Source organism: Sus scrofa, chromosome 3 (assembly GCF_054392235.1).
Source record: "Sus scrofa isolate SSC_HxYL_T2T_F1_AM1 chromosome 3, Sscrofa_HxYL_maternal_Yorkshire_Landrace_v2.0, whole genome shotgun sequence".
Taxonomy (NCBI): domain Eukaryota; kingdom Metazoa; phylum Chordata; class Mammalia; order Artiodactyla; family Suidae; genus Sus; species Sus scrofa.
In genome coordinates this window covers 61,670,544-61,812,538 of record NC_139385.1, presented here as the reverse complement: position 1 = coordinate 61,812,538, position 141,995 = coordinate 61,670,544, and the positions used below count along the sequence as shown (strand labels likewise).

The 141,995-nt window shown below is 48.1% G+C and overlaps 4 protein-coding genes and 2 long non-coding RNA genes across 55 annotated transcripts; 3 read left to right on the top strand and 3 right to left on the bottom strand.

Annotated features, from left to right (window-relative positions):
- Positions 1-34,689: 34,689 nt before the first annotated feature.
- On the bottom strand, positions 34,690-91,491 carry LOC146404665 (uncharacterized). Of its 50 annotated transcripts, none has more exons than XR_014841330.1 (11): positions 91,349-91,491; positions 62,494-62,604; positions 61,110-61,286; positions 60,779-60,936; positions 58,359-58,492; positions 57,826-58,047; positions 52,920-52,988; positions 47,781-47,850; positions 43,937-44,303; positions 42,450-42,655; positions 34,690-38,297 (listed from the first exon to the last, which is right to left on the bottom strand). XR_014841330.1 is itself a non-coding variant. In XM_085018520.1 (11 exons), exons 8-11 carry the CDS (start codon positions 47,786-47,788, stop codon positions 38,208-38,210), a joined length of 423 nt encoding a protein of 140 aa, XP_084874646.1. In that variant the 5' UTR covers positions 47,789-47,850; positions 57,826-58,047; positions 58,359-58,492; positions 60,779-60,936; positions 61,110-61,286; positions 65,067-65,227; positions 65,315-65,601; positions 91,349-91,491; the 3' UTR covers positions 35,626-38,207. The 50 variants fall into 50 exon arrangements, 8 of the variants coding, with proteins under 8 accessions (XP_084874642.1, XP_084874646.1, XP_084874640.1 ...); XM_085018520.1 differs by lacking the exons at positions 43,937-44,303; positions 52,920-52,988; positions 62,494-62,604 and adding exons at positions 41,563-41,681; positions 65,067-65,227; positions 65,315-65,601 and having other exon boundaries at positions 35,626-38,297; XM_085018514.1 differs by lacking the exon at positions 62,494-62,604 and adding an exon at positions 41,563-41,681 and having other exon boundaries at positions 35,626-38,297.
- On the top strand, positions 50,889-53,516 carry LOC146404667 (uncharacterized). Its single transcript, XR_014841357.1, has 2 exons — positions 50,889-50,964; positions 52,760-53,516. It is a non-coding gene; the product is annotated as an uncharacterized LOC146404667 (long non-coding RNA).
- Positions 82,721-89,887, top strand: LOC146404666 (uncharacterized). The gene is made up of 3 exons (XM_085020115.1): positions 82,721-82,810; positions 82,905-87,706; positions 89,146-89,887. Exons 1-2 carry the CDS (start codon positions 82,721-82,723, stop codon positions 84,054-84,056), a joined length of 1,242 nt encoding a protein of 413 aa, XP_084876241.1. The 3' UTR covers positions 84,057-87,706; positions 89,146-89,887.
- Positions 91,492-95,271: 3,780 nt separating the features above from the next.
- Positions 95,272-97,367, top strand: POU3F3 (POU class 3 homeobox 3). Its single transcript, XM_005662353.4, has one exon. It carries the CDS (start codon positions 95,363-95,365, stop codon positions 96,866-96,868), a length of 1,506 nt encoding a protein of 501 aa, XP_005662410.2. The 5' UTR covers positions 95,272-95,362; the 3' UTR covers positions 96,869-97,367.
- Positions 97,368-105,162: 7,795 nt separating this feature from the next.
- On the bottom strand, positions 105,163-112,079 carry LOC146404663 (uncharacterized). The gene is made up of 3 exons (XR_014841332.1): positions 111,992-112,079; positions 106,341-106,408; positions 105,163-105,322 (listed from the first exon to the last, which is right to left on the bottom strand). It is a non-coding gene; the product is annotated as an uncharacterized LOC146404663 (long non-coding RNA).
- Positions 106,816-111,948, bottom strand: LOC146404664 (uncharacterized). The gene is made up of 4 exons (XM_085016187.1): positions 111,826-111,948; positions 111,672-111,765; positions 109,870-109,940; positions 106,816-107,422 (listed from the first exon to the last, which is right to left on the bottom strand). The coding sequence occupies exons 1-4, from the start codon at positions 111,946-111,948 to the stop codon at positions 106,922-106,924; spliced, it is 789 nt and encodes a 262-aa protein (XP_084872313.1). The 3' UTR covers positions 106,816-106,921.
- Positions 112,080-141,995: the final 29,916 nt, after the last annotated feature.

The window sequence follows — 141,995 nt, the reverse complement described above, 5'->3', positions numbered from 1 at the left end:
CTCTGAGTGAGCTTTTGACTGTTGCAGTGAAGACCTGTAGAGGCATTGGGTTGTTGGCGGGAGGGGTGGGGGGATATGTGTGTTTTCATCTCTGAAAGAACTGAGGATTTCCACACACAATATTGCAACTGGCTGGTCCTCACCACCTTCTAGCAGGGAGCGAGAAGCTGGTGGCTTAAAGTTGAGTGAGAAGGATTTGAGTTCCACGGGAAGTAAAACAGCCCTGACCGTGACAATGATGATGGTTTGGAGACTGGTGGAGTTTCCAAAGAGGGCAAGAGTGTCCTTCCCAGGAGAGTGTCAGCAGTCCTGCAGATTCTCACCAATCTGGGCTGATGCTGGCCCTCCTCTCAAAGGAGGTGTCATAAGAGGAAGCAATGAGCCCATTCTTCCAGGACCCCACATCTTTCAAGGATGACCCCCACCCCCTCCACTTCCTCATGGGCCGGGGAGTGGAGGGATTGCCCCCTGTCTTAATTTTCCAGCCTCAGAATAAACATAGTAATAGTCATACATCTGTCCTTGCGCAGAGGGGGAGAGCAGGTGTAACTGCCTGTACGTGTTGGTCCCTATCTGATGCTATGTGAAACACCCAGATGGGAGGTAAAATACCTGCCCCCCAGGGGTTGAAAACCTGCAGAGGTGCTAATAATAACATTTCCAGGTCTTAGGATCTAAATGGCAGTTTTTTTCCCACATAAGGAAATGCATTAACTGGTACAAATGTGCAATGCAAAGTTCAAAGCGGCACACAGCCCACCTTGAATGACTCTAAGAAAGGTCACAGCTTCCTTGGGCAGGGACCCCAGGTGGCCATTGACTCAGGGTCTGCCCTATGGAAGGCCAAGACCCCAGCACATACTTGACTCTAACCACAACCGTGAGTCCCACCCATGCCCAGGTCAAGTCCTTCAGGGGAAGCCTGGCAGAGCTGTCATGGTCTTCGAGCATGATGAGGATGGGCAGCTCTCAAACCAGAGCCCACAGACCTCACCACCAATTTCCCTTCAAACACTTTCTGCATTTCTTCTCAATAGCCCCTTAGTGAATTGACTGGAAACCGTACAGGTGATAAGAAAAATTTCTGGGTGTCTCTCATTGTCTTTGACTTTCCTTTGAATTTGATATAACATCAGTCTGGGCTAATTCACCTGCAGTTGTCAGAAATGTGAGATGGTGCCTATTTCCAGGGAGTTCCCGCTGTGATGCAGTGTGTTAAGGACCTGGTGTTAGGTCTGCAGCTGTTGCGCTGAAGGTCAAAACTTCGGTTTGCATCCAATCCCTGGCCCAGGAACTTCCATATGCCACAGGTGCGGTCAAAAATTTTTTAAATGAATATTTTCCAGGATATGATCTCAGAGCTAAGATTGCATCTGGAAGAGAACTCATGGAATGCAGACTGGAGGGGGAAGAACCGGCCGCTGCCCTCTGGAGGATGGACACAAGGAGGAAATCGATGCAGGTCACATTTTTTTTAGGGCTGCACCTGCGGCATATGGAGGTTCCCAGGCTAGGAGTCCAATTGGAGCTGCAGCTGCTGGCCTACACCACAGCCACAGCAACTCGGGATCCGAGCCGCACCTGAGACCTACACCACAGCTCACAGCAATGCCGGCTCTTTAACCCACTGAGCGAGGCCAAGGATGGAACCCATGTCCTCATGGATACTAGTCAGATTTGTTTCTGCTGCACCAGTGGGAACTCCCCCCCAAAATCCCATGTTTTGAACACACTTTTGTGCACTGGAACTAGTGAAGAGAGCTGAGAGACAGAGGATTTTAGAGACGAATGGCCTCTCATTCCAGTTAGAGATAAAGAAGCACCAGAGCGGGGACCCAGAAAATAGATCCGTGGTTGGTTTCTGTTGTAGGGAAAGTGGAGGAGATGAAAGCGAGGGTGTATGGAGGGGTGGGATCACCCCCAGGAGTGACACAGCCCAGGGAAAGAAGTGCTGCCTAATGCTTTATACATGGGGTCTCCTCCTTCACCACCTGCTTGTCAAATAGTGAAAACGGAACATATTGCTAGACCCTTCCTCAAGGAAGCACGTGACAAGATCTGTGTCTCTTTGACTCTTTACCCCCAAGGGGGGCACATGCTGTATGCATGTGGCCTTGGTGCCGCAGCTCTGAATGAGCCCCTGTCAAGAGCTCCTCTAGGCTGGGGGTGGCTCCCCGGGCCCCAGGCTGCCCAGGGTCAGCATGGCTGGAGGGCCAGCCACTGCCCCAGCTCAAATGCAAGTGCTTTCACAGGGTTCAACCACCTGAGCCAAGATGTTCTCAAAATCATCAGATCAAGGGTGTCTTGCTACGGCTTGGGGACCGCGCGTGTTGCTCATGACTGCTCAGAGGAAATCGGCCCAAGTGCATGGACGATGCCCCTTGACCGTAAGACGTGGGCTCATTCGATTTACAAATAGCCCATGAATTCGGCACTAGCCACCCTCCACCCACAACCTCTTCCCTGAGCTTCCCCCAAACTCCTATTCCTTTCCTGAAATGCCCGACAAGAGTGGAAAAAGAAATTGCAAGTCCCTGAGAAATCAGGAAGGGGCAACGGGCTATAACATAATGAGTTCCGTTCTCGGAATCCAAAGTTCAAAATCCATCTTCTGTAGAGCACAGGGAAATGCACTCAATATCTTTTATTACCTATAATGGAAAAGAATCTAAAAAAGAATACACACACATATTATATATATAACTGAATCACTTGGCTGTTCCCCTGAAACTAATGCAACATTGTAAATCAACTATATGTCAATAATTTTTTTTTTTTTTGGTCTTTTGTCTTTTTAGGGCTGCACCCGCAGCATATGGAGATTCCCAGGCTAGGGGTCAAATCGGAATTGTTGCTGCCGGCCTATGCCAGAGCCACAGCAACACCAGATCCGAGCCACATCTGCGACCTACACCACAGCTCACGGCAACACCGGATCCTTAACCCATGGTGAGCAAGGCCAGGAATCGAACCCGCAACCTCATGGTTCCTAGTCAGATTCGGTTCCACTGCGCCACAACGGGAACTCCAATAATTTTTTTGTATATACCAGCTGTGTGACCAGGAGCCCTCTGTTTCCCTCTCTGAGCTCCAGTCTTTCCTGTGTAGAGCCCAGAGGTTCCCAAATACTTTCTCCCTCATGGGCTTTCTCATGGGACTGCGTTCCACCCCCCCACCCCCTGCAAGGTGCCCAGGGAGTGCGGATGCAAAGGCCCAAAGTCTCCAAAAATCCCTGGTTTCCACTCTTGAAGGGTCTGCTGCAGCCTGTAATGGACGTGGCCACCGCCTCGTCTCTTCCTTGAGGCCACGCTCTTTGCATTGCCCGGGGACCAGGCATTTGTGGCCGAACCTGAAAGCCAAGGCCGAGAGGAGCACTGCCAAGAGGCAGAGTGGCTATGACTTTGACGTGGAGGAGGAGCTCTGTCTTCACATCAGAGCCTGCACCTGCCTGGACCACCTGCCGCAGGGGTCAGCCCCGGGCCGCAGTTGGGGAAGGACTGGACCGCCAGAGCCCCCACTGACCCCAAGCACCCTGAGGACAGGTACCCACCCGGAGTCTGGTGATGTCACCGTCCCAGAGGAGATGGGCTGTCTCTGCCACCCACGCACCCCTTCACCCAGCATTGCTGCTCCTCTGCTGCGGGATGGGATTAACAGCCTGCTACACACTCCAGAGGTCTGGGGGTATCACTCAGGGATGTGTGGGGGCCTAGAGGGGGCGGGATTAGGGGTGCAAACGGGAGCCGTCTGGGCGCTTCCTGAAGGGAGGCAGATCTTGTCGCCCTTAAACCCTGTCCCACTCTTCCTCATCTCAGTCACTCCCTGCCTTCGACCTCACCATCCAAACCCCCCTCCTCTGTCTCTCTGTGTCTCTGTCTCTCTCTGTGCCTCCGTCTCTCTGTGTCTATCTCTGGGTCTCTGTATCTCCATCTCTCTGTCTCTGTCTCCCTGTCTCCATGTCTCTGTGTCTCCATGTCTCTGTGTCTCTGTCTCTGTCTTTGTCTCTCTGTGTCTCGGTCTCCCTCCCTCTTTGTGTGTGTCTGTCTGTCTGTCTGTCTGTCTGTCTATCTGTCTGTCTCTCTCTCTCTCTCTCCCTCATCTCTGCCCATTTTATTTCCCCGCCGTGTCTCCGGTCTGATTCTCCCCTCCCTCTCCAGGGGGCACACTGGCTTCCTCAGCACATGTCCATTGGCCTCAGCACCCCTGTTTCTGCTGTTGCAGCCACAGCCCACAGCCTCCACACTTCCCTCTCCTGACTCGGGTCCCTAAATGCCTCCCAAGTGTCCTGTAGGTGTCTTCCTGAGCCTGAAGACCACCAGGGCTGCCCACAGCCCCCAGGGGTGCCCCTGCCCCCAGGGACACCAAACTGCCACCCATCTGCACTCACTGCCATCAGGGCCCTGATAAGCTCTTTCCACAAAACTCCCCTTTGAAGCCTCGCATCGCCGGGGGAAGGCTCTGCCATCTTTGACGAGTGAGGAAGCCGGGACTTGAAGGAGCCCCTCACTTGCAAGCAGCAGCCCAGCGGGGAGGCCAGGCCAGAGGGGCCCAGTCCCAAAGGCACTGCCCTGTCCACCTGCACTTGGGGCCCAGGGCCACTTCAGAGGCTCAGTCCTCTCCACCATCCAAGTTCACGAGGATTCTCATGCCCTCTGGGGTGTCCCCATAACCAGTGCCTGTGTTTCCCCTAGTGGCTTAGTCATAAGTGTCTCTCCCTTCCCACAAGACTGCTTCCTTAAAGACAAAGGTCATTTGGTGTCACCAAAGCTGAGCACAGAGCTGCCCGCAGGAAGGTCTCAAAGAACCAAGCGATGGTGGGACAAGCATGTGAGCAGGTGGATAACTGAACCCAGGTGGCTCACACCGCAGGCTTCCCCGTCATGAAACTCAGAGTATTCACTTTGCCCTGTTAGACATTTTAGAAGGGAGTTTACTGGTTTTGGAATCAGAACAAGACTCTGTTCCCAGCCTTTTAAGGACGGAAGCCCCCTGGCAGTAAAAGCGCTTTTGTGCTCTTGCATTGTGGTTCCCGCTCTTGTTTACTACAGCCCCTGCTTGCATGTTAAGCAAGCTGGGTTTGGGCTCCATTCATAATTTCTCTGCATTAGGAAAGATTATCCCAGACGGGGACAGTAGCACCTGCCAACGGCCGGTATACGACAGCAGCTTGGACTTGGCCCACGTGGATGCGACTTGACTTCGAGGGTGATGTCTCTGCACATTGCATGTGCTGCAGGTCCCAGTGACAACGGGGCTAAGGAGGAAGACTGGGCTCACCCTTCTGGGGGGGGACATTGAGATTCCTGGGCATGGGACCAACTCAGCCATATGTCACCGCAGAAAGTAACTGCTTTTTCCATATATGCTCAGAACTAATGTTGCAAAGCCTGTTTTGCCTGGATCTTTTTACAGGACCTGTGCAAAATATGCTGTGAGCTTTCACTCCAGATTTCTTTCTTAGGATGAATGGCTCTGCACACACGGGAACAGGCTCTTACTCTGTTCATCGGGGGTGATAATTATTCCACAGGCTAATTCCCTGAGCGTTAGTTATATAGGGTGACGGGCTGGCTCGTACACAAGAACTGATGGAAACAGGGATCCTAATGGCCAAATTCATCCTAATGTTCTCCTTACCATTCTTTCATTTTTTTCTGTCTTTACCTTTTAGAAAATGTTAATGTATTCCTGATGAATTCAGCGTGAAAAAAAAATATGTTTATCAGCTTGGGTTTAAAATTTTTATTCATAATAAGAATATAGCAGCACTGCCAACACTTTCCCACGTCAGTCCTGGAAGCTCAGCCAGCTCTTCCGGGCATCAGACCACACAGGAGGGTTGCAGGTGGGGAGTTCAGATGCCCGCGTGATGGGCAATCGTCTGTGAATCGGGTCCTGGTGCTTTTCATTCTTGCCAGGCGTGGGGTTCAGGAAAAGCGTGCTCTGGTAGCATACAACTCTGCAAGTTGTCATTTGGGAACTCCATAAGTTGTGCCTTTCGCCAGGGCCAAATGGATGATAAGCTTGTCACCGTTAACAGGTGCTCGTTCTTTGAAGCAAAGCTTCTCTCTCACAAAATCAAGCTACTGCATTTCTTCCCTGCATTTATCCATCCATGAAATGGGAGCGAGGAAGGTGGGTGCTGTGGGCCTGCCCCTGGCAGCCTCCCATCCTGAGGCCTGGGATTTCCACCAAGCCCCCGCTTGTTGCCCAGAGGCCCAGCCCCACCCACCCGTGTGCAGCATCCTCGCCACCCGGCCAGCTGGCACTGCAGTGGACACAGAGAACCTACCTGGGCAGTTGAGCTGCCCCCAGAAACCACGGTGCAGAAAAAGCCTGAAGCTCCTTGGGCCACGTCAACGCCACAGCTGGGTTCTTGAGTTTATGTGAAAAGAATTCCAGCGTGACACAGCTCCACTCAGCACAAAGCAGTGCTGAAGCGCTGGGGGGAAGGGAAGAATGCCTCTGCAAGCAAGGCAGAGGAGAGGGAGGCACGGCTGGACCAGCCTGTCTCCCCAGGGCCAAACCCGCTCCTCTCTGCCACAAGCAGAGCGGGGGCACCAGGCCCCAGAGTGCGGGTCCTGGCCGCCAGGCGCCTGCATCGCTCCCCGCCCGGGTGTCTGGAGCAAACAGTGCCGCCCGCTCTGTGGTCAGATTGGGGACAGCCAGGCCTCCCGTTGTTTGATTTCTCAACTTGCCTGCACCTCCTCAAGGCCTCTGAGCGCCCAGGGCTTGCAAATCAGCACAACATTTAATTAACTGCACATTAAACTTTCCATCTTTCCAAGAAGGGAATTGGGGACAGTGCACTTTCTGCAGCATTCATTAATGAAAGAATAAACTCGAAAGCTTTCCATGTCCATCCAGGGCGGCCCTCCCCAGCCTAGGCGGTTGCTGGCTCTAATTCTCAGGGTCTGGCCTGGTTCTTCCACAGGAGCAGCAGAGCGTGGGGTGAAAGACTTGGTTTCATGGCACCCCAGAATCAGACCCTCTGAAGCATCCTCGAGAGTTTTCAGAAATACTCAAAAATGTTTCCAATTGCACTGAATCGTGAATGCTTTCTTATTAAAATTAAAGGTATATGCACAGCACTGTTAAGAGAGGAAGGAATAGAAGTTCCTGTTGTGGTGCAGTGGAAACAAATCTGACTATCAGCCATGAGGATGCAGGTTCGATACCTGGCCTCGCTCAGTGGGTTAAGGATTCAGCATTGCCGTGAGTTGTGGTGTAGGTCGCAGACATGGCTCAGATCCCGCGTTGCTGTGGCTGTGGTGTAGGCTGGCAGCTGCAGGTCTGATTGGACCCCTAGCCTGGGAATCTCCATATGCCCCAGTTGCGGCCCTAAAAAGCGAAAAAAAAAAGAGAGAGAGAGAGAGAGAGAGAGGCAGGAATAGCCTAATTAAATACTGTGTATGCCACCTCTGGAGAGGGTATAAGCTACTGTCAACCCTGGAGATGACAGACACATGAGCCACCATGAAGGAGCACATGGCACAGTCAGCTGGACTTCAGGGGGCAACAGACGGGCTGGAAACAAGAGGAGACAGACCAGGAGCTCCTCGGGGCAGCTCCTCTCAAACAGGCTGACACCTGCCTGTGACACCAAAGTCACCTGCTGCTTCCGGCTAAGGACACACACACCCACACACCCCGACTAGAGGTCAGAGCACAGTGAGGGATAACAGCATCTTTCTGGCATTGATGGACTAGTCCTGTTTCTCCCACAAACCCCCTCTGCTGCACTGCTTGCCCTTCTCATCCAGGGGGCATCGGCCCGTCCCACACACCTGCAGGGCCGCTGCAGCCCTACCTGCTAGAGTCCCTGCGGCGTCCCTTGGCATAGGAGTTATCCTGCTGTATCCTGATCCTTTTCTGTGTATATGGGTCCTCCCACTATTATGAAGTCTTGGAGAAAAGGGGTGGACCTTTTTCAGGGTCATACCACGCGTGATGCATATTTGTCTAGTGGAGCTCGTGTGTCGTTTCTATTGTGGGCCAGGCCCTGTGTTACCTTCAGAATATCACTGCTGTCCTCCTGGAGGGGCAAACAAATCATTAAACAGGTAGGCAAACGAATTACAAACTATAATTAGTGTTAGCGGGGAACTTAACAAGAGCCCAGGATAGGAAATGAGGGAGGGGGAGAGGCCAGCTTCAAACCCTATCTCCAAAGACAGCTTCTGAGGAGGGGGTGTCTGGTAGGGGCGGGGAGCAGAAGGAAGCCAGGCGGGGGGGGGGGGGGGCAGCTAGCAGGCAGCAGCAGATCCCGGTGGGGGTCACCTGCCCTAGGCAGGTACAACCATGCCTCTCGAAGAGCTAATAAAGCAGATCTAATCAATTCCATTTAGTAAGAAAGTCTAGTCCAAATATGCCTCGTGTATCAACAAAGCAGTCAGGAAGTGGATTCTTCACTGTCTGGGAGAACAGAGAGCCTGGGGTCTCTCCTGGGCTCCCCTGAGACAGGAGACTGCACCCCAGGCTTGGCGCTCCCCTGCCCTCAGCCCCTCCTTCATGTCTCCTTTCTGGTCTCTGCTCAATGCCCAGCACAGCAACCAAAACACTAGAGCATTTTACGTTTGCATCCACAGTGCCTTTCCGTCCGTCCTTGCCCCCTGGGCTTTGGGTTTTCTCGCCAGCGTGGCAACCTGGTGGAGACAGTATCTCAGTTCCTTAGGTTTTCTTCCTGGGAGTTCACCCGTGGGATCATCCTGTATCTCGAGAATGCAGAGCGAGATGGAGGTAATCAGCCCCCAACGCTTGTGTGGCTGCCTCAACGCTGAATCCATCTTGTGTCCACCTGGTTGTCACGGGGCTGTCACCAAGCCAGTGTCCCTGCCCTCCTCTCTCGGCTCCAGGACCGTAGAGCTGGGACTCAGCCAGCCACACCCTCCCCTTCCTTGACGATCAGTCTAGAGGGAATTTTAGGCGGAGCTTGAGAAGTAGGAAGTGTCTAGAAAGGTGGATTTTCCTGGCTGGACCCTCACTAGGCCCCTAGGCCCCAGGAGACAAGGGTTCCTCTTGTGACTTGACAATTCCTGCCCTTGTGCCCAGGAGCCTGTGATCTGTACCTTGAGGGGAAGGAGGGGAGGCAGGGGAGGGGCAGAGGGGCTAAACATGTGTATCTGTGTCACCTTATGTAGACGTGTGCTCACCCCTAGAAGTCCCCTTCTTCCCTTCCTCCCCTCTGTCCTTTACCATTTGGGGACCAGCCCTGAGAGGTACCATGAGGGCTATACGCATGATAAACTCAGTCCTGAGTCTCAAAATCCCAGTCTAGTGGGGACGCGTGGGCAGAATGATGGAGCCTGAGATGAGAATTGGGGTGGACAGTGGCTATGGAGGGAGCATCACCAGTAGCCCCATTACCCAGCCCAGGGTGCTGATGGAAGGCTTCTTGAAGGAGCAAAAGCCAGGGCAACTTCTGAGCTGCTCAAGAAGTAAGATTGACACGAAGCAAACGACAGGAAATGCAAGAGGTCCTACATCAGAAAGCAAAGGATTGATCATATGGTCCTTTATGCTGGTTCCCATGCAGGTCCACAGCTTGGAGAAATGGGTTCTGATGACCCCACCAAATCATAGAAGGCCTTCACCTCCAGCCACAAAATCCAGCCCAGCTGGTGTGTGCAATGCGCCCAGAATCCATTCATTTGTTTGACTTCTCTAATGGGGTATGCCATAGGTGGCCGATGATTTCATTCTCGGAACACTTCTTCAGGGGACAAGAAACTACTCTGCCCCCATTGAAACCATTACCAGGGATCAGCCAGTCCAGTGAGGAGGGGGCCTCTAGGTCCTTCAGGCCCAGGAAAGCACAACTGAACCCCAACCGGCAGGCCCAATGTTTTCTGCTGCAAAATTTTGATGAATGATGCTTCCTTAGCCTGGGCCACGATTTAATTTGTGTTGCAATGGAACGCTTTCAATTGTCAACAACAAAAGGCGATATTTCCAATATTCCTTGAGCATAGGCTTCAAAGGTTTCAGCTTCTTTTTAAAAAGCTTTTCAGCTTTATTTTGACGTGGCAGAAAAGTTTTGCATGCATCCTCGCATCCCGTGTTGTGACAGCTGCATTTAATGAGTGCAAAATGATCAGAAAAACATCCTTTGCTGTGGGTTGCCAGTTGGTGACAGAGGAGAGGGGGTGCTGTAATCAGAGCAGGAAAGTCACGCAGACATCTGCTGAGGTGGAATTCCTGCCCATCCGGTCTACACCCAGCAGCTCCGTGCATGGCCTGGAAGCAAAGTCAGATCTGCAGACACACCTTCCACGGCCCCTCCTTCCAACAGTAGAGGGAAGACTCCTCTTGCCTTCCCCCCCCCCGCCCCCGCCATGACCACCCTTGTTTGCTGGAGGTTAACACATTTCTTTCTAAAGGTTCTGTCTTCCTGAAAAAAGGTCTTTCTGGGTAATCTAACTCACGTATAATTAACCAGCTCCTGAGAGAAGCAAAAGGCAAACTTTTAAAACTTCATATGTCCCAGTGGGAATGAACCCAACTAGCTTCCATGAGGACGCAGGTTTGATCCCTGGCCTTGCTCGGTGGGTTAAGGATCCAGCATTGCCATGAGCTGTGGTGTAGGTCGCAGACATGGCTCGGATCTGGTGTTGCTGTGGCTGTGGTGTAGCCCGGCAGCTGCAGCTTCGATTCAACCTAGGAATTTCCATATGCTGTGGGTGCAGCCCTAAAAGACAAAAAAATAAAAATAAAAAACACACAAAAAAAGATTTCATGTATGAAGGCCCAAATCAGAAAATGAAGGTCATTTTTTGGATACAGGTAGTCAAGGTACACATGGGTGTTTAGAGGTTGTTTCTGGAATTCTGTCAATAGCTTATTTCTTGGCCTGTGTGTGGTTACTACTTAAGTATTTGCTCATAATAACTTGTAACACTATTGTTTATGTTTTGATCATTTTAGGGGGAGGCGTGTACTATAGTTTCCAAAAAGACTTTACAGTCTTTTTAGCAGGGGGATCGCACCTGTGGCACATGGAGGTTCTCAGGGCTACGACTGGAATCAGCTGCAGCTGCCGGCCTACACTACAGCCACAGCAACTCGGGATCCGAGTCTCATCTGCCACCTACACCACAGCTCACGGCAACGCCAGATCCTTAACCCACTGAGCGAGGCTGGGCATGGAACCCGAATCCTCATGGATCCTAGGTGAGTTCGTTAACCACTGTGCCCCAACGGGAACTCCCTGGAATTTTTTAATAAAAGGAAATAAAAATGTTATGAAGGAAGACATCAGAAACTTAAACTAAATAAATAAAGATAGTCACAGTAGATTAAATTATTGTTTAGTGAACTTTCACTCCACCTCACCCCCAAATCCATACTGCACTATTTCCATGGGAAGAATTTACTTTCTTATCCCACGGATGTTGAGCTTAACCATGGAACTTCCTTTAGCCAATAAAATGTGGGCAGACACACCACATGTCACTTTGGGGTCTAGACCTCGAGGCAGGCATGTGTCCCTTCAATCTCCTGAGTGCTGACCACCTTGGAAAGACCGAGAACCTCAGCTGGTCCTCACAGAATGTGAGGCAGGGGATGCAGACAGCTCAACCTGCAGCCATAGGCAGAGCTGTCCCAGCCGCCGGAACACCCATGGATGTCCCTGGCAGAGAGCTGCGCAGCCCAACCCAGCCCGGATCAGCCCAGCCACAGCTGACCTGCAGCCCCGGAGGACAAGCGAAACTGAAGGTCAATGTGAGTGGTTGAGACATGATGCTATTTATTCTTTAGCATCCCATGTGGTGTCATAAGCTTTTGAGAGAGGCCACCAACAATGGGCGTAATTACAGGCCAGAAAGCAACATTCCAGCCTGGAGTTCCGGGCCTGGGGTACACGGGGATGGCAAACAGAACAGGTGCTCCAGCCATTCAGTCCCCTTAGTGTCAGCAAGATGAACAGCAGCTCTGCACTAACTGCATTTTCCACCTCTTGGTTCCAAGCAGGGGTCGTGGAGTTGGGCTTAATAATGATATTTCCAAAGCAGCTCCTGGACCCAGCACACTCCCTTGGAAACCCCCAGAACCCACCTGTGTCCATCTCTTCCTCCAGAGTCTGGTTCACTTCCACGGGCTCCTTCTCATCCATCTTCTGTCTTTCCTCCATCCCGGAGAGGCAGCAAAAGGAAACCATCACGCCAAACCTTTCTGACAATTTACTCTTGAGAGGAACATCCTGTGGGTGTCCAAAAGCTTACTCTAAGTTATATTTGCTTAATTTATGCTTCTACAAATGAATAATTAGAGCAGAAATTAATTTCAAAATGCAAATGTGCAATGGGTCGTACTTGTTTTGTTTTCAACATCCTTTGTCCCCAGTTCTACTTGTGTTCCAGTCTTAATGGATTTAGTTGAGCAAAGGAGAGAAATTATTTTTTCTAATGCTTTATTTACTTGATTGAATCTGGCTTTTTATCAAATATTGACGACAAATGTTTGTTCAAGATCGCATGCTGTAGAATTTAATAGGAATGACAACCTGTAGTCAAGAACGTCATTTTTTTTATGTGTCTGGTGGATAATCCATGTGAACAGAGAGTCAGCGTCAGGCAGAAGATGTTTATAAGGATGTGCCCGTCTATATGAACCAGTGGCAATTTTCTAGTTGGAAGAAAATTTCCTTTTCGTCTCTGAAAGTGCCACTGAGGTGTTCTCCAAAAAGAGAAAACTTTCCAATTGTAGAGACAAATGAAATTAGCTTTTTTTTTTTTCCTACATCCTCCAGAACTGGGAAGATTGAGAAAATGGTTAGAAGTCCACCAAATACTCCTTTCTTTTTTTTATTCTTCTTTATCTTTTTAAGGCCACACCTGTGGCATGTGGAAGTTCCCAGGGTAGGGGTCGAATTGGAGCTTCAGCTGCTGGCCTACACCACAGCCACAGGTGTGGGATCTGAGTAAGGCCAGGGATCAAACGCACAATCCTCATGGACACTGGTCAGGTTCTTAACCCGCTGAGCCATATTGGGAACTCCCAAAATGCTCCTTCCAAAGGCTCATTCATTCATTCACCGAATACGTATACCTATTCCCTGCAAACGTCCGGCTCTGTGCTGGGTGCCAGGACATGTGCTCGGGGTTCACAGTGCACTGGGAAAGTTAGAAAGAAAAACCTCTGCGTGTTTTTGTCATCACACTACCTGGCATCATTTCGTATGTGTGTTTACTCTCTTTCTCCTCTGTTAGAATGGAGCTCCCCAGGACAGGAACTGCATCTGTGTTCTCACCACCCAGGCAGGGCCAAGCTCAGGAGAGGACCTCAGTGACCATGGGTGGCCAGGGAAATCAGAGATGTGTTGTGTTAGAGATGTGGAGAGGAGGACATGTGAGTCCAGAAGGAGATGCCCCATCAGCACAGGACAGGGTGCAACGTGGTACCAAGGAGGCAGCAAGCGCAGAGAAGTGCGGGGATTGGGGTGGGGGGGGATTCGGGTGCCGTGCAGAGCAGAGTCGGGAGCACAAAGCAGAAGTAAAGTGAGCTGGATGGGTTTTCAGACCCGGAGGCTGTTTCAGGGGAGCATGAGATCCCCTGGGGAATGGCAGGTGCTGGGACTAGACAGGTCGACAGGTAGGGAGGCCCAAAGCAGGAGTCATCTTATACCTGGATGGGCAAATTTCATTTTTCTCTCTAATCAGTGTTTTTTTGTTTGTTTGCATTAAAGGCCACACCCATAGCATATGAAAGTTCCTGGGCCAGGAGATGGAATCTGAGCTGTAGCTGTAACCTGCACAGCGGCTGTAGCAACATCAGATCTTTTTTTTTTTTCAATGGTGGTGCTTTTCTTTATTATTATTACTTTTTTTTTTTTTTTTTTTTTTGTCTTTTTACTGCCATTCCTGTGGCATAGGGAGGTTCCCGGGCTAGGGGTCAAATTGCAGCCTCAGCAATGCAGAATCCAAGCTTTTTCTGTGACCTACACCACAGATCATGGCAACACCGGATCCTTAACCCACTGAGAAAGACGGATCAAACCTGCCTCCTCATGGATTCTAGTCAGATTCATTTCCGCTGAGCCACGACGGGAACTCCCTGCAACATCGGATCTTTTAACCCTCAGCTTTGGGCCGGGGATCAAATCCACACCTGCACAGTGACCTGAGCTGCTGCCATCAGATTCTTAACCTACTGTGCCACAGTAGGAACTCCTGTAATCAGTGCTGATTACCGATTGGTTGAAATATGTAAATACCAAATTACTTTTAGTGTGAACATTAAAGAAAAACAGTTGTTCCCATTTGGGCAGTTGTTATAAACGCTCTCCTCTATTAACAAACATGTAATGTTTTTCCACTGATTGGTGACTTGGCTTGAGGGTAAGACCAAAGCTTTATCAGCTAACTCAAAAGAGCATTCAAACCACTCAGGTCAGACGTGGCTAGATTTTTCTTCCCTTGTCTAAATATTTTGAAGGAAAATCAGTATTTTGGTCTGAATTATTTGAATAAACTCAGAACTCTTTGTTGGCTTTTAGTAGACTCTCAAGAAAAATAAAAAGTAAGTAGCTTTAAGACTAAACATTATTCATATAAAAAGTCTACTTTAAAACAGCAAAGTTGGGAGTTCCCGTCGTCACGCAGTAGTAAATGAATCCGACTAGAAACCATGAGGTTGCGGGTTCGATCCCTGGCCTTGCTCAGTGGGTTGGGGATCTGGCATTGCTGTGAGCTGTGGTGTGGGTCGAAGATGCGGCTTGGATCCTGCGTTGCTGTGGCTGTGGCCTAGGCCGGTGGCTACAGCTCCGATTGGACCCCTAGCCTGAGAACCTCCATATGCCGTGGGGGTGGCCCTAGAAAAGGCAAAAAGACAAAAAAAATAAAATAAAATAGCAAAGTTGGAGTTCCCCGTTGGCCTAGTGGTTAAGGATATGGCCTTGTCACTGCTGTGGCTCAGGCCACTGTTATAGCATGGGTTTGATCCCTGACCTGAGGAACTTCCATGCACTGCAAGTGTGGCCAAAATAATAAGATAAAAAGAAATAAGGAGTTCCTGTTGTGGCTAAGTGGAAACGAATCTGACTAGTATCCATGAGGACACAGGTTCAATCCCTAGTCTTGCTCAGTAGGTTAAGGATCTGGCATTGCCCTGAGTTGTGGTGTAGGTTGCAGGTGCAGCTAGGATCCCACATTGCTGTGGCTGTGGTGTATGCTGGCAGCTGCAGCTCCGATTTGACCCCTAGCCTGGGAACCTCCATATGCCACAGGTGCAGGCTACAAAGCAAATAAATACATAAATAAATACACAAGGAAATAAAAAATAAAATAGCAAAGTTATTTGCCTCTGTTTTCACCCATGTGAGAAAATATTTCATGCCCCAAGAGCTAAGGAGAGAGCCTCGAACAGGCTAGTTTTTCTATTGCTTTCTTTTGTCTCATGGACTTTTCTATTTTATTAGGGAAAAACCCCTCCGTGGAGCAGGCAGGCAGAGACCATCATTTGCCTTCTGCCTGCTGCAGGTTGAGGTCAGCAGTAAGTGGGAGCAGGCCACCTCTGATCTAATTATGAATTCCTCTCATGCACGCAGAGTTCAGCCCAGGGATGACAGGATTTTTGAACTTAAAAAAAAAAAAAAAAAAAAAAAAAAAGAGGAGACATCACAATAAATATTTCATCGTCTCGTCAGCCCAATTTGCTAAGCTTGATTATCTGGTCCAGCCTCCAGAGATCACTATAGGAAACCTCCCCCAGATGTTCCCCTTCCAGCCAAACCGCACGTCAGGGAGGTGGCCCAGCCTCCATATTCTGGCAGCCCCGCTGGCAGAGAAGAGAGGAGGCAAAGCTCCTTCACAGCCACAGAGGGAGAGGCCTGGATGCCCTCACCAGCTCCACCAGGACCCTTAACCAGTTCTGGAACTGGGTTAGTTGGCTGAAGATCCACCAAGTCTTGGTCTGCTCAGGTTTATATTCTGTTCTAGACAGTGATGGTCAGGGAGCATGTGAATGGAGAGTTCCAGAAGCAGCACCGCCCTCCAAGGATAGTGCTGATTGAACAGATATGGAGCAAGAATGTGCTTCAGGGGTCTCCCTGGGGGCCCAGATACTCCCCTTCCTCCTGAGCAACCTGACCCCACGCTTGTTGGTAACAACGAGTCTCCATGGACAAGCCGCCCGTGTACTTTTTGAGCTCATACGATGCTCACAATTCTTCAGACCCTGGCATGTGTTCCTCCCCTTCTGGACCACATCTATACAGTTTAGTTTGTCCTCCCCCCCCCCAAACCCTATCTATCCATTTAATGTGATCACAGGGGCCATCATTACATCATAAAGAAAAGAGCTTGGACCTAAAGTGAGATAATACAGAAACCACCACCCTTATGAAGCAAGATCCTGCCACATAGCAGCCTTGAGAGTTAGACCAGCCAAGCTGAGGCTCTTTTTTTTTTTTTTTTTTTTTTTTTTTGTCTTTTTTTGTCTTTTTGCCTTTTCTAGGGCCGCTCCCAGGCTAGGCATCTAATTGGAGCTGTAGCTGCCAGCCTACGCCAGAGCCACAGCAACATGGGATCCGAGCCGCATCTGCAACCTACACCACAGCTCACAGCAACGCTGGATCATTAACCCACTGAGCAAGGCCAGGGATCGAACCCGCAGCCTCATGGTTCCTAGTCAGATTCGTTAACCACTGCGCCGTGACGAGAACTCCAAGCTGAGGCTCTTGAAAGAGCTATTCCAGAAGAATTCTTGTTGGGGGTTTTAAAACCACAAAGCCAAGACTTTAAGAGGTAAACTGGATACTCCTTTGGCTTGGCTGCATAAAATAAGGCATACAGTAAGCCTGTGACAAAGAACATCAGGCTCACAGCTCCTCGGAGCTCTCAGAAGGCTATGACCAGGGACCAGGATCCCAGGGCAGAAGACCTGAGCTCACACAGGAGGTGAGAGTGGGCTCCAGGTAACACCGAAGGGGACTCAGGCAGTTCCTATTTGCTTGGCTGTTTCAGAAGAGACAAAAATTGGGGGCTGCCCCGATTCTTTTATTTTTCTAGCCTGGTTTTTGAGGAGTTTCTAATGCTATAGGTAATGATAAATCATTTAATACTGCTGACCATTTCTTCATGGTACCATTTGTATCTACTATCAAGCTTGTCTAAGAATAGAATTAAAACATGAATGAAATACAAATCATCTGTAGGATCCTGGATTTCTTTTTTTTTTTTTTTTTGTCTTTTTGTTGTTGTTGTTGTTGTTGTTGTTGTTGTTGTTGTTGCTATTTCTTGGGCCGCCCCCGCGGCATATGGAGGTTCCCAGGCTAGGGGTTGAATCGGAGCTGTAGCCACCGGCCTACGCCAGAGCCACAGCAACGCTGGATCCGAACCGCATCTTCAACCTACACCACAGCTCACGGCAATGCCGGATCCTTAACCCACTGAGCAAGGGCAGGGATCAAACCCGCAACCTCATGGTTCCTAGTCGGATTCGTTAACCACTGCGCCACGACGGGAACTCCAGGATCCTGGATTTCTATGTGTGTTTCTCAAAAGAAATTCTATGTAGACCCCATTGCTTTGAATTATTAAAACAAGAATTTTATAATACTGGTACAGAGACTGAACTCTTTTACCCGTAAAATAAGTGTTAGGCAAACACTTGTTTGTTACTTTAATATTAACAAGGGAAAAAGATTTTGATCCAGGAGAAAAAAAAAAAAACCCTCTCCAAATAAAAAAAGAAATAAGATTCCACTGCCAACTACCTAATTAGAAAATGCCCAAACTGATGTTTTGACTTTTTTTCATCAAGCTCTCAGTGCTCTCCAGTAGAAAGCTGCATCTAAATTTTCCCTTTTCAGCATGTCTTTTTTTTTTTTTTTTTTTTGTCTTTTTGCCTTTTCTAGGGCCACTCCTACAACATATGAAGATTCCCAGGCTAGGGGTCTAATCGGAGCTGTAGCCACCGGCCTACGCCAGAGCCACAACAACGCAGGATCCGAGCCGCGTCTGCAACCTACACCACAGCTCATGGCAACGCCGGATCCTTAACCCACTGAGCAAGGCCAGGGATCAAACCCGAAACCTCATGGTTCCTAGTTGGATTCATTAACCACTGCAGCACGACGGGAACTCCAGCATTGTCATTTTCATTACTGTCACTGTGACATAGTATAACTAACAGTTCCATATAATTATGGTAGTAGTTTGAGGGGTCATGCCCTCAGCACGCAGAAGTTCCTGGGCCAGAGAGCAAACCAGAGCCACAGCAGTGACAATGCCAGATTCTTAACCACTAGGCCACCAGGGACCTCCTATGGTGGTACTTAAAAAAATAATTGTAATAAGACAGCTTTTCGTGTTCAGTCTTGGGGTGCTCCCTTTGTGTTTCAGCCTCAAAGCTGCCAACTTGTAGCTTCTCCAAAAAAACAGAGCTTGGGGATTGAAAATATCAGAAAGGACCAGACATTTCTCATGCCATGTCCTTACAATAGTGTTCCATGTTGTTCTTCCATCATTTATGATCTAATTCTTTGGTATCTAACTCTGAATGGAATTGATTGTGTCTGTAATAAATCATCGACAAAATGGCCTTCGGTTTTAAAGTATGGTTGACTTTAAAAGCAAAACTCCTTGGAGTTCCTGCTGTGGTGCAACAGCTTAGGGATCCAAGGTTGTCTCTGTGGTGGCGTGGGTTTGATCCCCAGCCCCACAGAGTGGGTTAAGAATCTAGCATTGCCACAGGTGTGATGTAGGTCACAGCTGCAGCTGGGATTCCGTCCCCGGCCCAGGAGCTTCCCTAAGTCTTGGGTGGGCCAGTAAATAAATAAATAAATAAATACTTCTCTCCTACCCACTCTCTGCCAGGTATAGTTACCTTTCTGTTTTATTTTATTGGTTTTGGGTGTTTTTGCACCACGAACCAGGAATATGCTTAAGACCTATTCTAAGTTGCGTTCTCTAAGACACAGAAGATACCCAAGAAGAAGATATGGGGTTGACATTAAAGGGAATGTCAAGCTCCAGTTACTATTATTTTAATATTGTCTCACTGGTGAGTCACCAGACAGAGCAGTTTCACAGAAAAGAATAATATTTCACAGGATGAAGGGAGGGAAGAGGGACACAGGAAGTTACTTAGGGATTTGAGAAGAGATTTTGTTTTATTTTCCTTCTTTTTAGGACCACACCCACGGCATATGGAAGTTCCCAAGCTAGGGGTCTCATTGCAGCTATAGATGCCAGCCTGCACCACAGCAATAGCAACGTGGGATCTGAGCCGCATCTGCGACCTACACCACAGCTCACAGCAACGCCAGATCCCCAACCCACTGAGTGAGGCCAGGGATCGAACCGCATCCTCATGGATACTAGTCGGGTTCATTACCACAGAGCCACAAGGGGAACTCCCAAAAAGAGATTTTAAGAGGTAAGAGTCTGAAGAAAACTTAGAGAAGTTTTGGGAATAGAGCTCTGAGTGATCTTAACAGAGCCACGTTCTCACAAACAAAGCTCAGAATGACGAGTGTCAGAAGAATCCATAAAGAACTCCTACAACAAAAAACAGGCCTGTAGGACAACAACTATCCAAAAAAAAACCATATAGCAAGCATTGGTGAGTATGTGGACAAATTAGAACACTATTGGTGAGATTATAAAATAGTGCAACTCTTATGGAAAACAGTACGGAAGTTCCTCCAAAAATTAAAAATAGAACTACCACATGATCCAACAAACTCATTTTCAGGTATATTTTTAAAAGAATCCCAGAGTTCCCATCGTGGCTCAGTGGTTAACGAATCTGACTGGGAACCATGAGGTTGTGGGTTCAGTCCCTGTCCTTGCTCAGTGGGTTAAAGATCCGGCGTTGCCGTGAGCTGTGGTGTAGGTTGAAGATGTGGTTCGGATCCCGCGTTGCTGTGGCTCTGGCATAGGCTGGCAGCTACAACTCCGATTAGACCCCTAGCCTGGGAGACTCCATATGCCACAGGTGCGGCCCTAAAAAGACAAAAAAAAAAGAGGGGGGAAGTAAATCCTGGAACATATTATACAACATAGATGGACCTTGAAGACTTGACTCTAAGGAAAGACAAGTGTGGCGTGATCCCATTCATATGAAATATCTGGAAACTCACAGAAATAGAAATTACAATGATTAGCAAGCACTTGGGGAGGAGGAAAAATTGGAGCTGTCATTTGATGGGTATAGAGTTTCAGGTTTGCAAGTTCTGAAGATCTTTTTTCACAAGAGTGCAAACATACTTGATGCCACTGAACTGTGCTATTAAAAATGGTTTAGGTGGTAAATTATATGTTATAGTTTTTACTGCAATAAAAAAATATTTGTGGAGTTCCCGTTGTGTCTCAGCAGGTGAAGGACCTGAAATAGTGTCCATGAGAATGCGGGTTCGATCTCTGGCCTCACTCAGTGGGTTAAGGATCTGGCATTGCTACAAGCTGCAGTGTCAATGGCAGATGCAGCCCAGATCCAGTGTGGCTATGGCTGTGGCGTAGGCCTCAGCTGCAGCTCTGATTCAATCCCTAGCCCCAGAACTTCCATATGCCGCAGGAGCAGACTTAAAAAGAAAAAAAGGAGAAGAATTGTTCAATTTGTCATTTCTTTTATAAGCAGAGAAGGTTGTGCTGGAAAGAAAGTCCAGAGCAAGTGAAAGTTCATTTGTGGGGTGAGCTGTGGGCCAGGGTTTGAGCAATAAGAGATTTGGAGGCAGGGGGCTTTAAAAATCCAGCAAGGAAAAAAATGTGTCCTGAGATAGAAGGAAGAAAGCATAACAGCGAAATCAAGTCCCAGGAGCAGGCAAAGCCTCCCATTGGGGACCACAAGGCTCCAAGGACACTGGGTGGAGGAAATGATAGAAATGATAGAAACTGACCGGGGCGGGGGTTAGGGGGGGTTCTTGCCCAACAGCCTCAGTCTCCCGTTTGACTTCATCAGTCAGATTATACTCAGAAGTTGACCTTTGTCTTCCCAGTTGGAAGGAAGACAGCCTGAGCATGGATACCCATGTCTTTTCAGACCCCATACCAAAGCAAGCAGTGGGAGAGGTCTCCCAGAGGGCACCCAGCCAAGGTCAAATGCACTTCACCCATCCATTCAGCAAGCCTCTCCTCTGCATGGGCTCCAGGTGCTGCAGGCAGAGGGGGTCAGGACCGCGCTGCATCCCTGGAACCTGCATCCGGGAGTCGCCCATCAGCCATGTTCCATTCTATCTCCCAGACACAGTCAGGCTGTGTGTCTCGAACCCTGGCTCTTCTGGACCTTTTGGGAGTTAGTCAAGTCCATGGGACCTTGGACTGATCCTGGAAGGCCATGTACCCACGGCAATAGCAAGCTTCATACAAAGCAAGTTGGCACAGTTGTGGCCCAGGGTCCATGTCCAGGGTGACTGAGGAAGAAGAGTGTGTCCTATCAGGGCCCTGGGGCAGAGGAGAGGTGCCAGAACTGCCCGTGTGGGGCAGGGCTTGGCTGGCCCAGGAGGAGACCTCACCGAGAAACAGCACAGGACAGAGAACACAGGTGCGGCTCCAAGAGCAGGGGTGAGGGCTCCAAAAGCCAAGGAATGGTGGGTGGGGAGGAAACCGCGAGTGGAAAAACCACGCAGGTCACTGGCAGTGGCAACTCCACCCTGTGCCCCCAGGCCCAGCAGGCAGCTGTGGAAGGAAGGCCTGCCTTGAGGAGGGGTGGACCGGTGGGGCTGGAGGTCCCTAAAGTTAGACTTGAGGGGAGTTCCTGTCATGGCTCAGCGGAAATTAATGCCACTAGGAACCATGAGGTTGCGGGTTCGATGCCTGGCCTTGCTCAGTGGGTTAAGGATCCAGCGTTGCCATGAGCTGTGGTGTAGGTCGCAGATGCAGCTCAGATCTGGTGTGGCTATGGCTGTGGTGTAGGCCAGTGGCTTCAGCTCTGATTAGACTCCTGGCCTGGGAACCTCCATATGCTGTGGGTTCGGCCCTAAAAAGACAAAAAAATAAAAATAAAGTTAGACTTGAAAATCCTTTTCCATCTCTGGGCCAGTTTCGCCAAAGGATCCCCTCAGGACATGGGGAGAAAATATGAGAACTTCTACCTCTCTCAAAAACTCTCATTATTTTATTAGTACAGTAGCAATGGTGCACAATAAATGATAAATAAGCAAGCATATACTGGGAGTTTATGCTCGAATAGTTCAGTATGAGGATGAGCGGTCTGAAACAGCTTGGCCATATCCTTTTACAAGCTCCGTATTTGTAAGTGGGGCCTGTTGGACCAAACCCATGCATCACGCATTTGGGACCTGGTGGACCAAACCCACAGGATGGAAGGAGGGGAGAAATTAAATGGACAGTGAGCTGTGCCAGCAGGGCCAGAGTCACCAGGTGGAACTAACCACAAAGGAGCAGGAGAGCCAGACAGACCCAGAAGGACAGGAAAGGGAAGGCAAGAACTTCCAAAGGGTGGTGAGATGACTGTGGGATTTTCTGCCAAATGGCAACTTTGACCAGAAGGACCTGTGTTCCCCTCGGCCTCCACTGCCATGCTGCTCCCCTCAGAAGGCCAAGCAGCCCCACGGACAGAAAGGTCTGTCCTCCGGGACAGAGTTTATGTCCTTACTTGGCTTATTCATTCCCTGAATCATCTTAAAGGGGACCTGGGGTGTGGTAGCACCTTCGGCTGGATGTTAGGCTCTCTGAGGACCTCACACTCACAGGCAACACACATGCTCACACACATACATGCACACATACACACATGCACACACACATATGCAATACATACTCACATGCATGCACACATACGCACATATATGTGACCACACACATACACACACGCACACACAGACTGAAGTCCATAGTTCTAAAAATGTGGATCTATACGTTTCAATCTTGCTATAACGTTAAATGTAACATCTACAGCTAGTAAAAATGCGGGGGAAAAAACATTTAAAGGTCTGTCACAGCCATCATTTTTACAACTTTGGCAATTTGGTGCATTATTTTGCACCTGAATGGATCCAGGAAAATTGTTTCTTTCTCTTTTTTGTCTTTTTAGGGCCGCACCCACAGCATATGGAGGTTCCCAGGCTAGGGGGCCAATCAGAGCTGTTGCTGCCGGCCTACACCACAGCCATAGCAATACGGGATCCAAGCCGAGTCAGTGACCTACACCACAGCTCACAGCAACACTGGATCCTTAACCCACTGAGTGAGGCCAGGGATTGAACCTGCAACCTCATGGTTCCTAGTTGGATTCGTTTCCGCTGAGCCAGGATGGGAACTCCAGAAAATTTTTTCTTAATGAAACAGGAAGGCTCACATGACTGTGCGTTTGATGAAGAACAAGGAGAGGACTTAAAATCTATGTCAATGCTGGAAATTCTTCCTCACTTGCAACGGCTTCTTTGAAATACATCAGGAGTTCCCGTCGTGGCGCAGTGGTTAACGAATCCGACTAGGAACCATGAGGTTGAGGGTTTGATCCCTGCCCTTGCTCAGTGGGTTAAGGATCCGGCATTGCCGTGAGCTGTGGTGTAGATTGAAGATGCGGTTCGGATCCAGCATTGCTGTGGCTCTGGCGTAGGCCAGTGGCTGCAGCTCCGGTTCAATCCCTAGCCTGGGAATCTCCATAGGCCGTGGGAGCGGCCCAAGAAATAGCAAAAAAAAAAAAAAAAAAAAAGAAATGCATCATAATGGATTTATCAGAACTTATTTTATCAACACCTGCTGGGAGGGGTGACGGTCAAAGTGTTCAAAGCTTCAGTTAAGTAAGATCAATACCTTCTGGAGATCTTCTATCCAGCATAATGCTTATAGCTAAAAGTTCTGTATTGCAACTCAAAATTTTCTAGGAGGGTAGATCTTTTTTTTTTTTTTTTTGGTCTTTTTGCCTTTTCTAGGACCGCTCCCACGGCATATGGAGGTTCCCAGGCTAGGGGTCTAATCGGAGCTGTAGCCACCAGCCTATGCCACAGCCACAGCAACACAGGATCCAAGCTGTGTCTGTGACCCACACCACAGCTCACGGCAATGCCGGATCCTTAACCCACTGAGCAAGGCCAGGGATCAAACCTGCAACCTCATGGTTCCTAGTTGGATTTATTAACCACTGAGCCACAATGGGAACTCCAAGATGGTAGATCTTATGTTAAGTGTTATTTCCAGAAAAAAGAAAAGAAAAGAAAGAACAATAATAACAGAGGAGGTGGGAGGAAGCTTCAGGAGGTGATGGATATGTTTGTGGCCTTGATGTGGGGGATGGTTTCCTGGGTACATATTTATCTTCAAATTCGTCAAGTTGTATACATTAAATAGGTTCAAATTTACGAGTCAATCGTGTCTCAATAAAGTGGTTTTAAAAAAAAAAAACTACTGATGAGAAGTGAGATATCTTCCAGCTTTTCAGGGAAGAAAGGAACAGGTCACAGCTATGACTCAGCTTCGATCCCTGGCCCAGGAACTTCCACATGCCACACGTGCAACCATTAAAAAAAAAAAAAAAAAAAACTTTACCAGGTTAATTTTGTCCTGTCTCTCTTTTTTTTTTTTTTTTTTTTTTTTGTCTTTTTAGGGCCGCATCTGTAGCATATGGAGGTTCCCAGGCTAGGGGGCCAGTTGGAGCTGTTGCTGCCAGCCTACACCACAGCCACAGCAACGCCAGATCTGAACCATATCTGCGATCTACACCACAGCTCACGGCAACATCAGATCCTTAACTCACTGAGCAAGGCCAGGGATCAAACCCACAAGGATGGAAACTCCAATTTTATTCTATCTTTTAAGCTTTACTTACAGCACTTTTGCTGCACAAAAGTTTTACATGTTAACCAGCTTTATTAATCCATTTTTGCCTTATCTTACCTTTTGTGACAAGCTTAAAAGAATCTACTATACAATTATTAAGATAGCCATCAAATTTATTTTTCACATCTTTAAATATCTGTTCCTCTGAAACTTGCATGGATGACATAGCGGGACCAGCCTCAAGATTTCTGCCTAGCGGAGTAACCCAACACCTCCCCACTGGCCTGAAAAGCCATCTCCTTTCCGTGTTGTCCTTTCTTCGGCTTTCCAGTCTTTTCCACCGCCTCCCCCTCTCTGTACTTTAGCCACAAGAGCTGGGACATTTTGTATTGTCCTACAGAGCATCTCTCTGACTCCTCTTCTCTTTCAAAATTTTCATGGACTTTCTAGCATATTTGTTCATCCAACCAAACTTTTACATTCAATCATGATAAAAAGTAAACAATGTTGAAACTTTAGAATTTGCATACACAGTATTATAATAAAGTTTCCCCAAAACAGTGTGTAGAACAGAAATCAGCATTTTCTTTCTGTAAAGAGTCAAATAGTGAATATTTTAGTCTTTGCAGGCTGTATGTTCCGGTCACAGCTCAACTCTGGCATTGAAGTTCAAAAGCACTGTAGACGGTAAATAAATGGGTGTAGACTTTTTGATGATGGCCATTCTGACGGGTGTGAGGTGGTACTTCACAGTAGTTTTAATTTGCATTTCTCTAATAATGAGCGATGTTGAGCCTCTTTTCATGTGCTTTTTTGGCCATCTGTCTTCTTTGGAGAAATGTCTATTTAGATCTATTGACCATTTTTGATTGGGTGGTTTGGTGTAATAAATTAAGCTGCATGAGACATTTGTGCATTTTAGAGATTAGTCCCTTGTCAGTTGTTGCATTTGCAAAGATTTTTTTCCCATCCTTTGGGTTGTCTTCTTTTTTTATGGTTTCCTTTGCTGTGCAAAAGCTTTTGATTAATTAGGTCCCAAATGTTTATTTTTGTTTTTATTTTCATTCACTCTAGGAGGTGAATCCAAAAAGAGAATGCTGTGATTTATGTCGAAGAGTGTTCTGCCTATGTTTTCTTCTAAGAGTTTTATAGTGTCTCGTCTTATATTTCGGAATTTAACACGTTTTTAGTTTATTTTTGTGCATGGTGTTAGAGAGCAGTGTAACTTCATTCTTTTACATGTAGCTCTCCAGTTTTCCCAGCACCACTTATTGAAGACACTGTCTTTTCTCCACTGTATGTTCTTGCTTCCTTTGTTATAGATTAATTGACCATAGGTGTGTGGATTTATTTCTGGACTTTCTATCCTATTCCACTGATAGTATACTTCTGTTTTTGTGCCAGAACCATACTTTTTTGATGACTGCAGCTTTGCAATCTGAAGTTAAAGAGCCCGATTCCTCCAGTTCCATTTTTTTAGGATTGCTTTGGCTATTTAGGGTCTTTTGTGTTTCCATACAGATTTTAAAAGTTTATAAACAATAACTTTTGGAGAGGGTGTGGAGAACAGGGAGCCCTCCTATACTGTTGGTGGGAATGTAAATTGATGCAGCCACTATGGAGGACAGTATGGAGTTTCTTTAACAAACTTAATATAGAACCCCCATATTATCTATATATTTATTTAGAGAAAACCATAATTCAAAAAGATATGTGCACCCTAACTTTCATTACTGCACTATTTACAATAGCCAAGACATGGAAGCCACCTAAATATGGATATATAGGAATGGATAACAAAGATGTGGTACATATATACACTGGAATATTACTCAGCCATAAAAAAAGAACAAAATAATGCCATCTGCAGCAACATAGATGGACCTAGAAATTATAATAGTAAGTGAAGTAAGTCAGACAAAGAAAAATATCATATGATATCACTAATATGTGGAATCTAATTTAAAATGATACAACAGAACACATTTACAAAAGAGCAAGAGGCTCTAAGATTTCAAAACTAAACTTATGATTACCAAAGGGGAAACACTGGGGAAAGGGATAAACTGGGAATTGAGGATTGAAATACACACATTACCGTATATATAATTGGTAAGTAATATGAACCTACTGTAGAGCACAGGAAAATCTACTCAATACTCTGTAATAACCTATATGGGAAAAGAATCTGAAAAAAATGTATATGTATATATATATCTGATTCATTTTACTGTACATCTGAAACTAACACATTGTAAATAACTATATCCCAATAAAATTCAATTAAAAAATAAAATAAAAACACTGTGCACTAAGAAAACCCATCCATGGGTGTGGATGGGAGGGAAGAGAGCTAGCATCTCGAACATTTGACTGCCATTCCCTGTCCTAATTCATGGTCCAGACAGACTAACACCAAGGTATTTGCATCTGAGACCAATACCCTTTGCATAAAAGTCATATTTAGAGCCACAGTGACTCTGTGGGAACCCTCCTCTCCCTCTAAATAATTCGCAGTTGCTTGAAACGTACATCTAAGAAGAAAGATACATCAACCAAAGGGGAAAGGAAAGCCTGTAAGAGAATATGCTTGAGAGCTATGGCCTGGGTGATGATGGGTCAGCAGCCAGGACATAGGGCACAGAGGCATCTGCTTCTACCCACCAGCACCTCCCCCAGGCCCTGACTTCCTCCTGCTCCCACGTTGGCACAGGGTCTTGGGAGGCCAGGGGCCAGGTCTGCAGCTGGAGCCTTCCAGGCCCACTGGAATAAGATGGGAGCTGGTGAGGGTGAGACCTGGCCAAGCAACCACAAGTCCAGGGCTCCATCTTCTCTCTGAACCACCAGCCCCCTCCAGCACACCCCCCTGCCCCCCCACCGCCACCCTGTGTTCACTCATTCAAACCTAGCGTAGTTGTGCTCTCTGAGCCAGGCCGTGCTGGGGCCTGGTGCTGAGCAGAACAGGCCAGCCCCTGGGCCTCATCCAGCTTCTTGCCTGTACTTGCAGGTACTCAGTCTGGGTCCACCACTTGAGAGCTGTCAGAAAAGCAGAACCCCAGCCCCCGCCCCACGACCACTGAGCCAGAATCTTCGCTTTACACCATCCCAGGCAATTTGAATGCATATTCAAGTTTGGGATACACTGGTTTAGACACTCATTTCCATCATTGAGGATCAGACTGGGGTCTCCAAAGACATGTAAGGTGGGCTCCCTGCCCTTGACTTTCATGAGAGCTGGTGTTGGAGAAAATAACTCTTCAGCTGCTAGATCTCAAAGGATTTCAAAGGTCGTGTAATTCAAGGCCCTCATTTTGCAGATGAAGAAATCAACACCCAAAGAAGCAGGGAGATTGTTCAGGGAAGAAGCTAGAAGTGGAACTAAGGATCTCACTCTCCAGTTCAGTGTGCCCATTGCAAGGCTGAAGAAAGCTGGGTAAACGCATCTGTAAGAGGAAGGGTGACAAAATGAGGCAGGTAGGACAGGGAGCCACAGTAGACTCTAGGGTCCCTCAGAAATACTGCAGGCAGATCATTTCTGCAGCCCCTTCCAAGTCCGCTCTTTCACACCCTGAAAGCTGATCCAGATAAAGAAATCCTGACCCTCTTTGGCTTCCCATAAGACCTACCTGCACAGAAGATGGCTATCCAGTGTTGCTCTGTCTCGTTCCTCCAGCCGGCCTCCATCAGTGAGCCCTGGAGTCCAAGACACCCCCTTCAGGGTCACCCCAAGGCCCTCAACACCTCTGGCAAGAGCATTGTAGACAAAGGAATATACACTCTTTGAGGTTGGGTGTGGATCCAGCACACGGTGCACAGACGGGCTGCCCAGACTCTCTTACCCACCCAGTGTTCCTCGTTAAATCCAAGCTCCTGAGCCAAGACTGTGGAGGAAACTGACAGCCCTCTTACTCCTCCTCTTCACCCACTTTTTTTTCTTTTTTTCAGCCGCACCTGCAGCACATGGAAGTTCCCAGCTAGGGGTCAAATCAGAGCTACAGCTGCGGGCCTACATCACAGCCACAGCAACAATGGACCCAAACTGCTTATACAACCTACGCTGCACCTCCCACGAACACCGGATCCTTAACCTACTGAGTGAGGCCAGGGATCGAACCCGCATCATCACAGAGATGATGCCAGGTCCTTAATCCACTGAGCCACAGTAAGAACTCGCTCTCCACCCATTTTAAGCATTCCACAGTTGCATCTACTGACCCCAAGAAATACTCTAGTTCTAGTTGAATTTTCATAAAAGGCTCCAGAGTGCAGTTTCTGACATTGGAACAGAGAGTGTTTTTAGGATGGATTTTTTTTTAACTCTTTTCCCACAAGATGAGATACGGGGATCACAACTCAATCTCTGTGCCCTACCCCGCCCCCGCCCAATCATGAAGACAAGTAGAAAGAGCGTTTGTGGGCTCCTAAAGCTAGTGCTCCCTTGGAGGTTAGCAGAGTTGAGGATTTGTTACTTGATCTAACAGCAATGGCTTTCCAATAGCCAGACACACTCGGCAGCATTGATCAGGGGGCCCACTCCTTGTTTGCCTTGGAACACTGCTCAATTTACACCAATTAAAGAATGCTTGGTTTGGGTATTGAAGAGTCATTAAGGGATGCAAATCCCCAAGGGCTTCTAAAAATGACATCTGACGAGAACGGTGATTAAAGCATGAAGGCGGCATTAGTATTTGAACAGTTTGACTGATATACAAAATCATTACAACGTCTCTCCAGGAAGAGTGACATTAGGTCAATGTATGTACTTGCCTGGTCACCCTAAACAAATCTGACAAGTCTAATTTTAAGTAATTGCTCAGAGTTTAGTGGCCGCCTCTGTCCCCACAAGGGCAGCTGTCTGGACCACATCTTGTAATTGAGATGTGTCTTTAAACTCTATGTGTCAACCCAACATGCAAATGAGCTCTCAGCAAAGGTTAAGGGTTACTGATGTTCCAGCGAATCATTTTCCAGTCAAATTTCCATAGGAAAACGTGACGGTAGCCAGGAGTTAGCTCATCAGCCATTCAACCTCATTCCGGGTGGGAAATGTTGGATTTTTCTAGCAGCATCAGACTCTCTGGTTCATCTAGAAACCATCTTGAAGTGTGTTCTCTGGGCCAGCAGCATTAGCAACATCTGGAAACTTGTTAGAAATGCAGAGTCCTGGGAGTTCTCTTGCTGTAGCGCAGCCGGTTAAGAATCCAGCATTGTCACTGCAATGGCTGGGGTCCCTGCTGTGGTGCAGGTGTGATCCCAGGCCTAGGAACTTCCACATGCTGCAGGCTTAGCAGAAAGAAAGAAGGAGGGAGGGAGAGCGCTCAAAAGAGAGGAAGGAAGGAAGGAAAGAGAGCCCTGTCCCACCTCCCCCAGGCTGCTGAATCAGACTTCAGGGCTGAGGTCCTGCAATTAATGCTTTAATAAGCCCTCCCCTGATCTAAAGCCCACTCAGGGAGTTCCCATTCGGGCTCAACAGGACCTGACACCATGCCTGTGAGGATGCGGCTTCAATCCCTGGGCTCGCTCTGTATGTTAACAATCTGGCTTTGCCGCAAGCTGCATTTTAGGCCGCAGACGTGGCTCTGATCTGTGGCATAAGCCAGTAGCTGCAGTTCCAATTCAACCCCTGGCCGGGGAACTTTCATATGCCACAGGTGAGGCCCTAAAAAGAAAAAAAAAAAAATCCCACTCAGGTTTGAGAACCTCTGATCTAGACCCACTGAGCACTGTATCCGGGATAAACTGGAGCCCCAGTGGATCAGGTGATCTGCCTAAGACCACACAGCCCAAAGGTCTAGGGAGGCTGGGATCAATCATGTTATAGTCAAAACATTTCATCCTTGACTTTCATTCTTCAGTGAACATACTTTGCTGCCCTGTTTTTTGTTTGCTGTGCAGCCCTCTGCTGATCCCCAAGAGCGCGTGCAGGATGCATGCTGGCGGATGGCTGGCTTGCCTCTTCCTCCTGGAGCCTGGAGGCAGAGCCTCCCAGCCCAGATGTCAGGTGCAGGCTCTGGACTAGCCATTAGGGAAGCATCGCCCCAACCAGTGTGATTTAATTGCCAGGGTGAGAGCCTTGAGAGGTCCCCTTTGTGTCCGTGGGGATCCTGGAGAATGACCCTCCATGGCCAGGGGTCCTGAACAGCCGTGAGGAGCAGAGCGCCTACAGTCCCCCACTGGCTGTATAGTGACAACAGCAGATTATGTGAAGCCACTGGCACTTGAGAAACTTTTGTTACTACTTTACAACCCAGCATCCCACAGGACCCTTTGGGACTTCTGGATGGCCCCGGTGCACTTATAAAACTGAGTGATGCATAGGAGGTAAAAAGTAAGCATCTCCTCTATTTAGAATATAATTGAATCTAATAGGATCTTCAAGAGGGTGTCCGGACAGGAACCAAATTTGAGTTACTAACCAAACAAATTTTTTTTTTTTTAACGAATCACTGTATCTTTTGCCATTTTATCCCAGTCTCACAACCCTGGAGCTCCAGGAGTCTATTTACCTGACTACAAGCCAGGAAACCAAATCAAGACGGCAAAATAAGGGCCGTCTCAGGCGCAGGATCCAGGAGCTTGAGTTTCCAGTGCCCGAGCAAGCGGCCCGGCCAGACAGCTCCAGTGTGTGTGTGTGGGGGGGTGTTTCCCAACTTGCCAGGCTCCCAGCAGACCCACAGAACCGGCTCACACCGCTTGCTCCCCAGATCTTTTCTTCCTCAACACCCCGCGCCGCCCAGGTGAGCAGGTGCACCCAGGGCCCCGCCCCGCCCGCCCCCTCCCTCACCCCTCGCTCCCCCTCCCTGCCCCTCCCTCTCCCCACCGCCAGGCTCAGCCTTTCATCCAGGCGCCCTGTGCGGGGCAGGGTTAAAATGTGCCTCTGAATGGGCAGGAGTAGACAGCGTGGATTAATGGCAGCGGCAGCGGAGTGATACAGCTCGAGGAGAACAAAACGAGGGCGACCCGGAGGAAACAAAGCACCACAATAGATCATTTCTGAGAAGTCATCGGGCAGCTTTGAAACCCAGGCCGCTGCGGGCCCTAGCAGTTTCGCAGCCACCGGCTTTCATGGCACATGAATGGAAACGGAACAGTAACTCTTTCTCCCGCCTCTTTTCAGGGGTCTTGTTGGCAGAGAAGGATTTACCACTCAGTTCCCATACTTTTATGTGGGAAATTCGGAATCCGCTCCTTAAAAAGAAATTGCCTTTTTAAACTCTCATAAATTGCGGCGATTTCACAGATATACCAAAAGTTCTTCTTTCTTCTCTTCCTTCCACTTTTTAAATACTCATAAAGCCACACATACCCATGCACATTTCCATCTTCCCTCCCTTTTCTTGGGAAGGTTTTCTTCAGAAAATCCACAACCGAAGAGGTCTCTTGTCTTTCCCATCCAAGTACTCTTTGTTTTTCATCCTTAACAATTTCTTCATTTGATCCCACTTGATCGCAGACCCAATGTCTTTTTCTTAATAGAAAGGCCTATCTTAGAAAATTTTAATCGCTGTATATTTGGAAAGCGGCGAGCTCTGGGTGAAGCTGATGCAAAAGTCAGACGCAACAAAGCGGAATATTTTATTGCTTCCCTGATGCATAGGACAGGTACTGAAGAGCCGCTGGTGTGACCAGCCCTGAATACACGCTACTTTTGAATTGTCTGATACAGACGGACACCTTCTTCTGGAGGAGAGCTCAGTCAAATGGCCCCATCGGGGAGCCCTGGCTGTGTTCACAGGGGACCTTCTCAGAAGCCGGCAGGGTTTGGCCATGTTCATCTCACGAACCTCCCTGTCTGTTGCCACAGGACAGGAAGGAGGACTTGGGAACTCAGAATTCCCAGCCCAAGGCTTCACTCTGGAGAAGCCCAGGGTGGGCTCTGACCAAAGCCTCTGCTGGGACTCCAGGGCCCCCTCTAGAACCCACCGGGAGAAGTGTGGCCCCAGGAAATCCTCCCTCCTCCCTTCCCCCCTGCCCTCCCCCAGGAGAGCCCAGCTCCAAGGCTGAAGCCCAGGAGCAGCTGTGCTGACCTCAGGCCGTTCTCCAGGACAGCCAGCCGTACCCTTGGAGATGCCCTTGGGGGTGAGAGATGGAAAGGAGCAGGCTGGGGAGAAAGGCAGGTTTTCCTGCTCAACAGCAGGTCTGCGGGGCCAGGCTGGGGCACGTAACCATTTCCTGATGTGCAGAAGCTGAAGCCTGGACTTCCTTTCTCCTTAGATTTTTTTCAGATACGCAAAGCACCAGCCCAGCCAAAGGAGGCTCACAATATATGTAACTTGGACTATTTCCCACCCTGATATCTCTCCTCTTAAAAAAAAAAAAAAGAGAGAGAGAGAGAGAAATCAAGCAATTTCCTATTTTTGAGGACAGTGTTAAAACCCTTAGGCATGTGCGATGTATAAGCATATGAAAGTCACACGCTGTAAACCTAAACTTACACGATATGATGTCCATTCACCTCGATCAAGTGAAGAAAAAGAAAACCTTCAAAAGAAAACCCCAGTAATCACTGTATCCACATCAGCAAGCCTGGGAACTCTATTGTTTCCTCCCTGAAATAACTTGCAAAGGTATTTCAAAAGGAGTCAGGATATTGCTCTTTAAGAGGGAAACTCTCACTAAGAAAAATTAATATTGAAGGAAATGGTGATCCTTAAACACGGACTTCATTTGCTTGAGAGAAATCAGTAGGTAGCTTTCATGATCAGAGAAGGTTTTATAAATTAGCCTTGCCACTTCTTCCTTGGCTGTCTCTAAACCAGAAGCAGAAACCAGGCCCCTTAGAAACTCTCTAAAGCCCATCACAACTCCTCCGACCGCTTAAAACTGCCTCACCCACAACCTTAAATTAGAAATATTGACCAGAGGAGAGCATGGCCAGACTCTAACCCAGCCATTCTCAGCTCACTTACAATTAGACAGCATATTGGCTAAGAAACCTGCTTGCTTGTGATGGAATATGATGGAGGATAATGTAAGAAAAAGAATACATGTATGTGAGTGTGTGTGTATACATATATTATATCTATGTGTATATATATATATATATGACACTTTGCTGTACAGCAGAAATTGACAGAACATTGTAAACAGCTATAATAAAAAATAAAATTAAAAAAAACGGCTTGCAACTTAATTCTTCAAACTATTGGCTCATACTTATTTTTGTCATGAATTCCAATATTATGTGGTGAGAGAAATTCTTCAGTGATTTTCTTTTTTTTTTTTTTTTTTTTTTGGCTGTGCCCATGGTATGCAGAAATTCCAGGGCCAGGGACCAAACCCCTAGTGGCGACCTGAGCTGCTGCAATGACAAGGCCAGGTCCTTAACCCACTGCACCACCAGGGAACTCCTTCAACGATTTTTTTGTTCAAAGAATTTTTCACAACTGCTTCTGCCAGGACCACCATATCCTGCAGCAACTGTGGGAATTCTTACCCTTTCCCACCTTTCTCCATAAAGCAGGGAATGGCATGTGCTCTCAGACCCTCCTGGTTAACTCTGCCACAACTCCTAAGGCACAGAGAAGGAAACCAAGACCCAGCACCACTGGCACCGCCTACATCCTGGTACATGCTCTCCTCCTCCACGCCTGTCTTCAGTGTCTCCAGCTTGAGTTCTTCGTCATCCCAGGGCCTTTGCACATACTCCCTTCTGCCTGAATGCCTGCCTCTCGTCTCCCATAGGGCTCAGCTGGAACAGCACCTCCAGCTTCCTGAGCAAACTAGCTAAAGGAGCTTTCCCTGGCCCTTTTATCTCTAATCCAGCCCCAAGCCTACAGCCTTCACCACACACAGTCCGGTCTGTAAGTGTTTTACTTTGACATCGGTCTGCTTGTTTTTGTCTTCCTCCCTTACAGGAAAGGCGATCCCAGCAGGACTGGGACACAGCTCTGTCACCAGTGACTTGCATGTGGCTGGTACACAACTGCTGCTCATTAAAGATTTGTGGAAGGAAGGAAAGAAGGACAAAAGGCAGACAAGATATGCACTTGAAATCAGCACTCTACATCCCAAACCAAAAATGCTTTGTATTATTCGGCGTAAAAACCTCAGCTCTTAGATTCAACAGACCCCCAAATACCGGGGCTCGCAAGGTGCCGTCTCTTCCATGTAACTCTCTGGAGTTGACGGTCCAGCCTGGAAGGATAAAGTGATCCAGGTCCTCTCCCTCTTGTCAGCCCTCCATCCTGCAGGGTCAGTGCTCAGTTTAATGCAGTTGCCAGCACATCTGGGTTCCAACCCGTGGGGAGAAAGGGAGGGTAGGAAGAGCCGTGTCCGGTGTACACAGGAAGCAGAAATTGCACGCATCACTTCTGCTCACATTTTATGGGCAAAAACATAGCCTTATGCCCAGAGAGGGAGGTTGGGAAGCGAAGTCTCTAGCTGAGTGGCTTCACGTCGAGGGAGAAGGGAAGACAGATTTGGAGAAAAGTGGCCATCTGCTGCGTATTCCTAGACTCCGCTCTGAGCAGCAGCCATCCTGGGACCTGTCCGGGGGGAGCAGAGCCTGTGTGCAGATGGTCTTTGATGGGAAGAAGAGCCCTCCCACCCAGGATCCCCGGCTGAGGCAGAGCTCTGGGGAGCTGGGGGGCAGCACGACCTATGGGGGGGGGAGGTATTGCAGCAGACCCCAACTCTCCTCAGCCTCTTTGGCTCTGAAGCTCAGAAAACGTGCCACTGCATTTTTGTTTTCACACCTAGATTTTCCCATTCAGCTCCTCACTCACCAGGCGAGAATCTGCAAACAGCAGCTGACCAGAGCACCACTGTGCTAATTTGAAGGGAGGGAAAGAGACAGGCGGACCTCTTCTGTGTCCCCAAGCTTCTTGAACAAATTCCCTCCTATCCTTAAGACTCGTTTTGCTCACCTTTAAAATGGGAGCTAAGATGGCTTGTCACATGGTTATGATTGAATTAAACGAGCTCATGCATGTAAAGACCATTTTTCTTTGTTGGTTTTTATTTTGTAGCTGCACCCATGGTCAATGGAAGTTCCCAGGCCATGGATTGAGTCTGCAACACCGGATCCTTAACCCACTACTCTGGGCCAGAGATTGAACCCACGCCTCTGCAGCGACCTGAGCCCCTGCAGTCGGAACCTTAACCCCTTGCGCCACAGTGGGAACTCCAAGATCTTAGTTTTCTGAGAAACATCTGGCATATCAATATTCACTTTATTTTCTTTTAGTTGGCCACCTTTCTCTTGCTAAACCATCACTCTTACTCAACCTACTCAAATTCCCCCAGTTGCATGCTGTTGCCTAAAATCTCCTCTGAAAGAGTCCAGTGGCCTTGTCTTTCTGTCCCCTCTCCAGCCCTGTCCCACCCTTACTTATATCATGCCTTGCGCTGGCCATCAGCTATCCCCTAAGTGTGTGTCCAATCTCATTGGCTGGATTGCAGGCTCCCTGAAAGCAGCAGGTACCATGTTGATTGCGGGAGCTCGTAATATCCGACACAACAGGATTTCATAACATTCATTCAACAAACATACCACTGAGTGACGGCAAGGGAGCTATAAACAGATTTCAGCGAGGTCTGCGTGACCCTAGAAAAAGAAATCAATTCAGCAGCTGAATCCCAAACGTCAGTTGATTTAGGATTTCTTTTTTAAGTCGTAAACTCTTCAGCTTATGTGGACTGAATGACTGCTTTACTCGCCCTGTGTAGACACTGAATGTGTTGCCTAAAATTACACGGCAGCCTGGAACTTCTGGTAACTCAGGAGACTGCCTTCTGGGTGGTGTTTATTCTATGCCACAAACACCTGAATGACTGAAATTGAAATCAATCCAGATTCTGTGTAGGGTTTCAGCCCTCTGTGGACTGGCACACGTGCCTGAGAAAAATCTGGGGAATGCTTTTAGCCTTTCATTCCTTGGAGAATGATGCCATTTTCCAAGAAAAACGAAATTGTTCATTCCTGTTTCACCCTCTCTTCTTGCAGCCTGGTTTCCTGAGGATATTTTTTAGCCAGACTGGTGTGTGCTTTTTAATAAGCTGCTGGAAAGGAAGGGTTTTCAACTGAAACTCACACTAAGTGAGTCTTGCGTGCACCCCCTCCCCCGACAGAAAAGTATCCTGACTTCATCTATTACAGACAAAAACCACCAACACAGGAAGGGTGGCCCATCAGTGGCTTTGGTGGACAAATTCCCAGAGGATAACTCAAATCCACATGAAATCTCTCGGCACCCTTTCTCAGGGATGCTAATTAATAAGTGCCATCAGGCAACGACTCTGTTGGGGGTTTTTCTCCTTCTGAGTCCCTTTTATCATCCGGAGAAATGGGGAGCGTCCTAGTTCAAGGGCTTTTTGCATAGCAAATCCTAGAGTCCACATAGCTTTACCATGGACCGAGGCCTCTAGGGGGCAGTTCTGGAGTAACTCAGGAAAACTTGGGCAGAGCAGCAAAGCTTGCCCGGACAGCATCCATCAGGGCTTCCAGAAGGAGAGTGGTAAATAGAAAAACCACCCATCATCGTGGGCGAGCTCCAGCCCACCTGAATCCTTGGACCTCGTTTCCAAGAAGAGGTGACACCGTAGACGGCAGAGCCCAGAGTCGCCTCCTAAGACCAAGCAAATGCAGACAAGGAAAATACTTGGTTTGGCAGGAGTGGGCAGTTGAGGCCAGTGTGCACTGGGCAGGCCAAAGAGCCCGGGAATCTATAAAAAGTTCTTTAGAAAAGACAGGCACTGGTCAGCAGAGGTGGGCTGGTGATGAATACATACAAGCACTTCTGCCAAGTGAGGACAAGCCCCAAAGACATCCTGAATGTTCTCAGTGCCTGTAGATGACAGTGAGACAAATTTTTTCGCTTCTGTGTTTTATGTTCTCACAGGCATTTTTTCTTCATAATTGGGACAATCAAAAATTAAAATTACAGAGTTCCTGTCATGGCTCAGCAGAAACCAATCTGACTAATATCCATGAGGATGCAGGTTCGATCCCTGGCCTTGCTCAGTGGGATAAGGATCTGGTGTTGCCGTGAGCTATAGTGTGGGTCACAGATGAGGCTCAGATCTAGTGTGGCTGTGGCTGTGGTGCAGACCAGCAGCTGTAGTTCTGATTTAACCCCTAGCCTGGGAACCTCCATATGCCTCTGGTGCAGTCCTAAGAAGACAAAAAAAAAAAAAAAAAATCAAAATTACAACCTTAAAAAAAAAAAAAAAAGATAAAACATCCTCCCTCCACAAAATGATGAAACCAGAGAAGGCTCTCTAGAGAACTTGGCCTTCATCACAGGGACCAGTGGCCCCTGAGCACAGAGCACGGAAGGGCAGGCTGGAGACTACACTTGATTTATAAATGGATTGATCACGTGCCTTATCAATGAGTAATGAGTAATTGAGTCACAGGGAAACAATGCAGCCTGAAATATGAGGACGTTTAGTCCAACAGCCTGCAGGTGACAAAGTGACATCGCTGATGCCCTCGGGGTGTGAAAGGGACGGCATGTCCCCTGGCACAGTGGCAGTCAGAGTGCTGCGGAGACAGGAGGTGACTTCCAACGTGTGATCTGTTTACAGAAGGGTCCTTAGACTTAAGAACACCACAGCTGGGACGAGCAGGTATCTCCCCAGGCTGGACGCATCCCTGGGGAGGGCTGATTCCTAGGCAACAGAAAAGCAATAGTGTCACCCTTGGGCCAGCAGAGGACACAGGCACATCAGCACCTGTCCCCAACCCTCCTGCTCCCAGTTTAGGCTCTGTCCCCAGCCAACGCCGAGGGCAAAGAGGCCACCAATGCGCGCTTGTCCGCCTCTCTCCCCGGGCTCCCCAAGTCGTCACAGAGGAGGTAGGGGAGAGGGGTCTGGAGGAGGGGAAAGCAAACATCCAGCCCCCACACCCTTTAGTCCTCTTTCTGCACTAGACCAGAAGAAGTTCCTGGAGGACCCAGCTTCAGCCGCTCCATCCCCACTGTACCCCAAGCATCCATATGCAGGGGACGCTCAGAATATTTGCCGAATGATTGCCTAGGAGCAAAGAAGGAAAACACTTGCCCAGGACTGAACAGCAAGGAAGTCCCAAGACAAGCCACATTTTATAAAAGGTAAAAATAGTCCTCAGTGGGCTGTTTCTCTACGGTAAACCGGTTATTTTGGCCATTCTGCCCACGGCAAAATACAGCCAACATACAGAAGAAGGAAAGCAGAGAAGGGTATCAGTTTTGCTGCAAAGGTTCTGTTTATGCTTTGCTTGGCGTGAGTAAAAGTTTTCGGGAAAGGGCATAGCACTTTCCCTCACTTTGAGAGCTGTGGTCTAGGAACGAGTGGACAGTGCCAGGGTGATTAAAGAAACTCTGTGTTACACGGTGGAAAGATGTCCGTTGTGGGTTTCTCTGCCACGGGAGATTTTGGGAGACCAACGCTGTCTGGATTTGATGACAGGTAATGACATTAAGTAATTACAAAACTAATCACATTTGGAGCGGTGGAAGCTGAGATCGTGATAAGCATAATGAAATCCCTGACTTCAGGGCTCCAGGAATCAGAGGATAAGTTTTCTCCCTTCGCAAAGCTTGACCAGATGCCTTTTGGAGTCCTTTGTCTGAATAGTTTGCAAGCTGCAGACACCAGCAAGAGTCGGAACCAGCCTTTGGAACCGCAGCGCCCAGCGGCCGGCCTGGCCTCAAGCAAGGACACTTTGGGGACGTCTCGTGGGTCTGGAAGAGGTGCCTTGCCCACCCCGCCATCAGGAGCTCTGTCAAGGTAAGTGCCTGGCCCTTCCCCCACTTCCCTTCCCCCTAAAAGCCTGAAGGCCACTACTCTCCACCCCCATCACTGGCTGGGTCATTTTGGACAAATTCCAATTCATTGGAGCCTCTGTTTCTTCCCCTACAGAGATTAAAAAAAAAAAAAAAAAAAAAAAAAAAAAAAAAAACACTGATCCCATTGGCCTCCACAAATTGATGTGAGAATCTGCTGAAATAGTGTTCACTTTGCATCTATAAACTGCAATCAGTATAAAAAGTACTGCAGTACGAAGCCCAATTACAGGCCCATGAGTACCTATGTCATGAATACCTCAGTCCTCAGGAAAGTAAAAATCCTTCAAAGAAAGGAGCTGGCCACCTCCTTTTTCGCAGTCGGCAACCTCCACTCCTCTCCCCTCTTGCCCTCGCTGGCCCCCTGGCAGGAAAGGGAAGAGGCGAGCCTCCTTCAAAGCATTTCCAGCCCTTTAAGGAGCCCGCAGAGACACAGAGTCGTGAGCTGGGCCCTGGAAATGCCCTGGCCCTTCTTCCCACCCACAAACATTCCTTAAGCCCCAATGTAAAACTAGAAAGGAAATGAAATCCTAAGTGTAAACACTATCTTTCAGTCCCTTGGAAAATTATCTGCTTCTACTTTTCTTTCTTCTCAATTCACGCCCCCTCAATTAAAGCATCCTTTGAGTTACACGTCACTCTTCAGAAAGCAAGCAATCACTTAAGAAAGAGAAAAACATTAAGAGATCCAGATTTCAATTAACTTTGCCATTGATTTTTGTGTAATTCTGGGGGAGGCATTATTCTTTGGGTAAGGGGCGGGGTCAAAAAACGCAAAGATTAACGGAGGTTCCAATGGGAGCCGTGGGCGAGGGTTGGGTCACCCGTATCCTGGTCCCCAGGGCCCGAAGAGAAATAGAAATATTAGGAAGATGCCCTGAAAGAGAAGCCTACTGCACACCTGCTCTGGACAGTAGAGGGGATGTGATCCAGGCAGAGAGCCTGGCTGAAGAAGGCTTCCTTGTCTCATTTTGATGTAACTGATGCACTTGGCGGTTCACACAACTCTATCCTTTTCTAACAGGTCAATAAAATATATACCCAACCTTATATTTTTTAAACTATAATCGTTGAACACTTATCCATCATAACAAGGGACCCCTGGGTGAGCTGGTGCTCACACGCATACACACACACTCATACACACACACACACACACACACAAACACGAGCCCATGCTTCATAAATACAATAGAGGAAACCACTGATACAGATATAATTTTTAATGTGTTGTGTCACTGACTGTCTACTACAGGAAAAAAAGTCTCTGTGAAAATAGATTTAAACAAGAGGCAGTTTAATCAGATAACTACACAGCATTCATCTCTGTCCCCCAGAAATAGGATTTCAGCAAAATTCATGAAGGTGGTGGCAGGGTGTGGGGAGAAGGGGAAGCGGGGAGCTCATTGAAATACACCTCCTCCTCTGAGTGGTGGGGTGAAACCAACTGTCATGAGAACCCTTTGGGGGAGTGGACAGGGAGGAGCAGATCCTGATAGCATGATGACGAGGAGGAGGAAGACGGCAAAATTCCTCGTCAATAGGTTGACTGTTAGAACTGAGCAAAGGAAACAGGTGTAATTATAAATGATGCACTCAGGACTTTTCATCTTGAAAGGTTTATTCCAGCTCCCCTGGACCTATTCGGAGGCTTCTGTCACTCCATCCTGGTTCTGGCTTTTGGCCTAAGAGGCCCAGAAGGCACTTCGTGAAGAGGTGTTGGGCCCAAGGATCTCCCACATTTGTCACCACGAAGGCTGCACTGGCTCCCTGGCATGTGTGACATGAGAGCCTCAGTCCTGAGGCTAAGCCATTTCATGCCAACTAACCAGCTCCGGGCAGCACACGGAAGGGTGAGCACCAGGCTGCAGAGGTCCAGGGGGCCCTACCTCCTCTGCTACAGCTTCAAAATCATTTGGGCTAAACCCTGGGCGTGTTACTCTCTGGCGCTAGGAAAGCTAGTGAACTGAGCCTTGACTCCATCACCTGTAAGATGCAGGATGTGGTGTCCGCCGCGCAGGGTGGCTGTGGAGGTGAGAAGTAACGGAGGTAGGTGTCTGTGTACACTGGCCTTTAGTCCCCAGTAAGGACCCTTCCTCTTGTTGACCAACCTGGCACTTGGACTGAGTCAGGAACAGAACCCAAATCTGCGCTTCCAGCCAAGAGACGAGAAGAGGGAGCACAGCGACCTGCGGGCCAGAAGCTGCTTCACGATCAGGTTTGGCTGGGGCTGTTTTGAAGAGAAAGCGTGGCGCGAGGTCGGGAGGCTGAGAACACTGCCCAGCCTGGCGTGGCGAATTGGCATTGACCTTGAGGCCTCACCATCATTATGTAAGTCTACATAAAAGGGTGGGTATTTTTTTTTTTTTGGTCTTTTTTTGCCTTTTCTGGGGCCGCTCCCACAGCATATGGAGGCTCCCAGGCTAGGGGTATAATCAGAGCTGTAGCCACTGGCCTACGCTAGAGCCACAGCAATGCAGGATCCAAGCCACATCTGCAACCTACACTACAGCTCACGGCAACGCCGGATCCTTAACCCACTGAGTGAGGCCAGGGACCAAACCCACAACCTCGTGGTTCCTAGTCGAATTCGTTAACCACTGCACCACGATGGGAACTCCAAAGGGTGGGTATTTATGTGTCAAGACATGAGGGGCATTTGATCTCTACAGATCTCATACAGTAGCACTCCTTGCAGACTGATGGATGCTTTGAGGCTTTTAGGCCATCTTTAATACTAATATATGCTTCCATATACTCCTCTGTACCCAAGAATACCAAGAGGGCATTTTAATCCATTGCTGTATTTATTGCAACTAAAAATGATGTGCTTGTCAAAAAATAAGATAAAAATAGAAACAATCTCTGGCTACCTCAGTGATGTGAGAAGCAAGGAGGCAGACTTCTGAGTGCTTGAGTAGACCATACCTGAAGCTCAAGTGCACTGTGTGAGTTTCCCCATGAGGCAAAAACTACTGTGTGCTTGAACAAACCATACCTGAAGCTCTGGTGCACTGTGTGAGCTTCCCCAGGAGACAATGACTCCTGCGTGCTTGAGCAGACCATATCTGAAGCTCTGGTGCACCGCTTGAGCTTCTCTGGGAGGCAGAGGAAGACAGCATGCCTAGAGGAGGGACTGGCCACCAGCCATAGAAAGAATACTCTTCCAGAGCGCCAGAGTTGAAGAACTGTGGAGTGCTTTGCCTGGTAAGGGAAAAAGGAGAAAAAAATGCCTTCAAAGATTTGAAGAGAGCTTTCATGTATAAGAATGAGCCCTATTTTACATGCAGCAAGAAGTAAAACCAGGAGTTCTCTGGTGGCTTAGTGGTTAAGGATTGGCATCGTCACTGCTGTGGTACAGGTTCAGTCCCTGGCCTGGGAACTTCCACATGGCAGCAGTGCAGCCAAAAAAAAAAAGCAAAGTAAAACCAGAGCCTATTGTGGAGTCTCCATGAAGGTGGATTTAGATTCAACTGAAGGAAGAGATTTCAGTTACTGAAGATGAGATGTGCAGCCCTGAGGGATGGTGAGCTCCGAAAGCTGACGGGAACTGGGGACACACTGCCTCGGAGGATCATGGCTCAGACTCCCGAAGTGCCCATGGCCAGACAGCCCCTACCTGTTTCAGCTCCCCTTTCAAGCACCAGACTTCAGGCTGCAACCCATGGAGCCTCTTCTTGTGGCCCCATGACCAGCTTCAGCCTGCCCCGCCTGGGGCTCCCCGTGACCCTGAAGCATGAGCCACTCAGACAAAATGCAGTCTCCAGCCCGCAGGTAAGACGGGGTATGACGGGTATTAACATCCCAAGGAAAATCACTGACCAGCCACAGGCTGGACCTGGCAGGCCAATTCTTTTCCCTTTCTTCCTCCTCACCCTCCAGCCGGCCAGTCCTGCCAAAACCTAACAGACTTTGAGAGGATGGTCCCTCATTATCACCCTGGGGCTGCTGGAACCAATGACCATGAATTCGGTGGCTTCAAACAACAGGGACGTAGCCTCTTTCAGTTCCTGAGGCCAGCAGTCTGCAGCAGTGTCAGCCACCAGAGGCTGGGGAGAGTCTCCCTTCCTGGCCTCCTCCGGCTCCTGGTGACACCCACATTCCTTGGCTTGTGGCCCCGTCCTGGCCACCTCTGCCTCCACGATCATTCTGCGTCCTTCTTACTGTAAAGACAGTTACAGGAGTTCCCATTGTGGCTCAGCAGGTTAAGAACCTGACATAGTCTCCATGAGGATGCAGGTTCCATCCCTGGCCTTGCTCAGTGGGTTAAGAATCCAGCATTGCCACGAGCTGGATCCTACATTGCCATCAGCATAGGTTGCAGGTGCAGATCCAATCCAGCATTGCTGTGGTTGTGGTGAAGGCCAGCAGCTGCAGCTCAGATTCAACCTCTAGCCGGGGGACCTCCATATACCACGGGTGCAGCCCTAAAGAGAAAAAAAGAAAAAAAAAAAAAAGCCAGTTACAAGTGGATTTGGGACCTACCCAGATAATTCATAATCCAAGGCCATCTCTTCATCTCAAGATCCTGAAATACACTTGGATTGAACACTCCACTATGGAGAGTCTTCGTCCAGCTCGCCTTTGTGGAGCAGGGTCCTATGCGCAAATGATGAAAAACTCCCCGCACAGTCGTGGTGGTAATGCTAATAGTAGCTATACAGTAACAGCTCCCACTGTTCTCAATGAGATTTTACTTTTTTTCCAGAGCGTTGCTTAATCGCTTAAAAATAGGCTTAGACACTGAGGAAATGGAGGTCATCTATTTCAGTGGAATTTTACACTGCGTTGAAAGATTTATTTCCTCTCTACAAAACATTTTCAGTGTGGTGACAATTTTTCAGTAGAATACCTGCTAAAAGATTAAAATTAGAAAAAGAAGGTTTTTCCCACAGCAAATGGAAGAAAATGCACTTTATCGAGGGAAAGTTAAATCAATTGGTTAATGCTTACAAATGTCTGAGAGATGAAAAGTATTATCTGTATCAGTGCTAAGTCTTGCATGCAACAAATACGCTTTCTGTGCTGAAACAAATTACGTTTCTTTTTTTTTTTTTTTTTTTTTTTTTTTTTTGCCTCTTTTGGGTCACATGGAAGTGAGGCATATGGAAGTTTCCAAGCTAAGGGTCGAATGGGAGCTACAGCTGCCAGCCTATACCACAGCCACAGCAACACAGGATCCTTAATCCACTGAGCAAGGCCAGGGATCAAACCCAGGTCCTCATGGATACCAGTTGGGTTCTTAACCTGCTGAGCCACAATGGGAACTCCCCAAATTATGTTTCTTTTATTTTTTTGGCTTTTTTTTTTTTTTTTTTTGTCTTTTGAGGGCCACACCTGCAGCATATGGAGTTTCCCAGGCTAGGGGTCTAATCAGAGCTGTAGCCACTGGCCTATGCCAGAGCCACAACAATGCAGGATCCAAGCCGCATCTGAAACTACACCATAGCAACACTGGATCCTTAACCCACCGAGCGAGGCCAGGGATCAAACCCGTGACCTCATGGTTCCTAGTTGGATTTGTTAACCACTGAGCCACAACAGGAACTCCCCCAAATTATGTCTCTTAAAACAGCAGCGTTCTGGGTCCTGGGAATGTCAGAGAAGTAGCAGAGTTTCCAGGATGAACTGCAGAACCAGATACTACCACCCCCCAAATTCCATCAGCAGAGTTGTGACTCTGATGTGGGAGAAAGAGGAGAATAAGTCAAGACTTTCTACTGTACCTCCCAGAAGTCTTGGCAGAAGACAACTGTATGGTGGAAGATTCTGGAAGATTTCATTTTGCCTTATTTTTACGAGGCAACCTTGGCACCTTTGTTTCAGAGAACTCTATGACTTGTAAGTTCAAGGCTACCTGAAGAGTATGCATAGCCAGTCAGGTTGACTATTTGACTATGAAGGTAATATTGGCAAACTTACCTGTTAAAAGGGCAAGAATCGGAGTTCCCTTCGTGGCGCAGCAGAAACGAATCCGACTGGGAACCACGAGGTTATGGTCGAATGGGAGCTACAGCTGCAAACCTATACCACAGCCACAGCAATGCAGGATCCTTAATCCATTGAGTAAGGCCAGGGATCAAACCCAGGTCCTCATGGATACCATGGGTTAAGGATCCAGTGTTGTCATGAGCTATGGTGTAGGTTGCAGACATGGCTCAGATCTAGCATTGCTGTGGCTCTGGCGTAGGCAGGTGGCTACAGCTCTAATACAACCACTAGCCTGGGAACCTCCATGTGCCACAGGTGTGGCCCTAGAAAATGCAAAAAGCCAAAAAAAAAAAAAAAAAAGAGTGGGCAAGAATCAAAAACAGAAACCTTCAGGAGTTCCCTGATGGTCTAGTGGGTTAAGAATCCAGCCTTATCACTGCTGTGGCTTGGGTTCGATTCTTGGCTTGGGAACTTCCACAAGCCATGGGTGTGGGAAAAAATAAAAAATGAAAACTTTCAAGAACTTCACCTCCCTTACCATGACATGGCAAATTCAATATTTTGGTGAAAGCTTCTTCCTCTAGACACATTTTATAATCACCATATCAAAAATTATAAGACACCATCAACAGATGAATGGATTAAGAAGATGTGGTACATATATACACAATGGAATATTGCTCAGCCATAAAAAAGAACAAAATAATGCCATTTGTAGCAACATCGATGGAACCAGAGATTTTCATACTTAGTACGTCAGAAAGAGAAATACAAATACCATATGATATCACTTATATCTGGAATCTAATATACAGCACAAATAAACCTTTCCACAGAAAAGAAACTCATGGACTTGGAGAATAGGCTTGTGGTTGCCAAGGGGGAGGGAGAGGGAGTGGGATGGACTGAGAATCTGGAGTTAATAGATGCAAACCATTGCCTTTGGAATGGATAAGCAATGAGCTCCTGCTGTATAGCACTGGGAGCTATATCTAGTCACTTGTGATGGAGCATGATGGAGGATAATGTGAGAAAAAGAATGTGTATATGTATGTGTGACTGGGTCACTTTGCTGTACAGTATAAATTGACTGAACACTGTAAACCAACTATAATCAAAAAAATAAAAATCATTTTAAAAAATTACAAGACACAACATTGAATGAATACAATCTGCATGAAGACTGCTTGAACTGTAGGGTCAAATAAATCTACCTCTGGCATGTTTAATATATGCCATCTAATTGGACAATTCCTATTTGAAAATGTCCCTGATATAGTTTCCTTTGGACAAAACTGTAACTTACAAATCTTCCAAACCTAGACTGTCTCCATCCTTTCGTCACCAATACGATCTGCCATCAACATTGCAGTATCTCTTTCCTTTCTTGGTACGTAAGCACACGTGCACACACACACACACACACACACACACACACACACACACACAACATACCGCTGAAAACAACATCTCAGACAATGTTTTGAGAGAGACAGGGTTACTCACTCTTCCCCATCTACTCTCTTCCTTCATATCACAAATTAGAGCCAAATCCTTGGGCAGCTCAGGGGAAATCTTACCAAAAATGTATACACTTCTGGAGGACTCCGGCCATGGGGGTCCAAGAACAAAATCATTCTAAGAGCCTTCCAACTCCTGCTTAAATCATCATCACTCTCCCTCAATAAGTCAGCCCTTTTTCCAGTTCATAGCAGACCCTTCAATATTGTTGAATAGTGAAGGGAGGAAGGAAGGAAGGGACAGATGAACTAAAGAACTGAGCATTTCTGAAGCCGTGGAAAGAAGCATGATGAACAGAAGCTTATGGTGTGCTAGAAAGCTCAGTGATTAAAACCAGGAGACCCAGCTCTTGGTACTTCTGTTGGTTTTACTGTCAGATCCATTAGGCTAAGTCTCATTTCCTCACATGCCAAATGGAGGTCACATTTATTCAGTGTTTTTATAGATAACGTCTATGCCACAAAGACAGTACCTTACAGCTTAGGAAACACTTCAACTCACATTCTCTCACTTGACTCTCCCAACCACCAGCTGGTGGCAGAGGGAACCCATCTTTTGGCCTGGCAGCAGCCATCCCCCTGTTAAGCATAAGTCTTAAAGTGGTTAATAAAGGTGCACTCCAAGCCAGAATTTCCAGCCAGGTGAACACCTCCTCCTCCAGGAAGCAGACAAAGGGAGAGCCCAGACGTGATGGAGACCTGCCACTGAGACAATCAGGACAGAACCTCTTCTCGAACCATGACTTCGTGGGCCAAATCCTTCTCACTTCCTGCTACCTGTATACCGGTCCTGGACACCCATGACATCAGCACATCACCAAATGTCCTCAGCATCTCATCAAACGAGGACCACTGTGAAAGGTCCTATAAACACATACCTCAGCATGGACTAGAGAGTTCGAGGATACTCAGTGACTTGGCTGGACCATCTCAAGAGTCAGCAAACTTCTGTAAAGAACCAGATCATAAATCCATTAGGTTTCATAGCCCAAATGGCTTCTGTGCTACTGCTCCCCATTGTGGCTCAAAAGCAGCCATAAACAACACATACACAAATGGGTGTGGCTGTGGTCCGATAAATCTTAATTTACAAAAAGGGGCGACTGGTCAGATGGAGCTATGGGCCTCTGTTTGCCAAACTCTAGGATGACATCAACTTCGAGAAAAGTCTTGATGTCAAAAACATTATTTTAATGCTTCCTTTTAGAGGCTCGGTCCTGCCAACTCTTGCTTGGTGCTTCCTCCGGGCATTTTTGTACTCCTTCCTCCACTGTCCTCTGATCAACTCCCCCCTGCCCCCCAGCAGAGGACACATGGAGCTTTTGCTCTCCAGGGGCAGATATTCTGGAAGACAAAGTGGGGCCAGAAATTAAAACCAGACCCCAGGTCTTTATTCCATTCCCCTCTCCAAATTGTCCTGGGTTAGCTATACACCTAATAAAGAAAATAGAACTATTCTTTCGCTTAATCATCTTTTAGTAAGGGTATGGGGAGGGGAGGCAGGTTTACTAAAGGCCCTTGTAAAATGCCAGCTGAAAGGAAAAATGGTCCTTGGCACCACACAATCTTTTTCATGTGAAGCTACACGATCACTTTTCATTCTGTTTCTCAAGCACCCCATGGCACCCATCCATGTATTAGGCTAATAACTGCACGAATCTAGTTAAAAGGAACCAAGCAATTATTTTAATTAGAAGAGAACAAAAATAACACTCCTGGATTCTGTTTTAAGGGACGAGAAGGAAGTAGTCAGGGTTCAAAAAGATCCCACAAAATATTTTTGTGAAAGGAAAAATAATTAAGGCCAAATTTAGAATGGACTTGCAATAAATGGGCCAAATAAAATGAATGGCACCACTGTGCAGCTAAAACCCATTCATATAGAAGAGCCCCAGAAAGTCCATTTTTATGTGACACCGTTTGGAGGGTATGGCCAATTTTACAACGTGAAAGTAAATGTCCAGTAGAGACTTTAATGATCCTTGTGAATCTCTTACACAGTTTCTTGGAGAGTTTCTGTGTACACTCTTTTATTAATAAGAGAAAAGAGGAAGGATCTTGGTCAATTGGCCTTTTAAGTAGGATTTTTTTTTTCATTTAAATTCTTAAATTGTTCAAATTTGTTACTCTGGAAAAAAATCTATCTTTATAGAAAATCCTTGCCACTCATCCATTCAAAAAGCAGACGCCATCATAAAAGAGTTTGAACCATTTAACCAAATTTAGTTGCACAGGAAGGGATGGTACCTGAGAATTTTCCGGCACCTTGGCCTTCCTGCCTCCCTCCCAGTCATGGCATTTGGGCCATTTTAGCCCATCTCAGGCTTCCAAAACAAGATGACATGAAACTCAAGCTGGTCACCTAGTCACTGTTGTCCCTTCTGTTTGAATCTCCAGATTTAACTGAGCACCTGTTATCTCCCAAAGCTGAGACCTGGGATCTGCCCACAGAGAGTTCACAGGCTAACCACAGAGATAGAGGCAGGGGCCAGAAGGAGACCACGCGGCCTGAGATGGGAAGGGTCCGGGAGAGCCAATTGCTAAAGAAGGAACTCTGCAGGAAGAAGACAAAAGCTGACACACAAAGACCCCAGGAGCTGCAGAGGGTAAAGATAAAGCCCACAGTGGGTGAGAGGGCAGGAGGGGGAGGCAGGAGGAGCAGGGTCGGGGAACTCCGTGTGCATGTTTGTGAGTCTGCACTTCGCCTTGTAAAGTGATGGAGCAGCACCGGGGCTTGCCTTTTTAGAGCGAGCACTTGGAGGGCTGAGAAGAAGATAAGGTGAAGACTAGGTGTTCCAGAAATGCCACCACCCAGAGGACAACAGCAAGCGGGCGTGGAGACATGGGTGAGCTATGAGATTTAAAAACAACAACTCTGCGGGACAGTGACTGAAGGACCAAAAGGAGGAGATGAAATTGGCTTTGGAGCATCTCACTGGCATCAGGTGTTTTACCTGAATGCTTGTCACACATCCAGAAGGTTCTCACCTTACTGCTTCTCCTTGAAACCCAGGATGGGCCTTGATCACGGGTCCCGAGATTGAGACGCAGTGACAAAGTTTAACCTCAGCCACGTGAGCTTACTGCCAGGTGCCACGTGGAAACTCCTAGGGCAGAGTCTAAATTCTGTTTACTGTTCCATGCAAAACTCACACAAAACCAGCTTCCTACCAAAAGTCTAACTTTAAAATATACAGAAGCCAGGAATCAAAGCAAATTGTGGTGAATAAATAAATTGTGATGGTCGATTTTATGTGTCAACTTGACCGGGCTGAGGGATGCCCAGATAGTGGATAAAACATTATTTCTGGGTATGTCTGTGAGGTGTTTCTGGAAGGGATTAGCAGGTGGATCTATGGAGTGAGGTTACAGCACAAGTGTATTACATTCTCTTACAATAACTTTTAATGGCGTACAATCTGTAAAAATACTGAATCACTATGCTCTACACCTGAAATTGACATAATATTGTAAATCAACTCTACTTCAATTGAAAAAAAGAATCCAACCAGGACTTACATCACTGCCCACCCCCCAGCCCCCAGCCTTGCAATCAGGCCTTTAGACTCCGACTGAGTGAACACTACCAGTTTCCTGGCTCCCAGTTTGTGGGCAGCAGATGACAAGACTTCCTGGCCTCTACAATTGTGCTAACCAATTCCTGTAGCAGGTCTCTTCATATATATCTATATACATTATATGGGTTCTGTTTCTCTGGAGGGCCCTAATACACTTAAGGAAAAACTACATATATTTTTAATCATTATATTAGATTTTATATATATATATATAGGCTGCACCCATGGCATATGGAAGTTCCCAGGCCAGGGACCAAATCCAAGCTACAGCTGAGACCTACACCACGGCTGCAGCAACACCGGATCCTTAACCCACTGTGCCAGGCCAGGGACCAAACCCATGCCTCCACAGCAAACTGAACTGCTGCAGTTGGATTTTTAATCACTGCACCACAGCGGGAACCCCCTCTTTTTTTTTTTTTTTTTTTTTTGTCTTTTTTTGTCTTTTTGCCATTTTCTTGGGCCGCTCCTGAGGCATATGGAGGTTCCCAGGCTAGGGGTCAAATCGGAGCTGTAGCTGTCGGCCTACACCAGAGCCACAGCAATGCAGGACCCGAGCTGCGTCTGCGACCTACACCACAGCTCACGGCAACACGGCATCCTTAACCCACTGAGCAAGGCAAGGGATCAAACCCGCAACCTCATGGTTCCTAGTCGGATTCGTTAAGCACTGAGCCACGACGGGAATGCCTATATTTTAATTTTTAAAAGAACATAAAGAGGACAATTTTTGATTCATTTAATGAGCCAGCTAAACCTTGATAACACCCCCAGCGAGGACACTACACTAAAGGAAAATTATAGGTAAATTTCATTCGTATGTACCGTTGTAAAAATTATCAAAACATGCAGTAGTACATAAAATAAATAATACGTAATAACTGAGTTTGGTTTAGTCCAGAAGCGCATGGTTTTTTAACATTCAAAAACCTATTGAATAATTCACCACATTACCAGGATAAAGGGAAAAGTCATATGGTCATTCTATAAATAAGTGAGTACTTAATTTATGACAAAAGGGTCACTTCTTGTAAATCAATTACAATAGAAAAAATAAAAATCGTATTTAAAAAAGTGTCACTTCAGAACACCAAGGAAAAGAAGTCTTTCTATTAAAGGCATATGATAAGTGGGTATGATAGAGTGAAAAGCCAAACTTCAATCCTAACCTCACGCCATAAACAAAAGTCTATGTCATGTGGATTACAGATCTAAATGTGAAAGGTGAAACAATAAAGCTTCCAGAAGATAACATAAAAGAATGCTTTTCAGGACCTTGGGATAAGGAAAGCTCTCTTGAATAGGATGTAGAAAGCACTAACTATAAAGGAAAACAATGGTAAATTAGATTACACTAAAATGAAAACCTTCTTTTCACCGAAAAACACTGTAAAGTAAATAAAAAGTCAAGCTCGGGTGGTAAGTGATATAGAGACAGAAAAGGATCCTACCAGAACAGATAGGTATCTCCTACAAATATGTATGAAGAGATGAATGATACAACGGGAAAATTAGCAGGACATTTGAAAGCCCGTTTGCAAAATATTCAAGTGGTCTGTGTACATGGACAGATGCTCAACTTACTAACTCCAGAAAGTCAAATTAAAACCATAATGAGATTCAACCATGTACCACCAGAATGACCAGAATCAAAAAGACTAAGAAATCAAATGCCAACAAGGATGGCATAACCCTTACCCACTGCTGGTGGGCGTGCCACCTGACCCAACCTCTCTGGAAACTGGTTTGACATTATTGAAGCCAATCATAGTCACGTCCTTCAGTGCAGTAAGTTTCCCTTTGGTCTACACACCCAGCAGTAACACAGGCACACGCCCACCAAAGATGTCCCCAAAAAGCTTAGAGCAAGCCCTCTCTGAAACAGCCAAAAACTACATTCATCAAGAGTAGAATGGTTAGTAGATATAGATATAGATTTGTATATAGATCTATCAATGTAGATATATCAATATATAGATATATATGACTGGGTCACTTTGCTGTACAGCAGAAATTGGCACAGAAACATTGTAAATCAACTATAATTAAAAAATAATAGGAGTTCCTGTCGTGCCTCAGTGAAAATGAATCTGACTACCATCCATGAGGACACAGGTTCAATCCCTGACCTCACTCAGTGGGTTAAGGATCTGGCGTTGCCATGAGCTGTGGTGTAGGTGGCAGACACGGCTCAGATCCCACATTGCTGTGGCCCTGGTGTAGGCCGGCAGCTACAGCACCGATTAGACCCCTAGCCTGGGAACCTCCATATTCCTCAGGTTCAGCCCTAAAAAAAAAAAAAAATAGGGGAGACTCTAAACTCAAAAAAAAAGGGAGGGAGTAAAATGGGAAAGCTATACTGTGCAGCTGATACAAAAGAAGGAAACACAACAGGAAAAAACTATTATAATGACATCCAACACCATAAATTCAGCTCACCATTATAACGTTGAAAGAAGGAAGCTGGATGCAGCTGCCATTTGATTCCATTTATATGATGTTCCTCCCCTCCAAAAAAAAAGAGACAAAACAATCTCTGGTGTCAGAAATCAGGATGGTGGTTATCTTTGAGGAGGAAGGAGTCATCCCATCACAGGGGCACTTGGGGACACTGGCTATGTTCTCTGTCTGGTCCAGGGATGGTTCAAGGGATGTGTTCCCTCCAGAATAAAGCTCTGAGTCACATGCTCCACTCTTTGCAAGCTTCCATGTGTGGAACCCCAAGAAAGCTTCCCCCAAAAGTTTCAAATGTTGATTTCCATCTCTCAGGAGAAGCAAATGGAGAGGCTCACAGAAAACAGTGTAGAACGTATTTATGGACGATAATCCAAGCTTTGCTCTAAACCAGGGTTCTGTGCCGCCCTCCTGACAGCTGCAGAGCAGGAAGTAGGAAGAGCCGCACGTATGATTGCAGGTCAGCTGGACGGGGAAAAAGTGAATACCTTTCCCCGAGGAAAAACCAATAAAACCAGGACCCTCTACAGTTTAGCTAAGAGTACTGCATGAGGGGAAAAAAAAAAAAAAAAAAAAAGTAAAGACCAATGTATAAAATTATGACAATAATTTGAAGGATTTAGGAAGGCTCCTACATTTCTAGCCTTATTATATAAAGCAGGGTTAAAAGGTGACCAATTTAGGCTGGCTACAAGGAAACACTCTCCTATGAAATGTATAATTAACCTCTAGCCAATGGTTTACTATAAAATCCAACTCCTCCCTTAAAAAAAAAAAAAAAAAAAAAAAAAAGATTAGCTATTTATAGCAGCCAAACCAGCATCTGCAGTTACACTGACTAATATTGTATTACAAAGACTCCCCTGCTTCCAGGCAAAGACTGATAGCCAGCTGGGGTCAGGAAGGAAATTTTCCCTTTGGTGTAGTATTTCACGGCTCTGCTATCTAAGAGGGAAGCATCCAGGAGCTGCCTGGCGTAGGCACCTCCGTTCCCCGCACCTGGCTCCAGGATCTCGGAGGCTTCACTGAAACAGGCCATTGTTAGAACCTGGATGGCACACCTGTAGGCCTGTATTTAGGCAACACCTTATGTTTCCACAAGGTAAACACAAGGAATATAATCAAAATTGTTCCTCGCACTACTGTTTTTACAGCAACAATCTATAAATATATGGAAGAACTCAATATACGTGAGAAATAAACAGAGCAGGTATGCCTACACGGAGGTAATTCAAAAGACAGCTCTGTAATTTAGCAGCTTGGATTTCAATTGTTGTATTTTTCGGCATGAAAAACACAGATATTATTCATCAAAGTGATTGTCCTCCGTACTTGTATACCTTATATAATTTATTTTTTCAGGGCTTTTTACTTCCAAGAAATCACTAGCTAATGACATTTCAGACTTTAGAAATTTTTCTGATAGCACACTGCAATTCCCCCTGGGGACAGGATTGTGAATAAGTGGATTTTTTTAAAGATCATTAACAGATATTACAAACCAATTCAAACTGAGCATTTTCTTTGCAAATTACCTTTAACTTTCAAAGCCACTGGAAAAAAAAAAGACAGTGAGTGATTTAATTTACTTAACCTGTCTACAAATTGCAGCTTTGCACTCCATGGGCGATTGCTTTTCTCAACCCAAAACATCTCTAACTATCTCTAATAGAGATATTTTTCCAAATGATCACACTCCATGAGTGATATCTCAAAAGATGGTTATGTTTAGCTTTTTGTCATGTAGCAAGTTGCCCTGGAATTGAGAATGTTTATTGATATGTTTAAAGCAAAAACAGCCCTGCACTGTCTATATCTGTTGCTTAATTAAAACTCTCAGGTAATTAGCAGGTTTATCATTTCCTGAGCAAATGGATGGTGGAGCTCGTGGTGGTAGATTGTGGGGTTTTTGAAGCAGGCGTGGGGTGGGGGGGGTCTTTTATTTAATGATCAAACCATCGTTTCTGGGCTAAAGAGCTACCATTTGGGGTGAGAAGTACCTTTATTCCCCGTGTATATCAGGCCTGATTCCTATTCGCATCAACACCCCGTTGTGTATGTTTTCCATTCAAAGAGCTCCCGTGGACTTCAAAAGGAGTTGCCTATGAGGCCAGGCTACGTGGGAGTCCTGAAAGTCTCCAGAACAGGCCCAGAGCCGGGAAAAATCGTGCCAAGACTAGCTTGCGCTGGAGCCCCCGAACCACGTCACAAAATTAAAGGCTGTCCCCTGCCTATGCCACCTGCAGCGCATGCGGGAAATGTCCCCAGGCTTGCCGAGCGCTCCGCTGGCTTTGCAGGCTACTCCTTATAAATATTTGATGAGTGGCGCTCCATTTATAAGAAAGTATGTTAATAAGAATATTCTTTGAAATTGCAGTCCAGTGTGGGCTTTAAAAGGGGTCATTGTTTGAGGGACTCCAGGTTTCTCTTTTTTCCCTTTTTCAAGGCCAGGTCAACTTAGCACAAACCAAACAAAGGACTCGAACTTCCTTGGGGCTAGCCCGTCAACAGCAACAATAGCCACAACAAAAATGGATAGGATTCTACTCTGAAGGATGGTCTCTCTTGGAAGGACTCATTAAATTATTGAGGATCGAGGAGCATAAAAACTAATATTTCTTGCGGGCCCCTTGTGTGCCGCGTAGTTTTGTTTTCTTCTTTCATCCTTTACCAATATCTGATGCGGGAGGTGGGACTATTGACAGCTCAACAGTGGAAATCGGGTCTAATAAGTTGTCGATGCCAGCGCCCCACAACGGTAAAGGCAGAACGGGGCGGGAACGCAGACGTGCCCAACCCCACAGCCCTTGTGTGTTTTCTCCACCTCACGCTAACTCCCAGGAGTCAGCCAATTTCAAGTTCAAGCTCCCATCTCACCTCACCTGCCCTTCCTCTCAAGAGCTGGAACTCGAAGAGTACTACGGGTTCCTTCAGGTCACGTTCAAACAGGTATATGCTGTATCATGTGCTACCCGTTCAGTTGCAAACAAAATGTTTTGCCCCCAAGAGTTCCTAGTGGGATTCCCGCCAGTAAATACAGATCGCAAGGGGGCTGCTCATAGGAATGCCACGCGTGTCCCCAAACGCTGACACACCTCAGTGGATCTCAGACAATAAGGGTGCCCTAGGAGTTCCCGTCGTGGCTCAGCAGAAACAAATCTGACTAGTATGCATAAGGACGCAGGATCAATCCCTGGCCTCACTAAGCGGGTTACAGATCGGCATTGCTGTGAGCTGTGGTGTAGGTTGCAGACACGGCTCAGATCTGGCGTTGCTGTGGCTGTGGTATAGGCCGGCAGCTGTAGCTCTAATTCAACCCCTAGCCTGGGAACGTACATATGTCTCAGGGGTGGCCCTAAAAAGACAAAAAGAAAAAAAAAGAAGGGTGACCTGGTGATGGTAGCAGACTCCTCTGGAGACAAGATCAAGGAGGAGGAGGACAGGCAAGGGCTCCAGGAGAACAGAGGTGCCAGATGCTAATCTGTGTAGAGGCAGCAGGTCCAAAGCCAACACAGCCCACAGTGCACATTATCACATGCTGGGATGGGAAGAGAAAGCTGGAACTTCTCTCCACCTCCTTGGGTGCCTCCCCAACCTCCAGATGTGGGAACTTTGATCAGGAGCTCAGAGACTGAGGTTCAAGGGCCGAGTCTCCCATCTACCTGGTGAGCAGACTCGGGCCAGGGCCCCCACCGCCCCATGGAGTAACAGGAATGCCCACCACCAACCCAGGGCTCCTTCCCATCCCCACCAACTCCCACAGAGCAGCAAAAGCCCCAAGCCCACAGGAAGGTACCACCGTGGCCACCGGTGGGGTCGCCCTGGGGGTCACAGAGGGGACTCCAGAACAGAGACACGCGTCCCTGAAACTGTGCACGAGGATGTGGCCTTAGCGAGACTTTGCTCGCTTCTGTGGGGATGTCTCCTCATCCGCCTGATGCTGCTGATGAAGAAGGAAATCCTGTTTCCAAAAGTGCTGTGCACGATCCAGGCTGTGGAGGCCACGTCTCATTAACCTTTCATTTCAAGCATGTTCCTCAACATTGGACTTTTTACTCTCATCACTGAAGTCTTTGGGCAAAAATAAATCTAAATGGAGGTGATTTTTCAGGTAATAGGAAAAATAAAATAGGATCTCTTCAAGCACAGAACATCAATTTGGGGATTTGTTTGGGGCTCATTCCACAAATCTGTACACACATGCGTTCAGGCTCTGGCAAGGCCTTATGATGTGGGTTTCCTAGCGAGTTTTACCTTGTCTCTGCACTCAGGGTAAAATCAGACTTGGAACATGACCCACGTAGGAGGCCAGGCATGATGCAGTGCCCGCTGACCTCTCAGACCCCATCCTGACCGGCTCAGTGCTCTCCAGCCACCTGCGGGGGAGCTGAGCTTCCTCCGGGTCTGCCCAGCGCCTCATTCCCAGTGGTCTTTAAAGGTCTCCTCAGATACATCTTGCATTGTCTGTGATCCAAAATGGCCCAGCCCTGATCTCTGCCCGGTTCCGTTGCCTTCAGATCGTTATGATCTCGGACCATGTTCTCTTTGCTTGGTCCCACACGTACCACCCAGCCCCCACCTCAGCTAAGCCTCCAGAAAGTCAAGGTCATCTCAGCCAGTCCCCCACGTGAGGGCCCCGGCCCAGTGTCTGGCCCAAGAGGAAAGAACGTGGCCTTAGAGCAGCTTTCCCTGGTGTAAAAGAACATAGAACCCCAAGCGGATACCCTGTGGCAGGCCTGGAACTAAAGAAGAGAACTTCTCATTTCCCCTCCCACACAAGCTCAAGTTCTTTGCCGGGCAATGAATCCCTGCTGCCTCCCTGCCAGGCAGAGACACACGCCTGATCTGGAAGGACGGCTTGTGTTTACTCCCAGCCCGGGAAATGTCTTACCTGTTCACAGGGTCCTGCCTGCCAAGGCAGCATGCTTCCCCGTCACCTGAGTGCGAGCTGGCGATGCGCTCGGCGTCCTGTGGGGCCCAGGTGTGATCTCAGGGGCTCCCTGTCCGAGTCAGCACGGGTGCCGGTGACAGCGCCGAACTCAGCTCCTGTCGCCTCGTGAGGGGCTGGCCCTGCAGCAGGGTGGTGTGTGGCCACCTTTTTTTTTTTTCTTTACTGGATGGTTTTCAAATTAGAGAAGTGATGAATACAGATTGTAACAAGTGAAACGGTACTTAGAAATGTAAAGCAAAGATAATTCTTTCTCCCCATCCCATGTCGCTACCCCCTCTGGAGATAACCATGGGCAGGCAGGCAGATGCCTAGATCCATCTGTTATATACATAATATACCATGTATATCATATACATTTACATTTAATACATTTATATCTAATGATATATGAGTCTATAGAATTTTATGAAAGTGGGCTCCTATACATGCTGGGGGAATTTCGGTGCAGTTCTTGTCTTCACTCATCCACGTACCTGAGTTTGTTGCTTGCCTGTCTAGGTGTGGCTACTCCAGGGACTTCCTGGAAAGCCGGGTGTGCTCTGGCCAAAGGACCCCCCTTTCTGTTCTGAAATACACTTGCCATGGTCACACTGGAATTCAGGTGTGTCTGCAGAGAAGCAATACTACTGGTGTTTTCTCAGTTGCTGGTTTGGGGATATCTCAGGAAGTGCCTTCCCCACCCCCACCCTGGGGAGGTCCAGCCCTGCCCTGAGCAGCCTCTGGCTTCCTCTAGCTCCCAGGCCTGTCCCAATCCCTTCTGTTTCTAAACGGCCCCCAATTCCAACTGCCAGCCCCATCATTGCCTCTGACCGTGGCCTCCTCTCGGTAACAGATCAAGGTCAAGGCCTCCTTGCTTTTCTCATAGGCGCCGCTCCCCATCTGTCCTCAGCCCGCTTGTCCCCAGGTAGCCATTCCTTCTGACTTTCACCCTCCAGATCACAAATTTGGTCAACTCATTTGTGTATTGCTGTGTAGGTTTCAAACATATACAAATAGGTTATTTTGGGAGTTCCCATCGCAGCTCAGCAGTAACGAATCTGACTAGTGTCCATGAGGCCCTGGGTTCAATCCCTGGCCTTGCTCAATGGGTTAAGGATCTGGGTTGCCTTGAGCTGCAGTGTAGGCTGCAGATATGGCTCGGATCCTGCGTTGCTGGGGCTGTGGTGTAGGCCAGCAGCTGCAGCTCTGATTCGACCCCTAGCCTGGGAACTTCCATATGCCATGTGAGCGGCCCTAAAAAGACCAAAAAAAGCGGGGGGGGGGGGAATAGGTTATTTCGATTAATTCTTATAAGAGCCTGTGAAATAGAGGAGTAAGCATATTGGCTCCCCAAATATATGGGTCTTAGAAAACATTAATGGGTAATTTGCAAGGAAAACGTTAAAATGGCCACATGAAAAAAAAAAAAACTTGGTGTCACTATTAATAAAAAAAAAAAATGTGTGGAGTTCGCTGGTGGTTCAGCAGGTAAAGAACCTGGCTTGGTCACTGCTATAGTTCAGGTCACTGCTATGGCAAAGATTTAATCACTGACCCCAGAACTTCTACATGCCAAGGGTGAGGCCGAAAAAGTAAAATGTATAAATCAACTATAATGGGGGAAAAAAGCATAAAAAATAACTTAAGAAATAAAATGTGAAGTAAGAGAACATTGATATACTTTTTGCCTATGGATTAGCAAATACTTATAAGAACGACAAAATAGCACAGGGAACTATATTCAATATCCTGTGACAAATCATAATGGAAAAGAATTTGAAAGAGTATATACATATATAACTGAATCACTCTGCTGTACAGCAGAAATTAACCCAACATTGTCAATCAACTATACTTCAGTAAAAAAAATTTTTAGGAATTCCCATCGTGGCACAGGGGAAACGAATCTGACTAGGAACTATGAAGTTTCAGGTTTGATCCCTGTCTTTGCTCAGTTGGTTAAGGATCCAGCATTGCCGTGAGCTGTGGTGTAGGTCGCAGATCCGGCTCAGATCCGGCATTTCTGTGGCTGTGGCGTAGGCTGGTGGCTACAGCTCGGATTTAACCCCTAGCCTCGGAACCTCCGTATGCCACAGGTACAGCCCTAAAAAGAAAAAAAAAAAAAAATTTTTTAAGAATAACAATATGCTGTCAATAGTCAGTCAATACTCAGAGGACAGTGGCCATATACTAGCCTGTTGCAGGTCATAGTATATACTGGTGGCACTTCTATGACCAATAACTTGCCAACATACTGTGAATTAGAAACTGTGGAACCACGCAATTCCTCTCCTAGGAATTTACCCCAAGGGAACAAAGCTCTATACAAAGTTTAAGCTACAAGAATGTTTTTGTTTGTTTGTCGGCCACCTCATGGCATTTGGAGTTCCCTGGCCAGTGATCAGATCCCAGCCGCAGTTTTGACCTACACCACAGCCTCAGCAAGACCAGATCTTAACCCGCTGTGCCAGGCCAGGATCAAAACTGCGTCCCAGCGCCCCAGAGACACCACCGATCCCACTGCAGGAACTCCCACAGGACTGTTTTAATATGTGACTAAGTGGGAGTTCCCGTTGTAGCACAGTGGTTAACGAATCCGACTGGGAACCATGAGGTTGCGGATTTGATCTCTGCCCTTGCTCAGTGGGTTAACGATCCAGCGTTGCCGTGAGCTGTAGTGTAGTTTGCAGACGCAGCTTGGATCCAGCGTTGCTGTGGCTCTGGCGTAGGCCAGTGGCTGCAGCTCCGATTCAACCCCTAGCCTGAGAACCTCCATATGCCGCAGGAGTAGCCCAAGAAATAGCAAAAAAAAAAACAAACAAACAAAAAATATGTGACTAAGTGGAGTTCCTGTTGTGGCTCAGCAGAAACAAATCTGACTAGCATTCACGAGGATGAGGGTTCGATCCCTAACCTCACTCAGTGGGTTAAGGATCCGGCATTGCCATGAGCTGTGGTGCAGGTCGCAGATGCAGCTTGGATCCTACGTTGCTATGGCTGTGGTGTAGGCCGGCTGCTGCAGCTCCAATTCGACCCCTAGACTGGGAACTTTTATGTGCTGAGGGTAAGGCCCTAAAAAGACAAAAGACAAAAATAAAAATAAAAACAAAAATAAATAAAAATAATATGTGACTAAGTTGAAGTCAATTCATATAACAAAATAGCCAGAAAAAAACTTAAAAATAATAACATGGGAGAATATATAACATCATGCAAAGCTTTCTGATATAAGTACAAAAACTTACCCGATAATACATGTTGTCTGAGTCTCATATATATGCTAGATATGCATATAGATGTAAATACCACACACCCCAAAATATCAAGAAAGGCTATCTCCGAATGATGGGATTACAGGTGATTTTTGTTTTCTTAAGTTCTGCTCATGTGTATTTTCTGAATTACTTGTAATACATATAATTCTGTAAAGAGAAAAGCAAGAAAATGTTAGCATTTAAAACACTGCCTTTGCCCAAATGGAACCATTTCTACATTTGATTCTTTCACCCACTCGCTCATTTATTCGACAAATATTTACAGAACTTCCATGATACACCAAGCATTCTGCTAGGCTACAGTGATTAAAATTGTTTAGTTTTATTTTTTAAAAAGAGATGGGGAGTTCCCTTGTTGCACAGCGGGTTAAGGATCCAGCTTTGTTAGTAGCATCTCTGGAGCACTGGGACGCAGGTTTAATCCCCAGCCTGGCACAGTGGGTTAAGGATCCAGAGCTGCCAAGGTTGTGGCATAGGTCACAACTGCAGCTCAGATCTGATCCCTGTCCTGGGAACTCCATATGCCACAGGATGACAAAAAAAAAAAAAAAAAAAAAAAAAGAGAGAGAGAGAGAGAGAGAGAAAAGGATCCCATGTTGTCACTGCAGCAGCTCAGGTCATTGCTGTGGGTCAAGTTCTATCCCTGGCCAGCCCTCCTGGAGACAAAACCTGTGACCTCATTAGCACAGGGTTCTAATCAACAGAGCCACCAGGCACATACCTCATTTAAGGCACTGAGGCAGTAATTGGCTAAATGCTAATTCTTAAATTAACTACAGATGAGTAGAGTTCCTTGGTCGGGGGGGATGAGAGATTTATGAATTCTTGAAAGGAAATTTCAGTCATCAGTAGATGATCATTTTGATTCATTTGAAGATATAATTCCAGCATCTGATGTGACACTCATGGGGATCCATGCCACCATGACTTTTTTTTTTTTTTTTTGATATCAATAGCCTGATCTGGAGATGTTCAAGGAAGAAGCAAACAACTGAATCACTTCTGAACTTGCAGAAACAACACACCATGGATCTGTATGAACTTGTCCAAAGTTGAGATTTCAAACTCGGGCACAAAACTTAGGTGGCAACATGGGGGCGAGGTGTCCACCTTTGCGGCAAAGATATTTCTCCCAGAGCAGGAAAGGTGGGACCTCATTATCTTCCCCCAACCCAGACCCCCCAGTTCCTGTGGCAAGGAGCGTCCCCCACCATCACCCTGTCTCAGGTCACTCTGCAACCCAGCCCTCTCCCCCCTTCGCTTATCCCCAGCTGTCCCTGAGGGTCAAATACAAATAGCAAATACGGTTTGGAACAAAGTTTCGACACCGACTCGACATCCTGTGTCATATTACATTTCTATGAATATTCCACCGACGGCACAGCTCAGGAAAAGTTTCCGCTCTCAGGCCATTTCCACTTCAGCTGCTCCCACCCTGACAGCGATCTTTGAAATTGATATGGCCCTGTGAGAAGCCAGAATAATGTTTTTAAAATATTAATAATCATGGGCGAGGTTCCCAGTCTTTGTACTCCTGGGGAAGAGCCCCTGGGAGGAGGCACGCTGGGGTAGGATTGAGCGTGTGCCCACACGAGCCCTTCTGTGGACAAGCCTGCTGGAAAGTGCACAGACGTTGTGCAGGAGAATTTCTATGAAGGCCGAGAGGATGGGAAGAAACCAGCCTTGCATTTTGCACTCATCAGCTTTTGCCCCAGGAGCTTAAAAACCACCTCTTTTTTTTTTCTTTCTTCTCTTTTTCTTTTTTTTTTCTTTTTTTTTTTTTTTTTTTTTTTTTTGCCACCGTCATGTCATCTGGAAGTTCCTAGGCCAAGAATCAAATGAGTCGAAGCTGCGACCTATGCCACAGCTTCGTCAATGCTGGATCCTTAACGCACTGCACCACAGCAGGAACTCCTTTGAAGACCATCTTTAAATACCCAGGTCTCTGCCTGCATTCCAGCATCTGGGCAAGAAGACCAACCTGACCTTGGGGCAGCCCGGCTCTGCCACTTGCCAGCTCCCTGTGGGCACGGGAAAACTAGTGTCTTCTTTGAGTTGTCAATTCAAAGAAGACACCTGTGAAATGATAATTATAGCTACTGCTACTGCAAAATAGCAAGTCTCCACGTGAAATAATGGACATAAAATTATTATTTTTTGTCTCTTTAGGGCCACACCTGCAGCATATGAAGGTTCCCAGGCTAGGGGTCTAATCAGAGCTGTAGCCGCTGACCTATACCACAGCCACAGCAACACCAGATCCTTAACCCATGAGCAACACCAGAGATAGAACCTGCGTCTTCATGGATACTAGCCAGATTCGTTTCCACTGAGCCACAATAGGAATTCCCGTAAAATTCTTTAGATTGCCTAGAACACAGTAACTACTCATTGAAACTTAACTATTCTAGCTTCTATTTGCCTCCTGAGCAAACATGACTGTCTGAGTGTATTCGTCTGCATCCCAGAGAGCTTTTATAAGTCTAAAATCAAAGTCATACAACAACCATAGCCGTCCAGCCAGGAGGAAGACACTGATGATCAGAATGACATAGACAAGCTAAACAGCATGCTCTGATTTAAACAACTAAGAGGTAGCTGCCTAAAATGAAAATAGCAAGCCTTGATTTCTAAATAATGCCTTTAAGGGAGTTTCTGTTGTGGCTCAGCGGGTTAAGAACCTAACCAGTCTCCATGAGAATGTGGGTTCAATCCCTGGCCTCGCTCAATGGGTTAAGGATCCGGTGTTGCCATGAGCTGTGGTGCAGGTCCACCCATGAGACTCGGATGTGGCGTTGCTGTGGTGACGTAGGCCGGAAGATGCAGCTCTGATTAGACCCCTAGCCTGGGAACTTCCATATGCCACAGGTGTGGCCCTAAAAAGATAAATAAACAAATAAATAAATAATAAATAAATAAATAAACTAAACCAGCCTTTAAAGATGCTTCCGTATGATATGCATTGTAAAATGGCGTAAGAACCTTTCCAAACCAGCATGATCAACATACATGATCTTAAAATCACGTTCTCAACAACATACCAAAACTTTAGTCGTCCTTAAGATTCTTAGGCATTTCAAATTCTGAAGTATTTTTTTAAAGATTCACCAATTCAGATAAAATCAGACTAAGTATATGTTTATGAAAATGCCACCTGAGGCAACCCCATTTTATATTCAAGGAACTCTGATAAGCATTTAATAAGTCACAGTGTAAAACTCCTATCCAAGGTCAAGTTGACAGGTAGGCACTAGATAAATAGAAACTAAACTGCCAAATAGTACCTGTCTTAAGAACCAGTTGTGGGTTGGATTTGCTCCTTCAATCTCCAGCAGGGAATATTAGGTCAATGGAATAAACATTTTTAATATTCTCTATCAATTCCTCAAATCATGCACTTATCCATGGATCACTTAAAAGATTTGTCAAAGCAGCCCCCCCTTACTTAAAAGAGGATGTTTGATTTTCCTATGAAGAATGGACATGAGTGCTCTCATCGTTTTAATGCATTAAGCCCTTAATCTCTTCCAGTTCTGATTAATCAGAAAAATAGTACTCTCAAGGGAATTTTTTTGGGGGGATCACTAAATATTGTCTTTCATTTTGAGATATTTATTTCTTGCCAGAAAATGATACCCTATTTTTTTTCCTAATGATGAAGGATGAAAGATGGAGAGAATTCCATGTGGCGATTATTGGACCACAAAGAAGTAAACTGATTCAAAAAACAAATCCCCAAAAGAAAAGTAAAACGTATTATGTGAGGTGGAAGCATAGGATTCTTGGCATATATTCAACTGGAGCCAGGATTGGTAATTTAATAACATCCTTGTTTTTGTTAATATTCGGGGCAGGGGGTGGCTGCAGAGTAAGTCAAGCTTTTGGGCTTTAGCTTAGTGCCAGATTCTTTCTATCCTCCACCATTACCTCAGCCAGCAATGGCGTTTAAAGACACAAATCCTGGAGGCCTTGCAAAGGATTGTTAAGTCATAGGCCACGGGCGAGGATCCAAGATGCCATCATTCCCACATAAGCCAGATGCTACAACAGAACCTTGGTCTCTTCAGCTCAGTGGGCAATGGAAGCACCTGCAAAGAAAGCCCACTCTGAATACTCTTCCCAGAGCATCATACCCAAATCAGAGCAGACAGGTGAACTCACGAAGTGAAACCTGCCAGCAGTGATGATTCTGCCAAGTCATTCTCATTCACTAGGTAACTGTGCCACTTTTCTTTGAACTGGTCCTTCTAGCTTCCCCTTCCTGGTTGCTGAGCATAGTTTAGCAGGAAAAATAGCCACAACTTGGAAATTCTGGCCACATCTATGCACTTCAAGACATATCTGAGTGGTGTACGTGGTGAAGGAGCTCAAGTAAGCGCTGCAGTCATACAGCCCTTTCCTGGGGCCCGAAGCATGTCACCTTTAGGCTCTGGTTCTCCTTTAAGTTTAAAGGCAGAAAGTACTATAGGAGGAAAATGAAAGAAAAAAAAAAGACAAGTTGAAGGGGGTAACAGATAGGTTTACTCCAAACTCAGTCTTAAAGACAGTTCTGAGTTGCCACTTTCTTCCATGACTTTTTAATTCCTAGATTATGCAATGCATAGAAAAGAAAGCAAACGTAATTACTAAAAGTTTTACCCATGTTATGGTCCCCATGAGGGTCTGTATGGGCCACACAACTATGTGTTTATAGTGACAGAAGGCAGTACTTATGGCAGTGGTGGTACCTGATGGTGGTGGTGATGGAGGAGTTGGTGATGGTACTGACAGAGATGGTGGTGGCAATGATGGCTGGTGATGGTGGTGATGGAAGTGGTGGTGGTGTTGGAAATGGTGATGGAGGCGGTGATGGCTGGTGATGGTGGTGATGGTGATGGAAGTGGTGATGGTTGGTGATAGTGGTGGTGGTGATGGAGGTGGTGATGATGGGCATGGAGGTGGTGGTGATGATGGGGATGGAGGTGGTGGTGATGGAGGTGGTCTTGAGGATTTGTCAAATCCCCCCAAAATGAATTAGACATTTAAGCTCAAATAGTAGAGACTTGAAAGTTCTGCTCTCTCTGTTTTCTCTGACTCTTAACTTCCTTATCCATCAATTTTTGATTAATCTAATCACGAAGATGTTCTTTGATGAAACTTGAAAGACCCTTTCAAAAGAAAGAAAAAAATGGAGCTAAAGCAACTGATTAAGAGATGTGTTTCTCTCTGTGGGTGAGTTTTTATTCTTCACCAATATTTTCATTATAATCATTGTCACTGAAAGCATTTCACAGTATCGTAAAATTCCGAGGATGCAGAACACTCAATTCTTGGAGACCATTGTGGAGATAAGTGACACTTTTTAAGCAAGGCTCAAAAATGACTGGGGCAGAGAAGTACGCAACGACCATGCTAATTACCATAAACATAGAGAAATCCCTGCCTTGTGCGGTTTTGTTGAACTGAAGACAAGGTCATCATAGGCAGTGGATTTATATTTCTTGTCTCCTTCTAGGCTCAGAGTAGGATTGAATATCTCCCATTCTCTGAAGTCAGGCATGGCTGTATGACTTTTTTGGCCAATAAAATGTGAGAAGTGACAGGTGTCACTTCTGGGCAGAGGCTGTAGAAGCCAGGGCAACTTCACCAGGTCCCCGTCCCCCTGCTGTGGCACATGTGGAACTAGGTAAAAGAAGGATCTCCATCATCCTGAGTCCCTCTGAATGTCACAGCTGGTAGATGTCTCGTAGGACCCATGATGGACATGAAATGGGATCAAGAAACAAACTCTTATTTTAAGCCGCTTAGGTTTTGATGGTTATTTTCCACCACAGCATAACCTTCTCTATCTGAACAGATACAGCTAGATGGCAAGGAACCAAAACAAGAGCATTTCAAGTCACGGTGGTCATGTGGGAAAGGATGACTCTACATCCATCAGAGACGAAACCAAGTCTTCAAGGCTTTCTGTTACCAAACCACGAACGCAGAGACATTTAATCCTTCCCTCGTGAGGGTCTATGCTAGACAAAAAGTGCCCAGGAAAAAGGTTTGACATGACCTGCCAACAATTGGAAGTCACTGTAACCCGAGCAAACCGCAAGGAAATTTAGGGTCTCTTTGGCAGAGGTCTATTTCAAACAATAACCACCTTCTCACCACTATCCAGCAGACAGACTCAGATTCCTTCTCATTTTCAGAACTGTTCATTTAAAGACTGCACTGCTCAAGATATAAGCCTCCTTAAGAAACTCTACTTTTAAGAAAATCAAGTCTCACAAAATTAGTACATTTCCACATTCAAAGTGAGGTGGCAAATGTGAAAAGCCATCTGTGCCCACCCTCCCCTCCTCCCCTCCACCCCACAAACCTCCCCACCACCCAGAGCTGTAGTTCTGCATGAAAAATCTAACACATGCAAAGCATAGAGGCTCTTTGAAAATTTGGCCCAGTGTGCCTTATATGTGAGTCTTACAGAGTCTTGCCAACAACAGCAAAGAGGAAAGAAAAGGAAAGGTTTTCTTTTCTCTGAACTTGGGAATGAAACATAAAACTCCTCTTTTCTACGAGGCTGAATGGCTCCAATTTTCTACACTCAGGACGATCTCTTCATCGCCAGGACCTTCACATGGCTTTTTAGTGGGCATTTCTTTCCTCCCAAGTCAATCGCTAGGCAGCAGTGGCCCCCACAAGGGCCACAGTCGAAGGGCCTGGAGTCCGCAGCAGCCCTCAAGGTCATGGTAAAGCTGAAGTGAAACAACCAATAGGCTTTGAAACAGTAGAAGTGAAAAGTCACAGGCATTATTTCTGCCATCACATCCCAGTGTCGGTGGTGTCTAACTCACAGGCTTTAAGTTTTCTGCAGTCTTTAAGCACAGAAGGAATTAGCATTCACTGGAAATGCTCCAAGTACACAACTCACACAAAAACCCTATGAGTTGGGAGTTACTCTCTCCCAGAATGCTGAGAGGTGCAGAGAATTTGGTGTTTGCCCAGGGTGACACCAACAGTGACAAGGAGAGAGTCTGGGTCTGAACGCTGCCCGTCTGTTCATTGACTTCACACACACACACAGTGTCACGGCCCATCTAAGGGCTCTTCCTGTGACCAGCCAAGTCTGTTCCAAAAGGATGGGCGTGGACACGCCATCTTTTTAGCCAATGAGAGGACTGTCCAAAAGTGCCCGTCGTGGCACAGCAGAAACAAATCCAACTAGGAACCACAAGGTTGCGGGTTCGATCCCTGGCCTTGCACAGTGGGTTAAGGATCTAGCATTGCTGTGAGCTGTGTGGTATAGGTCACAGACGCAGCTCAGATCCCGAGTTGCTGTGGCTCTGGCGAAGGCTAAAGCTCCGATTTGACTCCTAGCCTGGGAACTTTCATGTGCTGGGGGTGAGGCCCTAAAAAGACAAAAATTAAAATACAATAAAATAATAAATAAGGGGGAAAAAAAGAAAACACATGAAAGAGCAAGGCCAGCTACAAATTCAATGAAAACCATCTGAAAATTTGTTGTCCATCAACATAGATTGTCTTGAACTTTCCTATTGTTTGGGAAATCTCTACAGGAAGAAGAGAACATGCCATATCCATATAGTATGGTAAAAAGATGCTTTTATGGATTTACCGTATCCAAAAAAGCAAACAGAGGAGGAAGAGATAAGGACATCAGGGATAAGAAGCCATCAGTAAGAGTTCCCATTGTGGTGCGGTGGGTTAGGAATCCGACTGCGGCAGCTTGGGTCACTGTGGAGGCTCCAGTTTGAGCCCCAGCCCTCCACAGTGGGTTAAAGGATCCAGTGTTGCTCCAGCTGTGGCATAGGTCGTGCAGGAGGCTTGGACTCCACCCCTGGCCCGGAAACTTCCATATGCCATGGGTGCAGCCATGAAAAAGAAAAAAAAAAAAAAAAAGGCAGAGTCAACAGATGCAGCTGGGACACTGAGGTAGGACAGAGAAGAAATCCAGCAATATCACTGGGATAAAGAAGTAAAGCTTTATCCTAGAGTAAAGCAAAGAAAAACAAATGTGCAGATGGGAGAGTGATTTTAAACGTTCAAAGAGGGGTATGGAAGAAAGAGAAGAAAATCTAAGGAGCAAAATTAAAAAAAAAAAAAAAAACAACTGAAGGGTTTGAAATGGTCAGAATTATTTCTGCAAAAAAGTCCACGCACACTGACTCCTTAGCAAAACAGGCATCAGAGACACTCCAAAAATCACCAAGACCTAAATCATCTGACTCAGGTTAAGAGTGCTGATAAAACCATTAGCTACTTAAAAAGCCGTAACCCAAAGAAGAGAAAGCCTTTGAATAGTCAAAACACAGGCAGATTTCTAAAAAATCCTATTGTTTAAACCTCAGCATTTTTAGTTGCCTTTTTCTCCAGTTACTTTCCTACTTTACACACCCCAAAAGTTACACGTTCTTCTCAAATAATTACACAAAATGTTGGCAAATCTCTTTCTTCACTTCTTTGCAAATGACATCACATGGGGGGAGGGGGGAATACATCCGTATTCCTACAGCACTCTTAAATTTTGATCTACTAGAACCATGTAATTCACTTTTTTTTGATTTAGCTCTGTCTAATGCGTTTCCTGAGTTAACTGATTCACCAACTTAGCTGGAATTTATAGCTGAATTATCACTCATTTCAGTCCAACCAGGCCAGCTGTTTAAGGATATAGACACATGATGTGCTTTCCTCGCTATTAATTAATGTGCACTGTTTCCTCACAGCAGATCGCTGGCAAACCGCTTTTCTTAAATTCTAGATCTACAACATGAATATTCAGTATTGCAGAGTGATTATTCACCCAAAAATTCCTGAAGCCGAAGGGTAAATTGAATAGTCCAGGCCACTCTATTTAGATAAATTAGTAGCCCATGCCTTTTCTTATGGAGAAATCTATCTCTAAAACGCACATTTCCTGATCTCCTTGAGTCATTTTTTTCCTCTCAGAAAAAAATCTTCCTGGCTGAGAATATGAGGAAAAACTGAAATTTACAACCTTGTCTTAGAACAACCAGTAAAAAACGAACTATTTCTCTACTTAAAATGATAAAGCGTTCCATCCCAGAAAGCAAAAATCCAGTTTAGGAAACTGTCCTGGGCCTTTTTGAAATGTCTTGGCGGTGTTTTCTAAATAACACCTAGAGAAGAATCATTTGGATGTCTGGCCTCAGTGCCTTCACTGGAGAGGAGGGAGGTGGCCCAACACTGGATTCCCCCCGCCCCCCATGCCCGTTTCATATTTTCTTAACAAAACTTCCCTGGAATTCACATAAATAATTAATGAAATAAATATATAGAAGTTCAAGAAACAGAAGAAACCTTTCTCCGGGCCGACCCCAGACTCGAAATCCATGCAGAAAGGGCTCGATTCTCACCTGCATGGATGCACAACCTCCCTAAATGGAATCCTCCAGTTCTGGCCTGCATTAGCCAACCCCAACGTTACCGGGAGAGACCCATGGGCTTTTCCATATCTAAATAACTCTTCCACTTAAGGACCCAGGGCGATGCCCGGGCCTTAGGGAAAGGCCCTGGCAAAGTCTGAATCAGCCTGTCAGAGAACCTTTTTTGCTTGCTTATTCTCCAGCACCTTTCATTTCATGGGATGTCTTCGCTGCAGGCAACACTGAGCCGGGCGGCAGAAGGATACTTTTGACCTCTAGGGCAGTTTCTTCCAAGAAGCTTGGGACACACATTGTTTCACGTCTTCTCAGACGTCAAAAAGTATCGACGCCTATGAGTAAATAGATACGTTGTTGATGGAAGGTGTTAGAGTTAACCTAAACCAGCTAATGTTATGGCCAGTGTTGCCAGTCGGTCTTATTGTGGTTGCTTTATTCATTTGGGGAGCTTCCACGAACGAATATTCCCAAAAGAAAGATCAAGTGTCACTTAGCAAAGCCTGGAGAGGCGGCTCTTCCCAGGGTAGGCTCCAGAGAAGCAGAGGGGACAGGCCATGGAGCTCTCAGGGGACAACTTGGTCACTCAGAGCTCTTCCAACAGAGACAAAAATGGCATCCAACACTAGCAGTCTTTTATTTCCCTTCCTTCCGAAGATGAACACCTGACATTCTTACCTAAATTTGTTCTGACCACCCCCGTCCTGGGGTTGCCCAGGACTCAGGCAGAGTCAATGCATCTTTCTCTCAAGGTCAGTACCAGTAAGAGGCAGGTCTATAATTCAACTGCTTAAGGAAACATTCAGGGCTGGGATGTATTTTGGGTTTTGACAATGCTTTGGAGCATTTGGAGATAGGGTACTTCAGCAAAAATATATATTCTTGTTTCCTTCTTTATAGAAATTTGTTCTATGATAGTTCAGTCCTTAATCATGTCTCTTTTTTGTCATTTCAATTGGTCCTGAAAAGTTCTGTCAGCCATTAGAAAGATGAATGAATAATAAATAAACCCCAGTGTTCTCAGAGTTTTTAGTGTCATCAGGATACAACATGATATATGTGATTTGTCAGACTCATATGAAGCTCCTGACCACAGACATCCCACTAGAGAATACTTTCAAACCATCCTCCTGAAAAATAGTCTCTATGGGGGTTTGAACTCAGGATAAGTTATCACCTCTTATTATATTGAAAAAGTTTTAATAAATCTGCAATATAGAAAAATATCTGGAGGAGTTCCTGCTGTGGCACAATGGCTTAAGAATCTGCCTGCAGCAGCCCCAGTCACTGCAGAGGCGTGGGTTTGATCCCCAGCCTGGCACAGTGAGTTAAAGGATCTGCCATTGCCACAGCTGTGGCATAGGTCACAGCTGCAGCTCAGACTGAATTCCTGGCCTGGGAACTTCTAGATGGAAAGTAAGAAAGACAGAAAGATAGAAGGAAGGAAGGGAGGGAGGAAGAAAGGAAGGAAGGGAGGGAGGAAGGAAGGAAGGAAGGAAAGAAGAGGAGGAGGAGGGAGGGAGGGTGGAAGAGGGAGAGAGGAAAAAAGAAAGAAAAACAAAAGTATCTGGGGAAGGAGAAGAAGTACGGTGAGTGCTCGCTTCTGAGGCTGGAATCTGGTTTGCAGCCTGAACCCGGAATGAGCCAACACTGGCATGACTGATCTTAAGAGCTCAAAAATAAGTCTGGGAGAACTTGTCCAAGAAATACATCTCAAATTAAGAATTTTTGCCCAATAGATCATATCAGCTTTGGCGGTCAGGTCACTATGACCTCATAGTAACTCACTGTAAAGCAAGAATTTTAGAATGCCTTCTGGATGTTGGAGCTACTCCCTGTGCAATGCCTAGACGCCAAGAGTCACACTCCTGAGGCCTGCAGTGCCCACTACACAGTGTTCTACCTGCAAAAGTGCCCCAGCCACACTGCTTTCTTCATTTGCTCAATTCCAAAGAATTCCCTCTGACCTTGGGGGTGAAAAATCAAGCTGAACCTCTTGGAATTTATCATCAGCCTGGCATCTGTGCTCAGCAGTAGAGCCTCTGAATTCAAAACAGGACTGTTTTCTGGCTCAGAACTCTAGCTCCAAATTCCTTAGGCTCAAAACTGATGGAGAAACAGATCTTCAGCCTTCTTCTGATTTAGAAATCATTCAAACTGACAACAGATAAGAAATTGACAAGGAGATGCGAACCCCCTCATTTACATAGCTGTCTCTTTTTTCCTCCTACATAGTAAAGAACAGAGCAGTCTTAACCTTGATTTTCTCACTCCTCTGAGTTTAAAGCACAGCCCATAACATTAATTAAAGTGTGGTGTGTGTGTGTGTGTGTGTGTGTGTGTGTGTGTGTGTGTGTGTGAGCTAGAAGGTACAAGTTACATTTCATATGCTGTACCACATGGCATTCTAGGAGAGCTGCACAATTTTTAGGTGTGTTTATTCCCAGCTTGATCTGTACACAGCCCTGCACACTATTCAGTATCACCTCGCCTAGACTCCACACAGAAACTCCTCAAGAACAGTATAAAAGTAAATGCCATGGGTAGCAGAGATGCTGAGGGCATTCCTGGCTCAAGCCTTTAGGTAGATGGAGGTAAGTTTCTGTCTAGAGAAGAGTGATGCTGCAAAGGGCATCTGAGATTTTCTGGTGCAATCCTTTTATTTCACAGATAAAGCCTACAGAAGATGGGTTAAACATCAAGGAAGGGGTAACCCCAAGTATTTCTTGATTAAAGTGAGTTTTCCAAGAATAGCATGCTACCTTAAACCCCTTGCAAAACTTCCCTAGAATATAAACTAGAGTTAATGATGCAATCTACAAAATTCTGGGGGAAATCAATTCTAACAACTCAAATAGAGGAATTAAGTCCTACTCAATATTCCCATATTTTTAACATGTGTTAGTACAAAAAAAAATGTTCTAAGAGAAATTTAAACCTACATGTATTTTACTACCGATTTCACATATGGACTAGGAATATCATTTGTCCTAATATGGAGATGGCTCAGCAATATTTAAATGATTCCTTATTCCAAGTCATATAAATATGCACCAGATGTATCTTTTGTAAATGTTATGTTTTTCAACTTCTCAGCATTTGCGAGTAGTTGAAAGCTATGTCAAGCATGCTTTAATGGGGCATAAAAGTGTATTGTATTCAAAGAGATGGCACAGCTCTGTAATAGGTAAAAATACAAATGTTGTGAATGGCTACATCGTCAGTGTATTGATTTACACTGCAGAATAGAATGGCCTGTGTTCTCCTCTCCCCGCAAGTTCCATATCAGTGGAAATATAACTAGATATTTAAAAAGCAGGCTTCCATTAGTGGATTCTCTAGAAGACAAAATTCAAAACACAGAACTGTACAGCTAGAAGACAACTTAAAGATCAATTAAATCCCATACCCTGATTGAATAGATGAGAACCTAAGACCAGAAATGTGACATGAGGGGACCACATCACTAACCTGCTTGTGTCTTAGCACATGAATTGATATACCCCTAAATATATGGAAACTTACTGAGCCTTGCAACTATCTGCCTCTTGACTACCTAAAAAAAAAAAAAAAAAAAAAAAAAAAAAAGTAGGAGAAACAGTAAAACATATATCACTTATTGATTTCCTGTGACTTACTGGGAAGAAGCAGACGTGATCTATATTTTGCAAACTGTCAAATTATCTTATGGGAAGTAAATATAGGAAGTAAAATGCCAACTGCTAGAGTACAAAAAAATTATCCAAAAATATCTTAACACTATTTCCTCAATATAAAATTCTAATGGACTCCAGATTACCTTTTTTATTTTTAAAACAAAAGATATCATCATCAATTCTTTTCAGAACATTTTCTTTGAGGTTAAATATTATATCAAAGATGTTTAGGAAACATAGTCAAGTCGTATGGAATTGATAGTTCCTCTTGAAAAGAGTGCTTTTTTAAATCAAAGTGAACATAGATTGAGAGCGTCTGGTAAAACTCAATTATTTCCCTCTCCCTCTCTGTCTCTCAGTCTCTCTCTCTCGCTCTCTCTCTCTTTTTTTTTTTTTTTTTTTTTTCTGTGCAGAAAACAAACGCTATCTCTTGTCATTTATGTGACTTTTGAACATCCGTAAGCAGAGTAAGCATTTGAGGGTATGCCATGATAGATGTTGATTTTACCCTGGCTCATATTCCCCAAATTAGTTTCCTCTGTCACATATTTTTATAAACTGCCTCAAATCCTTTCTTGGAATGAGTCAGCAGAGTAATTAATTAATAACTAATTAATTATTTGGTGAAAGTCATTTGCTGAAAGCCACGTAACCTTTTCACTTTGACCTTTACAAATAACATTTGGCCCTTTGGGGGCCGGTGGCAGCAAGGAAGATTTCATTTAGAATGAAATCATTACGGAGGCTTTTTCAACCTTGATGTCACTGTCACAAGTTGAGCACAGGTATGTCTGAGTCCCACAGCTGACAATATTTCCTCTCGGACCCCAAACAAAACCCCATCTTTTCCTCCCGCAGGGAACCAGCCTCGCATGCTTTGCTCTGTGGCCCAGATTCACTGCTTTCCCGGGGGCACAGAGTCCGGCCCCGTTGATTGATCCTGGGCTCGCCTGAAACAGCTCCATTGTCTAAAGACAGTGGCTCTGCCTGTGGCTGCGAGGCATCCACACAGTCCCTGTGAAGGTGTTTGCCAGCTGAGCACAGTGAGGAGAAAACCAGCCAAGGCAGCCCCACGGGCTCCTCCATCAGCCTGTAAGCAGAGATCGGACACCAGAGCCAACATCCTGTTTAGGGGCGGTGCTTCCCCATCAGTAGGTTATCCTCCTCCTCCCGCCCCGCCCCACCCCCCGGGGTACTGGGATACAGATAAACGGACAAGTTACCATTGTCTATTTAGTGCAAGAGTTTATTGATACTCATGCACCTTCTGTGACCTCAGCGTAAGTGGACCACCCAAACCAAACTGTAATACTCCTTTCGGGTTCATCCTTGGAGCCTTCTTCCGCTTTCAGGATCACCAAAGGCTGAGACCCAGGGCTGACTGCAGTCCGGGTGTGTACCGAGGCCCTGAGAGCCTTTTCTGTCCCTCTTTTGATGTGGGACTGGGGGGTGCTGTACTCAGAAATGTCACAGGACTGCTTTGTAAGCAAGCACAGAGGTCTCACTAAAGGAGGGACATCTGGGAATCTTCAAGAAAGGGAGAAAGCAGCGGGGTTCCCAGAATTTGGAAAGCAGTAAAGCATTACTGTTAAAAGTACATTGTCTCCAAGAGACACCACCAGAGTTCAAAACTTGGGCAGGTGACTTGGCCCCTGGCACACTCGGTGGGCTCACCTGTCGAATGTGGATACAGGCTGAACTTTAAAGGTCACTCAGAGGCTTAACTAGGACAATGCACACACGTGCACACTTTGGTACTGGGTACTTTGGTAAGTCCTTAGTAAAATGTAGCCGTTATTATTACTGTTGGCATTGTTGTTGTTGTCATAGAAACTCTCTGTTGAGTCTTATGCTTGGAAATGAGATTTGCTTGGAAGAGCTCATCTTTTCTCATCTCCCCAAATTCAGATACTGAGCACAAGCTGCCGAATCCTGGTGAACCTTTCACCTTCCCGCCCTTTCAAAAGAGTTCAAAGTGGACGAGACCTAAGAAGGTGCCCAGGATCGGGGTTAGAACCCACCTCCTCCCAGCTTTGGACTCGGCTACTTGCCTCCACAAGCGTGGCCACCCCACCCCCATGCCAAAGTCCAGATCCAGAGAGGCAAGAACATTTTCAGAAGGAGCTAGAAGGAAACCTCATAGCTTGACACTCTCCCTGGTCCTGGTGGCCCTCCCAGTTCATTGTGAGGACAATGGAATGAATACCTTCTGTTTCAGTTCCCTGAGGGCAAGAGGGGACAACGCCATCAAACTGGGAGTGATGGTAGCAAGGTGTCTGTTAGGGTTGGGCTTGGGGAGAGACGGTCCATACTCAGCAATCTCACCCACTACCAGCAGGTGCACAGCGCATGCTCCATAAAGACCACGCCCACACTCAATGCGACGGCCAAGGATATCGCCTGCCGCACTGCAGCACCAGCCCTCCTCTCCAGCATCTCAGAAAGTTCCTCCAGCATCTCAGAAAACCAATTCAGTGCTTTCCCAGCCCCCAGTGTATACCTGTTAACATCTGTAAAGCATCAGCTTTGGCACAAGAAAATTTAAAAACAGACAACTCAATATTTGATGCCCTCTGTGCCTATTCCTTACAAAAATGTCCACGAAACTATTTTGTCCCTCTCCACAAAAACCAAGTACGTCGTTAACCGGTGTCACTGAATTCACTAAGACTGCAAGCCAAAATGGGCTCATGGACACAGCCAACTGTGGCCCTGCACTGACTTCCAAGACCCAGAGTGCATGTGCGGCAGTGTCCAGTTTCCTTTGAACGTGAGGAACTTAGGTTACTTGTAGGAAGCAGTCCCCCACCAGACACACACACGCGCGCGCGCGCGCGCGCACACACACACACACACACACACACACACACACACACTCTCTCTCTCTCTCTGTCTCTCTGTCTCTCTCTCTCTCTCTCACATTGTGTTGGTGTTGGAGCTGGGCCTGGTGGGCTGGGCCTATTTAATAGAGAGGAGTGAGTCCTATGGCCTGAGGAAGGGAAAAAAAAAAAAAAAATAAGGCCGTGCTTATGCCTCTGCTCTTGGAAGGGTTATTTGGTGGCTGCAACCTATTTTTGTCCACTGATTTTACTTCCAGGGCAGCGCATCACGCTGGGCGCAGCACGTCACAAATGAGACCTTTCCTTCCCGCTAACACAACCGGTGCAAGTGTATTCAGTTCACCAAAGTCAGTCTTTCACAGCAGCACAATTTTCAAGATGCTTTTCTATTTATGAAAAAGGGTATTTTTTTAAAAAATCGCATCAAAACTCTTTTGATGTCTTGGGGTGGTTTTTCCTTTTTTTTTTTTTTTCTTTTTTTTTTTTCCCCTTCCTTTTCTTCAAGGACCCTGCATTTGGGGCTCCGGGCAGTTAATAGTAGCCAGTCCTGATTGGCCAACATCTGGTTCTTTATGGAAACCTTTCTTGCCAAGTAGCTGGACAGCAATACCCATTTGGTATTCATGAGAAGTACTTGCTGAACAATAATGACAATAATTGCCTCTGATTCTTGTGTTTACAACACTGCCAAAGTATCATTAGGGCCTTATTTATAGATAATAATGCTTATTAATCACAAGTATTTGAATTTTGGAATGTATTAGATTAATATTCTTTTGTACCTCAGTTCTGGACTAATGCTGTGAAAGACAGTTACTGAATGCAACTCATCGGGAATGCTTATTTTGAGCTGCAAAATAATGTGTGTAATTTGCAGGTGAAAGATAAAGAAATTACATGGCTACCTCTCAACAGCCTCCACCGTGATCAATGGCCAACATGGAGAATTAGGCCCTCACTCTAAAATGAGAAAAGAAAGATGCAAAATAGATACTCCTATAGGTATTATTTCCCCCAAATCTTGTAAATTCTTATGACAGGAGAACTTCCTAATAATAAGTCTATTATCTTGTTTTGCCATAAACCTTCAGTGGATGGCATCGCTTTATTGAAAAGGGTCCAGGGTGAAGGATAATTAGTGATTCTGTAACCATCCCACGTTGTGTAAGTTTTGGAGGCTCAAGGAAAAAAACTAGTGCAGTAGTTGTGAACAGCAAGAGTACAGTCTTAGGTTGAACTGCTCCGTTGTTAAACATCCTTCATTTATTCATTAAACCTTTCCGGATGTTTAATTTCTGTGCAAGCAGACATTAAAGTTCTTAAGTATTTTCCTATTTTTCTGTGCATCTAGAAAGAGGAATCACTAAAAAATTTCAAAAGACTATCACACTTTTTCGAAGAGGAATGCAAAGAACCTAATTTATGTTAGTGGAACAAAACAACTTTATAAATAAATATAAAGCATCACGAGCCCAGAGTTTTCACCTGGCCAATCCCTCCTGAGAGGATAACAAATATAAAATCAGCAATATATTTTTTTTTTTTACCTAGCATACATTGTTATTTGTTCTTGGCGTTGTTATGCTTTATGTGTTAGAACAATACTTCAGTTGTTTAATTAGATGAATGCAAAATGCAGTGACACAATCCCCCAGAAATTTGTGAGAAAGAAAGCAAAGCTGATCAATAGAGATACTAGGTATTATCTTTTAAATAATATTTGCTACCAGGCTATCCTTTTAAAAATTACTTGTAGTTAGGGTTTACTGATGTTCTGGAAACTAAACCCAAATCATGCTCAATCTCACCCTCCTCTCCCAAAGACTACTTTAAAATGGTCTATGGGCCTAATTACCACCTACGATACCTAATACTGCCCTCTCATATTTTTGTCACCCACAGAAAGTAAAGGCGCTGCAGCTCTGAATTCACCACATTACACTGAGAAAACTGCCCTCTCTAAAAGACCCTTGAAAGTGTGTTCAGCAAACGTTTCTGAGTCAGAACATACAAGGAGACTAAGATTCTAATTCATTAAATGTATAATGCTAACATTTTAATCCACTGCTAAATGTAAATAACTTTAGCAATCCCAGTTGGACTATTTAACATTAATTTAAAGTATTTTATAATATGTGTGTGTGTGACTCCCCTCATGGGGCTAAGTAGAAAGGTGAACAATTATCTAATAACTTCAATCAATGTACTCAGCCAAACCTGGCAAACCAGGCCCCTCCACTGTCTTTATTTAAATCTAGTAACTGTCTCACCTGGAGCTCTCTTCAGGTATATGTTCCATCACTCCTAATAGGTACAGTGAGGAATCAAGCAATATCTTATAGGATTTGTTGCTGGCTTACAAATTTAATCACTATAGATAGCCAACCTAGACTGTTCAAATTATACTCTTCTTTTTTTTTTTTTTTTTTCCCTCTCTTTTTTTTCCCCTTAAGAGCTGGCCAGAAAGGAGAACAGCAATGCCTGAATTCCTCAAATAATTAATTAAATTCTCTGATTTATTTTGCTTGTGATTGACGCCGCCTGCTTCTCGCTTTAAAAGATGCTAGCAGTTGGATGAGGAAAGAAAATAAATGTTTTGAGAGAGCACAGCTAGAGCTCACCTCAGTGAGGTCACTGATCGGGTCTAAACCTTGAGGCTGAATACCTGAACCCCCACCCACCCCAGGGCCCCTCTGAGCCTCACCAAACAGCCTCACCCAACTGCTTATAGACTTTAAAAAGGGGGGGGGGCTAGGGAGAGAGAAGGAGGGAGGAAGAACACGGTTAGTCTATGAAGTTGGTGTTTAAATTGGTGGGTATTGAAAAGATACTTCACTGCGAAAAATGGTTTCACAAAATAACTTTGTTCTCCACCAACATCCTAAGTTTTCTAAGAGCCTGGTTGGATATGAACCTTCTCTGTCAACATTTTATAGTTGCCCTGAGTTCATAAGCATTTTTTTCCTTCTGACAAATTTTTTAAAAATTGGATCGTGGGTGCCTACATCCTGGGGAGTTTATTTACTATAGTATATAATTCTGTGTGCTTTTCGGCCACACAGAACACAAAGTACTTATTTGTACAGATCTTTCTATATGTGTAACTTGAGCCTAGTAAAACAGTCCTTGACCCGTTTCATTAATGAAATCACAGAAAAGATGCTTTTACATTTTTGGAGTGACGGACTCTTCATCCAGATTTCTGAATACACGCTGTGCAGTTTTAGTTTCTTACAAAGCCAATGTTTCCTTCTATCTCGACACACCATCGAATAGAAAACTTTCTAAAATAAAAGACTAATTTTATTTTTACAGTTGATTTTAAACCCCATATAAAGTCAAATGTTTTTACTTCTTTCCTGAAATATTCTGTTAAAAAAATTCACTTGTGGTGTCTCCATCATTTTAACTTCAATGTTTTTAAAGAAATTCATAAACAAATCTCAAAAAGCAGTTGGGCTACACTGATTTTTATTTTCACAAGCTCATCACTAATATTTAGACACCACTGATGAGTCATCAGTCTTTGAGATACTCTTTCTGAAATAAACAAGCAATAAATTACACGTGGGAATACGTGCCATCCTAAACACCGTGTATGTTTTTCAGTAAAGAAATATACATTTACATAAACATAGGAAAGCCAACAAAATATTGTGTAATAGGAGTAAAAAATAACACTCATGACATGAGAGAGCTCCTATCATGGTCTTCTAGAAATTTTAAAACTTTCTCATCTTGATTCTTTCTAGCAACGAGGACAAATCGCTTTTCCAGCGTAACATTCAGGTATAACATTTCTTTGCATTTGCTGCGTGTGAATGAGCATTTGGATCCTTGCCAATGTATTCCTTTTAACTGTAATTCTTATTTTAACCCCCAAAAAGTCTTTGAAAATGCAAAGATTCAAAATACTATCTAAAATGCAGCAAATAAAGAACCTGTCGCCCCATACTGCGCAAATCATTTCAAGTATAAATCTATGCCTCCAACTTGCTTTTCCATTTTGAATTATCACTAGACTACCGAATGTCTTTTAATGATAACAAGGCCCACAGAATTAAACTACTTTTAAATATTTTCTTTACAGCAGAATGGAAAATAAAACTAATGCTCTTTTCCACTGCATACTGAATTTAATTTTTGTTCTAAGACAACAGTATTTCATTGGGGGGGCGAAGGACAAAAAGCACCTAAATTTAAATAGCGGGCTTATATTTTAAATTCTAAAGTATCATGCCCTTTTTTATTTTATGTAAAGTAAGTTTATAGTATTTTAAATGGGGCTGCTGAAAATATTAATATTTTGCCCGGATTTTTTTTATTAAACTGACTTATGTGGTGTCATCTCCAGCTGGCACAATTCGGATTTCAAAAGAAATTTTGAATTTTTTTTCAAGAGGAAGAAAATGGGCTCGCTCTTTCCTCTTATTTCAAGACTATCTGTTCTAGAATGTATTGTTAATCATAGAAGTTTGGTATATTACACATGAGCATGTTATATGCAAATGTATTCAGTTGGGGTATGTATATATTTTGTTATGTTATGTACATAAACATCTACCCTCATGCATATGTATATTTACATTATGTATAAATATGTGTATATTACCAAAGGGTCCTATACTGAAGGAGGAGGGATTGCCATACAATATTTTAGTTAACCGTTAACTGAGGGCTGTTTTTCTATGAAAGTAATGAGGTTTTTCTTTTTTTCACAGTCCCAAAGGTGGGTGTTTATAGACATGGTTTAGTTATTACTGTTTTCCAAAAGGCTAGTTTGAGAATCTTATGTCAACATATGCTTTAAATAAATTAGCAATGCCCCCCCTTCACCTTGCCCTACTCTAAAGAAGGCCTATGGGCAAACTGCTTGATAAATAATTCAAAGAAAAGCTAAACTTTGAGTCTAGAAACAAAAGCTCAGCCAGTTAAACATTAACATTTTACCATTAACCATCTTTAGTAAAATTTAGCTGTCTATACATTATCTTATGAAAAGGAGTGTTTGAAATAGTATCAGAACGCTGGCTGGTGAGGGGCTCTTAAGGTGAGCACGTCTAAATTTCACTTATAGCCCTTCTCCAGAACAGGAGGTCTGCTAATGAATTATGGCTAGCAAGAAAACCACCTAATGTCCTTTCCAACCCAAGAAACAAAAAAATATATATACCACTGGAATTTCCAAATTATTGAAAATCCTCAGAAGCAAACAGGAGAGCAAAAAAGACAGCAGAAAGTATTCATAAAGGTTATTTTTAGGGTTCTCTTTAGCTCAGGTTATCAAAAATACAGTTGGGCAATTGAGTTCATATTCTCAGGATGGAGTGAAATAGCCTTTTTTCTGAATTCTCTCTGCCCTGCTTTCCCCTCGAGAGTTGAACAATCTGGATGGGACTGGTTAATGTCGTAAGAAGGAGGAATTTCATTTGGCCCAAGTTTTCCTCGACTAGTCTGCTTTTCTATTTTCTAGTAAGAGATAATTGACAGTCCTGTTTTGTATAAAATTATGGAAATCAAGGACTGGAGAAAAGGGGAGTCATGATTTCAGAACTGAAAAGGTGTGGGTTCCTTACTACCTCCCCCCAATTCCCATCACTGGAAAAGAGCCAGTAAACCCGTTGCCTGGCCAGCTAAAGAGACCCCAAAAGGGCTTTTCAGTTGGCTCCTACCTCCACCCTACGCCTCCAAAAATGAAAACCACCTTCCCAAAAGCCCTTGTAAAGGCCCAGACCAAGAGAAGGCAGAAGCCCAAGCCCCTGAGACTTGGCTTCCCGGCGGGGGTGAAACTCGGTCTCCGGGGCAGGCTGCAGGACGGAAACGCTCTCGGTCGCGCTTCTCCGAGAACCCTGTCCCTTTCGGCTCACGTGAGTCCAGGTGTCCCTGAACACCCCCGGACCACAAGAGGGATCTCTTGGGGACTCAGAAGGGACGGAAGCTAAGGAAGGGGACGCCTGCGCGGGGGGCGGGGGAGCCCCGGGTAGCAGATTCCGATCTGCAGCCTGCACCAGAGCCTCCCTCACCGCCTCCTGCCCGGCCCTGCGCGCGCACCGCGCTCCCACGCACGCCACCCTTGCAAACGCACACACGCGCGCGCACACACCCGGACACACACCCACACACCGCACACAGCTCCAAGCCGCTCTGCTCGCCAGATCTCAGGGCACTCGCTCCGCAGGGGAGCCCCTCCCAGCGCCCGGCGCCCGGCACTGCCTGGGGTCGAACAGCGCGGCTCTCGGGCCCGACAAGAGTGGGGACGGGAGCGGGACCGGGGAGCGGGGCGGTCGTTGTGGGGGGGGGAGCTGCGCGCCCCGCGCCTCCTTCAGCTGGCTCTCCCCCCACCCCCTCCGCCGGCGTCCGCAGCTCGCGTGCGGAGGGGTCACCCGCTGTGCGCGTGCGCGCCGACCGGGCACGGCCGTGGGCAGCTCGGGGAGCCCACGCGGCCCCGACACCCGCGGGCGACGCGCTGGCTCCTCCGGCATCCGCCTGCAGGGGGCGCGGCGCTCGCGGGCCCGCGGCCTCGGATGCAGAGGAGGAGCTGAGAGGCAGGCGCGTAAGCGGGTTCCGCCGCGCGTCTCCCGAAGGTCGCTCGGAACCTGGAGGCTGGTGAGCGCCTGCAGGACGGGGACGGCGTTTTTCCACTTGTCACCAGCTAGTCCGCTCTCGGGTCCCGCAGCCGGAGGGGGCTGGGAGCCGGCCGGGAGAGGTCACCTCCCGGCCGGTGGGCTTTTCCTGCCTGCTTGGAGCTCGGGGAGGGGAGGGGAGCTTTTCTTCTCTGGCGCACGGCCGCGCTGGACTTCGGAAAGTTTCCTACCACCTGGGGACGGAGGAGGACGAAGTGCGAGCCTGCTTCCAGGCTGGGACGAACCGAAAATACAGAAGTGTCGCTGGCCAGCCGCACTCCGGCGTCCCCAGCAATCACCCCCTTCCCTGGCCGAGCGGCCCCAGGGAGACCTGGGAGTGCGGCCGCCCGCCTGGTGGGCCCTGCGCCACCACGAACCGGGACAGCCCGCCCTGCAGCTTCGCTAGAGGAGGACGATGGGGCTGCTATCCCAGAGGAACAGAATTCGCGTCCTCGCAGGGTGTCAAAGGGGGCTCGATCTGGCCCAGGGCCTCGGCGAATACACCCCCAGGGGCGCCCGGGCCAAAAGTGCCTTTGGACTACAACCTTGGGCTCCGGGGTGTCCACGTCCCTTTGTCACTCCAGAAGTTCCGCTGAGCTGGGGGTGGTGACTGTCCCCGTCCCGATCCGGACCCAGCAGCCAAGGCCAGAGGTGTGCAGTTTTGTTTTTTTTTTAAAGACCCACATCTTATAAATGTGAGATTTTTATCAGCCAGCACAGATTACTTAAAGCGTACCATTTCTCCGCGATCCAATTTTATTAGGATTTACTCTCATTTGTGCTCGGCTTCTCTGGGGAAATAATGCTTTGATTAATGTAATCCTGGCCCGGGATCCGCCACATGCCCCTCGCCCCTCTCCCAAGAGAAAGGGCCTGTTTGACAAACAATAACAGAGCAGCAACTCTAGCAATCTACCCACACCTTTGGGGATGGCTAGGGAGTGGGTGGCACACGCTCACACACTGTTCGCTAAGTGCACGGGTGAGAGGAGGCAGCGGACTCTGCAAGGGGCGAACTTTCCAGACGCAAAACCCTGGGCTCCGAGGCGCGGGGGCTCTAGCGGAGGGTCCCCAGTGGGGTGCTTGCTCTGGGTGCCCGTGTGCGCCTGCCCTCTGCTCGCTCCTGCTGTCTGCCTCTTTGTCCCCCGCCACAGGCCTAGGCCACGGAGATCTGCGCGCTCCCCGTGGGCAGCCCCAGGACCCAGGGCGCGTCCACAGCGCCCACGCGCGGCCCCACAGCACCTCGAGAGCCAATTTTAGGGGGCGAACCTGGCACCGACCCGAGGCGCCCCACAGCCGCCAAAATCTAGGCAGAAACCAGAAACGTGGGGTCACAGCCAGTGGCTCTCCTGCGGCACCAATGCGTGCACCCATCCAGCCCCGCACACACGCACACAATGGAGATCCGCCGGGAGCCGCGCTCGCCCCTGCTGCGGGCTGAGAGCTGCGCCCCCTTCCCGCCCCCCTCCTCCCGCGCAGCCGGGCCCCCGCCCCGAAGGAGAACAGCTCAATTACGAAAAGGAGCGAAGGATGGAAATCCCAGGCTCACAGGCGCCCGCCGACGCTCCTCGGGTCCCCGTCCCGGTCGCCCCGTCCCCACCCCCACCGAACCCAGCTCGAGGAGGGCGGGGACGCGGCGGGGCGAAGGGTCCTGCCCTGCTCCGCGAGAACAAAGCCCACCGCGGCAGCCCGCGGCCGCGCACGGAGCCGGTGACAAAGGCGAGCGGGCGGCGCCGAGCTCCACGTCTGCGCTCCGGCGGTGGCGGCGGCGGGAAGGAGGCCTAGAAGATGGGGTGCGCTTTGCACCGGGTTTTCCTGGGATGCGGCATCTCGCCTCTGTGTCCCCGGCTACCTGTTAGGGTGACTCAGCGTTTACCTGGTCGCTGTCCTGAAGCCCCATCTCCCTCCCTCCTGTGCCTCTGGCCTGGCTCACCGCGGCGGCCTCTTCCCGCTTTCTCCTCCTCCTCCTCCTCCTCCTTCTCCTCTCCCTCTCCCCTGGCCTGTTCCCTTCTAATCTCTTTCCATTTTCCTTTTCCCTCGAAAAGCAATGCTAATTCGACTTCTGAAGGCCGCTCTGGGGCTTCAGAGAAAAGTCTCAAAGACCTTGCAGGGCAATGTTGACGCAGAAAATGGGAGGAACGGGGTCCTCTTAATTTTATTATGCAAACTGGACTGTTAATAAAATAAAATGCAGTCCAAGGAAGCAGGGTTCGTCCTGGGACCCCTACAAGCCGCCGCCAGTTTGGGAGAAGCCGCTTTGGAGGACCACGAATCACAGAAAGGGGCGGGCCGCGGGACCTGCCACTGCTGAAGAGAGGACCCCCCACCACCACCACCACCGAGCCGAACCTTTCGAAAGCAGCGTCTCAGTCCGACTTCCTAACCCTGGCAAGGAACAGCTTGCCAGGCCCTAACACTGACATCCTGGTGTTTTCGAATTTGAGCTACTTTCCTAGTCCGTTTTTTCCAAGGGAAGTTTTACTTGTTTTATTGTTGCTAGGTGACTTTAAAATAAAGGGAACAAGCCTCTGCCATTTGCACAATACACGCCTTGCTCGACTCCTGGAGGGGTTTTGCCCCCTGATATAATATTAAATTAAGATTTGACGTCTGTCCAGCACCACTGTAAGTTTGGGATCCTCCCCTTGGGCTTTATTGAGTAACAAGGCTCCCCTACAGGAAATTTGGCAGGAGGGGTGAGCGGTTCAAAGCCACAGCAGAGGCAGAACTTTTGAGACTAACCAACCCCACCTGCACGAAGCTCCAGTGAGTAAGGAGGCTGAGTTCTACCACCAGAGTCTCTTTGCTAGATATTTTGGTGCTGAAATTATATTGCTGCAAACCATGAAGTATCTGAAAGTATCAAACACCAGTAAAGATTGGCGCTGTATTTTTTTTTAAGTGAACAGAATAGCAGCACTTTCTTGAAGAGCCCTTCAGGCTGACTGTCCAGGGTGGGCCTGGGGAGGGAGCAGCCAGTGAGGTGGGAGGGGGATCAGCATTCACAAGAGGGAAGACACCACAGAAGCATCATTTGGGGCAAATGCTCAAAAGAGCAGCCTTCAGACTGATGCGCTGCGATCTGCACCCAGCTCCTCAGACAATAGCGAAGTTCAAGTGTCAAAAAATCTCATAAAAAAACAGAGGCACCAAAGTGGAAGAATTGTTTTCTGGTGCGCCACACATAGCCTGATCCATCAGGAGACTACCTGGTTCAGTTCCCACCCAGAAGGCGAGGTTATACAGGGAACTAGGGGGCTGGGGGGGGGGTGTCATCAAGGGAGAAGAGTCAGTTCTGTTAAGGCCACAAACTCAAAACACCCAACCACCCTTCTGGCAAAGCTGAGTTAATATTTTGTTCTTCAAATCGCAGATGCAAAAACACCAGGTTGACCTTGGCATCTTTTCCTAGCTGGACATACCCACATGTTTTTGTTAATAAGTCATCGTCATTGCTCTGGTCGATCAGCTGGGCTCCCTGTCACCTAGCCCTGGGAATTCGAATTCTGAGAAGACCACTGTGTTTGGGGGGGGGGTGATTAGGTGAGGGGGGCAGACGAGAACAGTCCATCACATTGGGTCAGCCACAGCTTCCCTAGCAATTGGTAGCTTTCATTACCAGAATTGTCAGGTGCACAGGAACACAGCTACAGTGGGCAAACTGCAGGAAATGGGTTGGTTTTAAAAGCCTACATCCCATTACCAACTTATCATGCCTCCTTAATGGAGATTCCACAAACTGAAACAGGCTGTAGTTTAAAGCTATAAGCATCACAAATAAAGCCTCTCACTTTAGGGGGAGAAATCACCAGTCTCTGCATTTTTAATTGTTTCTTTAAGCCCATCTAAGAAAACTAAGTGCTTGCTCCTTTCCTACAGATCAGATAAATCAGTTATCAAAGTGAGGCCAAGAACTGGAACAACCACTGAGATGCTTCAAAAAAAACTTAGCAAGACCAAGAAACAACTCATCCACTGCCAAGACGACAAATACTCATTTCCACCCAAAAGCTATCATTGAAAGCTACCCTTTGTGCACTGCACATGGTGTAGGTTGTGAGTATGCTCAACATTTTAATTTGTAAATGCTGATGGCAAATGTGCTTCTGCCCTGCTCTGGGATCCGAGGATCACCTTATCATTCTTAAACGGAAGCAAATGAGTAAATGGTCACTTTGTATTTTGTACATTTGACCCAAGTAATGTTCTGCATTCTCTCATTTGGCAAAAGCAAATTCACCATCCCCAACAATTAAAAGTCTGTAGCTTTGCCCAGCTCTGTGGATCTTAATTCATACCCAGCTTGATTGTTTCAACCTCCAAATCATTATAGAAGGCTAACGCGGTCTCTATAATATGTCAGTTCTCAGATTAACTTGTTGCTTGACCCAGAATCATTATTTTCTCTTTCCTTTACTTCAGGTAACCTAAGACTGTAGCTATCCCGAGAAGCAAGCTTTTTTTTTCCTTTGTTTTTTTTTTAAAGTAACTTTGAAAAAAAAAAAAAAAAAGGAATGACATAGCAGCCAAGATAGCAAACAGTCCCAGATCTCAGGGAAAAATTATGCTCTAAATATGTACAATTATTGCTTAACAATTGTTTTGCAAAATCCCTGGCTAAATAGAGACATTCCCTTTCTCCTTCCTCATTTTAAAATGCATTTAGCGGCACAGGGCAAGCTCAGTAACTTAGAGCTTTGGGTCATTTGTCCAGTGGCTGTGGGTCTCCTAGAAGTCCTTTGTCTGAAATGTCTGGAGGGCTGAAGAAAAAGCAATGTTTGGGCTCAAATTACAGTTTCTTCCATTTCCCACTTTGTTTCATTATCACACACCTGACAGTACATTTCCTGACTCTATATGTGAGAGCTCTCGAGCAAAAAAAAAAACACGGAATGAATATGGTTTTCAAAATGTCTCCTTTGCTGATGTTACTCCCATAATCTCTCAACCCTCCTAGATGAAATACCGCTTACATCCAAACCCTGACTTTTGAAAGTTAGTTTCAGAGGAAAAACTTCTGGCTGGCACCTGGCTGTCTGGGGGTCCAGTCAGAAAGAACAAGGTATGTTTTCCCCCTCCTCTAGAGGGACATCAGAGTCCCTGCCCCCGGCCCTTCCTAGCAGGCTGGGTGACATCCACGCAGGTGCGGGGAGCTACTGAACGGTGGAAGCCAGCTTCTCACTTCCAGTCACTCAAGGCTTCACTTTCTTAGGCTCTTTAAATCTCCTTGGGAAAATTGTTAGTGACAAACTAATTCCTCAGAACAGGGCAGGATTTGCCCTTCACTATTTTAGGACATTTTCCACGTATATATTCATCCTTCACCACAATAAAAGTTCAGTCTTCCTTGGCAGCATCTGAAAATCTCTGAGAGGGAAACCCTGTGCTCTATTAAAAGTTTTCCTCAACTGTGTTGTCATATTGTGCTACAAAGTTGCAAAGCCCACAGTTACCTCTAACCCTCGGCTATTTTGTATTTCCTTTTTCTTGACAAGCCCTTCTAGGAGAAATCCAAAATCTTCCTACAGCTAGAGGAGGTACCAAGAATTAAAGGAGCCCTGAAATATCGAATGGAGTCAAAGAGACCACGACGACGCCTTGGCTATGTCTCCAGGAGCCGGAGTTTTATTTCGAAGTCAAAGTAGAAGAACCTCCCTTATTTAATAGACAATATCTTTAGGGTCCATTTTAGTCTTCTGGCCTGCTTCCCGCAAAAATACAACCTGAAAGGTAGCTTCTTAAGCTACATACCCTTCATAATTTTTTAAGTGTTTTTGCTTTCGAAGCCCAACTCTGTTTTCCAGACTTAGATCAACTTCATGAAAAGAAATGGACAAATACTTTGCTGAACTGTTTTTTCTTTCAGGGCCATTTCACAGGAGGGGCTGGGTGGGAGATGGTGAGGTCATTGTCCTCCTACTTTAAGGCCCAGTGTTATGCAATGAATTCACTTCTCGTTGTGAATATGCAAAGAAAGGTGGGGGGCATTAGTTCCTTTGGCCAGTTTGGAGGAGCTGATTTGCTTTTGAAACAGCTACATTTTACACAGTACCTGCTAAGACGAGTCAGTGCGCCCCCTGCTGACGAGTCAGGGGTACGACTCCTGAGCACTTCCAAAGTTTATTTTGTTCAGTAAACCGTGTCATATAAAATTAACAACAACCAATAAAATTAGCTTATATGTTTCAACTGTAAAAGTCCAAAGTGAAATAAAGCTAGTTTTGGTGGCGCTAGAAATCTCTAGCTTGGCTTCTTCTCCTTGGCTGAGCCAAGGTCCTTTTATCTAAAGCCCAGTGCACAAACATATAGCTTAATGTGACTAGTGTTCTTCCTTTTCTTTCTTTCTCTATGGCAACCAATATGCTCTGCTCAGAAATGTTCCCCATCAAGGAAACAAATGATCTTCAGGGAGCAGCTCTATATGGCATCTGGTCCAATGGAGCACAGAGAGTTAACCTCAGTCAAAAGCGACGCTGCCAAGCACGCAAACAAGGAGTGGAAAACTGGCGATTCTTACCCCCTCCCCAACTGAAACCTCTTCCTCCCTCCTGACAAACCATTTCATTGATTTGGCATCAACTGTTCCCAAATAAATTACAGATTGTAAATTGCAAGGTGTCCTGGACACAAAAGCGCAATAATCCTCCAGCGATTTGATTCTAACCCCTCACCGGCCGAGAAACTCAACTTCCTCTAAAAAGAACAAAACCAAGAATCTTTTAGAGCCCTCTTCAGCCCATTTCTCTAAAGGAAGGGGCTCACACGGGCATGGACTTGGCCTAGCTATTTCCTCCAGCCGTATTTCTCGAATTAACTGCACCTAGCAAGCAACTGCACCCTTAATTTTTACAAAACCCAGGGACAGAGGTATGGGGGGCGGGGGAAGGGCAAGGCCAGTTGTCAAAAATAGAAAACAAAGTAAAACAGTTTGTGATTGGAAAGCTCCAGCCTCCTTTGGGAATCAAGGATTCCTGGTTAGAATGTCCTGGTTAGTTTTGATTGATCACATGCTTTCTGATAGACTTTCGCTACCGTCTGCTCCCCAGAGGGGGCATTAACCAGGGGGGCACGGACTTCCTGCCTCGTCTTCCTCCCGGCTTCCCTCACCTCCAGCTCTTGGCCCTCCCTTGCCAAGCTCCCCTCCCTCACTCCATCCCCCTGCTCCCAGCAGGAATCCCACCCACCCCCAGGCACACACAGTTCGCCACAGCCGCACTGGCCACCGAAAGGAGGTTTCTTTCCCTCTTGCCCTAATTCTCGAAAAAAAAAAAAAAAAAAAAAAAAAAAGAACTCCCAAAGCAAGAAATATTTATAATACTGAGAGCTTCATAATCACTTCTTTTCTAGGGCTTTCAGATTTCCCTGACAATCAACAATTAAAATTAATAGCACTCTCCTCCCCCTCCCCGGAAAAAAATAAGTACAGTGCTTGCTGTGAGGAGCTTTGGAATGAATCCATCTTTTAATGTAATATTTTAGCAGGGTTGGTTGGTGGGTTTTTTGTTGTTTTTTTTTTGTTTTTGTTTTTTTTACTCTCCCCCCAGCCCTCATTCCCTTCCTTCCTTCAAAACAGTTGCTCTGTGAACTCTCTCTCATCCCAAGCACTGAAAATAAGCTCCCAAAGCTACAAGAGCAGACATGAGCCGGAAAGGAGGGGGAGAAAAGAGAAAGCAGGGAAAGAAAATGAAAAACACTTACCGAGCAAACCTCCAGGGTTAGATTTTAAAATAAAAGAAGATTTTAAAAAAAAATAAATAAGGTGACCTGGGTGGGGGGGGCAGAGATATATTCTCAACTCCCCAGAACCGCCGCTTCCTTAGTCTTGCCTTTACACTGACTCCCTAAGCCCAGCTCTCCACTAGTCTATTATTTTCACCAAAATATATGAAAATGTATGCAAATGAAAATCAGCACTAACTGTTCTCCCCTTGTTATATACTTTGGATTTTTTTTTTCCAGACAAAACAATCACACTCTGCAAAGGGAGGGGGCGGATGGGTGGGGCTGGGGAGCGACGGGAGAACTAAGTATGCAGAGGAGGAGGACGAAGGGGACAGACCTCAGAACAGAAGAGTATTTCTGATTTCGAGGAGCACGGCGTTTTGGGGGGCTTCCTGTCCACACAAACACCCTCCTTGAAAAGAAAGTGGATGTGTTTGCCGAGGCGTTATCACGTTTCATCGGGCCACCTGAGACTGCTTTTGAAAGCGTGTACCGTGAAATTCATAGCGGTAATTTAGACAAAATCCTCACTGTATATTAATGAAAGGGGCCCCATGGCTCTGTTCCTATCCTCCCCATTCAGTGTAAACAAAACCACGAGACTCTCTCGGTTTTTGAGCCGGATCCAAGCAAAATCGGCAGGAAAGGAAAACACGGGGTGCTGGCACCGACTATTCAAACGTCTGCACCTGGAGATCTCGGATTTATTCAATGAAATCTGTGTTCCATCTTTCATATATACATACACGCATACATAAATACAAAAAGGAACCGTAGGGGGACGCAGAGGGGTAAATCTGTTCTGGATGGGGTTGGGTTACCGCTGCCGTTCAGGTCTGTACCTTGGCAATAATGTATTTGCTAAAACCTACCTACAAAGGCATCTCTCACCCGGCACGCAGGAGCTGGACCAGATCCTACACCAGTGCTACGTGTCTACTGTTAAACCTTGAAACCTCGCAAGGGCTGCATAGCTGCGGCTGGGCTGGAGGGCTCCGGCTCTAACCGAGTCCCCCTAACTGGGCTCAGCAGAGGAGTTATTCGCGGGAGAAGGGTACCCCTGGGCACCCCGGCGGATCCGGGGCGGCGGGCGCGGCGGGAGCCAGAGCCGAGGCCGGGGCGGCGGGCAGGGCGAGCGCAGCGCGGCCGGGTGTGGGGTGCTCGCACTAGAGCACACTCTTTTGGGACGATGCATTTATTGAATGTCCGAGCCGAGTTAGTTCATTGGAAATCCCCGAGGAGGGTTCCATTTGCCCTTGTTTTCGTTGCCACTTTCTCTTTTTTCTTGGTTCGCTGAGGCTCCTCGGTGCAGCGTTTCCGCTCGGCCGCGTCCCCCACTCCGCTTCTCCCGCCCACCCCGCGCGCTCCCCCTCCCGGTCCCCTTAACTCTTTCCGCCGGGCTGGGCTGAGAACGCGCTCGGCGCCCCCAGCGCCATCCACCCCGCAAACCATCTGAGACAGGAAAGAAAGGGGAAGCATCACCGTGCCTAAGGATAACGAGCAGGCGAAACATCGCTAACAACAACTGCCCTGAAATAAATAAATACACACACGCACCCGCACACAGTGTGAGCGGTGGAGGGCGAGGCTGGCGGATCCGGTTCCTTAGGCCGCTCCCGCTGCCGCGGGCTTCCCGACGCCTTAAGGGGAGGTGCGGGGGGGGGGCGGGGGGACACACTTACTGTGTGTCTAGGGGGAAGGTCGGCTGATGGCTCCGCCGCCCGGCACCCTCGGACTCGCAAGGGCACGCACGATCCTCGCAGGATCCCCGGCGGAGGGGGTGGGGGGGAGGGAGAGGCTGGGCTGGGGAGCGCGCAGCAGCCTGCGGTCGGTCTCGCACGCGCGGGCACCGCGCTGGTCCTGGGCTGCAGGTTTCCCAGACGATGGCATCCGAGAACTTAAACAAAGGGGGCTGCGGCCGGCGCGAAGCGGCTGCGGAAAGTTGCTGCGGCGGATTTCCAAGGAGCGTGGCCGCTACCCGAGCTCTCGGCGTCGCAAGCTCCCTCTTCCCACCCGCGCCGAGGCAGGGACGGGGGCCGGCTGGTGAAGAAACAAGGAAACTTTGAAACCACTGGGGACACATCTGCCTATAGGTATTAGCGTGAATGGCGCATCCGTGCAGCGCGCGTTACAAATCTCCGGATGGGGTGGGGGCGGGGAGGGCGGCAACACAACGCAGTACCAGGTGGAGTGGGTGGGTTGCTATTTTTTACGATTTTTCTCTCTACATTCTCCCTCTGACCCCCCCCTCCATCCAACTCACCCCCCCTTCTCTTCCCTTTCTTCCCCCCCGCCCCCCCCCGACCTATTGCGATACCCAGAGCCACAGAGGGGAACGCCAACGTCTCGGCCGGACACTAAGAGTTAAGATGTGGCGGAGGGGGTGGCGGGGGAGGGGCGGGGAGGAGAAAGTGGCGAGCGGGAGGGAGGCGACGGGGCGCGGGGTGGGGTGGGGGGGACGACAGATTTCCAGCTTCTACGACGCTCTGCCTAAATTAAAAAGCAACCAATCGGAACGGCCGGAAGGGGGGCCGCGCGTCCTGAGCCAGTCATTCCGGGCCTGCCAATCACCCAGCGGGTAGCCAATCAGCGGGGACCCTGGTGCTCGACTTCCTTGTATTTGGGAAAGTGTGGTGGTGGGTGCGCGCTCGCGGCGGAGGGTAAACATTCGACAGTCCCCGCTCTGAGAGGGAGGGACAGAGAGCGAACTGTCAGATCCGAGCGGAGCGGGCGGGCGAGAGAGGGAGGGAGAGGGAAAGAGAGAGGGAGAGCGCGCAAACCAGGGCGCAGAGCGAGCTCCCGCGGCAACTCGGCTCCAGCACGGCCAGCGCCAGCGCCGCCGTCGGTGCACCCTCGGAGCCGTGCATCCTGCCCACTGGAGTTGGTTGTGTATCAAGGATCCCCTATATGCACACACACACCTCCACCTCCACCAATGCACTCTTCTTCCTCCTCCTCCTCCAGACCTCTGCTGGGAAAAAAATAAAACACCAACCCCAACCTTCAGCAGCAAGGTAACAGAGAAACTCGACCTCGTTTTTCTCCTGTTCAATTTTTTCCTTGTTATATTTGTTTCCTCATTTCTGCCCAAAGGGAAAGATGTCGCATCAGACTGTGACTGTTGCGAGGAGAATGAAAAAGGACTCTTGTTTCAGAGGCAACCAAGAGCTCGGGCAATAGCAACTTCAGAGAAATGCACCATCGCAAGAAGTTTTCCTAGGACAGAACAAAACTTGAAACGCGAGGACCAGAGGGGGAGAGCAGGAGCCAGCCTCTCCTCTCGGCACGCGTGCAGCCAGCATCACCACGCCTTCAAGGACGAAAAAAGTTTTACTACTCTAAGGGGAGACGAGTGAGCTGCGTTCCTGAGAAGGAGGCGTCAAGGAGCGGCTGGTCGCTGGTCGTCCACGGTTCGGTGAAGAAGAAAGGAGCGGCTCCTTTCTTTGTTGTCCCCCGTGAAATCTTCACTTAGCAGGTGGACCGAGCCCCGCGCCCGGGCAGGGTCCGCGCTCGCCCGAGGACAGGAGGAGGAGCGCGAGCCGGCGCGCCCGGCCCGGAGCCTCAGCGCAGGCCCGCGCCCCGCCCGGCGAGCCCCACTGGAGCGAGCCGACCGCGCCGGGGCTGGGGGGCGGCCACGACCCCCCCTGAGGGGGGAGGCCACGGAGCGCGCCTCGAGAAGCGAGCCCCCCTCCCCGGAGCGCGGCTCCTGGTGCTGCTGCTGCTGCTGCTGACCAAGGCCGGCCGGCGACCCCCGCGCCCTGCCCAGCGGCCTTGCAGCTGCAGCCGGCGGCCGCGGCGGCGGCGGCGGCGGGGGCGGAGGCGGCGGCGGCGGCGGCGGGGCCGGCGGGGGCGGCGGGGGCCCGGGGCGGGGGCGGAGCGGGGGGAGGCGGCGGGAGGCGGGGGGGCGCGGCGGCGGCGGCGGCGGCGGCCGCGGCTGCTGCTGCGGCGGCGGCGGTGGTGGCGGCGGTGGGGTGGCGGGAGCGGAGCGGCATGGCCACGGCGGCTTCTAACCCCTACCTGCCGGGGAACAGCCTGCTGGCGGCCGGCTCCATAGTCCACTCGGACGCGGCGGGGGCTGGCGGCGGAGGGGGCGGCGGCGGGGGCGGCGGCGGTGGTGGCGCTGGGGCCGGTGGGGGCGGCATGCAGCCGGGCAGCGCCGCCGTGACCTCGGGAGCCTACCGGGGGGACCCGGCCTCCGTCAAGATGGTGCAGAGCGACTTCATGCAGGGGGCCATGGCCGCCAGCAACGGCGGCCATATGCTGAGCCACGCGCACCAGTGGGTCACGGCCCTGCCCCACGCCGCCGCCGCCGCCGCGGCCGCCGCCGCCGCCGCCGTGGAGGCGAGCTCGCCGTGGTCCGGCAGCGCCGTGGGCATGGCCGGCAGCCCCCAGCAACCGCCACAGCCGCCGCCGCCGCCGCCGCCGCAGGGCCCCGACGTGAAGGGCGGCGCCGGACGCGACGACCTGCACGCGGGCACCGCGCTGCACCACCGCGGGCCGCCGCACCTCGGGCCACCACCGCCGCCGCCGCCGCCACACCAGGGCCACCCTGGGGGCTGGGGGGCCGCCGCCGCCGCCGCCGCCGCCGCTGCCGCCGCCGCCGCCGCCGCGCACCTCCCGTCCATGGCCGGGGGCCAGCAGCCGCCGCCGCAGAGCCTGCTCTACTCGCAGCCAGGGGGTTTCACGGTGAATGGCATGCTGAGCGCGCCCCCAGGGCCGGGCGGTGGTGGCGGCGGCGCTGGCGGCGGCGCCCAGAGCTTGGTGCACCCGGGGCTGGTGCGCGGGGACACGCCCGAGCTGGCCGAGCATCACCACCATCACCACCACCACGCACATCCGCACCCGCCGCACCCGCACCACGCGCAGGGGCCCCCGCACCACGGCGGCGGCGGCGCGGGGCCGGGACTCAACAGCCATGACCCGCACTCGGACGAGGACACGCCGACTTCGGACGATCTGGAGCAGTTCGCCAAGCAGTTCAAGCAACGGCGCATCAAGCTGGGCTTCACGCAGGCCGACGTGGGGCTGGCGCTGGGCACTCTGTATGGCAACGTGTTCTCGCAGACCACCATCTGCCGCTTCGAGGCTCTGCAGCTGAGCTTCAAGAACATGTGCAAGCTCAAGCCGCTGCTGAACAAGTGGCTGGAGGAGGCGGACTCGAGCACCGGCAGCCCCACGAGCATCGACAAGATCGCGGCTCAGGGCCGCAAGCGCAAGAAGCGGACCTCCATCGAGGTAAGCGTCAAGGGCGCGCTCGAGAGCCACTTCCTCAAGTGCCCCAAGCCCTCGGCGCAGGAGATCACTAACCTAGCCGACAGCCTGCAGCTGGAGAAGGAAGTGGTGCGGGTCTGGTTCTGCAACCGGCGCCAGAAGGAGAAGCGCATGACGCCGCCCGGGATCCAACAGCAGACGCCCGACGACGTCTACTCGCAGGTGGGCACCGTGAGCGCCGACACGCCGCCGCCGCACCACGGGCTCCAGACGAGCGTGCAGTGAAGGCCCGGGCGCCGCTGCGCGGAGCGGGCCCCGCCATCGCCGCCGCTGTCACCCGCCGCCCCCGCCGCCGCCGCCGCCGCCGCCGCCGCCGCCGCACCGGGCCAGGCCACCCTACCCTCCGCGCAAAGACAGGCATGCCCGCCCTCGGAGGATCGGCGAGGGACGCACCGAGGAGACCAGGCTTGAAGTCCGTGGAAGGAGGGGCAAAATAAACAAACAAAGCATATAAATGCCCAGACTGTTTTTTATACATATCTCACAAAACCGGAAAAGAAAGGGGGGGCGATCATGCGATCTCCTTTATACTGTGGTGGTGTTCCGTTTTTGTTTTTCTTTTAAAAGGAGGGTGAAGATGACTAGCTCACCAAAACTGCACTCTTGAGGTTCTTCCCACCACGAGAAGTCCTACACGGCGACGTTGGATAGCACCTAGCACCTGCCTTGTTCTCTCCTCTGGAAAAAAAAAAAAAAAAAAAAAGATTTTTTTGAAAGACTCCCCTTCCTTCCACCTCCTCCCTCCAAAGGGCCCCCGCCTCGAGAGATCCACCGAAACTTTGTTTCCTGGGAGCGGCCCGAAAGCAAGCAGAGGCCCTGGGTTTCATTAGGGGTGACTCTGTGCTCCCCCACCCTGTTATTCTTGTCCATTTTAACGTCATTTGGGGACAAACAAATTTGACTATGAACCGAGAAGGAGAAGAAAAAAAACAATCTCCAGAAAACAAGAAATATATATATATATGTGTGTGTATTCACAGCTTCTGAAATTAACAGACTGATAGCAAAGCCAAAAGAAAAAGAAAATGTATCCTCAAAGTAACCTTGGAAATCAAAGCATCCCGAAAGAGCAGAGGGATGGGCGAGCGAGCAGGGACGTCCATCGTGGGAGAGGGCCCTAGAGTCCGGCGCGGGCGGGCGGGCAGACTGGGCGTGGGAAGAGGCCCGGCCGCCAACCACGGCTTACCGGCTGCCGCTCGGGTGGACGACGCCTAGAGATGCCACCGCTAATAATTTTTTATTAATATTTTTATTTTTTATTTCTGGACTGACTCATATTAAGGGATTTAGAAAGACAGCACTTCTCCGGACTCCTCTCCTCCATCCGTTGCCAACTTTGATTGAATGGGTGCTGTGGATGTGATTCTATAATACTGCCCTTTGCAAGCAGTGTTTTTGGTAGGTTTTAATAAACAGACTTTTCAAAAGACGGCAATATAGAATTGTTAGATCCGTTGTTGATCTAAAAATATTTGCTTTATATTTTCATTAAATGACTTCTTTTAATATTTTATTCAGAATACTTATGAACTGCTGCAAAACGGTAATTTATTTTTCCCCAGATCTTGTATTACGTGTTTTTTTCAGACGAGCACAAATCAAAATGAAATGAAAATATGGACAGTTGTTAGGTAATAAGGGTATCTTTTGATGTGATCATTTGATTGTAATTTAATTTGAGTAGTGATTCCGTAAGAGCTGATCGAGAAAATAAATTTGTTAGAATGAAATAGTCTGTGTCTGATGCATAAACACTGTGTGGGAAGAGGAGAGTACTTTAGAAAATATTTTTTTACTAATACACATCATAAGGGATAGCGCTGAGGAAGCATAGCCTGCTCCACCTAAGGTATATTTGCAAATCTAAAGTAAAAGACCATGACAGAAGCCGCTAGTAATTGATGTAGTAGTCACTCCTTGGTTAGTCTGTTAATTTCACAATATTTTTCTCTCATTTAATTTTATTGGGTGTTTTTAGTGTTTTTAGGTGAGGTTGTCTAAATGTTAGTCCTTTTCTCAGAGATATATTTGTCCTTTATCAACTTTATCCAAATGTTGGACCACATCACCAGTAAAAATGTGCCAACTGGTTATTAAGGGTTGATACAGATCCTCCCCCCTCCAAAGTTTAGCCTCACTTTTCCCTCTCACCCCCCCCCCACCGAATGACTACATCTTTCCTCCTTTTCTGAAGACTAATAGTTTTGAAGACTAGCTTGCTAGTCAGAGGAATATTTTATATCAGTTCCTTCCCATGAATAAAGGGATGTAATTAAGTTGAAATTATTCCGCTTTTTTTGTTTGTTTTTTATTTTGTTTTTCCTATCATGGAAGAATGTAGTTCTAAACTCCTGATGGTGGTCCACACTCAGTGTGACCAGCTCAGACTTATTCTACATTTCTGTGTTTCTATCTTTCCCCAGTACGATTCTATATCTTCTTTACTGGTGCTGGGGGTTTTCCTTTTTCATCACTCCTTAGATACACTCAGCAGAGCGGTCACGTTTATCATGTTAATGTATCAATATTTACAACGTGGGAAAATGAAAGTGTAATGCCTCAAGTTGTAAGTAGCAAGACGAAAAAGGCTCTGTTTAGTCAAGTCCCTTTGTATTGCGCTTTTTAAAAAAAAGTATTTGGGGGTGATAAAGCAATGATTTTGTAGATGAATTTCCCCCTAATCTCACTGAGCTGTCACTCACTTTTTCCATCTTCTGTCTTCACTCCTTCTCCCTTTGATATCGACGCAGGGGTTAAAAAACCCGGAAAACTGTGAGAGCAACAAGGAACAGTTATTTCTTCCAGACAGACCCTGTGTCACTTTCATAAATCAAGCCCAGCCAGATGGCCATGTATTGGGTTGCATTATTTTAAACACCAAATCGTACTAAAAATCACAATCATTTTGATTTGTGAAATCTGAAAAAGGCCATATTTAGTAAACGGAGAGCAGGGGGAGGGGAGAGAAAACAAGAAACCACAATTGACTTTTCTCTGACTTCTTGTTTCCTATTTCTCTTGCTATTGTAATCTCTTTGCCCAGCGAATTTACAACCTGGAGTGGGGGGTGGGGAAAAGCAACATCATGTTTTTGAGGGTCCACAGGGGCAAGCACAGAAGGCCTTATTGGAAAGCTGAGGATTGGGTGTGGTTGTTTTTATAGGGTGGATGCTCCTGGCACGTGGGTTGAAATCCTGTTTTCCCTACCGGACTGGTAGTGGTGGATGGGGAGAGAGTGGGTCTATTTCAAATGTTAGGAAGTATTTGCTTACTTGATTGGCTGACAACAAAAGAACTAACATTGGATTTCACACTATTTTCTATTAAAAAGTAACCTTTGCTGATTACTTTGGAAGAAGCTCTGATTTGGGGGATAGCAGAGTAACTTAGAGAAGCTGGGAAAGCTGGCCCATTTTGTTTCATTCTTTTGTATTTTTAAAAGTGAGCTGATGCTTGCACTCCATATTTTTTATAAAAAAAAAAAACAACCCTTTGAATGTATTTACAAAATGAAATTCATGGCTGGAAAACAAAAGAGGGCAGATATAACTGAGAGGTTTTGTGCTAAGGCTTATATTGTTACACATGTAAATAATGAAAATATTGTTATCTATCACCAGATCTTTTTAATGAATTTGGTCATTGTGTTCCTTTGCAGCGCAAGTGTCTTGTGCTTCGTCAAGTGTCCATTTGTTTCCTCCATTTCAGCCCACCCCCCTCCTCCCCTTCCAACCCAAAGGAAAGTGACAAAGTTCTGTTCCATCAATCTGGCTAATCCCAAACTAGGCCCATTTAGAATTTGCAGGATCCTGTGGCTCCCATCCGTTGTCAGAGCCACCATCAGCTCATTCACCAACCACCTTCCCCTGCAACTGGGCGATAAATCATTCAAGGTGTATTTAAAATAGTCACTTTGCTGTTGTTGCTCTGCCTTTTTTTTCTTTTTAAGTACTTAGCCAAGGACTACTTCTTTGTTCCAAAACAGAACTATTCATTATTGATCTTAGAGATTCCCTCTGCTTCTCTGTAGCCTCCAGTGTTTGCTCATTACCATGCTCATAATCTGTTTTGTATGACTGGTTTTCCACATTCAGAGAATAATTGGTTCTAATATTAAATGCAGTATATGCTATTGATAGTTTTTATCAATAAGTGTAATATTTTAAATAATTTTAACAATTAAATTTGTTTTTTAAATTATATATTTGTAAAGTATTTATCCTGTTGGAAGCAACAATATATTGTTGTATTTATTCGTTTATTTTTGTAATAAATGATCAACCTCTTCAAGCTAAATCAAAAATGACACTTTTATATATTTATACAAAATGCATTTAAGAGATGGGCATATTTGCACCAATTTGTATGTAAATAGAGCAAGATCCATCAATAACTTGTAGCTTTCAGAACCAAATTGAAGGAAGAAACAGTCTCCACATGGAGTTTAGTTTGCCCAAGTTCCAGGGTAATTAATCAAACTCTAAAATGGATGCAACAAGTATTGGCACTGGATGCAGACTTGAAATTAATTATTTAGGAGATGGACCTGGTTTTTTTCAAGGCAGAAGGATAGAAATGAGAGAATGCAGTTCTTTCATGAATTGCACGTGGCTGACTGGACCTATTAGAACAGATGCTATGTATCAGTGATAAAACCTAGTACCTGACTGTGCTCAGACGTCTCTGGTGGGAAAGGGTGTCAAAGGAGAGGTAAGATTTGGAGGTTATCGGTGACTCAGAAGCAAGGTGATGTAGAAACAAAGAGTTGTGTTATGTTTGGCTTGGTTTTTTTTCTGTTTTCAATAGATCTTCTTAAAATGGCTCTGAGTGAAGAATCGCTTTCCTAGTCCTGTACTGACAGCAGAAGCATCAGTACAGGTGTGGTGGTGGTGGTGGTGGTGGTGGTGGTGGTGGTGGTGGTGGTTGCAGTAAGAGTGGTGTGTATACGAAGTGTGGAGGTCACCTCTCGGACTCTCCTAAGTTCTGTAGGTCGCTTGGTCCTCTAAGTTCCTCTGGGCGGCTGTTCCGAGGGCCTGAAGGTCACCACGTGACCTCCCAGCTGCTGGAGCCCCACCGTGGGCTTGATCTTGATTCCAATAACGAAATCGAAATCGGAGGGCTCTGGGTTTGCCTCCTGAACTTTCCAGTCTAGGAAAGGAAGCAGTGCGGAGGCTGGTGGAGACCGTGGGGGTGGGGGCGGCGGAGACAGCAAGAGGGGTACTTGTGTAATCAGATTCTTTGATTTTGTTAGCCTGGCTCATGGCCTATTAATTAGATTACTCTCTCTTTCATTCTTGATTTCACATCCGTGTTTGTTCCTGTCTCCTAAAATGTGGGCGCGAGCGTGGCGAGCAGGAGCCTATGATGTCACTGCCGGCCAGCGGCGGCCGCCTGGCCTTCTGGAGGGCTGTGGGCTGCGTTCTTTAGGAGTCGGGTCTTCCTCGAGGAAGAATCTTTCTGGAAGTGACCTCAGAGGGGTCTGGGAAGAGGGCACCTGGCATCCTCGCGGCTGCCGGGCGAGCGCGCACCGCCTGCCTGTAGCTGCGGGCGCGGGGAGGGGGCCGCGCAGAGTCGCACCCTGGCAGCTCCATCGTGGGGTGCGGAGGGCGGGCTCAGGTGTGAGGCCTGCCCCAGGTGGAAGTAGGAGATCGGAAAGGAGCAGAGGAGGAGGGGGGTGCTGGGGCCCAGGCAGCGGGCGTCAAACGCCCAGCTTCCCCCGGGGACGCAGCGCAGGTGGGGCGGTGGCTGTCGCGGGAGGAGGGGGGGCGGTGGCCCGACCCTGCCCGGCCGGGCTCTGCTCAGCGGCCCGGCCGTAACAGCTGCGGACAGTCCCACAAGCTGTTTTCCTCGTGGCGACCATTCAGCAAAACGCACGATCCTTTCTCAAAGATTTAAATTTCGCGGATGAATTACCATACACCGGTTGCTTAGCAACTATATTCAAGCAGGGCTAAGAATATGCAAGCTTTTTGTATTCTCATTAATAAAAATGCCACTCTGACACAGCAACCCGACTTTGGATCACTGCAACTTCTGTAAAAGCCGTAGGAGAATACAAACCGATCCTGCCATTTAATTACAGATCAAAATGGCTTGAAACGCGATGTTTTGTTCATCTATCTTCCTAAAAGCGATGTAAAAAATAACGGCTTTTCAAGAGCAGTAGTAAATTCTTTCTTTCTTTCTTTCTTTTTCTTTTTTTTAAATGGAGTTGTCTATCGGGGTTACTGATAATTGTCAACAGAAACTTTTTGAAACAGGTTGAACTATCCCCCTTCCTCCACATCTCTGCTCTTGCCCTCAGCCCTCAGCCTCCGATGCTGCTCTCCGTTCCCAGCCTTGTCATAACAATTATTATCATAATTTTGGAACAACTCAGGCCTCGGGAGCCCTAGCGCCTAAAGGACAGGTGGCAGAGCAAGCGACAAGGCCCGTAGCTGGAGAAAACCTAAGACCTCGAGGAGCGAGAGAAATGAGAACTTCTAGAAGTTCCCTGGGAGGCCTGGGGGACTGCTGAGCTCAACTCGGCTCAGGCTCCAGGGGGTCTGGAGACCACTTCGTGGAAAGCACAGAGCAAAAAAGGTCTGGCGCCCTCTGCTCCCCGTTTGTGGGTTTTCCATCCTGAGGCCTGGCCTCCTCGGCTGGGAACTGGGTCGCCGCCTCCCCTGTGGGGACCCTGGAGTTGAGAAGGCTAAGGTCGGGGTCGGCTGACCGATCCTTTCTGGGCCCTGAGCCTGCGGGGGCCTGGAGGAAAAGTAAAGACTGAGCTGGAGCCCCGGGTCCCCGTGGACCTGGGCCCAGGCCAGAGTTCAGGGGCCTGGGGTTTCCATCGGGGGCACTGTGTGCCCCTTCTCAGAGGGTGCGCAGCAGAGGGGGGACGCACCGGCTCGGAAGAAGGTCCAGCATGGGGCGGCGGTCCGGATCGGGGGGCCTTAGGGGTCAGCGAGGCCCGCTGGGGCGCCGGGCGCTGCATTGTTCCGAGCGCCGAGTCTGGCAGAGGAGACGCGAGCGGGGGCAGGGCGGCCGGAGGCCGGCGCTGGTTGGAGTTTCGGGCGCCAGGCCCGGCCGCCTCCCCGGGGTTGGGAACTCGGGCGCCCCACGGACGCTGGGGTTGGCTGCGTGTGCCCGGCCTCGTTGCGGTCCCCGCCCGGGAGCGGCGGAACCTGGCCCTGCGCGGCGACTCTGAGCGGGCGGTGGGCGAGCGCGGCTGCAGGGTTAGCGGGGATGCCAGGCGGCAGGTCGGTGCCCAGGCCACCCGCCAGGAGGATAGCCGCCTTGCCCTCTGAAGCTGCTAGAGAAGGCTGCGGTCAGCAGTAGAAAGATCCGGGGGGCAAAAGTGAAACTCCCCAGATTGGAGTCCAGCAGCGTCCCAGGATCCAGCCCCCTTCCTCGCACTTAGGCCAAAGTGAGGACTTGTAAGGTTGTTATCTCCTGGTCAGCCTGGATGCTTCAGGATCAGGAACCACCCCCCCGACCCAACTGATTCATTTTAACCCGGTTTCTTTATAGTGAATACCACAAAACAAAACAAAAAACACCCCACCCCACACAGTGGAAATTAAACCAGAAGTTGAATACTTGCTCTAATAAGTGCTCAGAGGCTGAGTTCTCAGGAAAGCGAACGTAATAAACAGGAAGCCATTTATTTACAAATACAGTTGCCCTAGACAAGCCACATTCCATGTACGTAATTCATTAATGGAATTTGTTCCTTTTCCTCCCCCTGGAAAGAGAAATTTCAGCTCTTAAAAATATCTGGGTCTTGGGGGAGGGGTGGGAGGTTATTTTACCTGTTCCTAGAGAAAAAGGAGCAGTGGGGTCTGGCCAATTCCTGTCTGTGGGGATGTTAACTAGTATAAAATAACCATTTAAAAGACATGGGGAGATTTTTGGGTATTTTTTCCTTCTTTTTTACTCCTCAGAAATTAAGTGTGTTGGTAGTGGTTGCTGTCACCAAAGTTGCCCAGTGAAACTTTGCTGGTAACCTAACCCTAGGTGGGGGTGTGGGGAGGGGGAGTGCGTGCTTGATGTGAACAAAACTCAAATTTAAATTACGTGAGCTGGCTGGGAATATAGCAAAAGTTGATCGTAACACTCAGCTGCCACCATTCTAGAAATGTCTGTGGCACAATGCCTGCCCTTCTCCCGCATTGCTGAAGGGAGTTACACCTGGGGCTATGCTGGCTCCTGGCGTCCTAGTCCCCAGGATAAGAGGGTATCCCTTCCCTGGAGAAGTGGGGTCTGGTCTCTATTAATCCAGGAAGCTTTCTCTAGGCGAGTCCCCTTCCGCTGCGAGTTGGGTGAGGGACCTTGTTTGGTCCACTGGGAAAACAGAGTCAAGATTGGGTCTCTGGGTGCTCTGTGAGTCGTGAGTAAACCTCAAAAGCACAGGACACACCTGAGGTATGTTTGGAGCTTCCCGAGGTCCCCACAGGAGATGTTTCCCAAGGACAAAAAGAATGATAACTGTTTCCCACGTGTCGCGGTTGTAGCTACAAAATAACAGACTGACACTGGCAGGCAGGCAAACACATCTTTTTAATTCAGAAACAAAAACAAAAGGACCAGGGATGTTCTGACAAAGAAGAGCTTCCTGGGGAATGGCACTTTGGTTCTGTCTTGCAGGACTGCCTTACTCCTGGCAGAAGGCAAGCTCATTTAGTCGACTGGAACCTTGCACTGAAACAGAATAGAGATTCCTTTCAAAGGACGCGCCCTGCACCAGCAATGAAGTAAGAGGTGCCAGTACCTACCACCTTCAGTCCCCTGGCTTCAGGGGGGGCAAATTCGAGGCATAAAGGGGAGCCCCGCCAGGGTCCTTCCACTCTGCCCCTATAGGAACCTGGGTGAGAGAAACTCTGTTTTTCACTTACATTTCCAAGATGGAAAATTCTGCAGCAGCATTGTTTTTTTGTTTTTGTTTTTTTTTTTAAATAAACTAAATTAAGTAGATTCAATCGGAAAGTATAGTATCACCCAGAAGCTAGCAAAATGAAAATAATGCCTTACTGGCTTGGCCTTGAGAATCTGTAGGCTACAACAGGGAGGTACCTATCAGTGAACAAAACAACATCTCCAAACTATTTTTCATTAACATCTGGGGGGTGGGGAGAAACCTTTCAGACTTGCGAAGCCAAGCCTACTGATGACATTTTGTCCTCCTCCAAGATTTCTTCCAAACGGGGCTTTAGAAATGTTTCAAACTGGAGCAATGCCTTTAACTCTCCCAAGAACTATTTAATAGTTGTCCTGGATGTTTTTAATAAGAAAAGGATGCTAGGCAAGTAGCCTTGGGTCCAGACTTGGGAGCAGAGGTAGTGGCCCTGCCCCGCCTGCAGCCTGCCCCTCAAATGGGGTTTCTGAGTGTCAATGGTGGGGGTGTTTCCTGGGTACCTGAGCCCACAGGCTTTCCTCTGTCCCTGTCAGTGGGCAAGTGGGGGAGATGCAGGCGGAGGGGGGGTTGCAGGTGGAGGGGAAAAGCTAAGGACAGATCAGTTCCCTTTCTATCCCTTTGTTCCTGGGCCTTGAACTGGGGCTTGGGGGGGGGGATGCCCCCTGGGAATGAAGCCTCCACCTCCACTTACATCACACTGACACCCCACCGCCACCCCACCCCAGCCAGAAAGCCGAGGGCTGGCTGATTGAGAGCACGCTGGTAACCCGAGGAAGCCCTGAGTGAGGGTGTTACATAACATACAGAACTTTCTGCGGGAGAGGTGCTCACACTTGATTTCTCTCCAGATGACTCCAGGCAGGCAGAAAGGCCTAGAAAGAAGGAATGAAGACAAATTAAACAGAAAAGCTGTGGAGAAAGGGGAAATGCATGGCCTTATAGGATCCTGCATGCAAGCTTCTGTGCCTGTCAAGGTCATTAACTGCACCCTCTGAAACACCCTGCCTCCAGCTGTACTTGGGCAAAAGAAGAGCCCTACCTAGTTTGGGGGCTGGGAGGGCAAACCCAACCCAGGAATACTGGGCTGTGGGTGCTCTGTGTCCCCAAGGAGCCAAGTTAGTTCCTAGCCAGGTTATCTTCGCCCTGCTCTTTCTGTCAAAATCCTTGCAGTGTGAGAGGGCAGGTTACCTGTACCCATAGCCCTGCTGAGCACACCCCCACCTGTGGCCTGTGGCAAGAGAGCAGCTCTTGCACAAGCAGCTAGAGTCCACCGCCCAGCCGGAGGTCACATTCCAAAAGCCTGTTCTTTCAGGAGACCCCCGCCCCAGAGGCGAAGGGGATGCAAACCCTGTTCATTTGCCCCAAGCCCGGAGGGATGGTGGAACTCAGGAACAAGCCTTTTGCAGGAGGGGATCAGGATGGGGCCATGGATTTGAGGGGCAGGTCCCCTGCGCCAGGTCAGGCACTCGGCAGGGGCGTGGAGGAGGGGCGGTGATGGGACTGCGGGGGCCCAGGACTGGACTGGGAGCCGCTGAAGGCGAGCAGGCTAACAAAGCTGTAACAAAGGATTCCTGTAAAAGCTGCACCACCAAGGATCTCTGCAGGATCACACACCTTCCAGGCGTGTCCCCTGCTCCCGGGACAGAGTCCATCGATTGTTCCCCTGGGCCCCACAGATGTGCCAGGGCAGTCAGTGTTGTGGGGCTGTCTGCCCCCATGTGACACAGCCTCAGCCCTGAACTCCTGCCGGCCGCCGCGGGGCCAGGGTGGCTGGGTGATGGTTCCTGGCCATCCTGTGAGTCTGGGCAACACACATCGCTCCCTGTTGTCCCCAGGGAAGGTGGTGATGCCTGGAGGCCTGGCGGTATAGACCCAGGGCATTGCACTCACTTCCCATCGGGGCAACAACAGACTGGAGAAGGGAGCTTTGGGGTTGGCAGATGTCTGAGTCACCAAGGCCTTTGCAAGGAAAGCATGTGGGACAGAGTGGAAAGGACGCCCCCAGAACATGCTGCCAGGCCCTCTGGAGGAAGGTGACCGTTTCCCATGGCCTAAGCCCAGGCACTCAGCCCGGTTCCTCCTGCCCCTCCACCTCTCTTGCTAGAGGCTCCCAGCCCCAGCAGTGACCCTGTGCCCCAGAACCACCGGGGTTTCCAGCTGCTAGGTAAGAATTGGTGGGTAGGAGTTGGGCCCTAGCACCAAGATCAGGAAGAGCTGAGACCAGCCCAGAAAAGGGAGTAGGGAGCAGTGACACCTTAAAAGCCGGTGACTTCACCCTAACGCCCCCACTGGGTTCCAAGCCTCCCAGAGCAGCTCCCACGTTTCCCTGGGAACTGGGGGGTGGGGGTGGGGGCAGGGGTGGGACTCAATGAGACAGGCAAGAAGTGAGTGAGAAGCTCAGAGTCCAAGTTCAGGACTTAGAGGAGGAGGAGGCAGAGGTGATGAGGACAGAGTGGATGATGAAGATAAAATCTTGGGAGATCGGTCAAATCAGGTGCAAAACATGGGCAGTGACTATCTCTCTACTTAGTGGGGTTTCTTTAATTCCACCCCCAGGGGTGCAGGGGGCAGAGGGGGATGGCTGTGGAGCTAGGCATCCAGCTGCCAGCATCCACCCCCCCAGGTCTCCCAGACCCTGAGCTGCCCAGAGCAGAAGCTCTGACCAAGCTGGCTCCAGCCCTCAAGCCAGGCCTCCAGATGCCTGCAGCTCCCCCCACCCCCAGCCCCTGCTGGCCTGGGCTGGGGTGGGGCTTCGACCCCACAAATGGCCCCTGCAGTGGGGCCTGCTCGGAAATTCCAGCCAGTCAGTGCAGCATGGAGAGGGCTGCAGGAGTGACTGACACTAGCTCCTACCCCCGGCTGCATACAAGTGCAAATGAGATGCATTTTGGCTGATCAGTCCACTGTATTTTCTGCAACTTGATGTGTCTACATCTTGTCAACTCCTCTAGTTGGGAAGAATAGCAGAAAATTTTCAAGAGAATTTTTTGATGCGTGTGGTTTCCAACTAAAGTTCCATCCTGGGCAGTGGGTGAGTGCTTTGCTGACATGAACAACAGTAAGGAAACCCCCCTAAAAATGCAACTTTAAGCCCCAAAGAAGAAAGGAAAAAGAGGTGGGGGGTGGGTTATAGTCGCTGACAAGAGGACTTTGATGAAGCTAGTTTCAAGTTTCAAGCTCTTCACTTTTCCTTTTGAGAACAAAATTCATTTGTATTTCCTTGGGTGCAGGGGATGGGTCAAACTCCTTTCTCCAGCTAACCTGCCTTCTGGAACAATGTGTAGGGGCCACTTAGGGGGCTTTCAGGGGTCCACCAGGAGGGGAGAAGTTTTCCGACACCGCAAGGGGCTCTATCTGGGTATCAGGTTTGCTGTCCTCTTCAGATGTCAATTTGCAAATGAGTTGTAAGTAAATTGGTGAAAATTGCCTCCAACTCTCCCGAGATTCTGCCAATGGGTTTCTTGAGAAAGCAAGTGAGTCCTCCATGAGCAAGGAGCGGGGCCTTCCTAGGGTAAGGGGGAGGGACCAAATGGCCTCTGGTATTCTGTCCCAGGCCACCCCATAGGATCAAAGGGCCCCACTGGGGTGTGCGGGGGTGTACTTTTTCCCAGCACTGAGCCCTAGAACCCTGGAGGATGCAGGATGGGGGGGCCAATTCCCGCCTCCACCCTTGCCCTGCTTCACAGGTATGTGTTGTCCAGTCTTGTCTGCTCCTGTCCTGAGGAAGGGGGACAACAGATGTTCTGAGCACTGTTCCCAAGCCCTGGCCCTTGCCCACCACCAGGCTCAGTGGGAGGTAGGGCCCAAGCTGCCTGAGTTAAGGCAGCTGCCTGGCCTCTAGCCCCTCTTTCTGGGATGCTCAGGGTCAGCCAGCGATTTGTTGTTGAGGATGGAGCTGTGTGTGAAGATCTGCCTCTGGGGTCACTGCCCCCTCAAAGGAGCTGCAGTAACAGGACGACGATGATGACGACAGGGACGGCGGTCTCCTGTAGGCTGCCGACAGCCTGAGCCAGGCAAGGGAGACCACCCTAGGCCCATTTCACTCAGCTAAGGTTTTGGGACCCCTTGGGTGTCTCAGGATGACCCCGCTCCACACGGTCACCTGTGGGGGATCCCACCTGGGCTGGCCTCTTGGCTGAGGTGTAAGAGAGCCTCACTGCAGGTCAATGAACTAGAACAGAATAGAGCAGGGCGGGGTCATGGGCTTCACATTGAGAGCAGGAGGGAGCAGCCAGCACTCTGAAACTATCCCAGCCTTTATGCGGCTTAGCAGAGGGGTTTGCTGGTCCCCAGCAGCTCAGGTTTCTGCCATGCAGCCGGGACATCTCCCTACCAGCCTGGTAAATCCATCAGAACCAGATGTGTGCTGCTGTTGTGAGCTCCCACCAGAAGCCAGCTGAGGTGCTGGGGAGATGTCCCGCACAAAGTCATTGCCCCAACTCACCAACATCCTGACAGGCTGGTAGGAAGAGTCGAACTATGGGGTGTGAGTGGGTGACCAACACCTCCAGCTGCTCAGTTGCCTAGCCTGTCTGTGATCCGGTGGCCGGCCAAAACCCTGCAGGCTGCCCACTCCTCTCCTGGCTGTGGACGCCCACCAGTCATGGATTCCTCCCCTCCCCCCATGCCGCCTCCTCCCATCCCAGAACTGAGCATAGATTTCCATTTGGGATGAGAAGGGGTGTCAATAAAGAGGCCAGGAGGGGTGGTGAATCATTTTCAGCCACAGCAGTCTTTACACCAACAGATGAGTCTCCCTAGTCTTTTCTTCTGAACAGTCGCTCAGCTTGGAAGGGCTAAAACCACATGAACCCAGGAGCAAAAAGACAATTTTAAACGTAACCCCGAGGGCACCCTCTCTCACTTCCTCAACTCCCAGCCACCCCATCTGAAGATTTAAAACACTTGTTTCTTAAAATCTTCTGAGGCTTTACCAGAAGAACCAGAGAGCGAAGGCACTTTCCTTGTCCTCCAACTCCCCCCCCCCCATTCTGCATCCAAACCAAATCTCCCCCACCATCAATAACACATTGCATAAGTTGATGCAGCCAGAAATGAAGACTCTGTTATTTCCCAGAAGGAGAAATAAACTTTCCTGAAAGAAAGAAATTCAGCTTTGACCATGGGATACCTACTGGAGCACTTTGAGAAGATCATCTGCCCGCCTTCCTCATTTACCGGGGCGGAGTGCTGTAAAAATCTGAGGTAGCAGAATTTTGAACCCGCTTGATTACCTTGAGCTGGTTGGGAGCCCTCAACTCCAATCATTAGTAATAAAGTCATTAATAGTCATAATTGGTACTTAATTGCTTGATCTGATGGGTGCTTTATCTGTGACCAATTTAGTTTCATGGAGAAATACAGGTGGTCCAGATGCAGTGAAGGGACCCCATTTGCAGGCAACTTTTTCAGGCAGAAGAGAAAGTACTTTTGTTGTATTTGCAGACATGGGTCTCATACATTTTTCCCCCTGCCTTTTGTAAACTATCTAAGAATAAACGTTACAGATCTGGGTTTTAATTTATCCAGATGGGATCATAAAGTACCTAGGAAAGTTCATATAGATACATTATATACATACTAGAGAATATATGTGCACACATTATAGAATATATACACACACACTGTACAATATATATATACACACACTATAGAATTGAGGACACGTGGCTGTTCACATTGAAAAGCAGAAAGAAATGCAATACCAAAGCAGAAAGGACTGAACCGCCCGCGGAATCAAGGATCTGAACAAGTTCACTTTATTGCTTCGCTGGAAGAGGGTCAGCGGCGGGCAGGGAGGGAAAGTTGCCTGGGTCTTCACAGAGGGTCACGGCTAGGCCCGACAGACCTTCCCACCATCGGCCCCTGGTCTCCCATCACCCCCCCGCCACACGCGCCCCCCCCCCCACACACAGACCCCCACACACGCACAAGCTCATGCTCCTCTGTGCCGGGGTCTTCGTTTCCACCTGGCTCCCCTTGCAGAACCCTGCCCGCGAGAGAACCTCCTCTGGCCAGAGGCCCTCCCTCTCCGCCCCCGGGCCTGCTGCCCACGCCCCGCGTTCTAGACTCACCCAGCGCGGTCCTTCCATCTACTCAGCATACAGACAGGAAACCGGCCTCAGTTGGGGCAACACGTGAAACCACACTTTGTCGATACCATCAAAGACAGGAGCGCACACTGGGGACTCTGAGCTCCCGAGCCAGCCCGCTTCCAGCAGAAAGCCGGCTATGGGGGGTGGGGCGGGGAGGGCGGCAGGGGCCAGAATCCTCCCTCCAGCCGCCACGCCGGCTTTCTTATGGAAATGAACGCGGCGGGCCGCGCGCCTGAGCCCCCAGCGTCCGGTCCCCACCGCGGCTGCGGGGACTTGGACGCGGGCTCCCCTCCGCCCGGCCGGCCCGCGCTCGACATTAAATATTCATAGAGATCGCTACTTTCTTAAAGGAGAACCCACCGCGCGGGAAAGTTCACAGCCAAGGGCAGGCACAAAGGAAGGTCTCGCTGCTGCGTCTTCCATGTCCGGGAGACGCACCCTTCTCCGCGGCGGGGACCGCGCAGAAAACCTTAAGGAGGGGCCTAGGGGATGCGAGGACCAGAGCAAGTCACATTTTTTTGGAGGGGGTAAAAGGAGAGCCGAACTTGGTGGCGGAAAGAAAGCTCGCTCCCTGATCCCTGCACAGTTATTTAGAAATTAGCCATTGCCTCTTATGCCCCAGAGTCCCCAGAGGCTTCTTTAAAAGGAGGCTGCTTGAGTTTCACCCGGGCTCCCCCGGCATCCGGGCGTCAAAAAAAGTTTGCCCTGTGTTGTTGGAAACGCGCGAGCGCACGTCGTTGATTAAACCTTGCACCCAACGACAATTTCAGCGGAACGGTGAAAAGTACAACACGCCCCGCACCTGCCCTCTTCCCAGCCAAGCAGAGGCCGGGCGAACAGTCGGGGGACAACGGGCAGGTGCCATTTGGAGGCTGGCGTCTGAGCCCCTGCTCCCATCCAGCGCGTCCCCCGCCCGCATCGCCGGGGTTCCACGCCGGCCTCGGCTCCTCTCCGGGGAGCGCGGCCGGGCCCCCGGGCCGAGCCCGAATGGGCGGAGGGGCACCGGGTCTGAAGCTGTGGCCCGCAAGCCAAGGCCCGGCAGGAGCGCCCCGCCGGCGCCCCGGGTTGACGGTGCTACCCTGAGGGCCCGGCCTCGCGCGCCCTCGCCCGCAGGCTCCGTCCGCCCCCGGCCGGAGGGGCTTTGTGTGCCCGGCAGGGCGCACTTTCGCAAATGGTCGGAAAGTCTCGAGCGCCATCTAACGGGAGCAGCAGAAGCTGCCGCCGGGCGGAGGTTAGGACAGGCCGCGCGGGCCAGCCGGCGCTCCCCAATTACTATCCCCGGACATTCCTCCAACCCGGCCCGCCCCAACGCGCGCACCGCGCTCGAGCTCCAGAACCCCGAGTTCCCAAAGCCCACCTTCCCCGGGGGCGGGGGGCGGGAGCACAGCGCCTGCCTGTTCTCCTGGGACTGTCCCCTGCGCTCCCGCCCTCTCCTCCTTTCCGTGTGCCCCAGGCCACAGGAGAAGGTCGACTTGCACCTGCCTAACTAGGGCCGTGGTGTCCTTCAAGCGCTCCCTTTTTCCTTTTGGCCTGAGATCGAAAGTACCAAGACGTCACCTGTTTTCCGAAGGGACCAGCCTTGTAATGAGGAAGTCTGCATCCAAAGAAACTTCCAGGGCGATGGGGAGAGGCGATGGAAGGGGACGATGGCAACAGAGCCAAACAAAAGTGCCCGACGCAGGGAGATTTAGTCCTCCAGGGGCCTCGGGAGAGCTTCCGCGTCTGCTCTGCGTTTGGGAGCTGCTGTTTGGAGGAGCCTGATAAGCGGGGAAGCCCAGCAGGGCCCTCTGGGGAGGGCGATGAAAGCCGCTGGGCACCGGGAGGGATGGAAGAGAGGGAAGGTGGGCTGGAGCCTGAAGAGGTTCAGGCCCCCCTGAGGGTTCCATGCCACTGTGGGGGCCCGCGGTCACCGGCGATTCACTGGGCGGCCCCGATCTCCTGTCAACTCAGGGCGTTTCCACACGTGGGAGGTTGGCAGAAGGGCTGGGTAGGAGCTGCCACCCGTCCTGAGGTTTCCCAGGGTGGGTGACCTGTCTCCAGACCTCCAAACAGAGGGTCAGATGCAGGGAGGGCCAGTGGGCAGCCTGAGACATCCTGTATTGGCCCCGGGCAGACCAGAGAAGCCCAAGTCTGGAACCCCATGGAAAGCCGGGCATCTCCCAGTCCAGGCTCTGAGCTGGTGAAGGACCCAGTCTTCCCTTCCTGGGGATTAGACAGCCTGTTCCTTCCTCGAGGAAGGCATGAGGATAGAACATGGTGTCACAGGGACAAATGGGTTTTGGTTTTTGTTGTATAAAATACGCATACGGTTTGCCATCCTTTTTTTTTTTTTTTTTTTTTTTTTGCTTTTTAGGGCCACACCTGCAGCATATGGAGGTTCCCAGCTAGGGGTGGAATCAGAGCCACAGCTGAGACCTTCATGTACATGGAATCATAACAGTACTTGTCCTTTTGTGGCTGGCTTATTTCATTTTCCATTATGTGTGTGGCATGTGTCAGAATTCATGACTTGTTTTAAAGGCTGAATAAATTCCACTGTATGTATAGTTTTATTTATTGACGCATCCGCTGATGGACACTTGGGTTGTGACCACCTTTTGCCTATTGTGAGTCATCCTGCTTTGAAAGGGAGTGTGCAACCTATGCAACAGCTTATGGCAATGCCGGATCCTTAACCTACTGAGCAAGGCCAGGGATCGAACCTGTGTCCTCATGGATGCTAATCACATTCATCAGGAACTCTGCATCTGTTATTTCAGCTTTGGCTTTTTAAATAGCAGCCACCCTAAGGTGTGTGAAGCAGTATCCAGCTGTAGTTTTGAAACTTTTTTTTTTTTTTTTTTTGGCTTTTTAGGGCAGCACCTGCAGCATATGGAGGTTCCCAGGCTAGGGGTGGAATCGGAGCTACAGCTGCTGGCCTACATCAAAGCCACATCAACGGGGAATCCAAGCCATGCCTGCGACTTACATGGCAACGTCGGATCCTTAACCGACTGATCGAGGCCAGGGATTGAATCTATGTCCTCATGGATGCTGGTCAGATGTGCTTCAGCTGAGTCATGATGGGAACTCCAGTTTTGAAACATTTTTAAGTGTACATATACAAACATAATGAAACAATACTAATAAGACAAATTGGTCATGGGGTTTAGCAGAGTGGGAACATTCTGATTTTTCAAATCTCTTAAATTTTTTTTTTTTTTTTTGGTCTTTTTGTCTTTTCTAGGGCTTCTCCTGTGGCATATGGAGGTTCCCAGGCTAGGGGTCTAATCGGAGCTGTAGCCGCCGGCCTATGCCAGAGCCACAGCAACTGGGGATCCTAGCTGCATCTGCAATCTACACCACAGCTCACAGCAACGCTGGATCCTTAACCCACTGAGCGAGGCCAGGGATCGAACCCACAACCTCATGGTTCCTAGTCGGATTTGATAACCACTGAGCCATGACAGGAACTCCTACTCTTAAATTTTTGAGTCCACTTCTACAAAAGGAGAAAAGGAGAGATGGCCTGGGGAGGGGGGTGGAGGGGAGGCGCGCAGACTGAACACCTTTTGATGATCAGTCTTAATCCCTCACTGGAAGGTTGAGGGGCCATAGTATTAACGAGCCCTATTCCTTTCTTTGTTTCTAGAAGGCAGCCTGAGAGTGACCCTCTGTTAAGTAGAGAAGAGAGAAGGGAAAAAAATTGTGTTTGTCTCCGTCCAGGATTTTTTGATTTGTCACAATTGAAGGTGATACTGGTGTCCATGATCTTGGCCATGTGTGTGGACTGGTGGAAACCTCTGAAGTCCTTTTTCCTAGAAAAGGGCTGAGAGATCACGTGTGCAGGCCAGAAGGCAGCCATTCCACATCGGACTGCCTGGCTGGGAGCTGCCTGGAGGACACAGCATCCCTCGGCTTTCTCACAAGGCCCTGGTTTGGGGGAGCTCAGCCAGCCGCATTTAGGAGTCCCTGATGGCATATTTACAAAGCTCTCCATCCTCCTTTCCTCTTCTTTTGAATATCACAGCCTGCGGAGACAGGCCCCCGCTTTTATTGCCCACATTTTAAGTGAAAATATCTAGGCGTGGGCACAAGATAATCAGTGGCGAGGACTGTGGTGCCAGGGCCAGGCCACGGCCCAGGCTCCTAGCCGGAGCTCTGCCTCGGCTGCTGAACCGCATGGTTTCTTTCATCTGGCAGGAGGGCTGGCACAGGGCACAGATGAGAGAAACCAGAGCAGCCAGTCTTGGCAGAGACCTCCACCTCCCTCCTGCCACCGGGCCAGCCCTGCCCTTTGCTGCACGCTGAGAGCTCTGAGGCATTGCGGGGGGGGCGTGGAGGGAGGGGGCCAGGAACACCCATTGGGAAGGGTGCCGTCGAGGGGCTTCCCAGCGCCTCAGCTGCTCACAGTGTCTGGCCCTCCCCTTTCATTGCAGCAACTCCCCCCCCAAACCCCGCCAAGCCCCCCCCACCCCCGCCCCCCCATCCCAGAGGAGGTTGCCCTGTACATCAGGAGCTCCATAACTTAAGACAAAAGGAAAGACCATGGCTGTGCCAACACGTGCACACACAGCCATTCCCTCTTCCCTTGTTAAAGCTACCTCCGTGTGAAAGAGAAGATGCCGGAGGATTAGGTTCTGGGGGCGCTGGGACCCGGAGACCTTTTGGCATTCAGAAAGGGCTTTGTAGTGTTTGGATCCAAGCCATTGGTTTCTAGAGAGAATCACATTGGGTAGGAGCTGGCTTTTTCCATTTGCAATGGCTTATTAAGTATAAGCATCTCTCTTCTCTGTTTACTAAGCGATTAGCTCTCTCTCCAGTGACCCTGCCAGGGGAGATGGCCAAAGTGGATCCTTAACACACAGTTACCCTGCAAAATGTCCTTCCCACACACCCAGAGACCACAGGCCGAGCTTGTGGTTAATTTGGGCGTCTTCTTTTTATGATCGGAAGCCAACGTCTCCACTGATGGTGCCGTGTCACTAATGCCCTGGCATTCCCACCTTCTGTTCCAGCCCCAGTGGAGAGAGAGAGGTGGTAGCTAGCTGAGCGGAGGCCGGCTGGGCTTTTCCCTCTGCCCGTGGCTTGGCCGGGAGGTCACATCCTCTGAGATCACTTGCTGTCACTGACTCTTGGCTGCGTTACTTTGCTGCAGAGGACTGTCCTTCCTGTCCCCACGGGACAGGACAAAGAGAAAGGCAAAGACTCCTTCCCGCACCTGCAGGATGCAGGCAGTTGAAAACTCTGAAAATGCACAGACAGTAAAGATTAACCAGATACTGGCTGATTAGTAGCTGGTAGCCTGGCTGAACTGGCTAGTTTCTAGTGGGTCAGTTTTGTATGAGGGTGGACCGCTGTGCTTGCAGACCCAGCCTTAACCAGCCAGACTCCAAAGGTCGGCGTAAAAACAAAAGCCTGTGATTTGCCCAGATTTCAGAGATGGAATTCAATAGTAAGGTTTGGTCTGGAAATAAGGATGAAGTATTTCCAACTAAGTGGATTCTTTTTCCTCTCTGCCAATGTCTTTATAGTGATATAGAGAAAGCCTAAGATAGAGCCTGGAGATTGCTGTATAAATACTGTCTACCTCCCTATACCATAGTGCAGACTGTAGTGAAATAATTAAACCCAACTATTTTTTACCTCTTCCATATTCTCAATGTAAGCTCAGGGCTTTCAATTCTGCCTTATGCTTTTGTGCTGAGGCTCCACTCTCACTCTCCTATTTTTATTTTATTTATCTATTTTTTAGTTTTATTTTATTTTTTTGCTTTTTCTTTCTTTTTCTTTTTCTTTTTTTTTTTTTTTTTTTTTTTTTTTTAGGGCCGTTCCCGAGGCATATGGAGGTTCCCAGGCTAGGGGTCAAATCAGAGCTGTAGCTGCTGCCCTACACTACAGCCACAGCAACTCAGAATCCGAGCCTCATCTGTGACCTACACCACAGCTCACGGCAACGCCGGATCATTAACCCACTGAGCATGGCCAGGGATCGAAAACACAACCTCATGGTTCCTAGTCGGATTCGATAACCACTGAGCCATGATGGGAACTCCCTATTTTAATTTTATTTATTTATTTATTTATTTTGATTTTTAGGGCCGAACCTGAAGCCTGTGGTGGTCCCAGGCTAGGGATCCAGTTGGAGCTACAACATAGCCACAGCTGTAGCAGTGCCAGATCCGAGCCATGTCTGTGACCTACACCCACAGCTCATGGCAAATGTCATATCTTTAACCCACTGAGCAAAGCCAGGGTTCGAACCTGCATCTTCATGGATCCTAGTCGGGTTCATTAACTGCTGAGCCATAAGGGGAACTCCTACGGTTAGAATTCTTCTACCTGTGTTGTCTTTTTTTGTGTGAGTCTAGTCCTCTTTTACCCTTGATAGAAAACAGGACTGAGGTGGACATGGTATATAGGAGTTGGCATTTTGTCTAAGAGTTGGGATTATTTAATCTGCCAGTCGCTCCATCCTTACCATTTCCTAGAAAAAATAGACCTGTCAGGTCTGATGACCAAGTGGGAAGGTTCTGGAATGGGCAGCAAAGACAGACTTGAGTTCTGCTTGAGCTCAAAATTCACTGCACTTTGTCCTATGATATGTGTGTTACACATCACACACGCACACACAACACACGCAGTGCACACACAATGTGCCCAGAGCACACACACCACATGCACAAATGTATTGTAAGTCACCCTGGGGCTCCGACCCCGATTCCTTCGCCTCTGGGTGTCCAGAAGACTGGGTCTTTGAAGAGGATGTGAGCTGGCGTGGGGGCGAGACATCTGCCCAGCCTCACTCAGCCTCTGAGATGAAGCATGTTTATTTCAGGTGAGAGCAAGCAGAAGAGGCAAGAAAGCTGCTCTTTTGAGTTTCTTGTACTTAATTTGCTATTTGTTCTCTCCTTTATTTATTTATTTTTTTTCTGAATCTGTTTGGAAAAACACCCATCATTACCCATCAAGTCCCCAGAAGCGAGTTTTTCTCAGATTCGGTTCAGAAGACTTCAAAAGTGCTGCCTAGTCCTTTTGTGAGCAGAATGGTGCAGGAGTCACCAAGGGAGAGGGTGCCGGGTCCCCTCCTCTCCATGGGACCTCCCCACCCCCACACTGTGATCTCGGCACTGTCTTCATTGCAGAGATCCCATCCCAAGACTACCAGTGTTCCCTTCACACTGGCTGGAGACGCAGGTGACGTGTCAGGGTCTGAGGATGATCATGGCCTGTCTTCCTGGAGTACCGCTGTACCATGGGAATCTCTGAGAGACAAGTTAATTCAACTAATGGGTCATTTCAAACTATTCCTTTAGATAAAAACAAGCCCAGAACTATTATACCATAGCATGCAAAATCATCATATAATTTAAAAACAAAAAACCAAGACTTCAGCCGCTTCTTGTGATTGGAGATGATGGCTTTGGACCAATACCTGGCCCTTCTTCGCATCCAAGGCACATGCGGTTTCTTTTGACATTAGGGATATTTTGGTGGAAATTTTTTGAGACTACTGCCTTATAGCATATTCCCCCTCCTTTACGTGGTTGGGATTTAAGTTTCAGGACATTATATTTTAAGATGCATCCTCTCCCCACCCACCTCCACCCCCCACCACATAGACAGATTTGGGGCCACCTGTTCACTCCACAGCCAGGAGGATGGAAAGATTCCTCTGCCAGATTCTCGCCTTCCTCCTGCGGAGTCTGCAACAATGCCCTCCAACGTTATGGGAGGAGAAAACTCCCTTGGCTCCACTGCCAGGTTCTGTGCTTGGATGGATGGATGGACTCCCTGGGACAGGCTGGAGGGGCACTCTGTTTTGGAGGAACAGCTCAGGCCCCACACACACACCTTCACGTTATCCGCCTGCTCCAGGGCATGCTCTGTGCCCAACCACGATCCCCACCAAGGTCTGAGGCTGCGGTTGTATGCATTGCCGTTGCCACTGATTCACTATAAGTGTTCATATAAATCTCTTCTTGTTTCTTGGGTGGAGCCATCAATTCCTTTCCATTTTGTTCCCTTTTCTGCACCAAGGAATGGGTGCAGAGCCCAGAGAAGGAAAGCCTTTCCACTCTGCTTTCCTCTTTTCTGCTAACGATCAGGAGATCTTGGTGTTTGGCTGGCTCTGAAAACTCTCTGGCCATCACTGTGGTCCAGAACGATGCCAGTGGGCAGAGTACTTGCCTCTTCCTGCAGCCAAGAGCTTGGGAATGGGTGTTTCTCTGATCTGAACAGGGGTGGATTGGGTGGCGATTCCACTAGATCAACCAATACAAGGCTGCCCTTTGCCCTGAGCAGAGACTGGGGAATTAGACTCCATTTATCATTTGAATGTTCTGAAAAGACAGTGTATCAAAACAACCGATTACTTGAACAGAGTGAAAATATTATTTCTTAGAGGCTCTAGACTCTTAGAGGATGAAGGAAGTGTAGTTTATTTCACATATAAATTTTAAATTTCACATCTAGTTTGTTTCACTTATAATCTTCTTTTATCCATATCCAATCCTCTTTTTTTCCTATACAGTGGTCCCACTGAAATTCAGTGTCCTGTCTCTGACTTTCTCTTTATATATATATACATGTGTATATATCTGATACATATGTATCAGAATGCAATGGTACAAACAGAAGGCTTTTTTAATAGGTTCTTTCTTCTGGTTGCCTTGACTTTCTTCTGACACAGCCTTAGGTGTGTTCATAAAAATCAATACATTTTCCTGAATTCAATCAAATTAACTTGATTCAAGTTTTAGATAATGGCGATTTTTTGGGTGGGTTCACATGGAGGGTCCCACATAAATCTTGGGACTCAGCATGGTTCTTGGGTAGGGTGCTGGGTTGGATACCCTGAGGTGTGTCACAATTGGAGTGTCTGTCACTAAATTGTCACCATCCCCTGCACTCCACTGTATCTCCACCTTGCTCTCCTTTTCTTCCTTCTTTGCAAAAATCCACATTTATTGGAAAAGTAATGAAGCAAGTTGATATCTTTCTTATTATCTAGTTGGTAGGTATGGACTCACTGAAAGATTATTAGAGCAGATACAATCTACCAAAATCTACTGCTAGGGAGTGGGTTTCTAACAAACATACAGTGTTTCAGAGGGAAAGTTTGTATGTATTTCAAGTCTTATCTGAGTTTAAAATTTCAGATATTGTTCTGACTTAATCAGCACAATCTTTCTGGAGAGAAAGAAGACCTGAATGTTTCATTTATCCTTTTCTTCCTTCAGCTCCCCTGGGTCTCTTCATAGACTGGATGTTGGAATTAAAATGCTGTTCATTTAAGATGAACTTTATGAATGCTGACTTTTAAGATTCCACATGTTGATTAATGGCCTAAGGAATCCTGTGAGCTTCCCCATTTTTGTCTGACATTGGGGGACTCAAACACTCAAAATCTGGAGTTCCCATTGTGGCTCAGTGTGTTAAGAACCTGCTGTAGTCTCTGTGAAGACATGGGTTTGATCCCTGGCCTCAGTCAATGGGTTAGGGGTCCTGAGTTGCCGAAAGCTTCAGGGTAAGTCACAGATGCGGCTTGGATCCAGCATTGCTGTGGCTATGGTGCAGGCCGGCAGCTGCAGCTCCAATTGGACCCCTAGCCTGGGAACTTCCATTGGCCGCAGGTGCGGCTATAAAAAGAAAAAGAAAATTAAAATCTGACTTTAGAAACAAATGAATGTTCTGAATGCTTTGAGAATTTTATACACCTTTTCACATGATTCTTTCCCCCTCTATTTAATTTAAGTTTCTTCCTCTAGGAAAGGACCAAGAAGAAATATCACAGAATAAAATGAAAGCTTCACCAAGTGTATGTAAGATAAGAATCAAATACCAGAACAACAGGTGAAAATGACAGGGAGCACAAAGCAAGAATAGTGAGTATCAGGAAATAACAGCATTTAAATGCAATTCTCTACCTGGATGGGACCTGGGGGGACATTAACCCCCCCATCAGTTTCCGAGGCCAGGCCCTCAATGATGGGAGGGATGACCGGCATGGCTTCTTTGTGGAAAGCAGGTCTTTCCTGTGGAGAATCACAGAGATTACCCCGAACTGGATTAATGGGAAGTTGTGAAGGAAAAGAGCTGGCATTTTCTGACCTTCATGCCGTGAGAGGCCTGCCCACAGTGGCCAGGGCATGAGAGAAGTGGTTGCCCCTTATGTAAGGCACTAGCCACACAGCAGCCTGCAGGCAGTGCCCACTCCTGGGTCCTATCCCAGCCTTGACCTTGGGGCTTTGTGAAGCCATTTAAGACCCTGGATTAGCTTTGGGCCACAGAAACTGCACGCTGACAGCTCTCCCCACCTCCCCTCAAACTGGGCATGCAGCATGTTGGCCTGTCATTAGACACGGCTAAAATGGCCAGTCCTCCTTCAGCCCCCTCGGTGGGAGCTGTGTGCGACGTGCCCTCGTTTGCAGAAGAGCTGGCAGAGGAGAGTCAGGAAGATTTACACAGCAGCTTTGGACTCCTTCCAGCTCTCCATCCTCAGCCCAGCTCTCTTGCCTTAGCATCTGGGACACTCGAACAAATGCAGTTCTCGGCTTTCGGTCTAGTGGGGAAAACACACTCCCAGGACGAGCTGTCCCAGTCGCGTGTTTGATGTCAGAAAATCAGCAGGTCGTCACGTTGCAAGCATTGGAATGAACACGGTCAGGTTTCTGACCATTGAAAGGGATGATAGGGCCGTTTGCCCCTCGGGGAATAGGAAGTCAGCATGTACTTGGGATTGTAGGCAGCTCTGTTCCAGGGAGACCTTCTCGGAACTGCTTGGCTGCCAGCAGCTTGAGGTCAGACCTAGGAAAAGAGCAGGGATGGGAGGAGGGCAGAAAGAATAACCTCCCTGGCTAGTCCTCCGTGGCCCTTTGCAAAGCGCTGCAGAGGAGGTGAAAGGGATCTTACCTGCAGGGACAGGTAACTTAGAGCCTTAAGTTAGAGATGACACCAGACCAGTCTGGTGGGTGGAGAAAGGATCATGGAAGGGATGACGAGGAAGAGGTGTATACAGAAGCAGTCTGGAATCGCAGTGGAAACCCAAACCCATTTATTTCGGGGCGATACAGAGAAATCCACTGCCATGCAAGTTGAACCAGAGGCTGGAAACAACCAAGGCGGAGAAAGACAGGTCACGTGTAAGAGAATGTGTGACATTCATTGCGCCTGGGCTGGGGAATGCTCGCAGGACCCTCTGGAGCTGGAGCCCAGTCTCTGTCCTGGTTGATTCTTTGAGAGGTCAGGGCTCCTCTCGCGCCCTAGGAACCATCCACTTGCCCGCCCAGCATCACACTAGGAACTGTGCACCGGTCCAACAAAAGCTTCTCCAGGAGCCTAAAACCAGCTCATGAAGTATCTTGGAGGCTCGTCAGCCAGCCTGCTTGTTCAGGCTTCAGACACGGAGCAATTCCACCTCTAATATAGCCCCATGCTGGATCTCCAGCCTCTGTTTAAAGTCCTCTTGGAGGAACACTTCCAGAAGCTCTTTCACCCTCACGTGGTCCTTCCTGCTACCTTGCACCCCAGAAGAAAACACTGTGGCTGCACAGATTTAGGATCAATGCGTAGCTGAGACCATTTTATCAGGAATATATAACAGATGGTTTTTAGGAGCAGAGTTGAACCTAAACCCTTTATGCTCACACCGGTTTGGGTACCTCGGCCCTCCTATCCCTCAACCGTGCCTGTTGGCTGCCCACAACACACCAAATACTTAATAAGTCTTGGATACACCTTGAGCTGCCCAGGTTCCAGTGATCCCTAGCTTTCCTGTCCCTGACTGAACAGACCACCTTTGCTAGTTTATCAGCCTTACTGTCTGGTCCCTTAGAACTTTTTCTTTTATTTTCTTTTATTTATTTTTTTATTTTTTATTTTTTATTTTTTTTTTGCTTTTTAGGGATGCACCTGTGGAAAATGGAGGTTCCCAGGCTATGGGTCCAATGCCACAGCAACGCAGGAGCTGAGCCACATCTGTGACCTACACCACAGCTCATGGCAATGCCAGATCCTTAACCCACTGAGCGAGGCCAGGGATCGAACTGGCATCCTCATGGATACTAGTCAGGTTCTTAACCTGCTGAGCCACAACAGTAACTCCTGGTCCCTTAGAACTTGGTTAGGTTTCTTCTACATATCTCCAGGTGGCATCCCAGAGGGAGGGTCCCCCACAACCAGAGAGTGACAAAAACTTCTTCCTTGGGACGTTTTCAAACATGTCCCAGAGTGGAGCTTGGCCCTTCTGCTGCCTTCTCTCTGGCTATCTCCATTAGCTTTGGGAATCAGAGTAGACCTTACTGCTAGCCTATGGTCCCAGACCTGTGGGTATTTAGAGGAAAGAGGGTTTTGCCTAATTTAGTTGAGACCTGTGTGCCCTGCAGTTCCCCTGTCAGCTACATGCTGAGGTAGGTGGCGTGTCCTGACCTCACGGTGCCACTGACATGTGACATTTCTGTATTTAGGCAGAAAATGCATGATTTGTGTCTCCTGCAGAGCCTTGAATGCTGACACATATTGGTGCTGGTGAAAAAGTGGAGATGTGCATCGTGCTCCTGGCAGGTCAAAGCCTTCCCAGCTCCATGTGCCTCCCCAGCACATTCCGGACCCTTGCCCCCCTCCCCGCCCCAGGCGCCCAGAACACACACTCCATCTTCCAGCTTTCAGTGGGGGTACTGAAAACCGCGTTAAAGGGGGAAGCACTTAACACAATCCTTTATGCTGAATAACAATCAGGAGCAGATAGGTATTTCCATCATGTAGGATTTTCATTTTGTAGGATCACAGTGCAGGTTTCCTAAGAGTGGAGAGCAGTCCCCACCACAAGAAAGAGCCATCGCTCGTGACCTCTCCAGGGGTGTCCATTTCAGAGGCAGTGGGCTTTCCGTTAAACACCACTGCTCTTGAAAAAGACAGTTTTTCCTCTGAAAAGCATGCCTCTCCGTCTTGGGGGCGGGGACAGCCTTCCTCCCTTTGCAAAACGGGCTTATTTCTACAGGCTCTTGGGGGCAAACATGAAGTCCTCTGCAAATGGTTCAGGTTCATGGGGAAGGTCTTTCTGTGGGGCCACAAATCAAGGAGCCAGAGTGGATTTTGAGCAGGACATGGGTGAGAGAATACTCGGGGATGAGGGGGCTGCGATGCCGGGCAGGCAGGGCTCTGCCTCTCCCCCGCCTTCTTTGGGCCCTGATTTGGAAAACTTTCCAAACAGGGTGGGTACATTTGTTGTTGTTGCTCAAGGATTTCTGCATCTTGGAAGGGATCAGCCTTGGTTATGGGCAGAAAATGTGAACTGTCTCTCAAGGCATGGTTTTGTTCTCCGGACTCCAGAAAAATGCTTATGTAAATGCCACCCCCAGGAAAAGGAAGGAAATATGAATATTTGCTAAGATTCATCAGATGGAGCTCGTGGTTTCCAGCCTGATTTTGCCCCTATTTCCCCACCCGTCCACCCACCCACTTCCTTCCCCGATCTCAGGAGAGTCACAGTAACCAATTTGGGGTTTCCATGTAGCACCTGCAAGTCTTGGCTGAGAGCCCACCCTCCTTCTCCTCACCCCTCCCTCCCTCTCTCCATCCAAATGCTTTGAGTCAGCGCTTCCCAGATGATGCCGCCAAAAGGGGGGGGGGCAGCTCTGAGCATCAATACTGCATAACCCTAAAATGTTTGTTTTTCAAGGTGCTAGTCAGTGACCGTCCACCAAATTTTGATCATGCTTTTTTTTTTTTGTCTTTTTAGGGCCATACCCACAGCATATGAAAGTTCCCAGGCTAGGAGTCAATCCAAGCTGTAGCTGCCGGCCTACACCACAGCCACAGCAATGCCGGATCCGAGCCACATCTGTGACCTATACCACAGCTCACGGCAACGCCAGATCCTTAACCCACTGGGCAAGGCCAGGGATCGAACCTGCATCCTCATGGATGCTAGTCAGATTCACTTCCGCTCAGTCACAAAGGGAACTCCAATCATGCTTTTGAAAACAAGCTGAACCTAGTTTCCGAGAAATATATTGAAGACAGGCTCTGCGGGATGTGTGCAGAGCTCATCCTAAGAGGTAACAGGGCCCCACCTCCTTGACTGTAATTAACAATAGCACCTACTGGGAGCCAGAGACAGTGCCACCAAATGTTTTCCATGCATGATCTTGTTGGATCTGCAAACATGCTTGCAAAAAAAATAAGAGAGAGAGAGAGTATGTACATACTTTATAAATTAGAAAGGTGAAGCTCAGCAGAATTATGTGACTCGGTGGAGGCCCCACAGCAAGCGCCTGGGGCCTGAGCCTAGGAAGCCTGGACCCCTTTCCTCACGTCGCCCCCTCCCCTCCCAACCTAAGAAGAGCCAGGATTCTAAGTCCAAGACCCACAGCGAAAGGGCCACCATCGTGGTTCAACTGCCCAGCAGGTAATGTCCCCTTCACCGTGGCATTTCTACCTGGCAGTGGGAAGACACATAACGGGTGCCTGGGAGATGCCTGTTAAGTTAAATTCCTTTTCAACTTTTGCAAAACTCCTAAGTCTTTCCTGCGAGGAAGAAGTTTGATGCATCTCATTAATAGGTATTCCTAATGTACAGGAAAGATATTATTGAATCATCTTTTTGCTGGAGTTTTGCTTTTTACTCAGGGACTTAGAATCTAAAGGGAAGGTCCCAAAGTGACTGGTGGCCTGCGCAAGTGAGATGGGGAGCTAGTCCCCACTGGTAACTTTCCTCCTTACCTGGGTCAGGTTCGCCCCTGTTTTTCCAGGGCCATCCCTTCCAGTGTTATCCTGATGGCCGACTCCTGTCGCTGTCACACTCCAAGATTCACCCGCCTTCCTTCCCTTTCCTCCCATGGCCATAATTGGTATCAGGGGGTGCGGCAGCCGGCTCCGGGCCTGGACCAGCCCGAGTCTGATGCGAGAGGGTCTGAGACACCAAGCGCCCAGGAAAGGAAACAGGGCCACCCCTGCCTATGTCTAAGCTCATATGGGTCTCTTGTGCCCTGACTAGATGCTTTTCAGTGACTCTGGGAAGTCTCCGAGGTGTTCATTTCAAATCTGGGCCTGGATGAATGGGGGGGACACCAGCCCGCCCAGGTGCCGGAGACAGGGAGAGCCCCGCCCCACCTGCTCCATCACGGGCCACATGTCTGCGTGCACCCTGTGGGCTTCGGGAGGCTGGATCCCACGCGCTCTCCCCATCCAGCCGAATGGGACTGCCATGGAATTTCCAGAGCAGGGCAGAAACAACTATGGACCCAGGGAAGAGCATGTGTTTGAGGGAGTGTAAAGGGGGTGACAGCTGGACCCTGGGACCACCCTGGGTAGATTTCTGGTCAGGCTCCTGCAGCTACCAGCTGTGCTGCCTTGAGGAACTTCCTCCACCTCTCTGAACCTTGAGTATCCAGGTCTGGAAGCTGGAGAAAGTAGTTTCTACCCTCGAGGTTTTTGTGATCATCAAATGGGATCATTTGTGAAGCATTTGGCTCCTACTACGTATTCAGTAAATATTAGTTCCTGCCTATTCAAGGTCTGTAGCTCTTTGAAACATTTTACTTACCCACCTACTAGTCTCCAGGGATGTACTCAATGCAATCTAGTATCATTTATATTATCACAGTTCCCGTGGTGGCTCAGCAGTAATGAATCCGACTAGGATCCATGAGGATGTGGTTCCATCCCTGACCTCGCCCAGGGGGTTAAGGATCCAGCGATGCGGTGAGCTGTGGTGTAGGTCACAGATGCAGCTCAGATGCCCTATTGCTGTGCCTGTGGTGTAGGCAGCTGTAGCTCCTATTTGACCCCTAGGTGTGGAGGATGGGCTGGCATGTCCCCCCGCCCCACACTCCCTGGGAAGTGTCATATGCCCAAGCGCAGCCCTAAAAAGAAAAAAAAAAAGTACATTATTAACTATATATTCATTTATATAAATATTATTTTATTATATTACACACTTGAAGTTAGTATTTTAGTATATTAAACATTAATACGTATTTAATGTTTAATATACTAGATAGGGGATATAAGTAATGAATAAATACTGGGTGTCTATTACATGCAAGGCGTGAAGATCAGTAATGGTCCATTTTTTGCAGCTCAGGTGACTGAAGGATTTTGACAGAATATTCGGGGTGGCTTATTTGAAATTATGGTTGTGAGCGATCACAGATTAATTTGAAAACCAGTTCCAAATGGGACAGAAATGTTTGATGACAAATGAGTTCTGAAGGATTTGGGGACGGATTCCCAAAGCCGGAGTGGGCGCCATGACTTTGGGAAATGAACCTTTCGTTGCCATGTAGGGAAAGAGTGTCTCTTTTCACAGGGTTTCTGCTCAGAGCCATTCATCAAAATATAAAATATTTATGGAAAAAGAACCTTGATACAAATCTTTTCTCTCCTCAGAGGACTTAAAAGACGCCGTCTCCCCAACATCAAACATTTCTGCTGAAAAATTAAAAATTCAGTCCATCAACCAGCTGTTTCTAAATATACAAAATATGGTACAAACCGTCTAAATTTTTCACTTTGGGGTTGGAGAAATACATCATTTAGACACAGCCTAAAGCACATAGTGAACATTGAGCATGAAGAACACAGCCTTCCTAAGGAAAAAAAGAGAAAGACATCACCAGCAAAATGCTCCCACCGACCTGAGCTCAGGCTCATGATGATGTGAGCCTGGGCTTGGGGCTGAGGAGGAGGCCTGGGCTCAGAAGCACCTGCTCACCTCCTCGGGCACCGAGAACAGCCTAGTTCACACCCGACATGCCTCCCCAGGCACTTCCTCTGGGTCGGGGGCAGAATTAGAGGAGCTGCAGCCTTTTGGAAATTTCAAGTCATCTGAGAACTTAATAAGCCCCCTGGTGGCGCAGACTTGCCCCATCTCAGAGACTCAAGCTTTAGACCGAAATGATAGCAGGGGAGTGATGGGAGGCCATAGAACAGTCTTCTTTGAGAGGCTTACCTGCTCCTGTAACCTTCACTCTATGCTCAGAGCCAAGTCATCAGTACTGATGCTATTCATTCAGTGAGAACGGTGACCTACACTGCAGCGTGTGGGGTCCTTAACCCACTAAGTGAGGCCAGGGATTGAACCCACATCCTCATGGATACTAGCCGGGTTCTTAACCCACTGAGCCATGACGGGAGCTCCCTCTATTAGCAGACTGATGGTACTAAAGACTTGTAGAGGATGGTGGGTCAGCTGGTGGGCTGCAGACCCTGACCAGCAAAGTGGAAATTCTGTTCCTGCCAGTTAGCTGCCTGGCCCTGAGCCCGTTCCTCAGCCCCTCTCTGCCTCATTCTCCTTGTGTGCCCAACATGGTTTTGCAGAACTTCCTGTGAGGATTAAAGGAGATCAGGTGTATAAAGCAGTGAGCAATGCCTAGCACACAGCAGGCACTCAATAAGTGCATTCTTATTAGATTAATCATTCTGCCAGGAAATCACCCTCATTTGCACTTACTTACTGTCACACAGCTTTGTTGAATGATTTAACATTTTTTTCCTTTTTATAGGCATACCCGCGGCATATGGAAGTTCCCCGGCTAGGGGTCAAATCGGAACTGGAGCTGCCAGCCTACACCACAGCCACAGCAATGCCGGATCTGAGCTGCATCTGTGACCTACACTGCAGTTCCCTGGATCCTTAACCCACTAAGTGAGGCCAGGGATGGAACCCACATCCTCAGGGATACTAGTTGGGTTCTTAACCCTCTGAGCCATAATGGAAAATCCTGATTTAACTTCTAAAATTACTTTGGTATACTTCTGTGACAGCATTCCTTTATTTCTTTTCCTGTGATCCTTGTGAGAGACCTGGGCCAAGAATTTCCCCTCACAGGTGAGAACCCAGGCCTGTGAACTCCCTGGTCACACGGCTGGCAGGGGCAGGTCCCCTCCTCCTCCTCTCCTGAACCTGCATCCCCCCGTCCCCACCCCCCCACCACCACTGGGTCTGCACCCACCAGGGGCCAGGACAGCAAGTCCCTTCCCCCAGCATTCTGCTACCTCCCAATTCAGGGACCCGAAGGAGCTGGCCAGGAGCTGGGCTGTGCTCTTCAGGATGAAATCAGCAACCAGACAATAAGAGTTCTTTTAATGAGGGCATCTGGCCATTTCAGAGCAAAGCAGAGTGTTTGTAACATATGCAGAGACAGGGACAGCAGTGACCGACAGTAGGGAGTCAGAGAGCCTGCCTGACCCCCACAAGGTCCTGGAGGCGGACCTCCCATCCCCCCACCACACCCCCACACAGATGGGGGGCTCCCAGGCCTCCCCGGGGGCTGCAGGACCTGTTTATGGGCTTGGGGTTTCCTTTTGCTCTGGATGCATGAGCGCCTGCCCCCCTAAAGTGCTGTTTTCCCTGAAGGGCTTTATTGAGAGCTTTTGACCAAAAAAAATCCCTGTCACTTGGCCCTCCCGGCCAGACTGCGGCTATTCTTCGGTCCATCTTTCAGGCATCTTCCTCCATCTACCAGCAGCCGCCCACAGAGGCCCTGTCTCGTCTGTTTTTCTACGGGGTCTGACCATTTCAGAGCCAGTCAGACTTGGTGGAAACTCAAAGGCTCTCCTTTTTAAACATTTCTTCACGTGCCAGGGCCCACGTATTCTGGGCAAACAATACATTACAGCCAAGTCCCCGTGAATCTCTCTGCCCCTTCCCTTCCTTCGGATGCTTTAATTTATAGGATTTTGTTTTCTACCTGATGGTTGTTTATTTTCCTTAATAGCCTTTCATGCAGGGCCTTATCAGAAGCTTTCTGGAAAGTACAGTAAATGATGTCTACTGGGTCAACTTTGTCTCCAGTTTTATTAATCTGGAAATTAGAACTGTAATGTTTCCTGAAAATGTCTGATACTACGGAAGCCACAAATATGGTAATTAACATGCAATTTGCAGAATTCCTGCCCAGATATCCAAACCCAGGGGGAAACGGCGGAGCCACGGGAGACAGACAACCACAAATGAGAAATTCTGCCACCCACTCACGCCTCTGTTGACTTTACCTGCCACCTCCTTTGGTCGGTGTCCCCTTTTCACTGAAGAAGTTTGTCTTCAGTGGATAAACACCTTGAGAGAAAACATGTCCACTTGGGGGTTTTGAGCATTTTTTGCAACCGCAGAGGGTTTGCTGTGTCAGAAACGGGCATCGCCGGGCAATGAAGCCCCTGGTTGGGGACACGGGAATGTGGGTGCCTCGCCAGGGGGCAGCTCTGCCACAGGTGGGCAGCTGAGTGCACTTGGCAGAGTTTCAGGGAGAGGCATGGCGGCTGGACTGTCAGCAGCAGGAGGCTGGAGGCCGGTATCCGAGAAGAAAGCAGACTAGAGCACCAGGTCCCATGTGGGAGGCAGGCTGGATATCAGTGGCTTCAGAGCGTGGGATTTTCTTGCTGTATGTCTCCCAGCCCTCCTGCATCCTCACGCAGGTTAGACCCAAACCTGGCCAGGTCAGGGGTCCCTGAATCCACTTGCTGCCTCCACCCTGTCACGTGCACCTCACCATGCCTACCAGGTGGGTGTGTGGCCCACGCAGCACAGCACCGTCCAGAGGTTTGAAACCAAACTGGGTCCGGTTCCAGCTGGACTAACGACCCTATGTGACCCTCCATCGGAGACCCTGAGGCCCCAGCAGCTTGTGATGAAAATTACACAGGTTAATGCTCTGACTTTCCCAGTCCATTCAACGACCTGATACCCGCATGGTTTCCCCCAGACCTTTGTAATGAATCTACTCTGCCTAATTTCTCAGAGTCACCTTACAACCTCATCCATCAGTGACATACTGAGACTGTGTATGAATCCTCTGGCACAGAGCCTGCCCAGCCCCTCTGCTGGTACCCTGCTCACCGCCTCATCCCTTCTCACCTGGGTGAAGCCTCTACACTGTGTTGTGCCCAGAACCTCCTAGAAGGAGGCCTGTTCCCACTAAGATGGACCTGGGCGGAGTTATGATGGCCTCACACCCGACATGGAATCTAGCGCATTGACCAGCCCTTTGCTGGAGTGTGAGACTGAAATGCACATGGCCGTGAGGCAGCCTGGCCTTTGTGTGTCACCCGTTTTGTTTTTTGTTTTTGCTTTCTATCTTTTTTGTTGTTGTTATCTTTATAGGGCCACACCCACGGCATATGGAGATTCCCAGGCTAGGGATCGAATAGGAGCTACAGCTACCCGGCCTACACCACAGCTCACAGCAACACTGGATCCTTAACCCACTAAGTGAGGCCAGGGATCAAACCTGCATCCTCATGGTTCCCAGTTGGATTCGTTTCTACTGTGCCACAACAGGAACTCTTGGGTCACCCTTCTTTAGGGCCAGCCCTGCCGCTGCAGTGGACTTCCGAGTCCCTGCCCTAAATTTCCCTACTTCCCTCTCCCTCCTGGGAGGCTCACTGTGGAAATCCCAGCATGTGTGAGTCAAAACTTCAGATGATATGAGAAGTGGGGGGCATCCACCAGAGCGTAAGTGGGACAGCAAGGCCACAGAGCATCTTGGTGTCAAAAGGGCTGCATTTAATGCTAAGGGAAAGGAAGCCAGCAAGGAAACAGGGCTGCCAAATTTCACACCTTTGGTAATAGTCAGGTCAAAACCCAGACCCTCTGCCATTCCATCTCTCTCCTACAGAGGCTGCTGGGGCTCCTCTGCCCAGAACTGGGGACAGGGGCCTCCCAGACCCAGGCCTGCAGGGGCCTAGAAATTACTCATTTGGGAAGAACCCCACCTGGGAAAGAGAAAAAGAGAAAAAACCCTAACCCTAACCCTAACCCTAACGCTCATCCTCTTCTACCTTGGCTCCTGGAATGAAGAATGGAGAGCCATCCAGTGCCCTGCTAACACACCAGCCCTGGGGGCTGCATGGTCAGCCTGCAGCCCCCACTGACCATGGAGAGAATGCAGGTGCCCTGTTGTCTGAGGCTCAGGCAGTGATGACTCGGAAGTTGGGCTTTTTGCTGAAACATTGAGACAAAAGTGACACATCAGGAGTTCCTGTCAGGCTCAGTGGTTAGCAAATCCGACTAGGAACCATGAGGTTTCAGGTTCCATCCCTGGCCTTGCTCAGTGGGTTAAGGATCTGGCATTGCCGTGAGCTGTGGTGTAGGTCGAAGACGGGGCTCCGATCCTGTGCTGCCGTGGCTCTGGCATAGGCTGGTGGCTACAGCTCCGATACAACTCCTAGCCCGGGACTTTCATATGCCACAGGTGCGGCCCTAAAAAGAAAACAAAAAGAAAAACAAAACCCTCTGATTCGTGTGGCTACTGAGAGATCTGAGGAAATCGATGTCCTCCATATTATGGGCAGAATAGGTGTCTCCCCACCCCCTGGTCCATCCATTGAAATTTATTCCCCAATATGATGGGTTGGGAGGAGGGGCCTTTGCGGGGTGACAGGTGATGAGGGTGGGACCCTCCTGAACAGGATTGGTGCCCTCCTAGATGAGAACAGAGAGCCAGGCCACTTTCTTTCCAGATTGTGAGGACTGGGGGGAGGTTGGCATGCTGCCCCCTGTTGGCCAGCTTCTGCCCCCTGTTGGCTTACTTTCACCTTCTTTGTGTTGACTGTAATCCCCCTTGGTTTATGGTCTTCTGTTAGAGCAGCAAGACAAAGACAATGAGTAAAAATATATTTAAATATGCACCTTTAAAAAAAATTTTATGGTCATACCTACAGCACATGGAAGTTCCTGGGCCAAGGATTGAATCCAGCAGCAGCTACAAACCTCACTGCAGCTGCATAAATGCCAGGGCCTTTAACCCACTGCACCAGGCCAGGGATTGAACCCACACCTCAGCAGCAACCCAAGACACCGCAGTCAAATTCTTAACCCACTGCACCATGGCGGGAACTCCTACATATGGAGTTATAGGTGCTATATAGGTACCTTTTATTGGACATGTTGTTGTTTAGATTTGGGACATAGAGATATGCTTATAAAATAATAAATCTTCATACCATTCTGATGGATTACACCATCAATTTTCAAGGCAGTAATTGTTAAGGAAAGTTTCAACATACAGTGGACATTCATTCAAAAATGAAGTGTTTGGTACTAGAATTTCTACTGCCTATAAATAGTCTCATACAGATTGTTGGCATATTTTGTGACTATAAAATAAAGCATGCCACAGTACTTTTATAGGTAGACTTTGCTAATAAAATGTATAAATTAAAAAATACATTTTTAGAAAATGAGAAACTTTGAGTTTTTTCTACCTGAACTTTTTAATGTTTCCTTAGGATATTAGATTTATTTCTTTGTTTATTTACATTTGTTTTTGTTTTTAGGGCCGGCACACGCCAGCCACGTACGGAAGTTCCCAGGCTAGAGGTCGAATCGGGATTGCGGCTACCAGCCTACACCACAGCTGCCAGATTCTTAACCCACTGAGCAAGGCCAGGGATCGAACCCACATCCTCATGGATACTACTCAGGTTCGTTTCCACTGAGCCACGACAGGAACTCCCAGGGTGTTAAATCTAGAATAAAATCATCTCCCACACTTTTGCACCTTTCTGGGTAGCATTAAAATGCTTCCTAGAAGGCAAGCATTTTGAAGGTGAATAACCACAGGGCAGGGAGAGACCATATCCTGTCGTCCACTTGGGGGAATCCACAATTTCCCCCCTGTTAAATTTTTCATGGAATTCCTGCGATAGTCTGACAGGTATCTGACTGCAGATACAGAAAGTTATTCGATTAGTGATTGGAAGAGAAGAGGCAAGAGAAGGTTCAGCGACTCCTGAAAATTCCCCAGGCTGAACAAAGGCAGGGGAGGGGAAACCAGTGGTTTGGACCAAGTTAAGCCATCTGAATGCTAACTTGAGAGCATCTGATACGATGAGACATTAAAGGGCTGCACCCCTGAGTCCCCCAATGGCGAAGCACTGGCAGAACCAGTCCACCATCTACGGGTCCGAGGTATTGGTGTGCATGCCAGGGTGTGTGCGTGTTTGCTCACGTAGAGGAAGCTCTGCTGCAGTCCATGGCATGAACCCAGGACGGGACCATGTCCTTCCCTTTCCCCATTCCAATAAAAGGGAGAAACTGGAAAGAGCCCCATTTCCCTCCTTCGTGCCTGGGATATGGTATTTCTGGCTCAATGGAGAGAATCAGATCCTTGGGCATGAAACCCAGCTCCCTCTATAGAATTTATCTATGTGTGGTGTGTCATAGTCTATTACGGGTGTGCGTGGGGCTGGATCCGATTAAACACCCTGAATCCAAGTCAGCCTTCAGCATATGAAAATATTGGCTTGGAAAAGATTTCTCGGTAATGAATATAATGCAGAATAATGAACAGTAGCCAAGAAGGGAGAAAGATGGAAAGCCAATCAAAGGAAGGGCAGATGTTTAAAACGTCTTTTGCTATTCAGGATTGTGATCCAACAAAGGCAATTACGTTTCTGCTTTCTCAATTTCCAAGCAGGAGAGAGGCACTGATGCAGGTTTCTGATGCTCTGGCCCCATCTACACTTTGAGCGCTGAGCGGGGTGCTGAGCGGGGCGACCAAGATGCTGCCGCAGCCGCCAGCAACCAGTAACTAACCAGGCTCAGAATTTGGGATGGAGAGGTGAAGGCACTCCAGAGCATGCAGGTGACAACACACATTCAAGGACTGCCTGTAAGTGTGTGTGTGTGTGTGTGTGTGTGTGTGTGTGTGTAGATATACACATATCAAGACAGCAATCAAACTACTCTACATCAGATGAAAGAACCATAAAAACAAAGCCTTAGGTCCTCACACAGGTAGAAATGACATTGGGTAGTTGATCTAAGAGCCCAGGAAGAGGAGCAGCCTAGACCTTTGTCAGAAACAAGCGAAGCCACAAGATGGGGTTTCTGGTGTCTTTGGGGCCCCTGACTTAGGAACCCCAAGTTTTTCACCAGCAGAGGGCTGGATACATTAAAAAAAAAATGCTACAGTTGGCATGTGTCTCAGAATTGAGCCATAAAATATGTATATGCATACGTTGGGTTATACATTAGCAACTGACAACCGCACATCAAAAAAAAAAAAAAAAAAAAAAAAAAAAGGTGTCCTCACTCTGCACAACTTGATAGAAAAATCCGGAATGGGTAAAGAAGAAAGAGCCGTGCCTTGCACAGGAGAACCATTTCCTTTTCTTCCTTATATGTACACACATGAATAATTTGACATGATGTTTAGACAGTTTCTCCCTAACTTAAGTCTTTTAATTAAAATGAAAGGAAGGAAATATGCTTTAAATATGAATGCTGGAAGGTGTGAGCCAGCAGCCCCTGCCTGCCTGCCCCTCTCTCTCCGTGGTTGGAAAACACAATAAACCCTCGTCTTCTCCGGCTGTCTTTTCATAATGTTTATGGTTGTTGTAGGTATAACACACAAACCGCTCCGCGTGCGATACTGCTCTTATTACATGTCAGGGGCACGTATGAGCCGCAAGCCCGTCCCTTCCTCTGCTATTTACTCTCGTGGCAAATCAGTCAATGTATTTTCCTCGACTCGCCAGGCAATATCGCAGGGCTGCCTGCGGCCAGGAAGGCAAATGCTAACTTCTCAGCCTGAGCCAAACGGCGCGCCCTGGGCTCAGCACCGAGTGAACGAGAGCAGTATATTCTGGGCTGAAAAATGGGCTCGGACGTTGGCTCTCATAAATTAGGTGATTATTAAAATGCTGCGCCGTCGAGCCTATCTTATTTCATTTTCCCTTTTGCCGGCTCCCCGTTGACTGCTCCACGTTCGCCTCTGTTTTCTGTGTGCTTAACTTGTAAAATGCTAACCAAGTGGTGATATTTACCTGTTTATGATGAAATTGCAAAATGATCTGCTTAGTTCTGTTCTAAATTAAGGTCTGCATGAAATGTCATAGCATTTATCTTTCATAAAATGAGACAGCAAGGACACTAATTTCCTAGGTATTCAATCACTGCCCTGGGCCACTTGAGAGGCAGCGCAGAAGCGAGCCTGCCCACAGTTCACAGCTCACTGACAGCCCTGAGATGGAATCATAAAAGTCAATTAATCATTAAAAGCTGTTACAAGCACACATCGAACCAGTCTGGCACAAAATGTTAATCAGTCCAATATCAATATAATAAATTCCTGCAAATTGGAGCGATCGATACGTTTAGAGCCTAATGAATCAATCTGAGGGCACCCGGCCGCTCCTTGGGGTCCCCGTGACATGGCAGCCAGGCATGTGGGACATTTCTAGGCTCACGGCCAACAGAGGTCACCCATCCTAACAGGCTGTTCACTTCAGCCGCAGTTACCACGGTGACAGCATGTCACCGTTGCCCTAGTGTCCTTCTAGGTAAGGAGGAAACCAATGCATCACTGCCTTTGATGGATTTGTCAATAATACTTAGCCGGGGAGGGGGGCCCGCTCCCATAACCCTCGCAGGTCTGAGTCCCCAAGCAGTTTGGTGTGATTTAATTGTCTGAAGAGGTGTGTGCTTCTGCATATATGCAGGAATGAACCGGTGCTCACAGGAACCGGGAGTCGGCCAACCGCGTTCCAAAGCCTTGGGAACACATAACACAGGAGCAAGCAGGCGGCCAGAGCCATGGCCGGGCTGGTGTGACATTAACCAGGTCTCAGGGTAAGTAAGAAGTTACGCAGCCTCTCTGATGAAGCATTGGTCAGCTACAAGATTTTAATACATTACTCAAGCGTGGAAACGGAGTCTGACATTAACCCTTCCCAGGGCGGGGCTCTGCAGCCAGACACCTGCCCACCGGCTGCAGATGTTCACCTGGAAAAGTTCGCTGGGATCCATTTGGGGCAGCAGGACCCGTGGGTGGGGGTCTCTCGTGCCTGCTCCCTCTCTTGTCACCCTGTCCACACCACCTATCACCTGCCACCTCCCCCTCGCCCAAGCAGATCCCGGACTCCCAAAACTTGACACGCACAGGACACACACACACTCAAATGCCTCTCTCTGCATTGTCTGTTTTGAAAAACTGGAGTTTTCATGTTTCGAGCCATTTTATCTTTTGCTCTGCCTATTAAAACTGACCAGGGAAGGGAGCCAGGAGCTGTTTCAACATTGCAGAGTGAAACGAAACCTCTTTGGAGATAAAAGGAATCTCAGCTACCGGGACTCTGGGGAATCACCGTGTTCCAGAACCTTCACTGTCATTTAACATAAAACATAAAGGTTAACACTGAATAAAATAATATCCTGGCTGATTATTTTAATGGTCTCCAAGTACAACTTTTTCCCCTGGATGGCTGTTCTATCAGGCCTGGACTCTACATGCTTCTGAGGTTTTTAACATACTTTTCTGCAGCGCCAATGGGGCAGTTCCATTCGATTTCATCCCCCAAAGTTACCAGGAGGCTCTCTCTTGCAGAGTCATTCATCTCCTTACAGAAAAATGGAAACATGGCCAATCCAAAGACATGTTAATTTCTACGAGCTCGTTATTTTTAAAGAGTTTTTTTTTTTTTTTCTTACCTGAATATAAAAGAGAGAGAAAATTCATTTTTTACAATGGTGGTCTGAATTATGGGAAACATCAAAATAAATTACAAAGTCTATGCTGAAGAAATAACTATTCAACACATTGAGACACGGGGATGTTCGGGTTTGCAGACAAAGGTGACACAGTGCCTCCATTTAATTGCCCTGACACCACGATCCGTTCTTCCTGCTCCTCTTGGAGAGCTAAAAATCTCTCATTGTTATTAATTGTATTCCTTTTAGAATTGCAATGTCATATCGCTGCAGGCTGAGCTAATGAAACATACCCAGGTTACCAAAATAGGCATATTTCTTTTTGTTCCACGCATTCTATCAAAACTGTCGACTAAAGACATTGTGTTAAAGATCCTTTCACAGAGTCATAGAAAGAATATCTCAACTACCTCAACGTTTCTATTACACGATTAGTGAAATGCCCAGGAGGACTCAACAATATACTGCGCCTTCAGTTATCCTCTAAGACTTTAGAAATATTGCTAATTCCTGCCTCTGATGTATGTTAATATTAATGCTCGATTACATGCCATGGCCCCTGAACAGCCACTGCATACCAATTCACACAAAGGCAGGCGCTCCCATGCACCGCAGCTCTGTGCCTCTATTATAATGAGAATCTGAATTATTTATCTGTGTTTATCCTACAGGAGTTCACTCGACCCCAGTCCCATTTTCTTTTCCGACTGCCCATCAATGCGTGTAAACATGACTTCATAGCGGCTGCACGCTTCATATGTCCTGTCCTTTTCCAGCCACCAGGCACAGCGATAGACAGTAGACAAAAATGTTGCACCACTAAGAGAATTCATTTAAGCATTGATTTGAGGTAAACTCTCCTAATTAAGTCAAATTTAACGCAGACACGCAAATGGCCGCCTGCGTATGTGTCTGGCGCCTAACAACGTCTGGTGAGCCGAAAGGAAGTCGGGAGCATCAGGCCAAGGAGACGTTAATAAATTCCATCTCTTCTTTTCTATAACCTCTCTGCTGGAAAACCAGGTATCTGTGGGGGGCTCTGAGGTTCTGGGGGCCGCAGAGTTCCTCCCATGCGTTGGCTTGCAGGCTTTGGCTCCGTGTCGCTGACCTACAGTCACATGAGGTCAGCGACATGGAGGTGCCTTGGTGGTTCTGACTTGGCTCTGATCCGCAGTTGGGCCAGTGGGTGGCCGCGTACATCTGGCTCCCTCTTGCTCAAGGATGTGTAGGAGGGCTTCAATGAATTGGAATGATCAGAAGTCTTAGGGAGGATTTGGCCTTGTGGCTATGGAATGGGCTATTGCTGAGGGTTCTGTCAAGAAACAGAAGCAATCACACACACACAAACACAAATTTATTACAAGAAATTGGCTCATGCAATCATGGAGGCTGAGAGGTCCCAGGATCTGCCAGCTGGACACCCAGAAATAGCAGTGGGGTAGCCCTTGTCCAAGTCCCAAGGCCTGAGGACCAAGGAAGCCAGGGGTGCAAACCCCAGGCCCAGGGCCACAGAAGGCTGATGTCCCAGCTTAAGCTGTCTGGCAGTGAGAGCATGAATTCTCCCTTCCTCCACCTCTGGGCTCAGTTCATGCCCCCGGGGGATTGGATGACGTCCACCCACTCTGGGGAGGGCCATCTACGTTGTTCCTTCTACCAGCACTATGTTCATCCCAGAGCACACTCAGGGACACAACCAGAAGTGACATTTCACCAGCTCTCTGGTCACCCCTCAGCCCATTCAAATGGACACATAGAATGCAGGATCGCAAAGGCCTTAGTTTTCTGGGATGGCGAAGGCGCCAGAAGGCCTGGTGTATGAAACGGCAGGAAAGCAATTACAAAGCTTTATGAAACTGATATTTCTGTTGGAAAAAGAGTGGTTGTCAGTGATTGGGATTCTCCATGTGTAGGTGGCCTAAAGGGACACACCGAAGCAAAACCTTCTAGCCGCTGCTGTTGAGGGGCTGTTAGAGGGTCAGTTACTTGGGACTAATTAGCGGAGGTTGAACAGCTATCTGAGCCCATTAGACTATAGCCTATTCAAGGCTACTGACAGACCCAGCGTAAGGTGGACACAAACCAGAATTGGAATAGATAAAACAAAAGATTCTGAAACAAAAACTATTTTTTTCTTTTTGTGGTCACACCTGCAGCACATGGAAGCTCCCAGGCTAGGGGTCAAATCGGAGCTACAGGTACCAGCCTACATCACAGCCACAGCAATGGCAGACACGAGCCACATCTGCAACTTACGCTGCAGCCACGGCAAGGTCAGATTCTTAACCCACTGAGTGAGGCCAGGGATGAAACCTGTGTCCTCATGGATACTAGTCAGGTTCTTAACCCTCTGAGCCACAATGGGAACTCCCTGGAACATGACTTATTTATATACAAAAATTTACCAAAAAAAAAAAAAAAAAAGGTAAAGTAAGCATGAGGAGCATAAAAGGCAAATGGTGATGATGCAGTAGAATTAATCCTGTTGATAAACCATCATTTGTGAAAAGTGAGTCTAAAGCGTTAGAAGAGTGGGATCGGAGGTATAATAATTTATTATTCTTTTACATTACTGCTTTTACACATCACAGGACAACACAAAACAAAGCTCCAGACACTTCCTGGTACACTTGTGGGAATTCAAATACAGATGTCTGCTGAGATTGGCTACTGGTCCCTGATTTTTATGATTCCAAGTTCCCAAAGGGAATAGGCTGAAGTTCTTGAGACTGTGGGGCCCACAGTTCTAGGGAGGGATTGGGGGAGCCCAGCAGATGGGCTTCTGCAGCGATGCAGTTTGGGGAGAAGAGAGGCAGGGGCTGGGTCTCTGTGTTGGCCAAATGCCTTGGGCCCAGTCTCCCCGGCCGGACCCATGAAACGGGGTACCGATTAACTGGGAGATTCCAGAGATGGAGCCATTATCCTAGGAATCCGAGCCAGCCCCTGGACCTGGAATCAATCCCACAGATATTTAAGCAGCACAGACAAACACCATCGTGGCCACAAGGCCCGGCTGGGACCAAGACCGGTTTGGAAATGAGCCGCTGGACACCTGGAAGTCTGCACTGGCCGGCTGCCCATGGTCTTCCCGGTCTGTTAATCCCCCGATAACATGACCTTTCATTTCACACAACTGAAGTTTTTGGATTCCATTCATGGCATCATGGCAGGCTGTTACTATACATTTTCTTTCTTGGGAAATTTTATTCAATTATAAAAACGATGCACACAGCTTGTAAAATATTCAGACCCTAAAAATATATCTAGAGTGAAAGTCCCTTTGTTCCTACTCCCCAGAATTAACTGCTGCTACTGTCCAATGTGTGTTATTTCAATTTTTTTATTTATAGATGCGTTTATAGGTAAGTGGAGAGGAGTGTGGTTTTAACAAAGTGAAGTTCACGATACCCTGGTATTAGACATTAATGTGTCTATTCATTTCCTAGAGCTGTAATAACAAATTATAAGCCAGGGGAGGTCAAACAAGAGAAATTTTCCTCGCTCACAGTCCTGGATGCCAGAGGTTCATAATCAAGGTGTCAGCAGGGCCACAGGGGAGAATCCCGTTTTGCGTCTCTCTCCTGGCTTCTGATGGCTTCTAGATAATCCCAGGTGCTGCGTAACTTGTAGATTCATCACTCCAGTTTCTACCTCTGTCCTCACATGGCTCTCTTCCTTTTGTGTGTGTCTGGGTCTAAATTTTCCTCTTCTTATGAGGATACCTGTTGTTGAACTGGGGCCCATCTCATCCAGTCTATGTCTTAACTGACTACACCTGAGAGGACCTTCTTTCCAAAGATGGTCACAGGCACATGTTCCTGGACTTAGGACTGAGCAGATCTTTTGGAAGGATGCAACTTGACCCACAATGGTGTGGAAGCATTTGCCCAGAAGCATCCTTCAAAAGTCATCAAATACAGAGTTCCTATTGTGCATCAGTGGATTAAGGATCCG

Bases quoted from the DNA above. Each gene is read 5' to 3' on its own strand.
- LOC146404664 (XM_085016187.1), bottom strand. From the start codon at position 111,948: ATGTCGAGCGCGGGCCGGCCGGGCGGAGGGGAGCCCGCGTCCAAGTCC. The intron at 111,766-111,825 runs GCGTGGCGGCTG...CACCCCCCATAG, and splicing joins TCATTTCCATAAGAAAGCCG to CCGGCTTTCTGCTGGAAGCG. The intron at 109,941-111,671 runs GTTGCCCCAACT...ACATCTCCCCAG, and splicing joins GACAAAGTGTGGTTTCACGT to CACCTCAGCTGGCTTCTGGT.
- POU3F3 (XM_005662353.4), top strand. From the start codon at position 95,363: ATGGCCACGGCGGCTTCTAACCCCTACCTGCCGGGGAACAGCCTGCTG.
- LOC146404666 (XM_085020115.1), top strand. From the start codon at position 82,721: ATGAAAACCACCTTCCCAAAAGCCCTTGTAAAGGCCCAGACCAAGAGA. The intron at 82,811-82,904 runs GTGAAACTCGGT...ACGTGAGTCCAG, and splicing joins GACTTGGCTTCCCGGCGGGG to GTGTCCCTGAACACCCCCGG.
- LOC146404665 (XM_085018513.1), bottom strand. From the start codon at position 43,962: ATGGCCTTGGATTATGAATTATCTGG. The intron at 42,656-43,936 runs GTAGGTCCCAAA...TTCCCTTACCAG, and splicing joins TTGGATTATGAATTATCTGG to GCAAAGCACTCCACAGTTCT. The intron at 38,298-41,562 runs GTTGGTCAACAA...TCTGTTGCCTAG, and splicing joins TGACTCAGTCCAAGTGCCAG to GAATCAGCCCTCCCCAGGGA.